At 30.6% G+C, this 124,205-nt stretch overlaps 8 protein-coding genes and 1 pseudogene across 16 annotated transcripts; 6 read left to right on the top strand and 3 right to left on the bottom strand.

Moving 5' to 3' along the window:
* Window positions 1-4,886: 4,886 nt before the first annotated feature.
* On the top strand, window positions 4,887-9,689 carry LOC8286270 (coniferyl alcohol acyltransferase). Its single transcript, XM_002531998.4, has 2 exons — window positions 4,887-5,828; window positions 8,492-9,689. The coding sequence occupies exons 1-2, from the start codon at window positions 5,412-5,414 to the stop codon at window positions 9,440-9,442; spliced, it is 1,368 nt and encodes a 455-aa protein (XP_002532044.2). The 5' UTR covers window positions 4,887-5,411; the 3' UTR covers window positions 9,443-9,689.
* A 26,352-nt stretch (window positions 9,690-36,041) lies between these two features.
* On the top strand, window positions 36,042-37,898 carry LOC8286271 (cytochrome P450 71AU50). Its single transcript, XM_002531999.4, has 2 exons — window positions 36,042-36,959; window positions 37,106-37,898. The coding sequence occupies exons 1-2, from the start codon at window positions 36,057-36,059 to the stop codon at window positions 37,718-37,720; spliced, it is 1,518 nt and encodes a 505-aa protein (XP_002532045.3). The 5' UTR covers window positions 36,042-36,056; the 3' UTR covers window positions 37,721-37,898.
* Window positions 37,899-44,309: 6,411 nt separating this feature from the next.
* Window positions 44,310-47,062, top strand: LOC8286272 (pentatricopeptide repeat-containing protein PPR5 homolog, chloroplastic). 2 transcript variants are annotated; one of them, XR_001536161.3, is made up of 3 exons: window positions 44,310-44,717; window positions 45,132-46,351; window positions 46,768-47,062. XR_001536161.3 is itself a non-coding variant. In XM_002532000.4 (2 exons), the coding sequence occupies exons 1-2, from the start codon at window positions 44,367-44,369 to the stop codon at window positions 46,215-46,217; spliced, it is 1,437 nt and encodes a 478-aa protein (XP_002532046.1). In that variant the 5' UTR covers window positions 44,310-44,366; the 3' UTR covers window positions 46,218-46,532. The 2 variants fall into 2 exon arrangements, 1 of the variants encoding a protein (XP_002532046.1); XM_002532000.4 differs by lacking the exon at window positions 46,768-47,062 and having other exon boundaries at window positions 45,132-46,532.
* Window positions 47,063-48,578: 1,516 nt separating this feature from the next.
* LOC8286273 lies at window positions 48,579-51,439 on the bottom strand. Of its 3 annotated transcripts, none has more exons than XM_015727145.3 (7): window positions 51,081-51,437; window positions 50,901-50,966; window positions 50,404-50,709; window positions 50,272-50,318; window positions 49,742-49,798; window positions 49,021-49,153; window positions 48,579-48,893 (listed from the first exon to the last, which is right to left on the bottom strand). In XM_015727145.3, exons 1-7 carry the CDS (start codon window positions 51,193-51,195, stop codon window positions 48,877-48,879), a joined length of 741 nt encoding a protein of 246 aa, XP_015582631.1. In that variant the 5' UTR covers window positions 51,196-51,437; the 3' UTR covers window positions 48,579-48,876. The 3 variants fall into 3 exon arrangements, with proteins under 3 accessions (XP_015582631.1, XP_002532047.2, XP_048232424.1); XM_002532001.4 differs by having other exon boundaries at window positions 50,404-50,742; window positions 51,081-51,429; XM_048376467.1 differs by lacking the exon at window positions 50,901-50,966 and having other exon boundaries at window positions 50,404-50,742; window positions 51,081-51,439.
* A 234-nt stretch (window positions 51,440-51,673) lies between these two features.
* Window positions 51,674-56,032, top strand: LOC8286275 (annotated as a pseudogene).
* Window positions 56,033-67,221: 11,189 nt separating this feature from the next.
* On the top strand, window positions 67,222-87,642 carry LOC8286278 (alanine--glyoxylate aminotransferase 2 homolog 1, mitochondrial). Its single transcript, XM_048376461.1, is given in 12 exon segments — window positions 67,222-67,558; window positions 83,663-83,739; window positions 83,924-83,999; window positions 84,002-84,119; window positions 84,121-84,151; window positions 84,400-84,570; window positions 85,475-85,618; window positions 85,718-85,897; window positions 86,070-86,295; window positions 86,982-87,095; window positions 87,196-87,282; window positions 87,482-87,642. Coding segments are annotated over 12 exon segments (1,446 nt in total). The 5' UTR covers window positions 67,222-67,380; the 3' UTR covers window positions 87,526-87,642.
* Window positions 73,430-79,666, bottom strand: LOC8286277 (transcription factor TGA1). Of its 3 annotated transcripts, none has more exons than XM_048376462.1 (9): window positions 79,619-79,666; window positions 77,409-77,654; window positions 77,246-77,320; window positions 77,096-77,155; window positions 76,931-77,008; window positions 76,765-76,828; window positions 75,649-75,920; window positions 74,471-74,710; window positions 73,430-73,688 (listed from the first exon to the last, which is right to left on the bottom strand). In XM_048376462.1, exons 1-9 carry the CDS (start codon window positions 79,649-79,651, stop codon window positions 73,596-73,598), a joined length of 1,161 nt encoding a protein of 386 aa, XP_048232419.1. In that variant the 5' UTR covers window positions 79,652-79,666; the 3' UTR covers window positions 73,430-73,595. The 3 variants fall into 3 exon arrangements, with proteins under 3 accessions (XP_048232419.1, XP_025015369.2, XP_048232420.1); XM_025159601.2 differs by having other exon boundaries at window positions 74,471-74,698; XM_048376463.1 differs by lacking the exon at window positions 79,619-79,666 and adding an exon at window positions 77,795-78,022.
* On the top strand, window positions 79,627-84,111 carry LOC8283482 (pentatricopeptide repeat-containing protein At2g22070). Of its 2 annotated transcripts, XM_048376460.1 has the most exons (4): window positions 79,627-82,020; window positions 82,668-82,786; window positions 82,964-83,144; window positions 83,924-84,111. In XM_048376460.1, the coding sequence occupies exon 1, from the start codon at window positions 79,627-79,629 to the stop codon at window positions 81,973-81,975; it is 2,349 nt and encodes a 782-aa protein (XP_048232417.1). In that variant the 3' UTR covers window positions 81,976-82,020; window positions 82,668-82,786; window positions 82,964-83,144; window positions 83,924-84,111. The 2 variants fall into 2 exon arrangements, with proteins under 2 accessions (XP_048232417.1, XP_048232416.1); XM_048376459.1 differs by lacking the exons at window positions 82,668-82,786; window positions 82,964-83,144; window positions 83,924-84,111 and adding an exon at window positions 82,200-82,349 and having other exon boundaries at window positions 79,627-82,093.
* Window positions 87,643-88,925: 1,283 nt separating the features above from the next.
* Window positions 88,926-96,798, bottom strand: LOC8279931 (transcription factor TGA1). Of its 3 annotated transcripts, none has more exons than XM_048376464.1 (9): window positions 96,564-96,798; window positions 94,351-94,595; window positions 94,188-94,262; window positions 94,038-94,097; window positions 93,882-93,959; window positions 93,719-93,782; window positions 92,604-92,875; window positions 91,424-91,663; window positions 88,926-89,501 (listed from the first exon to the last, which is right to left on the bottom strand). In XM_048376464.1, the coding sequence occupies exons 2-9, from the start codon at window positions 94,543-94,545 to the stop codon at window positions 89,349-89,351; spliced, it is 1,137 nt and encodes a 378-aa protein (XP_048232421.1). In that variant the 5' UTR covers window positions 94,546-94,595; window positions 96,564-96,798; the 3' UTR covers window positions 88,926-89,348. The 3 variants fall into 3 exon arrangements, with proteins under 3 accessions (XP_048232421.1, XP_048232423.1, XP_048232422.1); XM_048376466.1 differs by having other exon boundaries at window positions 91,424-91,651; XM_048376465.1 differs by having other exon boundaries at window positions 94,351-94,592.
* Between the last annotated feature and the right edge of the window lie 27,407 nt (window positions 96,799-124,205).

Here is a 124,205-nt window from a genome sequence, read left to right as displayed (position 1 = left end):
ACAACTCCTACACCCTGTCAGTAAGATAATGACGGATATTTCAACCGGCACTTTAAATTGCAAAAAATAGAAAGTTCGTATTGAAATTATCCAAATTAAAAGTCATGTTAAATTTGAAAAAAGCACTAAAGATTATGATTTCTTTTGTGATTAGCCCTATAGTATTTATTAAGTAGCGTGATGATATTTGATCCATATATAGTTATTATTTATTAAGCATGATTAAATTAATTTAAATATTGTTGTAAATTAATAGATGGATTAATTTTAGTTTATTAGGTAGGATTGTGATTTATTTAATAATATTATAATGGTATTTTTATTTATTAAGTAACGTGATTCAATAGTGCAAATCATTTGCAAGAGTTCTTTTTCTTCTGAAATAGAATTATTATCTTCTCAACTTTTGTTATTGTGTTGCTTCCGTTGTCATTTGCTTTTTGTGTTAACAATTTAACAAAAATTTGGAAGTATTTAAGTTAATGGCTAAAGGATGAAAGGGAAAAGCCAAATATGATGTTTTTAGAATCAACAATTATTTTAGCTCAAAACAATGACGAGATGCTTAAAGTTTTAATTTGTTACATATTTTAACCTAATCGAAAACTCAAACACCAATTATCAATTCCTAATAATTAATAAATTATCCGCTTAAAATGATTTTATGAATAGAAGTTAGGGTGATGAATGCTTCTGCAGTTAGACTAATGAATAATATAAAAGAAAAAAATCGTTAGCCTAACTTCCAAATATCCAAGGCAGTTCAATAAGAAATCATAGAGCAGGAGTAATTATACAGGTGTCATAAATTCTTTTACTTTTAATAAATTAAAAAATTTAATAATTTTTTTTTGTAATTTATATAATCAGCAGAGTAAAATAGATAAAGATCAATTTATTATGTTATTAGTAAGTTTTTCATCCATTGGTTATAATTGTTAGTTAGAGTTGAGTTTTGATGGAGCTCGGGGCGTGCAAGGAGGGCGTTGTCGTTAAGGATTTACTTTGTAATTCTCTAGGATTCAACAAGCAGTAGCAGAAATTATTTTAAGCCAACAGAGTAGGAAAAAAAAAAAAGTAGAAAGCTCAGTGTATAAAATATTTAATAAATGAGTGTATTTATAGTGTTAAATTTATAATATTGTAATACAATGTCCACAAAAATATTATTTAGGAGATATTCTCTCCATTAATTGAACGTTATAGTAAAAGACTTATTTTTTGCACGAGTGAGGGGTGAGGGGAGGATGTATTAGACTTTTGACCTTAACTTTTGTGCGCGCGAGCTTAACATTCCACAAGACTCTTTACAAGTCTAAAGAGAATGATTTCTTTATAAATAAAAGTAGAAACTTCACTTTAGATATGTGGAATAAAAAACTTTTTGAAATACAAGACATATATCCAACAATCCCCCACATATTTATGAAAAATAAATAATTTTATTGGGCTAAACATGAGTACAGAATGCTTTGAACCAGATCTAGAATGATAAGATATAACATATAGAGTTATTGGTAAAGTAATTAACTTCTATGAACTAAAGACTTTTTATTGTAGGTTAATACCTTATTAATCACATTACACCCTCATTATTTCTACTATTCTATGCAATTTTGCACTAAATAGGTTATGGTGTGCCTGGTAATTCATGAGTGTTTAGAGACTTTGTCATAGTCTCATAGAAGAGGCTTTAATCCATACTCATATAGGTAATTTCATTAAGTATATTATGCAATTAGTATACTACCCTTAAGGGATATGAAATATATTAAGAGTTTTTAGCTCATCTTTTCACTTATTGCAGTGTAGCATTACTCACACCATAGGAAAATGAATTATTGTGCTAGCAGGATTAATAAGTGACTTGATGAATAAAAAGTTTATGGATTGAAGTTAGAGTAATCAAAACTCAGATAGAAGAAATTTTGGTTATAGAGGCAAAAGTGTCAAAATAGTCAATATTTTATTTTTGAGTAAAACCTTTTACAATTAATCTTGTTTTATATTTTTAAATAGATCCATCAAGATTATATTCTACAATTCATATTAATTATGAAAATTTTTAATTAAATAATAGTTATTTCACTTAAATTTAATGTAACTTTAGAAACAGAGTTAAGAATTCAGAAAATTTTAAATTTTTAAGTTGTTTTGTAAACAATCATTTAAAATTATACATTAAATTTCAAGTAGTAGCTTCATAATGGAAAAAATGTTTATGTCAGAAAGAATGAATAGAAATTAGATCGACCCAATTCAATTATTATTCATCAATTACAAATTAGTTTCGAGATAATTCATCTATATTACACTGGGGTGAAAGTTCAAAATACTATGCAAACAGGTGCCAAAGATGCAAAACAGATTTGCCTTCATAAACCGTTTACTTGACAATTATTGAACCAAATAAAGAAAGAAAATACAGATTTAACATTAAATGGGTAAGCAACAACACTAAAATCATTGGATACAAAAATAATAATAATAATAAATAAAAAAATACACTAACATCAAACACTACAATCAGGAAACTTATTGGATACTATAATAACATTATTTTCATATATTTATTGTATATAAATGAATTCAATTCTCATTCCATATTCAACCAAATAACATATAACATTTAACCATTTTTACTTTTATTAATCTCTATTTCTATTTCCATTTTAGATGAACCAAACGGATTTCTTTAAAAAATTATTAACTTAATATTATCTATTAAGTTAGGATATTAACACGATTTCAAAAAAAAAAATGTTGGGATATTAAGATTATACACTTAATATCCAATTATATTAAGCTAATTAGATTCTCGATGGAATCATTGTTATCTATTAGTCGTTCAAGCCTTATTATATCCATCGCACTTAATCTTTCAGAATTCTTCTTTTTTATAATGATGTGACCAGACTTTTTTCTTGCGTCTTGAAATGAACTAAAAAAATGATTAAATATACTTTTGCATTTTGCAAGAAACCGAGAAATTTAAAAAATAAATATGATTATATATAGAAACAAAAGAAACGAATTTTATTAATAATAAAAGAAAAGAGATCATTTTGTTTTAGTCTCAGTGATGGCATGGGAAACGTAGAACTGGAAAATAGAATAATTCTAATAAATCTATGCAACAACATGAACAATAATAATTAGCAAATGACATAAAGAGCTAAAGTAAGAAAAAAAAGAAAAAGAAAAGCACAATATTTAATTAAATAACTAATTTCTTCATAATTTATTAATTTATTTTATAAATCACTTATAGCTATATAAATAAAACAACCAACGCATTTAATGAATTGAATAATCAAAATTAAAATGAGAAAATTAATAAGATATATAAAAGTAAAAAGAGAAGAGAGGAGAAAAGCGATAAATACATTTATCAAAAGTTTTATTTAATAGTTTTATAAAGATGGGTTATTTTAGTTTATAAATTGATCTAATCATTTGCTAATTAAGTGTAATTTAATTTATAATATCAGTCAAATTGTATGTATAGAATTATTCTTCTTTTTTAACTCAGAGTCATTCTTTTTCAAAATAGGAGCATATTTTAAATTTGTTTAATTAAAAATGTTTATAACCAAAATAGCAATAACAATCACGGCAATTAGTAAAATATAAATTCAAATGAGTATAATTCTATCTTCATATAGTTTTATTATGAAATAGCTAAGATTTTGACTATTTTATGGTTAGATTAATTTTATTTATTTAAGTTAAAAAATTAAACCTTAATTCTTAAACAGATAATAAACAATTGAAAATTTTATGACAATTAAATAAAGAAATATTGCCATGATTAGACATAGTAAAGTAATAAGAAAAAAAAAAAATCTTTATGAACAACAAAGAGGAAAATTCTAAAGCAATGAATTAGTTTTGGTTTAAAACCGTTTATCCTGCAGCCGATTACAATTTTCAGTTCCAAATAGTCTCATTTTAGGCCAATTATTATTCCAGTTAATCTGGGAATACCAGTCTAGAACCGGTCAAAGCCATTTAGAGGTTAAACCCTGAACAGCTTATATAGTTCAGATTTATTACAATCTTATTTAGGGTTCGGTTTTAGCACGGTTTCGGTTTAAATAGCAAAAGAAGAATTAAAATTAAAATTTAAAATTTAAGAAATGAAAAAATAAATAAATTTATCGCACCTTCAATTTATATATTATGTATATTTCATAACATTTATTATAACTATTATATGTTCTATGAAAGTTAAGAATATGATTTAATTTAGTTATTTTTTAAGTATTAACTAAATTTAAATTTAACTAAACATTTAAACTAATTCATATAAATAAACTAAAATTATGTTTTGGAATTCTACAAATTGACTAAATAGAACAAATTGACCAACTAAATATAACAAAGGCCTAAATTTAACTAAAGTGCAAAAGAATAAATGTATTGCGTAATTTTTCAACAAATCACCGTATTATGCTATTATATTTCTAACAAAGGTAATAGGTATTAAAAATTAAAACTAATATAGTTTGTATATAATTTAATCATATTTTATATAAGTGGGTCAACATAAAAAATAAGCTAAATATTTTAATTTAATAATAATTTTATAATTTTTTTTAAGATTGAATCGATTTGAGTCCGTGATTTCATTTCAAAATTGGTTTAGATTTAATATAATATGGTACCTTAATTGATTCTTACCTATTAAAATTTCCGACTGATTCATATACCGAGCTGTTAATCAAAGATCGAATATAAATCTAACCAATTAAGTTCACGCTTCGAATCAACCTTTAGCTAAATCTAAACATTCCTAATTATATTTTATAATTTATTATAATTATACTTTTAAATTTTAAACTTTAAAAAATTAATTCACGAGTTTAAAATATAACAAAAGACATGCAAGCATATATAAAATCAGTTGATTAATAGAACATAAAAAAAACTATTCATTTTACCTTGTATTGAACTTCAACGAGTTAAAGGACAATAAAAACAATAACTAATATTTAAATTTTAGAACCATTGACAGAGCGGCTTATGTTTGAATCTACTCTTCCACCCTTACCAATTTTTCGCCTAAAATTAATTAAAAAAAAAAGGAAAAGCTGAAACTTAAGGTTTCTTTTCATCATAATATAAAATATTATAAACTCAACTCGATCAAAACGTAGTAACAAATGAGTTAGGTGATGGCTATATGTACCAGATAGATACGATTATCAGATAATGAAAAAATAAAAGGGAAAAAAGAAAAGACAAAAACTTAAGTTCGCAGAAAAGGACTCCAAAAACGAAGGGTTTCTCAATTTATGTTATTCACTTTGCCTATAAATTGAAAAGCATCCTCCAAAATAAATGTCTGAATCCATCAATCCATATACATACACATATACATATATATACACACACAACAAGAATAGAATATGGGTTCTAATGGAGAGGCAAATTATTTCAGTGTCACAGTGAGCAAGGAGGAGGTGGTGGCAGCCGTACTACCATCGCAGGAACATTGGCTGCCACTCTCGAACCTAGACTTGCTTCTCCCCCAACTTGATGTCGGGGTTTTCTTCTGTTACAAGAAGCCAAAGATGGGTTTTGGGTCCATGGTAAGTGTTCTTAAGAAGGCCATGGCTGAAGCTCTGGTGTTATACTATCCCTTTGCCGGTGAGGTTGTGGCTAACCCATTGGGTGAGCCTGAGCTTTTGTGCAACAACCGTGGCGTGGACTTTTCTGAGGCTTTTACTGATGCTGAGCTTGTAGACCTCAACTTGTATAATCCTGATGTCTGCATTGACGGCAAAATTGTACCTGAAAAGAAGAATGGTGTTTTTGCCGTCCAGGTCTGTAAACTTTCTCATAAACCCTACTCTCCCCTTTCTTCATCACCATCTCTCCAACCGTCGCTTTCAACTGTCATATTCTGGTTATCATGCGCATTTGATGCAAATATGGACATGTATCCACATCTTCTTTTTTACCCGTAATGATTTCTTAAAAAAGAAAACTATAAGAAAGTTAACAACAGATGAATTATACTACAGAGTTGTTATCCCTTTAAACTCACTAGAAAAAGCTTAAGAAACCCATATAATATATAGAAGGGATAATTCAAACACTTTTCTAATTTGGAAGGAATAATAATTTAGTACCCTCCGAATCATTCATATATATTTGTAATAACATGCAAACAATTAATTATCCAATGAGGCAGCATCCAATTAATAATTTCTTGTTAATTGTAATTAGCATCATAATTCATATTATTTTATATCAATGAGGGGACCGAAATCCTCGAACTTGAAGTCTTACGAAAGTTACGGGTGTATCAGTACTCTTATTTAATTTAAATCCAATAATTTTCATTTACAGAACCTTACTGGTTTTTATACTGTTTAGAAACATATAAGGCGACATCCTTTCCACCCATTCTGGAGAAGAAAATAACATGTTTGTTTTCAAGAAAATTAGTTGCATCATTCTCATGTTTAATACATATGTTTATTTTTGCCTTTTTTTCTTTATCGAAGATAACTAAATTATGGCTTTTAATTCTTTTAAATATATATATATATATATTATGAATCGAATAGCACTAAACTTTATAATATTATAACTCTAGCTATAATCTTTCCACAATTAATGTTTCTTTAGATACTACTGAAGAACATGAGTAACATCTGCACATGCTCCCCACCGAATGATCCCTATACATACATATATATATATATATATATAATTCAAATTGTCGGCAGTATAAATAACCCTAGTAGCTTCATTATATTATTAATTGTATACAAATTGATTTGATTAAACAACTTATTTTTTTTTAAAAAAAGGAAGATAAATCATACATTTGGTAAGACTTGAACTTGTCTAATCTAAAACTAATCCTTTCTTTTTCACGGAAACAAATGCTTAATATTTATTCTTCTTGCTTGACTATTCTTGGTTAACAATTAAAAGGGAAAGTAAATTAAGTCTTTGTAAGATAATATATTTTTCTGGTTGTGTTGCGTGTAATTGAGACCTTGGTTAACCATTATGTTTAAAGTAAACTCCCAAGTTGCATATTAATTAAAATTAATTAATTAAATAATTTGTTTTCAATTATACCGCTGCTTCGAGTATATCTATCGTCATTTTATAAATATTTAATTAGTCATTATAACACTATGTACATATTTATTATTTCAATTTTTTTAAAATAATTTGTTTACAAAAAAAGTGAGTTATTACATCTATACGTAAAATACTGGAGCTTTTATTTTTTAAATTTGGTGATGTTTCAAGTTTGTTTATTATCATTATGTTAATTCATTACATATTCAACCCCTATTGCTCATGTAATGAGATACGTACGCCTATATTCAAATATTAGAACATGTTTCTCTAATACTCTTGAATACTCATCTCTAGTACAAAGCATGCGAAATAGATAAAGATAAAAAGTGTTTAGGAGGTGGGGTTAGGCTTAATCTAAAAGTAGCTCAAAAGTTGTTAATCATTTCGTTGTTAATAAATATTCCAATCATTAGCTCATATTTTAGTAATCAAATAGGGATTGGCCACCATAATTTGTCTTCTTTCAACATTACAATACATGATCGAGTTTAATCATATTTGTTTGAACTTTACGATTAATCCTTGTGCTATATGTCTAATTTTCATTTAAAATTAAAATCAATATCAACTTATGTTTGTAAGAAAATGTCTAGTTCATTTATGCACATCCACCAAAATATCAGATATTGGTAAAAGAGCCAAAACTTTTATATTTATATACATAGGAATATAGTATAAATAAATAAACACATTATTTTGAGCAAGTACATATGTATGTATAAATATTTTTTTCTTATTTTATATGGAGGTCTTCACTTACATATTAAATTGATAGACGAGTGATATATATTTATTAATTTTAATAATAAATATGTATTAATTATTTAGTATAAAAATATTGAATACATAGATATCTGTGTAATTGACATGCTTGTTACAATATATACATCTCATATGGGCAATTCGTTATTATGTATAAACAAGATTGGTTAGATGCATATTTATGTCTCTAAATTTTGATTATTTAGTCAATATAGTATTCTAACTTTCAATTTAACTTAACGGACACATAAACTTTTTTTTTTTGTGATATTATAATATTTTTTGACATATGTCTTCATTCTGCACATTTATATATATCGCACAAAAGTATTTAAATATTATTAAAAAATAAAGTTGAAGTGCATGTTAGGTTAAATTGAAAATTAAAAAGATATTTAGATATTGAAAATGATAAAAAATCAGATATCTATAAAATTAAGTTCGAAGTTAAAATGTTAAATTTACTAATTCAGAAGCATAAATAAATATGTATTTAGCTAACAAGATTTGTTATGTTTTATTAGTAAACTGCTCTATTTTTATATGATAATGCATGGTAGATTACCAAGCAGCATATATCATTTGACATTTTCCCCTTGATTTGGTAATCAATTTTCAGGCGACAGAATTGAAATGTGGAGGAGTTGTGGTGGGATGCACATTCGATCATCGCATAGCAGATGCCTACTCAACCAACATGTTTCTTGTTTCATGGGCAGAAGCAGCTCAATCCAAACCTATATCAACTACTCCATCCTTGAGACGATCTTTACTAAACCCTAGACGTCCTGGTCACATCCACCCTTCTCTTGACAACATTTACCTACCCATCTCCTTATTTGCACTACCCAAAGATCCTAAAACCAATAATCTTGATGATCATGACCATCTTATTAGTCGGATATACTACGTTAAAGCAGATGAACTTACTCAACTACAATCTCTTGCTAGCTCTAATGGAAACAAAAGGACCAAACTCGAGTCATTTAGTGCGTTCTTGTGGCAACTGATTGCCCAATGTGCTAGCAAAAATAATACCAAAAATGGGAAGACAAAAGTATCAAAGATGGGGATTGTTGTGGATGGAAGGAGTAGGTTATTAAGTGATGACAAGATGTGTACTTACTTTGGAAATGTCCTTTCCATACCATATGGTTGCATGAAAATTGATGAACTTATTGAACATAAGCTGAGTTGGGTAGCAAATAAAGTCCATGATTTCTTGGAAAGTGAAGTGACAAAGGAACACTTCTTGGGGCTGATTGATTGGGTAGAAGCACATAGGCCAGAGCCAGCAGTTTCTAAGATATATGCAAGCAATAAGGAAGATGGACCAGCTTTTGTGATATCTTCAGGACAAAGATTTCCTGTTTGTGAAGTGGATTTTGGATGGGGTATCCCTGCTTTTGGGTCATATCATTTCCCTTGGGGTGGAAATACAGGTTATGTAATGCCAATGCCTAGTCCAGCAGGGAATGGTGATTGGGTATTGTACATGCATCTATTTAGAGAGCAACTGGAATTCTTAGAGATTGAAGCTGCCAGCTTTTTCAAGCCCTTTGAACTGTGATAATCTTAAAGCAAGTATTTCCATCAGGCTAGCTTGTTTAACAGTTATCCTTAAATTAAACCATGTTTTCTCTTTGTTTTGTACAAAGAAGTTTATGGATGTTCATTTTCCAGGCGTGATAATTTCCAGACATCACAATTCGAGCAGTTAAATTAATTAGCATCACTTGATGTACTGTCACTGTCTTGGAAGAGATGTGCAATGATCCAGTAATTAATGCCTAAAATGAGTTGAAATGTTATTATCATTCATTGCTTAACTTTCATTGGTAGACCGCCCATCGTTTCCAATATCTTAAGCACACGATTCTCATTCCTATAATCTTTATATTTTGTGCTTAGTCTATAGATTTTATAAGATTATTCTTTCCATTTCAAAATAAGTATCATTTGAAAGAAATTCTTTATTCTAAATTAAGTATCACACCTTTATTGGAAGGTCAAAATATATAATATGAATAGTCATTTTCTTACATCCAGTGTGCCCAAAAACAAATAATCTTACCATTTAAATTAGACTTCAAAGATAAATTAAATATCACTAAAAAAAATTAGTGAAATATTAATTATCTTTTCTAATTCTATCCTTATTTGTGAAAATTAAAATATATATTACTAAAAAAATATTTAATTTTATTAAAATTAATTTTTACTATAATTGAAACTACTTAAACGATAATTACTTTGAATTGTACACAAATAAAACTAAACATAGCCCATAAGGTATCATATGCACGGCAATGTACATAATTAATAGAGGAAATTATACTCTATATTCTCTTTATTTTCTATTTTTATTCCAAAATTATATCATCAACGATATTGATATATTTTTATGTTTTTTCTTTTGAAATATTTATATTCTTATACTGGTTTGATTTAATTCATTTCTTTTATTATTTTTTTACTTTGTCGTTTCTTCTCCTCATTTTTTATACTAGATCGTATTATTTCTTTGGTATTTGATATTTTCTTTTATTTTTTATTAGATTTCTTAAATCTATCAGTTCGATTGATATCAATCTCTTTCTTTTTTACTTAGCTCTTCTAGACAAGTTATTAAGAAATTAACGAAATCTGACAAGGAATTAGCAATTCAAGTAATACAAGAGTTGATTCTTCATCTTAAAAAAGTAACTTTTATTCTATTATTGAATTCACCTAACCAAATAATACCAATTTTATTGGGAATATCCAGTGCAGAGTCACTAAATGGATAAGTCATCAATTCCATAAAACGATTTATGATAAAAAAAAGCCATCTAAATAAAAGAAAGATTGTTGTGAATGTATATTTTTATTTATTTATAGTTTATGTTTAGTTATTTTTAATTTCAGTTTGATTTATTTTTTATAATTCGTTTTATTATTAAATTTATATTTTTATTTGTTTTATGTTTAATTTATATTAAATCTATATTAGGATTTTTGATAAGTTGTTAGTTGCTTGAAGTCGAATTTATTTATGAGTTTTTTTGGGTTATTTTCTAATTTTCTTATGTTGTTCTTGGTTTATTCTTTATTGTATATTTTATTAATTTTTTGGATGTTTGTATTTATCTTACTTATTTTCATATTATATAATGATTATATCTTAAGTATTTTGTTACATTTTTTTTTTTCACAAAAATAATATATATATCAATATCAAACATAAATTTTTCATAAATCAAATATGAACTTAACTAAGCATAAATCTAAAAAACTCAACAAATACAGATAAAAAACTCAATAGAAACCAATTAAAAACTGAACTACAATGAATAAAAAAACTCAACATAAACTAATTAAAAATTAAATCAAAACTAATAAAAAAGTCGATACAAATATCTTAAAATTTTTAGAGAAATGAGATATTTTTAAAAAGTCAAAACGGATAACTTATTTTTGGTGTACATATATTTATATATAATCTAGAGTATGTCAGACATAATTTTTTATGAATAGAAAAATACTCTCTTAAAAGTTTTAACACAGTTATATATTTAAAGTTCGAAATCGAAATTTTTATTAAATTAGAAGCGATAACATTTTGTATAATTATTTTATATATTAAATTATATACTTTAAACATTCCTAATTAATATCGATGGGCGGGGAAGTATAACAAAGTTGGGCAATTCCTATCGACCACTCACCGCCTCTTCTTTTGTCAATCTCGGAAAGCCAAGTTGGAACAAACCCTTCAACAACTGGATTGAAGCTAGGAAATTTAGGAAAAAAATAATAATAAAAAAAAAGAAATAATTTAAGATTTCTATAATGGCAGTTACTTTATGGTGACACTGACATTTATAAAATTATCCTTTGAAATAAAATTATTGAAAAGCAAATGAGCTGCTAAAAATAATACCTAAATGATTTTCACGTGTCCCAAAACCATGTTTCACAATATTAATTACAATAAATAAATTATTTATATCATCTAAAATTAAGAAATTATTATTTATGATATTAAAGATAATGTACATTTATATTAATATAATATTAAATATATATAAAAATATTATTATTTAGGATTTAAATTATTATTTAATTAGATATATGACTTATTAATCAATAACTTAATAAAAAAATTTATAAAATTATATATAAATTTAAATATTATATGTAAAAACATATATATATATATATATATATAGGTAAATGTAAAAGCTAAAAACACAGATGAGAGATTATATATTATAAGAGTTAAAAGTATAGAAATAATAATAATAATAATACCATTTAAGCTTATTTAATTAATAAATATAATACATGTCCCGACAATAAAGAATTAATATAAAAAAAAGGTTCTTTTCGAGCAGTAACTAGTGTCAATTTCATAGCTGATAGAAAAAACTTGCAAAAATGGTGTCAAGAGTAGTGAGTAAAATAGAAAATGATGGTTTGGATAACAAGAATCCAAGGTTCTGAGTTATCACCTAACTTCACAATAATTGCAACAAATCAAACATATTTGAGGACTTTATCTTCTTTATACGTTAAAACCAAACAGAAAGACAAAGATGAATCTTGTTACTATTCCAATGTCTTCCTCCTCCATTGATTCTGTGGGTACTTTTTTTATTTTTATTTTTCTTTTTCTTTTTTCATTATTAGTATTATAAATGAGGAAAATAAACTCAAATTTTAATTTAATTCAAGATGATATGTATATATATACTGTTGGACTGGATCTATATATTCGTGTTATAACCCTTTTTTTCAAAAATAATTCATTATATTTGTTTAATTTAAATAAGGTTTATGGTTTCTTGCAAGGAGTTTGATTACTACTTAGGACAAAAATATGTCCATCTTCTCAAAAGAACATGCCAAGCTTCAATTATAATGTTAATGTTGAAAAGCAAATTCCAAAATACATTAATCCAAAGAATAAATCTGGTAAATGTGATTGCTTAAAATTCACATGTTCATCAGAAGTTAAACCTGAAAATCAGAATGCAATAAATTCTTTTTATTTCTAATATTGTTTACATCCAAATTTAATATTAGCTCAAATTTATTAAATCTGTCAGACCTACAACAAAAGTCTATTTAATGTTGATTTGAATTTTGAAGTCTATAGATTTCGGCTTGTATCCGAATTCTTAAGTCATGTGTAAATCTTTGAACTACTGGCTAAGAGTTGGTTAATAATTTTTTAAAAATTTAAAAATCTAAAGAGTAAGGAATAAAAAATATTAACATAATAATTAATTATACTAATATAACATTCATAACGTAATTATTAAAATGCCTAGCCACGTTAATAAACTTTATGACTTTTAAGTGTTCAGTATCTAATAGGATATAGGATAATCTCTAGGGACGTTAAAAGGCGTTTGGGTTGAGAGTTTTTACAAAATTTATAGATTTAATATAAATTTATTATTTAATAGGTAAAAAATGTCTAAGTTTATAAAATTTTTTAAAACAATTATTTTTGAAATTTTTAGGAGTCTTAATTTTCAGGTGAGATAAGAAATTCAGTCAGAATTTTATTATTTTAAACAATAATGGATTGTTATAATAACTTTTTATGTAAAAACTATTTTTAATAAATTTATATTATATTAAAGTATAAAAATATATTATTTTTTGAAAGAAATTATGAATTTTCATTTATTGAAAAATAAAAATTACAATTTAATCAATAATAATAAAACAATAATGGATTATTTTAGTATTTTTTGGTATATATTATATTTTTTTCATTTTTTTATTATAAATATTAAATAGAAACATAAATTTTTAATAAAATAAGTATTATTAAATAATTTAATATTCAACTAGATATTTAGTTATCATAATAAATTATTAAGATATATATTTTTAAATTTAATTAAATTTAAAAATAAATTTTTATATTTACAAATTTGATGATGCATTATTAAATGTTATATTATCTGCTTTAGTAATGGTTTAAGTTAAATATATACAAAAATTAAATGAAAATAAAAGATATAAAATATAAATATATATCTAAAAAATATTTTAAAATAAAATTCTTTTAATACAAAATATATTTTTATTCCCCGAATTTAAGATGGTCAAGTTAAAGCTTTTTGTGCTTTGCCCTAATTTTTATATTTTTGCAAGAGGCAACAATCTAGCAACATAGCTTTCCATGATATTAATTACTACAACATAAGAACATTCAAGATAAAATCAATTTCCTTTCAGAAAACCAATTGATATACACAACTAGGCAGACCCATGATGTAGCCAGCTAGATCCAATTAATACACGTAAAGTAGCTTACATCACGTTCACCCATCCTTCTAGTTGAGCTGCAACTTTCACAAGAAAATAATAATAAAAGAGATTTTGTATTAAGCTATCCATTATATGGGCTACTTAAGATAATTGAGGAAAGAGACACAAGAACTACATCTTTGTGCCGTATTAAGAAAAATCTTAAGAGGATGGCCGCTGATTGGAGTGTTCAAATATATTTTTGTTCTCCAACTATAATTACTTTTACTACCCATTTCCTTTTTATAATATAGTATATCCTCTTATATTTAATATTTAATAAATTAATAATTTCATTAGTTAATGATTTTTTAAGAAATTAATTTCATTCCATATTGAATAATTATTCAATTTTTTTATAAGCTTGTTTTATATCATTAATCATTATAGGAGTATTTATATATATAAAGTTAACTATCTTATATAGAAATTGTTATAAGTTGGGAAATAATGTTATACTAAATTAGAACCTTCTTATTCATAAAGAAAAATTAGGACGACTGAAACAAACTCAATTATTATTGGTATTAATAAAATAATATAATATTTACTTTGATGACCACTTATTAGATTAAGATTTAAATAGGAATAAAGTTCGACTTAGCCACTGGAATTTGAAGTAGGGTCAAATAAATTCTTTGATTTTTTTGGTTATTTAATCTAACACTTAGCATTTTTTATTCTGTTTACTCTCTTTTGTCAAAAAAAAAAAAAAAAAAAGGAAATGAATTACACTTTCTATGTAAATAGTGTGAATTAGAAAATATAAAAGTTATATTTTATTTTAAATTTAATGTAATAAATAACTTATAATTTTTATAATAAATTAATAAACAATACATATTTGCAATAACCACTATCAACACCAACACTGCACTCGTTATTAACTACACCATCGCCACCGTTAACTACGCCCCTCGCACCGCCGCCAACAATCGCGTCTTGTAATGGCAACAACAACAGTCCCCTGCATTACTATCAATAAACCGTTTTATGCAACAACAAGAACGAATTCAATGAATAGAAAGAAAGAAAGAAAGAAAATAGAAAAAGAAACATTAGCCCGAAAAATTCAATGAAGAAGATATTTGCTTATGGATGTTATAATAGAACGATGGGTTCATTGGTAGTGATACTGGGTTTATTCAATTTCTTGGTGGATTTATTTAATTTCAATGTTTGATGGTCGTATATTCTTTATTTTTCGCATTAATTTGAGAGAGAGATAAACATAGTATAAGCACAAATAGAGAGAAAGAGTAACTAATATTTCCTTCAAAGGTGTTTGTTCATTGATTTATAAGGGTAATGTAACTCCCACTCCTTATTTATCAAAGAAAGGATTTAAGTGAACAAAAAGTGTAAAGTTTTAAGAGTTAAATAATCATAAAAGATCAAATGGGTTTATTTAGCTCAGTCTGAGTTGAGTGGTCAATTTGAAGCTTATTCCATCTATATATACATATATAATTTTTACTATATACATAATAGTTTATTGGCTTTAAACTTATATATATGGTTCAAATATATTGACTTTATAACTGTTATCTAGTTTTTGAATTTTATATATTTAATAAGTTAATAATTTTAATATTTAATGAGTTGTCTTTCCACTAAGTATATTAATTATTAGAAACTTGATTGTTTATTATTTTTTTTTGCATTTATTCATAAAGTCAGTTCCATAATAATAATATGTTTGAAGCTACATTATAATGCAGCTCAACAAAAATATAATTGGTAAGAAATTTCAAAGGAGAAAACAAAGCACATAGTTTATCTAAATGAATCAAATATATTTGCTCGTAATTCATTTAGTTTCATAATTCTAAATTTACAAAACACAAACATAAAAATCAATAGAGAAAGAACTTGCAAAACTTGCATTGAATATAAGAGTTAATTTCTTTCAAAATAATTTTGCATAGGCTCAAGATACACAAAAGGCATCCTACCTAGACTACCCTCATCACATGGCTGAAACCCTAATTTTATTAAAAATAAATAAAAAAGAAATATAAAGGGGTGATGATGTAATCCAATAGGGTAAAAGACAAAAAGAATTAAACAAATGTTAAAGTGCCACGGCTATAATAAGCATGATAAACTTAACCACAACAAAAAAGTTGGTAAGGTATTGCAACACTTGCTTACTTGAGAGTGGCCTTCCAAATTTGCTAGGCAAAAAAAAGTAATAAACAAAAGATGAAGAGTCTTCTCATGATAAAAGCAGAGTCGATAAATCAATGATAAAACGATTTCAATTTCTATCAATGTAAACATCACATATTGAATCTATTAATGATTTCTAACATGCTATGCAATTTTGAGTTGTTCAACAACTAACAGGACTAGCCAATGATCATACCAAATACTCAACTTTGAAGAGCTATTCACGATCCATTTAGAAGTGGAAGAAGGTAAATCATCAAGACTTGACTTTATTGAGTTTTAGATTGCCAAATTAAATTGATGAGTGTTTTAGAGCACCAACAACTCATTAGCCATTAAAGGAATTTAAAAGCTAGAAAATTGATGGACATAATTTCTATGCGAGTTTTTTGAATAATGCTATATTCATTATTGAATGTCTCTTGAGTCCTAAATCCCCTTATGATTAAATCCTCTTTCTATTAGTTTAGCTTGATGTATTAAGGTTCAGACGAAAGAAAGGAGATATTATTGGCAGTGTTATACAGTATATTGGGAGTTTATGGTGCATGGTGGTCCATGGGTGCAAAGGCTGTAAAGTTTACAGTGGATGGTGGGTATAGTGGTTCTTGGTGGCATTGATTTATGATGAGAAAATTTCCCTAGTTACTTATCTTTTCAAAATAATTACAAGAATCTTTCATTTTATTCTTTTCAAATTTATCTACTGCTGTTTTTAAGAATACACCTAATTATTTTATTTTTATTTTCTATTTTTTAACCATTTATTTTTATTTTTTCCGTCAGATCCCCAGTTAAACGGTGACGTGAAATGTTACTATAACTCATCTAAGGATTTTTGGGTGTGGGGAGTTCATTTTATTGGATTTAGTAAAGGAGAACATCAAAGTGGATGAACGAATAATGGCAGCAAGAAAAATAAGGTCTGAACATTTACATCACCGAATCTAGACCTTTTTTGACAAAACGGAAGATGGAAAGAAGATGGCTACGTCATGAAGATCATATGCTCGGAGTTCGGAAGGTTAAAGCGACCAAAGGATGGAGAAAAGGAGAGAGAAATTGTGACAAAAAGAGAGAAATTTGGAAAGAGAGAGAGAGAGAGGTGGAGACGAGGCCAAAATAGATTTTTTGCATAAAGTAAAAACTTAGATTTATTAAATATATACTTTTTATTATTGTACATTTTTTGAGAGTCGCATTCTATTTTATTTTAAAGAATTTAAATATCTAAAATATACTATTATTTGCTAAATATATTGTTTAACTTTTTTGAGTTATTTGGAAAAGTTGGAATACCTAACGTATATTTGATGTATATTATTTCTTTTGTTAAACAAATACCTTTTTTGTTGTAACTTTTTTATGTTTCATAAATATTTCACATTCTTTTTAGGTTTTTAAGATACATTTAAATACTATTAATATTGACTAAGTTATTCATTTAAATTTTAATACTAAAAGAAATTGATATTTCATATTATTAAATATTTAAATATAAATATAATTAAAAATCAATATGTATTTTATATAGTTTATGTCAAAGTATACTAAATATATACTTTTTTCTTTAATATATACCCTACGTATACTTTTTTCTTTAATTCATATTTAATATTTTTTTTCTGACCTTATAGCATTTTGTCTCATTTTTCAGATTTGATATTCTCAACACATCTTTAAATCATTAAATCAACAAAATACCTTTTAGATTATTTATTTATTTATTCATCACTAATATCAAAAAATCAAACAAAATGCAATGATATTTCATAAAATGACCCGAACTAAATCACATGACATATTGTCTACTTTGGCTCCCATTGGTCTCACGGTTTTGTCTCCTTGGTAGATTTGAGAACTTTACAAGAGGTCACCCATCCTGAAATTTTTCTGAATCAAGCATGTTTAACTTTGTAATTCCTAGAACTCTACCACCAAACAACTAAAAGACACCTCATATAATTAGTTCCAATTCTTTACATATATCATGGTTCGTCCTCGAGCCACACATTTACTAGAGGGGTCCTGCTCTAATATCATTCATAACAATCCGGAACTAGATCACATGAGATATTATTCGCTTTGACCCCCATTGGCCTCACGGTTTTGTCCCCTTGGCGGTTTCGAGAAATTTCCAAGAGGTCACCTATTCCCCGAACCAAGCACGTTTAACTTTGGAGTTCCTACAACTCCACAGCCAAACAATCAAAAGTCGTCTCATGTGATTACTTCCAACTCTTTATATATATCTTGAATCGTCATCGAGCCATAAATCTACTAGAGGGGTCGTACTCTGATACTATTTGTAATGACCAGAAACTAGATCATATGAGATATTATCCGCTTTGGCCCTCGTTGGCCTCACGATTTTATCCCCTGGACAGATTTGAAAACTTTCCAAGAGGTCACCCATCTTGGAATTTTCCCAAACCAAGCATGTTTAACTTTGGAGTTCCTACAACTCCACAACCAAAAAGCACATCATGTGATAGTTTCGACTCTTTACATAATTCAACCATTTCGTGCTCCGTTTCAATGTGCAATTCGATTCATTCATGTACTCCCATACCTTAAAATATTGTCATTCTAGAAGGCTGCTAGAAGCCGCTCCTTGTCCAGGCATCCTATCCTTACCCCGACGTCCACTTTTCGCTCTTATCGGACCGCTTCTCTAGGCTAGACTGTCACATTTAGTATTTGTCAAAAGTATACCGAACATATACATTTTTTTTAAATATATCTAAACTGTACTTTTAAAATTTTTTTTCTGAAAATATAATATAGAATAATCCTTAGGTTAGTGGAATAAATCCCAAATTTGTGTTTATTCATCAAATATCTTAAAATCGACCAAAACATGATAATATTTCATAAAAGCTAAATTTGTATTGTTGAATCTAGAAAGTTTTTTGGAAATTCAAAATTTATGTATTTTTTTTATATTTCTTTTTTGTTAATGAAGATTTTGATGCTTAATTGTTTCTGAAATAAACATTTTTTTGATCAATTTCTTGTGTTAATTGATTTCTATAACTAGTTTTTGATATTTTATCCTTGAATCTTGTATTGTATATTTGATTCTTGATTGTTTTTAGTTTTTATTCTTAGTTTCCTTAAAAAGACCAAAACTGGGTATTTTTATATATATATAAAAAAAATTATGTTTTAGAGTATTTTTGTTGTCAACAATTTTTATGGATATTTTTATAATTTTTTTTGTGACATTTATTAACAAAAAAAAAACCATTTACGATTTATATCATACATGGTCTATGGTGCATTATATGGTACATAGTGGTCCATGGTGTGGAATGGTACAATATGTATAAATGTGTACATTGGTGCATGCTGACAATGGTGCATTGTGGTTTATGGTGTACGGTAATGGATCCGTAGTGTAAAGAATGCATGGTTTTTGGTAGTCCATGATGCATGATTTGATGGTCCATGGATGCATAAAAGTTACATGATATAGGGTGCATGGAGGCTAATGATCCGTGGTGTATAAGTGTAGGTGCATGTCCTTATAATGGCACATTTTATAAATTAAGAAACTTGTAAATATTTATTTTTTATTAGGGTAATTACTTTTTATTATTGATTTTTACTTTAATATATGAGTTGTTCTTTATGTAGATTTTATTATATTAAATCTTTTTATATTTTTATAAAACTAATTATTATCTCGTTCCATTCAAAGTTAATACGGTGAAAGATCAAATTAATAAAAAAATTATAATTTAATCCTTAGATTTCATATCAAATATTAAAATGGTCCAAAATTATTTTTTTATTAAATTTGAGTAAAATTTTCAATTTTACCATAGTTTAATTTTAATCTCTATTAAAATAATAATAAAAGCTAAATATTTCTAACTATAAATAGATATTCTATTTTAATAATTCAAATTAAATTTTACTCTAATTTAATAATGTTACTCTAAATATAAATATTTTTAAAATATTTAAACTTTTAGAAATAAATTGTGCTAAAAAATAAAGTAAAATTAATAATTAATTAATTTTGTTAACTAGTAAGATTAACTTATTATAAAACTAACTATAACTCTCACTAAAATTAATAATTTCACTCTAGCATATAGTAAAAAATCAATACCGGATAAATTTCATATTTGGTAAAATTTCAAAGACTAAATTACAATTTTATTTTTCATTTAGTATTTTGACTACATTAACTTTAGATGCGGAAATTAGTAGTTACTCTGATAAAAATATAAGAAGAATATAATATAATAAAATTAAAACAAAAGCAACTAATATATTAAAATAAAAATCAGGAGTTAAATAATAATTACTTCTTCTTTATTCTTAAAGATTTATATTTGTTGTAATATTATTCTCTTTGATATTTATATTTAATTATAAATTATATTTAAAGAAATAATATTTATAATATTTCTTAGGAGGAAAAATTATGATTCTATCTAAGTTTTTGATCATATATTAATCCATTATGTTTGAATCCAAAATTATATGCCCCTGAGATTTGATACTCAATATCGTATCTAAGGATCAAATATTAATAAATGTGGACTAATAGGATTAATAAAATAATTTTTATCTTCTTTTTACTATTAATTAACAAAATTACCCTCTTTTTTTAATTAAAATTTAAGTTTCCATTTTCTTTTTAATTAATGTTTATTCTATTTTCAAACAGAAAAATACTTCCATCTATTTATTTAATTACATCTATTTATTTAATTACTCTCTTTTTAGCTTTTTGATTTTTCTTTTGATAGAAGATTTAATGTATTTAGTTAACTTTTAAATATAATTGTTTCTCTTTTAACTATGATTAACTCATTTTAAGGGAAAACGATCGTAGATACTCCAACCTTTAACCATTTTTGCGAATCTACCCTCACCTTTAAATGTATTAATTTGGTCCACCATGTTTGTGTCTTGTATCATTCCTATCCACCCGTGTTTTGGCGTGTGCCAATAATGACATGGCATCCACACGTGGCTCCACATGTTTGTCTATGTGGTTGAGCATAATGAAGGACCTCAAACTCATTGTTTCGTCCTAACATTTCCCCAATTTTTTCCCCGGCGAAATCCCTAATTCAGTATTCTAAGGCTTCTAATTTCAATCTCATTTCGTCCACACATATAGCCTAAGTTCGCTCATTTCGCCGAATTCGCTCTATTATCTTTGTCCCTTCTTTTGTGGTCCAATATTGTTGAAGCTCGTGCCTGTGGTCCCCCGCAAGATGGCTCCTTCTAGAAAAAGACAACGAAGGTATGTATTTGTTAATATATTGAATGGGTAAAGCAATGCAAGTGGTGGGGAATCTTATTGTCGTGGGTATAACATTGTACGAAAAAATGCATTTGCTATTACTACAAACTTTGGGCACTTGCATTTGCATTTGCGTTTTTTATTACTATATGCATTTGCATTTGTTATTACTAAAAAGTGGCATTTGTATTGGTGCATTACTAATATAATTGATGTGTGTATATTTCTGCAGTATTCCTATTGAATTTCATCATGGTGGTGCATTAATTAGTAATCCTATAGTCAACTATGTTGGTGGGTGTTCTGTAAATCTTAGTGGCATTTCTAGTTTCACTATGGATGATATTGAGGAGATAGTGAAAACATTAGGATATACACATTTCTTAAGTGTTGACTATGAACCCCCTAGGAGATGGAACCTTATAGGAAAGGAACTAGGCTTAGTTTTTGTTGAAACTGAGGAAGAGTGCAAAAAGATGTTTGCAGAAGGTTTAGAGTATGGCTTTTAAAAGTTTATGCTGAAGCTGTAACAATTACTCCAAACTGTAGGCAAACTATAACTGAAAATGAGAATCAACATCATAATGACAATGCAGATGAACCATTGACTGTAGTTGGATTTGAAAATGCAAATCAAAATGAAACTGAACCTAAAAGTGTTGTAAATAAAGGGGAAAATCAAGTAGAACCTGAATGTGTGAACAATATTGATGACTATGTTGGATCTAGTGAGGATGAAGATTATACCCCTGAAAATGATGAATGTGATGATAAGGATAGCCTATCTTCTGATGTTTCTGACTTAGATGTGGATGAGGAATATGTGACTGCAAAACAGAATCTGAAGAATTTTAGCAAGACTGTAGTTGACAATGGATTTGGTTTAGGATTGGATAGGGACCAAAGGAGATATGACACTGGGTTCATGGGGGCTAGTAGCAATACTAGAGTGGATGGAAATATGAGTGATAGTAGTGAGTGCCATTCTGAGTACCCTGACAGTGATGCTGAGGTTGATACTCCTGTTTCAAGTGATGAGAATGATTGTGGTTTTAGAAAAAAAAGAGGGAGAAAAAAATAATTTACAATCCTAAGTGTAATCATCAAGAGTTAAAGTTTATAGCAGGAATTAAATTCACAAATGCAGAACAATTTAGAGGAACAGTACAGAATTATGCTATTGCAAATGGGTATGACGTGTGGTGGAAAAGGACTGGAGAAGATAAGATGGAAGCACAATGTAAAGGACATTGCAGTTGGAGAGTGTATGCTTCAAAAGTTCCAAATGAGAGGACATTCATGGTTAGGACTGTTAGACCTAACCATAACTGTGCTAGGGTGCAAAGAAATAATATGGCAACTACAAAGTGGCTGGCTGATGAGTTTTTAAATGAATTTAGAAAGAAACCAAATTATTCAGTAGCTGAAATGAAATCTGATTTGATGACAAAATATGCACTAAAGGTCTCAAAATGCTCATGTTATAGGGCAAAAAAGCTGAGTCTAGTGAAGCTTAGAGAATCAATAGAGGCTCATTATGCCAAGTTGAGATCCTATGTATATGAATTGAAGAGAGTTGATAGAGAAGGATGTTTTGACCTAGAATGCAATATGGAAGGGGATAATTCTGTTTTTCAAGGATTATACATATGTTTTAGTGGATTAAGGAAGGGTTGTATGGAAGGTTGTAGACCTGTCATATCCCTAGATGGTGCATTTCTGAAGAATATACTTGGGGGTGCAATTTTAAGTGCAATTGATCGTGATGGTAACAACCAAATGTAACCCATTGCTTGGGCAGTGGTGCTGGCTGAGAATGAAAACACTTGAAGATGATTCCTAAGCAGATTTTTCAATGACTTGTCCATTGACACAGGTATAGGATGGACCTTCATAAGTGACCAACAAAAAGTTTGTTTATTGCTTATTTTTTCTTATACTTGAATCAGTTAATAGTTAAATTACTTATATGCAATTTGTTTTGTTGATGCTTATAGGGTCTTATTAAAGTATTACAAGAGTATGTCCCACATGCTGAAATAAGAAATTGTTCAAGACACATTTATGCAAATTGGAAGAAATTGCATAATGGAATTGAACTGAAACAACTATTTTGGAAAATTGTATACAGTACATATGAAGCACAATTTTTGGCTAACTTGAAGGAATTTAGAGAAGTTGATCCTGAAGCAGAAAATGGACTTGTTTCTAGGGATCCAAAACTCTTCTGTAAAGCATACATATCCACTCTCCCTAAGTGTGACAATGTTGACAACAACATTGTTGAGACTTTTAATGGATGGATATGCAAAGCAAGATTGCTGCATATTATTGACATGTTGGAAAAGATTAGGGGTGCTTTGATGGAAAGGATTAAAATGAAGTATGACATGGTGAAAAACAGTATGGATGAATTGTGCCCAAGGATTAGAAAGAAGATTGAGAAGTTAAAGTGAGAAACCAAATTCTGTATACCAAAGGCAGCTTTGAATGACAAATTTCAGGTTAAAATGTTTGATGATCAGTTTGTGGTGTCCTTGCCAGACAAGAGTTGCACATGCAGAGCTTGGCAACTGACTCCTTGCATTCATGCAATTTCCAGTATTCATTAGTTGAGGCAGAATGTGGATGACTATGTTGATGAATGCTACAAGAAGGACATGTACTTACAAGCCTATCAGTATGCTCTAGAACCATTAAATAGCCGGAAGATGTGGCATGAGATCACTGAGGCACCAGTGCATCCACCACCATTTAAAAAGATGCCAAGAAGACCTAAGGTGAACAGAAAGAAAGCTGTTGATGAAAAAGAAAGGGATCCAAACAAATTAAGTAGAAATGGAATAAGGATGCAGTGTAGAATTTGCTATGCATATGGAAAAAATAAAAGAGGGTGCCCAAGAAAGGATAATCCACCTTTATCTAAAGAAATTCTGGACAATCAGGTATAATTTTTTTGTTAGAGCTGTCATATCACAAATTAAGTAGTATGTTCATTCATGAATTTTCTACTTGTAACAGAGAAGCAGAAGGAGAAGTAGATGCCCACCAGCTCTTACAAGTAATGTTACCAATATTGATGTACCAAATCAGACTACAGTTGAAAATATAGAAGATGGTCCTTCACAATCCAAACCACCATATGATAAGAGAATAATTGCCAAAAAAAGAATTCAGGTATTATTCATAACTTAGTTCTGTGTGAATTATACTTAGTAATCCTATGAGTTATGTGTTGTTGTACTGCAGGCTAGAAAATGATATGGCCTGCACATATCCACAGAGACTGGTAATATGCATTTAAGAGTACGTACTCAACATGTCAGATGTGAATCTCTAATTTTATGTGTAACACCCCCATTACATGCTAACCAATAGACATTAGCCAGAAAACATACAAGTGTCGTAGACTATACTACATGTAGATAGGTCAATATGCAGATTGTTAAGAATCAAGACACAAGGTTATTAACATATAAATATATGATTATACTTAAACATCATTTAACAAGTATTCAAAACATCTTCTTATGCCTTACAAGGCACACTTCTATATACATCACATAACTGCATACAAAATGCATCAGGAGGAGACTCCACAAAACTGGCCCAACCTGACAGAACTGCTAAAAGCTAAACTTCGGATACAACCAACGGATGCACTACTATTTACAAACCTGAAAAGAAAAATTTTGGAGAGGGGTGAGCCTCCAGCTCAGTAAATAAATAATCAACATAATCTATATCACATACACTTAATACAATTTCCACTCAATCACATAACTTACCATGATTCATAGTTTAGGTATAAATTCATACCATTCTACTCAATTCAGTACAACCATCATAAAAGAAATATAATTCAACAATTATGGTTAGTTCTCACGGCTTGTGGATCCCCTTTAATGTGCTGCTCCACCTCATCCTCACCTATCGCACACGTAAGCTGCTCCGCCTCATCCTCACATAATACACTTTTATAGCCTCTCTAGGCTTTAGCCTCCCAAGGCTTTATATATATATATATATATATATATATATATATATATATATATATATATATATATATATATTTTTTTTTTTTTCACAGGGGAATCCACCATTCACATGCACATATGCACTTAACATCACAATTCAATCATTTCACTTATATCATATTCAAGTAATAACAATTGTTCCACTCAACACCAATCATTTCTATCTCATTCATTCAAACACAACACAATATTAAGCAAACACAACAATTCGTAGAACATTTGACTAAATATATGGATATAGCAAATATTAACTATTTACTTACTCAAAATACACTTATTCCTTCAGCATATAAGAACCTCCTTTCTCTACAACTTCCTTTTCAGGCCTTTGAGTATCTGTTAACATATTCATCAATTCACATTTCATGCATATTCTAAATATTCATGTAAATGTTAGTTCTAATGCATTACAAGATCATCCCCTTTGTAATTCATAGGTCTAACTCTTCCTCTAAGACTCTCAATTACTATTTTAATATCATATAAATATTTTTCATCTAGTTATATACCAATTTAACTCAAATTAACATCAAATAAATTGCATAAAACTAATCTCCAACATCTATGTTTTCTAGACAGAATTTAGTACCAAAGTATATTTATTGCTGGGCAAAATTGGCTCAATACAAAAATCTGATATTAAATAGACATATACGCTTATGTGTCTAGTTTCATCTCCAAGAAGAATTACTCAATTCCGACTTCTATAGATTTAATTATTCTCAAATTACTGAGCAAGGGTCATACAGCTAGTTTTACCCGAGCAGCAATCTATTTGCTCAATTTAAGCAACCAAAACGGCAAAAATAGCAAAATTACAAAACTAAAAAGTTATAGAGGACTCTTCAAAATTTCTATAGACACTAATTAAGCTTAATTTGGACTTATATAACCTATATTATGCCCAAAATACAGAACATCAAGGTTGCTGGAATTTTGACAGTTTTCTATCTTGACATACTTAAACTTAAATTAAGCTTAATCTCTATGCAATCATTCAATACTCTACTAATTCATGATAATCAGACCTTTAATTAATCAATGAAAGCATCAATTGAAGTTTTTCCAATTTATAATCAAGAACCCTAATGACAAATTAATAATACTCAAGTAACAACTCATCAATTTCAGCTTTTGGGTTGCTAATATGCTTAAATACTTTAGCTTTAGCTTGGCTCCTTCAATAGTTGGTAAAATTCTATCTTAATCTTAAGTTTTTCTAGGTATTCCACTCCTCTTTCTTGTTCCAAATTTTGAGTTTTTGGCCATGTACGAATTTTAGAGAAATGAAGAGGTAAAATGAGCTTGCTCATGGTTCCAATTTCCAAGATTCATCTCTCAATGACACCACCTACTTAACTAGTTTTATCATCCTAAATTCATTCTTACTAATCATATATAGGTACTAACTTTTAATTGTATCTTTTAAATCCAATCTATTTACCCAACCTTCAGCTATTGGTTCAATTAAGTCTTAAGGCTTAATACACATAACCCAAATACTTAATCAACTTATCTAAATTAATAATCTAATATCATGCTTCTTATTCTCTACTTATAATTAATATATATATGTTCCCATAAAATAAAAATATTATTAATATACCATCATATGCCCAATGATTAAATGTAAATGCACATAACATGTATGATGAGAAAATGCAGGTGTTACATTATGTGTTTTCATATGTTTCATGTTCTAAATATAAAATGTCATAATGCAGATGCCAGGGGAAAGGAATGTGAGGACTGTTAGTGGTTATACAGAAACAGCAATAGCAGCAAGGCAATTCAGAAAGAGGTCTGACACCCAAAGATCAATTACAGCTACAAAGGAATAAAGATCAACTACAACTACTCATATACAAAGTGTAAAAGTTTGTAGCCAAACTTCAACAGCTACAAAGGCAAAAGAGAAGGTGGTAGCTAGTTCCAAAGGCAAAGAGAAAGTGGTAGCTAGTTCAAAAGGCAAACAGAAGTTGGTACCTATAAAGACAAAGACTAGTAACAATGCAGAATTGGTGATTCAAGAAGGGCAACATGTTTTGCCAAAGCCAATGCAGAAGTTTAAGAAGTTGCCTTAGAGAAGTTGTAGTACTATGTTTTTGTTGGAGCTTATAAAGTTGCATGGAACAAAACTGTCATTTGGACCATATCAATTAGTTTGCCTTCATATGTATTGTTTTATGTGTTTGTCTTTTCTAAGACATATGTTTAATGTACCTCATGATTTTTATAAGGATTGTATATTACAGTAATGTTAAAAGGCTGTTTAATGACTATTTTATCCGTCCAAATGTGAATTTGTCATATTAACTATAGGTTCATTTTACTTCATCAAAGCCAAAAGGAATGCATGCAAAATATCTCAACAGAAAAATAAGAGCTTCATTGTATAATCAATTATAAAAGTTGGTAATATAATTCACCATTGATTACAAGATTCAACCCACCCATCTACTATAAAACCAAATCCTACACCTTGCTACATCAACCATAAAGCCTGTCTTGCAATGCAACTCCTGTCTGGCAAAAACAAGCACAAACTGATCATCAAACATCAAACTTTCCTTCATCAAACTTCTCTGTCATGACTTTTTTAGCTTCACAATCATTCAATACAATGTTCAACCATACCACAGAAACCGAACTTGAAAAGCATCAAATGTTCCTTCATATTTTGTATAATCGTCAGTGTAAGAGCACAACTCCGCCCCAATTGCCAAACTTCTTCTCATTCACCCAATCGTCATGACAGCTAAACAAAACACAGCTCCACCCCTACATGACCAAATTGAAACGAAATCATCATACATTGTTCAATCTTTCAAAATAAAACAACTAAACACTAACATTGCTAACAAAGCTTACCCCAATGTAAGAGCAACCTCGTCACAAACACCCGAAATTTTTCGTTCTCCTTCATATCATTAGCTTCGCTGGTCTCTCAAATTCATAAAATGCTACTTCACTCCCACATAAATACTATCAATTGTTGACAATAGAAGATCTTGACGATGCCCCTTCTATTTATACTTGCTATGAGAGGAACAAGAAAACCCTAGGTTTTAAAGGCAAAATAGAAATTAGAAACCCTAGAATACTGAATTGGGGATTTCACCGAGGAAAATTTGGGGAAATGTTAGGACGAAACAGTGAGTTTTGAGGTCCTTCATTATGCTCAGCCACGTAGACAAACATGTGGAGCCACGTGTGGACACCATGTCATTACTAGCACACGCCAAAACATGGGTGGGTATGAATGATACAAGACGCAAACTTGGTGGACCAAATTGATATGTTTTAAAGGTGAGAGTAGATTCGCGAAAATGGTTAAAGGTTGGGATATCTAGGATAACTCATTTTAAATATATTAAATTATTCGAGAACTTATCATTTCTTATTTCCTTTCTATTTATTATGTACCATATTTATTTGTGCTGGTTAAACATTGAACACCAATTAGTAGAAGATGTAAGGATCACTAAAAAAATACATGGATGATTTATATGACTGTACTATTAAATATATAAGAATGATAAACCAATTTCTGTTTTATTTATTTAAGACATCACATAATCATGACTATATAAACTTAAAAAATAAAGTCATACTTCAAATATGTTATTTTTAACCGAACTTGAAAAGCATCAAATGTTCCTTCACATTTTGTATAATCGTCAGTGTAAGAGCACAACTCCGCCCCAATTGCCAAACTTCTTCTCATTCACCCAATCGTCATGACAGCTAAACAAAACACAGCTCCACCCCTACATGACCAAATTGAAACGAAATCATCATACATTTTTCAATCTTTCAAAATAAAACAACTAAACCCTAACATTGCTAACAAAGCTTACCCCAATGTAAGAGCAACCTCGTCACAAACACCCGAAATTTTTCGTTCTCCTTCATATCACCAGCTTCGCTGGTCTCTTAAATTCATAAAATGCTACTTCACTCCCACATAAATACTATCAATTGTTGACAATAGAAGATCTTGACGATGCCTCTTCTATTTATACTTGCCATGAGAGGAACAAGAAAATCCTAGGTTTTAAAGGCAAAATAGAAATTAGAAACCCTAGAATACTGAATTGGGGATTTCGCCGAGGAAAATTTGGGGAAAAGAATTGGGGAAATGTTAGGACGAAACAGTGAGTTTTGAGGTCCTTCATTATGCTCAGCCACGTAGACAAACATGTGGAGCCACGTGTGGACGCCATGTCATTACTAGCACACGCCAAAACACGGGTGGGTATGAATGATACAAGACGCAAACTTGGTGGACCAAATTGATATGTTTTAAAGGTGAGAGTAGATTCGCGAAAATGGTTAAAGGTTGGGATATCTAGGATAACTCATTTTAAATATATTAAATTATTCGAGAACTTCTCATTTCTTATTTCCTTTTTATTTATTATGTACCATATTTATTTGTGCTGGTTAAACATTGAACACTAATTAGTAGAAGATGTAAGGATCACTAAAAAAATACATGGATGATTTATATGACTGTACTATTAAATATATAAGAATGATAAACCAATTTCTGTTTTATTTATTTAAGACATCACATAATCATGACTATATAAACTTAAAAAATAAAGTCATACTTCAAATATGTTATTTTTAACCGAACTTGAAAAGCATCAAATGTTCCTTCACATTTTGTATAATCGTCAGTGTAAGAGCACAACTCCGCCCCAATTGCCAAACTTCTTCTCATTCACCCAATTGTCATGACAGCTAAACAAAACACAGCTCCACCCCTACATGACCAAATTGAAACGAAATCATCATACATTTTTCAATCTTTCAAAATAAAACAACTAAACCCTAACATTGCTAACAAAGCTTACCCCAATGTAAGAGCAACCTCGTCACAAACACCCGAAATTTTTCGTTCTCCTTCATATCATCAGCTTCGCTGGTCTCTCAAATTCATAAAATACTACTTCACTCCCACATAAATACTATCAATTGTTGAAAATAGAAGATCTTGACGATGCCCCTTCTATTTATACTTGCCATGAGAGGAACAAGAAAACCCTAGGTTTTAAAGGCAAAATAGAAATTAGAAACCCTAGAATACTGAATTGGGGATTTCGCCGAGGAAAATTTGGGGAAAAGAATTGGGGAAATGTTAGGACGAAACAGTGAGTTTTGAGGTCCTTCATTATGCTCAGCCACGTAGACAAACATGTGGGGCCACGTGTGGACGCCATGTCATTACTAGCACACGCCAAAACACGGGTGGGTATGAATGATACAAGATGCAAACTTGGTGGACCAAATTGATATGTTTTAAAGGTGAGAGTAGATTCGCGGAAATGGTTAAAGGTTGGGATATCTAGGATAACTCATTTTAAATATATTAAATTATTCGAGAACTTCTCATTTCTTATTTCCTTTCTATTTATTATGTACCATATTTATTTGTGCTGGTTAAACATTGAACACCAATTAGTAGAAGATGTAAGGATCACTAAAAAAATACATGGATGATTTATATGACTGTACTATTAAATATATAAGAATGATAAACCAATTTCTGTTTTATTTATTTAAGACATCACATAATCATGACTATATAAACTTAAAAAATAAAGTCATACTTCAAATATGTTATTTTTTTTAAGCAATAGAGTTATAGATAAAAATATAAAATTATTTATAATTTTTATTTTCATATATCCAAAATTAGTGAAACATGTTATATATATATATATATATATAAACTTTGAAATGGGGTGTATCAATAAACAAATATACAAATTTTAAAATGAAAGCTTTACGATGGAGGTTTTAATCAAAGAAATATAACTTAAAAGCGTAGTAGAATATAAGAGGAAGGGTTCTCTCTCTCTCTCTCTCACTATCACTCTCTTTTCACTATATTTCTAATGGTAGAACTTGAAGAATACAAGACTCTCTTGTGATTTTTCAGGTTATCTTCTTCTTTGATAACTCCTCTATTTATAGAGGTTTTCAGCCTTTAGCTTCAATAATTCTTTCTTTGGATGCTTTTGGTAATTGAGTAAAGGCCTCCATAATTTTTCTGAAATGGAGCAAAAATCGTCTGCCATGCTTCAAAATAATGGAGTCTTCGTCTTTCTCTTTTCAGAAATAATGATGCAGAATCTTTTGTCTTTTGTCATTTAAAGAAATTATAATATTTGGAGAACAATAGGTTCTTTGTTAAGACTTGACTCGACTGTACTTAATAAAAAATCATAAAAATTTGTAAACCTAGCATCTCTAAGAACTGCTAAGATGGAAGTATCTAATCCTTCTCTAGTAAGGGATTTTATTCCTACCTGGACAAGGCCTATGTGGATGTATTTATAATCTTTTTCTTTATGTTTCTGGAGGGTTTTTGGATTTTGAAGATAGATTTCTTCAAAAGGCTTTGAAATTTGGATATCTCTTTCTTCAGTTTTAATAGTAAAATCTGTTTTGAAGATATGAAACTTTAAAAACTTATAAATTTGCTTCTTTTGAATCTTGGGTATTTCCCAATCATCAATATACTTTGTAAAATCTTAAATAGTGATTTCTTCACTATTTACTAAACCTTTAGATCTTGAAGACTCAGAGGTAGAAGAGTTTGAGAAAGAAGATAATCTATAGAAAAGTGGTTCTAAACTCATTTTAGAACAAATTAAAATAACTTTCTAAACAAACATGAACCACGCCACCAGTTTTACTGCCCTTATGTCAAAAACGGGTCTTACTACTTTTCATAAATGAACAAGTTTGTTCAACAAAGATATGATGTAATTGTTTAAAATGAGTTTAAAATTCCTTATATGCAAACAACCTTCTCTTCCGAGGAACTCTGTTGGCTCCGATACCAATGGGGTGTATCAATAAACAAATATACAAACTTTAAAATGAAAGCTTTAAACAAAGAAATATAACTTACAAGAGTAGTAGAATACAAGAGAAAGGGTTTTTTTTCTCTCTCTCTCACTATCACTTCAAAAAACCTAATACCAGATACTCCTCAAAGCAGTAGAAATATCAGTGCTATAGAATAAGCCCAAAGCAGTGAATCTAATGATGTAGAATTAGAAAGTGTATGGAAAACAGGAATAATGTCCTTATCCAATCTAGATTCAATGCTTCCTCCGTTTATGAATGGAATATAGATGGGATGTCTGAGTACAACATTCTTAGTCTCTTACAACAGATGACCATGGCAGCAAATGCTTACCAAATCCAAAGCAGTACCTCTGATAGAGCTATAGTTGAACTGCTTATAATTGATTTTTCAGGCCAGCTTAAAGGATGATAGGATGATATCTAAACACAGCAACTACAAATCCTAGATGATATCTAAAGCAAAATAGAATAAACCTTCATCTTAGATGAATCATGAAATCCAATTGAGGATGCTGTGTCAATTCTAGTTCTTACGATTTCCTTCCATTTCATAGGAGATCCATCTCACCTCAAAGATAAGAATGCTGAACTTCTCAGCAATCTGACCTGCAAAAAACTTAGCAATTTCTAAGCTTATAAAGACACTTTCTTGACCAGAGTAATGCTTAAAGAAGACTCAAACTAACCTTTCTGGAAAGAAAAATTCTTAGCTGGTTTACCTAAAATACTAGGTGAAAGAGTTAGGAATACTATCAGAGAAGCCATAATGGCCAAATCCCTTATAATCTCTATACTTATGGTGAATTAGTTAGTCTTACTCAGAAAGAAGGAATAAGAATTTGCTATGATCTTAAGCTTTAAAGACAGCTCAAATGGGAAATGAAGAAAACTAGACAAGAACTAGGTAGTTTTTGTAACCAGTTTGAGTATAATCCCATGTAACCTTCCCCCGCTTGTAAAGGAAAATGTAAAGAAGATTTTTCTATACCTTATAAGAAAAAATGTTTTCACAAAAGCAGGAAGGTGCCAAAAAACATAGAGAATTTTTACAAACGGCCATCTTCTTCAAAATACATAAAACAAAATCCCAAAAAAGATTTTAGCAAAATTACTTGTTACAAATGTGGCAAAAAAAGACATACAGTTTTCTAAAAAACTTTAGGAGCTCCAAATAAAAGAAGAAATTTTAAGCAAAATTTCTGCTCTTCTAGTTGAAACCTCTGAATCAGAATTTTCTAATAACGGGGAAGAATTCCAAATTGATGAAATTAAAACCTCATCTGAATACTCTGAATCAGATTTGGATGAGATTCCAAAAAAAATATTAATATGCTCACTAGGCAACAAAAAGCTCTTCTTGAAGCTGTCAAGCATATTAATGACCCCCAAATTCAAAAGTAAGTTTTGAAAGAAATTCTAAAAATTGAAACCCTCATCCCTTCATCTAGTAAGAACACCTATGATATTACTATGATTTTGGAAAAAGAAAAAAGGCAAAAGCATCATCTTTCTACTATCCAAGAACTACAAAAAAAATATCAAAATTATTAAAACAAAACTCAAAGAATTAAAAGAAAAACAGCAAAATCATTCTATTCTACTTCAAAGCTTGATTCTTAAGCAAAACAGTGAATCAGATTCTGATGAAGAAAATGATTTTCAAAATCTTGAAGTTTCTGAAAACGCTCCAGAAAACTTTATTAATGTACTAAAAGAAATAACCTCAAGAAAATATATGATTCAGTTAAAACTCATTTTTCATGATAATTTTCAAATAGAAACTATAGCCTTGTTTGATATATGTGTAGACCTCAACTGTATCAACTATGAGTTAGTTCCTAAAAGATATCATCAAAAAATAAAAGAAAGACTCACCGCTGCTAATAATTCAAGGATTAGAATTACCGGAAAAACCGAAGCTGCAATTCTAAACAAAGATATTGCTTTAAAAAATATTTTTATTCTTACAAAGGATTTGCAACAAACAGTTATTTTAGGGACTCCTTTTATCAATTTGATTATCCCCTTCAAAGTAACTACAGATTGTATCATTTTCAAAGTTAAGGGTTCAAAAGTTGTTTTTCCTTTTTTAGAAAAACCTAAGAAAAGAAATCTCAATCTTATAAAAACTTACTCAATTTATAATTTTGAGATAAATGCTTTAATTAAAGGAAAGCAAACCCAGTTCTTCCATTTAAAACAAGATATGAGTTTAAAAAGAATCCAAAGCCAATTGCAAAATGATTTTGTTCAGAAAAGAATCTCCGATTTACAAGAAAAAAATTGAAAGAAAAGTTTGTTCAGATCTTCCAAATGCTTTATGGAAAGGAAAACAGCATATGGTAGATTTACCATATGAAAAGGACTTTAGTGAAAAACAAATCCCTATCAAAGCGAGGCCCATCCAAATGAATGAGACCTTAGAAAGACATTGTAGGATAAAAATCCAAGACTTAGACTTAGAGAAGAAAGGTTTAATTACCAAATCAAGATCTCCCTGGTCGTATGCAGTTTTCTATGTCAATAAAAATAGTGAAATAGAAAGAGGTACACTTAGATTGGTAATTAACTACAAACTTTTAAATAAAGCTCTTAAGTGGATTAGATATTCTATTCTAAAAAAAAAAAATTTCTTCAAAAGCTTCATTCTGCTTTCATTTTTTCAAAATTTGATATGAAATTTAACAAGTTTTTGACGTGAAGGATTCTCAGACGAGACAAGCACAGAGCGTATTGTTATAAAATATGCACAATGAATAGAATGAATCTAACAAGTTTTTATTAATAAGCAAATATACAAACTTTAAAATGAAAATTTTGGAATATATATATATATATATATAAAGTTTGGTTTCTATATCTCTTGTCGTTTTTGCGGAATACTCTTAGAAATATTCTAGCTGTTTTTCTTCCCTATTACTAAAGTTCCTGTCGTGATCAAAAGATTATTGGATACGTTATTTAATGTAATTTCAGTATCACTGAGCTAAAAGCTTGGTAGCTTCTTTATATTTAAAACTCTTTTCACCATATCTGCAGCTGCTTGACAGAAAAAGAAAAGGCATCTTCTCAACTCAAGGTTTGTAATTTTGCTTCCTTTAATCGTTCCTGCCGGCAGAATGGTGGAGACTTCAAATGACATACAATCATAAAATACAAAAGATAAGTACATTGTTACGAGTTCCTGAATAATTATTTATGCATATCCAAGCTAATTAGCCAAAACCAAAATCCCCTTGACAAGGACTTACGTATTAATTAAAAAGACCACCATGTTGCTGTTTTCTTTTGTTAAGTTTAATTTACTGACGATCAATTGTACATATCGCGAATTCTGTCTTTTCTTTGTTTACATTGGTTCGTGTTTCATTATCTCAATCCTTTTTGTGGGGCATTTGCAAAAATCAGCATCAACATAGAACTTATCTTTTTCTTGTTCTGCATTAGTTGCTATCCCAATGGCTGCCACATTTTTGTGGAGTATATATAGGTTTTTAATTGCTCTTTCCATGGAGTATCCCCACTCACAAGATATGTCTTTGACATGGGCCACTTTAGCCTTAATTGCACTTGCCTGTTTCCTCCAAGCATTGCTATGGCTTAGAAAGACGAACAACAAAAAACTACCTCCTGGTCCGAGAGGGTTCCCTATATTTGGCAGCCTTCATTTGTTAGGGAAGTACCCTCACCGAGAATTGCATCGGCTAGCACAAAAATATGGCCCCATTATGCATTTGCGATTAGGGTTGGTGTCAACCATTGTTGTTTCATCACCTCAGGCTGCTGAATCATTTCTCAAGACCCATGACCTTGCTTTTGCTAGCAGGCCTCCTCATCAGGCTGCCAAGTTCATTTCCTACGAGCAGAAGAACTTGTCCTTTGCTCCATACGGCTCTTACTGGCGCAATGTTCGCAAAATGTGTACACTCGAGTTGCTTAGCAATGTCAAGATAAATTCTTTCAAGTCCATGAGAAAAGAAGAGCTTGATCTGCTGATTGATTACATTAAGAACGCGTCCTGTCAACGTGTTGCTGTTGATCTTAGTGCAAAGGTTGCATCTCTTAGCGCTGACATGAGTTGTAGAATGGTTTTTGGGAAAAAATATATGGACAAGGAGTTTGATGAGAGAGGATTCAAAGCTGTGATTCAAGAAGGTATGCACTTAGGAGCGGCTCCCAACTTGGGTAATTATATCCCTCAGATTGCCGGACTTGATCTTCAGGGTCTTACAAAGCGTATGAAGGCTGTCAGTAAGGTGTTTGATAGCTTCTTTGAGAAAATTATCGATGAACATATGGAGTTTAAGGATGAAAACAGAACAAAAGACTTTGTCGATGTCATGTTGGGTTTTATGGGATCAGAAGTATCCGAATATCATATTGGTCGAGATAACATCAAAGCCATTATATTGGTAAGAGAAGTACAGAATTTTTTTGCTTTTCGAACCGATTACACTATGGCAGGCACTCAAGCACTGAGATGTTAACCCATTTGCCACATATTTTCATTCCTAAAGGAACAAGTATAGATCCTGATGGCGTTATATTTTTCTTGCAGGACATGCTTGCAGGTTCAATGGACACTTCAGCAGCAGTAATAGAATGGGCACTATCTGAACTCCTAAAGCACCCAGGAGTAATGAAAAAAGTACAAAAAGAGCTGGAAGAAAAGGTTGGAATGACAAGAATGGTGGAAGAATCAGATGTGGAGAAGTTGGAATACTTAGAGATGGTTATAAAGGAAACTTTTAGGCTCCATCCAGTAGCACCATTGCTACTCCCTCATGAGGCAGCGGAAGACACCACCATCGATGGCTATCTGATACCAAAAAAGTCGCACATTATTATAAACACATTTGCCATTGGAAGAGATCCAAGTGCTTGGACTGAAGCAGAGAAGTTCTTGCCAGAGAGGTTTCTTGGGAGGAACATAGACATTCGTGGACGCGATTTTCAACTTCTGCCATTCGGCGCAGGCCGTAGGGGATGCCCTGGAATTCAACTGGGGATGACTGTAGTTCGTCTGGTGGTAGCACAATTGGTGCATTGCTTTGATTGGGAGCTCCCAAATGGTATGCTGCCCACTGAATTGGACATGACTGAGGAATTCAGTCTTGTAACTCCAAGAGCAAAACACCTTGAAGCTATCCCTAATTATCGTCTTCATATTTGATTCAATGGCTTGTGTAGTATGTTGTTTTGATGTTCAAGTTCAGTTATGATGTGTTTCTCTTAATCAGCTTTATCTCTCTTCTATTAGCAGCCAAATCATATGTAAAAAATAGCAACTTGTGTTTGTCAACTGCAGTCTCCTTCCTTTCTAAATAAAGTCCATAGCCTCTTTGAACGAAGCAAGGAGGTGAAATATATAAGGAGTAAAGGATGTTTAAGCAACATAATTATTTTAATATAATTTATGTCATTAGTTAAATTATTTTATTAAATGCGAGGCTATAATACAAAAATAAAATTAGCAATTAAAATATTTATATTTCACTAAATTTAAAATTATTATAATTGTATAACTCAAATTAAATCTAAAATTAATACTAATTCTAAAAATTATTAATTCCTCAAGTAAACGAGCTATAAGGATTATCCTGAAAATGTTGCAAAAGGACATAATCAGTTTTAGTCTTTAATAATATAATCTCCTTCTCTTCTCTTGCTACTTTGCGTTTCTATCTCTACTTTCTCGATCTCTTTTGATCATAGATTTGTTACATATTCATATTTTTTTAATTTTCTTTTAAAAACATAATTATTGTTATTTCTATATTAAAAGATTCTATTAGCACTTTATCATCGAGAATAAGCATCAACATTGAGCTATGAATTTTAGGAATGATTAAAAGAATAATAATAAATTGAACTAACAAATTTAATTTATATTGTATTAATAGATAAGTTAAAAGAAATAAATAGATTTGAGGAAAAAAGAGTAAACGATAATTTTTTTTAATTAAGATAGAGAAATGATAAAAATTGATAATATCTTTGCAATAGATATGAAAATATATTTTTTTCACCGAGTAGGTAATATTAGTTGAACACAAATAATCTTTTAGAGTTAAATTTATTATTTGCTATTGATCTTTATTATTTACTTATTTAATCTTTGATTAATATTAACTGCAGGAATGATGATGTTTGGAGTCTCAACTAGTTCATATACCTCTTTGTATTGTATTAGTGATGGCAATTTGTCTCGTATTCGAAGGTAAATCTGTAATCAGGTTTAAACGAGACAAAAAATATATATCCTGCTAGTAGTGATAAAACGGGAATGGATTTAAGCCATTCTGTCCTGCCCCTTGCTCTATAACTCACCCTGAATTATACCTGATATATATAACTTTTTTTAAATATATCAAATATTATTTAAATCTACATTTTATTTTTTCGATTATACTTAATAATAATTAAAATACTATATAAATATAATAGGTATATATCCAATTCAATCCGATTTCGTTTTAAAAAGGGTTTTTCTACCCGTATCCACCTCAATCCTCGACGGACGAGGAAGGGAAAGGCCAAATCTATCCCAACCCCTCCATTGTCATTCCTATTTTATATATTTAGAAAGTTAAATATATTTCTTTTAAAATTGTATATAATATATGCTTAAAATTAAATTTAATAAAATATTACTTTTTAAATTTCAAATTCAGACTTTTAGGAATAACGTATAAAATATATTAAAAAATTATATTTTTCTTGAAAAGATTGGAAAAAGTATTTTAAGGATTGAGACAATTCATAAATAAAAGATCTAAAAATGAGAGATTAGGATTAAAATATAACTTTGTAAACTACGGTAACTGAAATGATAATACAATTGCTTTGAATTAATGTCAGGCAAAAGGGAGAGGAAGGGAAGGGAGGGAATTTATCCTTCTCTTTGTGAAATTCGAGTTCTAGAACGGGAATTTCAAATTTGTACAACGGTTGAATTGTATGATGCGATGTATACAACTTATAGCCGTTGCAAACCTTTTTTTCCTTCCCTTTATAATAATCTCTGTTTTAGGAAGAAGAAACAGAGAGCTTGCAGGAAAAACAGAGCATTTGTATTTTCATCTTAAAGTTAAGAAACCAAGAGTCACAAATGATTTCTTTTCTCGAGTTTGACACGATTCCATTGAAGCCATAGAGTTCCTCTCTTGATTTCCGAAGATCAACGGCGTCTCCTTTTTTCTTTTTTCTTTTTCTTTCTATTCTATGTGGTAATTCAATGGATTAGAAGCTGCATGTTCTGGTATTGATAACGTGAAACCCATAGTAACTCTTCTTTATAGACAGTTAAAAGCTGCATATTCTGATGAAAACAATAATTCCTTTTCTCACAAAACTGAAATATCAAACATGACAATTAGAGCTCAGGCCTGGTCCAAGTGTGAGTGTATCCCTTTTCCTTCCATTCCAATCCTTATTTTGTTTCTCAATTTGTAACTTTCTTGTGACTTTTCCTTTGAGGGCGTCATTGCAAGAGATTGGATCAAAGCAAGAGCACCAATGGGAATTTCTGATAATAAATTTCCTGTTTTTTCTCAATAACTTCCATTTTGTTTTTCAATTTTTTTTTTATGGTAATAATATCTTTGCATGCTTTCTTGTTATTATTATGGTTTCATTTAAATTAATATTTCAGATTGATTATGCAGGCTGGTGTCATGATCTTCTTTTCTATGTCTTTCAAAGGTATTCTCTTTCCCTTGTGGGATTTCCCACAAATCTATTTCTCTTATAGCAATTATAATGCTATTTGTTTTTGCACTTTCAAATACATTTTCTTTAAATTCTAATTTGAATCCATGGCATTGTAGAAATGCTTCTATTTTTCATATGCTTTTGTACACTAAAATAGAAAAAGCTATTTCAAATGTGATCCTCATCTTAAAAACCTTTCAAGACACATAGGATTTCCAAAAGCAAAATAGTAATAATAAAAAGGAAATAAACATAGTTTGCACTTTCTATTTTTATTGTTTTTGATAATAAAAAGGAAACTCCCTGCACTTTCATTTTATCAATTACACATTCATTTATTTTTTGCACTTTTACTTTATATTAACAACATTATTTCTTTTTATAGCAGCAAATTAACACGTATTGTTAAAAAGAATATAAATGATTTTTTGAATTTTTTCTATTAGTTTTTTTATAAATATTTGCTCTTTGTACTTTTTTTTTCTAATACTAAATTCTCATACTTTTATTTTTAGATGTTTTGACTCTTCTAAATTTTTATTAGCATATACATAATTTATTCTCAATAGATACTTAATGAATAAGAAATGTTAATAATAATTAAATTATAGAAAGAAATATCTAAATAGTACTCAATTTTATATATGCATATGATATATGTATTTATTTTTTAATAGATATTTTATTTTTCATTAGAATTATGTCTTTAATTAAAATAACAAACAAAATCAGTTTATGATAAATTTTAAACAATATATTCAATTAGTTTATAACAAATATTTTTTTTGTTTTACTATTTATTATTAATTGAATTTTAAATTATAAAATATACGTTAGCAAAAATAAAAATATAAAAATTCAACATTAAAAAAATTAAAATACAAAAGCAAATATTCATATTAGAAATGATAGTAGAAGTCTCCCTTAGATACTTAATCGCTTATTATTTTAATATTTTTCTTTATAAGAGTCTAAGCCCACATCTTGCAGGGCCTTGGCCTAAGACGTGTAACATCAAGCCTTGATCCCAAAGATATGAAGGCTTTACTCTTATAATGGAAAATATCACTTTGTTTGTTTAAACTGCTCTTAAAACTTTTAGCATGCATGTCTAGACTATTATCTCCTATTGATAATAAGCCTAACCAAAATCCTAGAAAATAGAGACTCGTCTTGAACCGTGTGTGAGAGTAATAAGATTGGAATGATGATTGTCTAGTTATTGTAAATTTTCCTTAATTATGATTACTAACCTCTAACTTTGTGCATTGTATGCGCATCATGCATACCATGCATCACATTAACCCTTTGTTTTAAAGCCATATAAATTCATCACCTTTGGTTTGGAAGAGATAAAATGATGTTAAGCTAGAATAGATATCAAAAGAGGCCATTTCACCAATAATCAAGATAAGATCTCAAGAAATACTATGCCAGGAGTTGAAATAAAGATGGCTCACGCACAAGAAATTGATGCTATTAAGACTGCTAGAGCTAGTTTCAAGTGCTCACCTAAATATCTTTAGCGACTATGGTACTATAAAGCTTATCAACCTAATTTGGTACACGCTAACTAGTCATAGAGACTAGTATGGAGAAAAGGAGTCGCCATCCAGATAATTCTCCAGGATACTTTGACTAATGAGTGGCGTACTAGATTCTGTAAGGAAGATTCGTCACATCTAGAGATGGATCCAAAAGCCAACTTCCTTATTTGCGTATCCATATTTTTAATTTTATTGTTTGATGGGCTATTCTCTACCCCTTTCTCTTTCTTGTACTGCACTGAGTTTCATCCTTGTATTCTTTTTAACCTCGACTTTTTCCTTTACATTTTTCTTCTCAATGATCACAAGCCATTTTGCTAGTATTAACTTTCTTCTCTCCCCTAACATCTTCATTTTACCCTTCTGAGAAATAGACAACTCTGAGAGTGCTTCTAATGATGCCATCTCCCCCTTCTCTTTGTTTGTTTTTATCTCACCTTTAGTAGAAATCACGAGGCTTGATCTCTTTTCCTTGAGCTGCTACTTTTTAACAGATAGTGTAGCATTGGGTGCTCTGACTTGCCCGATAAAATCCATGTTCCCTTTCTAGCTAACTTTTATTTGTCTCGGTTGGATATCATCTTGTATATATTTCTCAAACTAGTAATTCTTGTTCTTGATGCTTTCTCTTTTCACCACTCTACCTTCTCCTCTCCAATCTCACTCGCCACTCTCTTTCCCTGGCCATTCCACATTCTGGACATGATTTTCGTCACTTTGCCTTCTTCCTCCCTTAACAACCTCAGCTCGAATCCATGGCCCATAAATTTGTCTATCATTTTCCCTGACCTTCAACTCCTCCATAGTTTTAACCTTAGTGCAAAATCTAGTTGCATAATTCATAAAACTACACTTGTAACATATCTTTAGTAACCTCTCATATAGGAAGTTTACCCATTTTTCATGCACCTTCCATTGGTTTATAAAACCAACAGGGATCTACTTATTCAACTCTACTTCAACTATCATTCTTATGTAGTTGCTCCAGTCTTTATCCTTATCCGTCGTAAAGTCGATCTCTCTAACTCCTGCAAATAAGCTTTTTCCAATCTACTCAACATTGCCTCTATTTAATCGACTCAAAGGAAGGCCATGGACATGCATCAAATACCATTCTTTATCAAAATTCACTTCCACAATCGTTTTGTCTAAAGGTACCTTTAGCACAAGAAGTTTATTATGGACATTCCAGGGAATCTCCGAGATCACTCTTTGTCTATTTTTGTATTGTTAAAATTGAATAAGAAGAAATTTTGACCCCTCACACTCAACACTTTCACCCCCTCCTGGAGGTCTCAGAACTTTGCTAGAACCAATCTCATCAAGCTCACTGTAAAGATTGTACTCCACATACTTTTTCCACTAACACCAAATTTAACACATTTCTGCCTTCTACTTAATCCTCTTGTAAAGTTAAAGAAATGATCCTTTTCTCTAGATGTTCCCCTCCTTCCCTATTTGTTTGACTCGTTTGTACTACTAAACATCATTAACGAGCAACAACTAATCACACTCTTCTGAAAATTATTTAATGAAATATTTTAATACAGAACGAATTGACCTTCTCACTTACTACTATCTTTGCTTTGAATAACTATCAAAATTCTACTATTTCGCTATAGAGATAGAGAGAGAACACTTCCTCTCCCTTCTCAACTTTAAGTAATGACGAGACATTCGATTCTATGGTAGATATTCAACATTTACTAACATTAAATTATATTACTTTTTCAGTATCCCTCTTATGCTTACTGAAAAATACGACAAGTGTGTTATTATTTTTTAAATAATAAAATTAAAATAATTACAAAAATTGTATGTTAGTTGTTAGTATCTTACATCCCAAAATATTATGACCTGGGAATTAGGAATAGTTGATAATTTCTATTATTATTTAAACTCTTAAATAAGTATAGATATATTTTTCTCTAAATTCTTTAAGGAGTAGGAAAAAGAAAAGGAAAAGAAAAGCTTATTTTTTATTAATATTAAATTAAAATATTTTATTTAATTAAAAATAATATAAATAATATTTGGCAATTTAATGGACTTATCACTAACCACGGGAGTGTTATTTAACTTTATTAACTTTTTGTCATATAGAAAGTATAAATTATAGTAGTCTTTTATTAAATTTAAAAATTTAGTTATATTTAAAAAAAATTCTTAAACTTTCTAATAAATATTAGAGCATCTTTAATGGTGTTTTTTTATTTTAAAGTATAATTTTTATAATAAAGAGTATTTAAAAAAATATTTTAATATAAAAAATAAGATATTTTATTTAAATTCAATAGATTTTCTATATTTTATTATTTATCTTATATTTATAATTTAAACATTAATAGTTTTAATTTTTTATTTTTATCAATAAAAATAAAAATTATAATATTAATTAAATTAAATATATAAAAATTTATAATATATTTATTAAAAATAAAAAATAAAAAAAGAGCATCGGACCATACATGCTTCCTTTTTCTTTTCTTTTTTTTTTTTTTTTTACAAGTAATTGACTCAAATACCCATCTCTTCAACAAAGCAGCAAAAAAATACGAAATGCCACTGAATTTATCACCACATTCTCTGCAACTCTCACCTTTAGGTTCTTCAAACTTTACAAACAATTTTCCACAAATTCACAATCCTACACTTTCATGGCATCCTTGCAAAAATCTCCGCCAGACCCATATAACCTGCGTTTCAACCCGACCCAGAAAGAAACGGTTTCCCATCAGTGAGGAATCAGAGACCGAAGACCTGGTTCGATACGTGTTGAGGAGTTTTAGTAGTGATAAAGTGCCATTGGTGCGGACACTTGATAAATATGTAAGAGTTGTTAGAACTGAACATTGTTTTTTGCTGTTTGAAGAGCTTGGCAGGCGTGACAAGTGGCTTCAATGCCTTGAGGTATTACTAACTTTCTGATTCCTTTAGCTTGTGAGTGATGTCAATTGTTGAAGTTGTTATCTTCGCTTTTGTTTAGTTAATGGTTTGATTTGGCATGCTATATTCTTGTTATCTTTACTTTTTTTAAACAGATGGGTTCAATTTGGTTTTGCTTCTTTTTATCGTTTTCTATTCTTTCTCAGGAGGAATCTAATTCTAGTTTTTTTAATATTTTTTTTTGGACACTGCATTAACATGTGATGCTGTAGATGAAGAGTGAGATTTTGCTATTTTGTGTGTGGGTATTCATATGTAACATGTTTCCAAATAATTTAAAGCTACATATGATGGTATGGTAAATTTAAACCATGTTCAGAGGGAATGCATGTTATTTGGTGGAATGGGTTATCACTTACTTAGAAATTACACTTTCAGGTGTTTAGATGGATGCAGAAACAGCGTTGGTACATAGCAGATAGTGGTGTTTATTCGAAGTTGATTTCTGTTATGGGGAAGAAAGGTCAAACGCGGATGGCCATGTGGCTTTTCTCTGAGATGCGTAACAGCGGGTGTCGACCAGACTCTTCTGTTTATAATGCACTCATTACAGCCCACCTCCATTCCAAGGATAAAGCAAAGGCTTTAATCAAAGCTCTTGGTTACTTTGAGAAAATGAAAGGTATGCAACGATGTCAGCCCAATGTTGTGACTTACAACATTCTTTTGAGAGCTTTTGCTCAAGCTCGAAATGTAAATCAAGTTAATGCTTTGTTCAAAGATCTTGACCAGAGCATTGTTTCTCCTGATATTTATACATATAATGGTGTGATGGATGCTTATGGCAAAAATGGAATGATCAGAGAAATGGAATCTGTTCTTTCTCGCATGAAAAGTAACCAATGCAAGCCTGATATTATTACTTTTAATTTGCTGATTGACTCTTATGGAAAGAAACAAGATTTTGATAAGATGGAGCAAGTATTTAAGAGCCTACTGCATTCTAAGGAGAGACCAACTTTGCCAACTTTTAATTCGATGATAACAAATTATGGGAAGGCACGGCAGAAAGAGAATGCAGAGAGTGTTTTGCAGAAGATGACCAAGATGAAATACACACCAAACTTCATCACATATGAGAGTCTCATCATGATGTATGGATTTTGTGACTCTGTTTCTAAGGCTAGGGAAATTTTTGATGATATGATTGAATCTGGGAAGGAAGTTAAAGTTTCAACATTAAATGCAATGCTGGATGTTTACTGTTTGAATGGCTTGCCCATGGAAGCAGATTTACTATTTGACAATGCGCGTAATGTTGGGTTGCTACCTGATTCAACAACATATAAACTTCTTTATAAAGCCTATACTAAAGCTAACATGAAGAAGCTTGTGCAGAAACTACTAAAGCATATGGACAGAGATGGTATTATCCCCAATAAAAGGTTCTTCCTAGACGCTCTGGGGGCCTTTAAATCTTTACCAGCAAGTTCAGGCAATCAACAGAATAATGCAAAGACTTAGGCAGGATAATCAGTGATTGTTTTGTGTATTCTTCATATCTTTTCCCAGTTAAGGAAAACTTAAGATAAAGCTTCATTACAATTTGCAAAGGAACGCTTGGCCACTTTAGCATCTAATTAATTCTCCTGCGAATGGTATGTGCATCTTGCTCTTTAATAAGCCGCCTTCTCATATCTTCCTTGTGCGGCATTTTTTTTAGTTTCTTACAAGAGTGTTCAGCCTCTCTCTGAAGTTTTGTTTCAAAATTCAGTCTGTGCCAAGTAATTTGGATGTGTTTCACATTCTAATGCTTAAACATTCGTTTTTGGAACTGTATATCTGCATGCCATTTTAGTTCTGTGTTTCTACTTGCTTACAGCGTAAGATTACTTCAACCAGAAATAGGATAAATTGCTTACTTTCTTTGAGTTTGTTACTTAAAGTTACTGTATGAAGTTATGGTACAACTTGGACATTGCAGTGCTCAAGATGGTTCCTTTGGGAGCTATTGTTCAGTTAGATATCGTGCTTCTGGTTTTTATAAATATTCTTGTTGCACTTGTGTATGTAGGGATAGCTTAGCCTTGGCAAGAAACCAGATTAGGACATTCAACCCAGTACTTACACATTAGGACATTCAAATGAATTTTCTTGAAAATCTCGGCGAAGAAGGAAAGATCTTCCAACATTGCGCTTTACAGGTCCCCTTTAGCTGCTGGTGCTGCATTGACAGTTGAAAAGCTACCTTTGTTTATACAGATATTGTAAAGTATGAAAATACCAGATCTTATGATCCTTCAGATCAAATGTAATCTTTCTTTAGACTTATTTATCAAGGGGTATTGCATCGCATTTTTTAGCAAAGAGCCTCCCATATCTTTTCAACATTCACAAGCTGACAACTTGAATGTTTACTTAGCTAACTATAGCTAACTATGGCTCGAATCTATCACTTGTAACAGCCTTTACTATGGTCTGATTAAGCATATATTTTCAGAACTTGAGGATCCTAGGGATGGCAGTCGGGTAGGTTTTTTTTCGGTTACTCAACCCGACCGAACCTTAATAAGACAAATTCGAATAATAATAAATGAGTTTGAAATTTAATTTTACTATCCGTATTTAGTCTAGGTCGGGTTTAAATTTGAATCCGCAGGTATCCGTTACCCGAGTTCGATTATATTAAAATTTAATTTATTTATTTTTTATTTAATTATTTAGAACATTATTTTGAACTTTACTAAATTTATGTTTGGATTGTATTTATATATTAAATATTTAAATTTGATTAGATTATGTTTTGTATTTTTTCTGTTTACATTAATTTTTGTTATTGTAAATGGGTTCAGTAAATGAGTATCTTTAATTACCCAATTATTTATATAAACAGATAAGGTGCTCACTATCCATTTAAATATCTATAAATATATTTAATAATTATTAATTTAACTGAGTTTTAATCATATGCTCACTATCCATTTAAATATCTATAAATATATTTAATAATTATTAATTTAACTGAGTTTAATCATATTAGAATAGTATGCAGGTTTTTCTATTCGGGTAACAAAAACAGTCTTTTAAACGGATTTAGGACATGTTTAAATATATATATTTTAATCGGATTCGGATATCCTTAAATAGGCGGATATCTTACCCGTTGCTATTCCTAGAGAACCTTGTTTATAACATCAAGCACAGAGCTAATTAATTTGATGTCATTTTCAAACTGAATAATTCCTTACCAGCAAGCAGCTCTTTTATTCCGATGGCATTGCATTTTCAGTGTTGGCCAATAATACAAAATGCTCAAGTGATTCCTCTTCGCAGCCAGGCCTGAGCTAATTCTTTCCTTTCAAGAGCCATCACTGCATGAGAAGAATTTATTCCACAATTACAGATTTAATTCAAGTTTATCTATTAACGAATTCATATCCCTCTCTTCCAAAATGATACTCGCCGAGTTTCTTGAGAACAAAATTTTCAACGATCTCTGTCTGCAAGAGACATTTCAGACCTAGTTCGTTTGGGGAGAAAGAAAGCACTTAAGGCAACCCATTACCCATCTGAACCCTCTGAACTAAATGTTAGCAGCCTGCATTGCAATTATCAGTTTCTGATAGAACTAGATACCCAGAAAATACAGTTTCAATTCCCAAGAGAACTTCATCTTGACTATCAGTTTCTCCTAATAATTGAGATGCTCAACAGCAAATAACTAGTAAAGAACAACCAGAGTCGTTAGATCAGGTATAATGTTGCAGCAGGATCAAGGTGATTTACTATTATGGTTTAATTAACACCAGCATCCAAACAAACTCCTGGGAATAGAAGTTGGCTGATTCAATTCCAAATGTTGCAAAATATAAGAAAATATAGACAGATCCTTAATACGCGAGAGCTAGACCACCACTAAATTGAAGATATGCTACTCAGTTACAATTTAAAATTGCTAGGTGAATAGTTCTCTGCATTTAGAAAAGCAGATAAATAGAAGACCTGCAGAGATCCTTAATTTGCAAGGCTAGTCAACTACAGTTGTGCGTGAAGATAATAATAAGTACAGCAATTTTTTTTTTTGTAATACACAGTGATCCTTTGTACAGTCGATGGAAGTACATTCAACTTGGCAAATGCTTCATACTTTAACTCTAACTGAGTGGAATGAAGCCAATGCCAATCAACCCTCTTCTGACTCTGCAATCAGCAATATTGATACATCAAATAATAGAGTAAACTAAAAACAAAACTGTATTGGTATCTGGAACAAGAAAGAGTATGAAGGCAGGGGCAAAGAATTTACTTTTGTATCTCAAATTCTTACCATGTATAGCTTCCATATTATCTTCCTTATAGACACCAAGGGGTGAGCCACGGACAGAGAGAAGCATCTCACCAGGCTTAGGAAGCCTTAAGGTTTTAGGTGTCATCCCAATAGACATCCTCTGGCTAGTAACCTGCATCAGTAATTAAAGGTATCTTAATCTTAGTCACTTTAGACACTTTATCAAAGAAAAAAGAGGAAAGAAGCAAATGTGCTCCTTTATCTTCTAAGTATGTAATACTTATCTGAACTTTCTAAATTTATCTCATAAAATAAGGTCCTAGGTAAGTCATTTATTGCAAGAAGAAGTCGAACAACCTGCTATCATTAAAATATTGTTCTATAATGAGAAAAAAAGGGATTGTTGTAACAAGTACGCAAACAAGCATGCCTTGTGCTTTCAAGTCTAGCAATAGAGTCACCAGGTATTTAACCATTATAGACACAGTTCCCTTTATCAGTTCCATTCCTTAATTAATACATGAACATTAAACAGCCACCAGCAAGAAGTTTGTTCCCAGGTCTAATGAAAGTTCTTCACCAGACTACAAGTTAAAACACATAATTTGCAAGACACTCGTAAAATTAACTCACAAAAACTTGAAAGCATATTACTCTCTTCTCTTTGGCATTCATTTTAATTTTATTTTGACAGAAGTCAATAGAAACTTTCTCTGTAAAAATTGCAAAATAAAGGGGAAATCATGAGAGAAGTACAAACCCCAGGAGTTTTGAGACCATCCACAAACATCTGAGAATCAGGTGGACCCTCCATAACCTACAAACAGAAATGTCAATTGGTGTGCAGAAAAGAAGAATGAAGTTTGCATTAAACTTAAATATCAAGAGGTGTTTTGAGGACCCAACTCTAAGCATGGTTTGATTAATATGATCCGTGAAGTGAAATAAAAAAAGAAAAAGAAAAAACATTGAGATAAAACCCCAAAGAGAGAACCAGTTTCCAATTTGCCAGAGTTGAACTAGAACAAACAGCAGAAAAGGTACTGAAACATTAAAATTCTTCTACTCAGGGCCAAGAGGAGCTTTACTACCCGAAAATCTGCTACAACTTCATGCTATTTATCTTCAATCAGTAAACACTCTTAAAATAAACATGGTTACTTCAAGAAGAAAATAAATTTCCATCCATTGATTCTGCAGCCTTAAGGTTTAAATGAATCATAATACTACCAAAAAAAAAAACTCTTTCAGAAAACAAAAATGCAGTAACAGAGATTCCAAAGAACATACAAAGTCCTTCATCTGCAGGCTGTCAACACCTAACAGGCTTGTTCTCACTGCAACAGATCAAGTAACCCATGTCATATAACCAAACATCAAACTCACATATTCACCACCAAGAGTAGAAAATTCCAACATTACCCGCATTGCTCGATAATTCAAAGCCAGAAAGAGAAGGATTAGCAGAGCAGTCAGGATAAGCTACGGACAGACCATGTAGAAGAGAAGCATGTAAGTCTCTACCATTAGGAGCTTGGCTCATCGACAAATTATCATCTTTATCACTCCACCGCACTTCGAATTCTCCAGTTTCGCTATTCTTTATGATGGATAAGTTTGGAAGATTTTCTCTGAAAAACTGAAGAACAGGTGTCTGCAGTTTCTCCTCGCTAAAATACGAGCGGAGCAAACGCAACCTTGTCAACGAATGCTCAATTTCGACTTCACCTATAGCCCTAATAGCAGCACATTGCCGCTCAACTAATCAAAAATCAGCAAAATAATGCATGATTAACATACAATTTAAAGAAAATGAGGGAACCTTTGCAATATGAAAACCCAATCAACCAAAACTGAAATCAAATGAACACCCAATCAAACATAAAATAACTTTAAAACCAATAATTAAGTAAAGCAACCTTCTTGGTCGATCAATTGAACTTGTTTTTCTATTTCTTTTTCTGTTTCATCAGCGGCCTTACCAGCTTCACCAGAATTGAAATGAAAAAGTAAGTAATTTGAAAAACACAAATTATACTAACAAGTAAATTAAAAACCAAAAAAAAAAAAGGCAAGCTTCATGAATGAAAAATTAACACCTTCATGGTCTATTAAGGGCACTTGTTTTCCTTGTTCTTGGATTTGGGGCTCAACACCAGGACCAGGTGATGATGCAGCTTCTTTCACATTCCTTTTAACTCTTCGTCTCGGCATTTTTTTCTTATATCTTAACAGAAAATAACCAATACAAAAATTAAATACTGAACTCCACCAAACTGCAACTGAGTAGGGCTTTATGTATTTATGGAGATTTTCAGAGGGATTTGTAGCATTTATAGATCCCAAGTTTTACGAGAAACACTATGGACTCTGGCAGGCAGGCAAAATGCAATTAAAATTATAGATTTGGACGCGGCAGCTTGGAGTTTTGAATGGAAGACAGAGAAAGAGCCAATTTCGCCCCTGAACTTGTACACCGCACGAAATAAAAATCCAGAAGTAGCTTTTTCCATTCAATTAAGCCCTTCTTGTTTTTTTTGAAACCAATTAAGCCCATATTTTGTACGGAATTCGGATTGTATATTAATAATGTGATTTTTTTGTTTAATCTTTTTCTTCAAAATTAATTGCCCTACTTTCTTCTTCTTCCTTTTTGGCAAAAGATACAAAAAGACTTCTAAAATATTTGAAAAACACCAATTATTTTTAATTTCAATTACATTGTGATTTTTTGGAAAAAATATTTCATCAAATTCAAACTGATAATATGTTAATTACAGAGTTAAGTAGTTGAGCCTAATAAAATTGACACCCATTAATAAAATGATACTTCACTGTATTCATATCTTTACTTTTGTACAAACGCCAAGCCTTCTCTCTCTAAAATTTCCTGAAAGAAAAAACAAAGAAACGCACACACACACACACAGAAAGAGATAGGAAGCCCTAAAACAGTACACCTAATAAAATGTTTTGTTTTGTTGCTATCTTGTTGGTTTGTGACTGTTGGGATTTGCAAATTCTCAAACCAAACCAATTCCAAATATTCTTATACTTTTTTAGCTCCCACCAATTTTAATTATTTAAAAATCACTCATAGTGTTATTTGTTGTACCTTCTCTGATGGTGATTGCCTCGTCTTTCTCATCGTCTTCAGATTTTTATGCCTTTCATCTACAGACAAGCCTCAAAGCCAAGGACCCATTAACGGGAAAATCGATTCATGCCCAAATTATCGAACTAGGCCTCAACTTAGTGTCTACTTCATGAACAGCCTTATTAACTTGTATGCCAAATCTGGGTATATTGTCGATGCCCGTAGTGTATTTGACGAAATGCCTGTGAAGACCACGTTCTCATGGAATACGATTCTCACTGGTTGTGCAAAATTAGGAAAATTAGCTAAAACCCATTCTGTGTTTGATGAAATACCTGATCGTGATTCGGTTTCATGGACTATAATGATTATGGGTTATAACCAAATGGGTCGGTTTGAAAGTGCAATAAAAATGTTTGTAGCTATGGTGAAGGATAAAGTTTTACCTACCCAGCTTACGATTACTAATGTATTTGCTTCTTGTGCTGCTCTTGGGGCTCTAGACATTGGTAAAAAGATTCATTCTTTTGTTATTAAATTAGGGCTTAGTGGGTGTGTTCCTGTTGCGAATTCACTTCTTAATATGTATGCAAAGGCTGGAGATTCTGTTATGGCTAAAATTGTTTTTTGATAGGATGAGACTAAGGAGCATTTCAAGTTGGAATATTATGATTTCCTTGCATATGCATGGTGGTCGAGCTGACCTTGCTCTTGCTCAATTTGAGCAAATGAGTGTACGCGATGTAGTTTCTTGGAATTCAATGATTACAGGATACAATCAGCATGGTTTTGATAAGGAAGCACTAGAACTCTTCTCTAGAATGTTGGAAGATTCTTTAAAACCTGATAGGTTTACCCTGGCGAGTGTTTTATCAGCTTGTGCCAATCTTGGGAAACAAATTCATTCTTATATCATCAGGACAGAGTTTGATATATCTGGCGTGGTGCAGAATGCTTTGATCTCAATGTGTGCAAAGACTGGAGGGGTTGAAATTGCACAAAGCGTTGTAGAGCAAAGTGGAATTTCAGATCTTAATGTTATAGCATTTACAGCCCTATTGGATGGTTATGTTAAGCTTGGGAATATAACCCCAGCCAGACATATTTTTGACTCATTGAAAGACCGTGATATGGTTGTATGGACAGCCATGATGGTAGGTTATGTACAAAATAGCTTGAATGATGATGCCATGGAGCTTTTCAGAATAATGGCTAAAGAAGGATCCTAACCAAACAGTTTTACACTAGCAGCCATGTTGAGTGTCAGTTCAAATGTGGCTTCTTTGAATCATGGCAAACAAATTCATGCAAGTGCCATAAGATCAGGGGAAAATTTATCAGTTTCGGTGGGCAATGCACTGATTACGATGTAAGCAAAAGCTGGAAGCATCACTGATGCACAGCAGGTATTTAATCTCATACAATGGAACAAGGATACTGTCTCTTGGACTTCTATGATTATAGCTTTAGCTCAACATGGTCTTGGACAAGAATCTATAGAGCTATTTGAGAAGATGTTGGCACTTGGTATTAAGCCTGACCATATAACTTATGTTGGTGTGCTCTCTGCTTGTACACATGTAGGATTGGTAGAGCAGGGTAGGGGGTACTTTAATTTGATGACAAGTATACACAAAATTGAGCCAACTTTAAGCCACTATGCGTGCATGATTGACCTGTTTGGGCGTGCTGGCTTGCTGCAAGAAGCATTTAGTTTCATTGAGAATATGCCCATTGAACCAGATGTTATAGCTTGGGGTTCACTGTTATCTTCTTGTAAGGTTTATAAAAATGCTGATCTGGCAAAAGTTGCAGCAGAGAGATTGCTTCTTATTGAGCCTGACAACAGTGGGGCATACTCTGCGCTTGCCAATGTCTATTCAGCTTGTGGAAGATGGGAAGATGCTGCTAAAGTTAGAAAGTTAATGAAGGATAGAGGAGTAAAGAAAGAGCAAGGATTTAGTTGGGTTCAGATTCAGAACAAAGTTCATGTCTTTCGAGCTGACGATGGCCTTCACCCTCAGAAAGACAAAATCTACAAAATGATGGACAAGATCTGGAAGGAGATTAAAAAGATAGGTTTTGTTCCAGATACTCAATCTGTGTTGCATGACCACGAAATAGAGGTGAAGGATCAGATTCTTAGATATCACAGTGAGAAACTTGCCATGGCATTTGGGCTAATAAGTACACCACAAAACACTACATTAAGAATTATGAAGAATCTCAGAGTGTGTAATCATTGCCATACAACTATCAAGTTTATCTCCAAGCTTATGGGAAGAGAAATAATTGTAAGAGATGGTACTCGTTTTCATCATTTCAAGGATGGTTCTTGTTCCTGCCGGGACTATTGGTAGTTCCTCAACTCCTGCCGTTCCATTATGAGCCCAAGCTGTACAAAGGTTGGCGAACAGGATTCTCACAAAACAGAAGTTTCTGTGTCCCTCTCTCTTCTACTACTATCAAAAGCCTGTCAGTTTTATGCCCTTTATATCAATATGCTTTCTTTCTTTCTTTCTCTGGGGAAAAGGAACAATTATAATCCGTCTCTGATGATTGTTATCTTGTGTTTTTATAGCTGTAAATGTAGAAGGGGAGATGCCACATATCTGTTTGATATTTGTGGACAGCAATACCTGGATGCATTTGCTGGAATAGCAACCGTGTTATCTGGCCATTGCCATCCTAATGTCCTGAATGCTATCATGAAGAAAAGCAAGCTTCTCCACCATGCTACTATCATTAATTGTACCATGTTATTGCTGAATTTGCTGAGGCATTAGCCACCAAGATGCCAGGAAATCTTAAAGTTTGATGATACTGAATATTGTTTGGTTTGTAAATTATTTGTCCTTTTCTCACTAATTTATGATAGCCTTACAACAAAACTTGGATTGGGTTGAGTTAATTAGTTTTGTAAATGTAATTTGTGTCATAATATTATGATGGGGGTTGCTGCTTAAACTAATTAGATGATTATGAACATTTGATGTTTGGTGGCTATTGTAATAGCAACCGTGGTCCTTATATTCATTCTGTTTTCCAAACGCAGGTACTGCTGATGGCCAGACTATACGGCGGTAATTTTGAGAAATGCATTAATGGTGGAAGTTCTAGTATATTGGACTAACTACATTAAACACATGGAAATGGTCTATATCACAGGTTGGTTACATACTATAGCTTTACACAATTTATCCACATTTTCCTACATGATAATATAATATGCCTTCTTCTTTTTCTTTTTTCTTTCTTTGTTTCTTATTTTCATTTCTTTTAAAAATATCAATGACTTGCTACCAAGATTCTCGACTCTGATTCCTTTAAGATTTTGGTGCTTTGGAAATTTTCATTAGGAATTTGATGCATGCAATCATAATCAACCAAAGCATGAAAACAGCCTCCATGCCGAGTAAGGGATACTGTGTACAACGACCTTTCTGGATCTTGAATTGCAGAAAGCCTCGAATTTTAGGGACCTTTTTAAAGCTCCTAGAGATACTTCAGCAGTCAAATTTCTCTGTAAGTTCTATTATAATTTGGTTAATTGTGTAGCAAGTGTTTCCTCATTTTTTTGAATATTGTGTTTATGAAATGTTCATACAATACCCATCGAACAAAATTAAAATTTTGAAGCAAAAGTCATTGCATGTTGATGCTTAATCATCCACGGGCAATTTATTTATTTGAATCATTATCTGCTTCAATCTTATCTTGGAAACAGCTCATTGTTCCGGATATTTTGGGTTCAGTTAAAAGAATTGACTAATATTTGCTATATGCCAAAAGGAAATTAATAGTTGTTTGATTCTTCTTTAGTCTTTTCTTTGTATCTGCTCTTACAAACAATGCTATCTAGAGGAAGTGAGCAATGTGAAACTGTAACTTTGCAAGGTTCAAGTTTCTTTAACAAATTAGAGTATCAATTTTTCTCGTTAAGACGGTTTACTTAATTAAGACTTTTAAAGATTTTTATAGATTTTTTCTAAATGAATTACTTTTAAAGAATATTTGAATTTTTAATGATTTTTACAAAGTCCATAATTTTATGAATGATTTTCAGTGGTTTTATTTAAAAATATTTTTATTAATTTTTATAAACTATTATTTATCTATTATTTAATTATTTAAAAATAAATTTAATCATTTGCTTTTATTATTTTCTTCATTTTTTCCATTTATTTTCAATATTATTCCGTATAATATTATATACAACTCTATATACAAGTAACGGATTTTATTTGATTGTTGTGTTAAATTCATTCTATTTTAGATTTTGTATCTCACAATATATAGAATAATTTTTTTTAAAAAGAAATTATCATTATATTACAATTTTTTTCTAATTAAACCATTGAATTCACATTATACTCGTTATATTTTATTTATCACTTATTTGATAAATACTTAAACTAATAACAATCACGCTTACTATTTATTTAATAAATACTTAAAACAACAATTACACTTATCAATAGAAAAAATTTATCCAAATAATCTTCCTAATAAAACCTAGAAGTCTATATATGGAGGGTTGGTTGCTCAAAACAATTTAATAAAATGTTTCATTTAAACATAAATTCAATGAGGGCCTTTTAGAAAAAAGTTAAAAACTTTTAATTAATTTTTTGTATGTGTGAATACAATAAAATATTTTTAGTAAATAATTTTTAGTTTATGAGTTTCATCTAATCTCTTATATCTTTTAAAATAAAGAATATATTTAAAAAAAAAATAAAGACGATAGTACATAAAAATTTGATAAGAAATAAAATGAATTTTTTTAAGAAAAAAAAAAACAAGTCTATTGAAATTTTGAAGAAAAATAAAAGAGAAATTTTGAGAATTTTTATCTGTAACAATGCATAAAAAGTTACTAAAAGTATATAAAAATCGATATCCACAAAAGTCAATAACTTTTAAAGAGTAGCCTACTTTTAAAAACTTTATAAAAGTAGTAATCGAATATCTCCTAATTCTTATAAACTTTTTTAAAATCTTTAAAATTCTATATTGAATATCTATAATTTATACAAAGTTTTTTAAAATTTTTATTGAATACATTTTAATTTTTAAACTCATAATAAAGGATTTTTGCAAAATAAAAAGAAAAAAAAATGAGGAGAGGTTCACTGTCAGCCGGAGTTAGACGGATCTCCCCCTTGAAATGATGTTGTTATCAATCCAGATCCATACTAAGGTATTTTTTATTATGATCCTCTAAATCCCTCTCATTATCCCTTAATCCTTATAAATAATAAAAAAAAAAATTAGGTCTACCAAATGTAACTAATAAAGAATATCACATCACCCTAATCTTTTCTTATTCTATTTTTTATATGTAATTGATTTAATTTTCTAATTCTAATAGAATTAGTGACTAATAACTCTAATTCAATCCTAATCATATTAAATTTTTATATATATTTCTAATTTTATAAGAAATTGATAACTATATCACACTATATATATTTATACTTATGATGGGTTCAAATAATTCAATATAAATTTTTACAAAATTAAAAGACAATTAAGTCAGAAAAACTATAATATTTCTTATTTTTTTATTGATATATTAATTTATTATTATTATAATACTTCATTTATAGGATTATTTACTATTTAATATTTTTGTTAATGTTTTGCTCCTTTTTATCATGAAAATTTAAAATTCATCTCTTTTTATATTTATTTTACTATTTTTCTTTGAAAAATAAAAATTCTATTTTTACTTAATTATAATTACATTACTATTAAAAGTAGTATACATTATAATATTAAAAATTAAGAATAATATTAAAAAAATTTCATATTTCTTTCTTTACCAACAGGGAGAATTTATTTTAATATTTTTATTAAATAATTATTAAAATAATAAAAATAATTTGATTTAAAAAAATAAATAAGAATAATTATTCAATTAGAAAAACTATTTTTATGAATGATAACTATAATAAAAAAATAAACAAAATAAACATATAAAGTTCAGTATTGATAATGAGTCATTAAATCAAAATAATGAAAAATTTAAATATTTTATAATTGTATATAAATTTATTTAAAGTCTAATTATTCATTAAGTTTGTAAAATATATAATAACAAATAAAATTTTATTATATGATAAAAAATATTCATAAAATAATTAAATATTTTAATAAATATTATATTATATACTAATTTATCAAATATTTTTATATATGACTTTTATAATAATGATTTACGTATGTAACACATTACAGTAATTTATATATATATATATCCCTCCAACATCAACAGATTGGGATGGCAAGCCCCTAGATTGACCTGGCATACTTCTAGGAATACTGCCCCAGATCTAGGAATAGAAAATAGAAATAATATCCTAACCCAATCTAGATTCAATGCCTCTTCCGCCTATGAATGAAATATAGATGGAATGTCAAAATACAACATTCTTGGTCTCTTACAACAGATGACCATGGCAGCCAATGCCTACAAAACCCAAAATGGTACCTCTGATAGAGCCATTGCTGAACTCCTTATAGCTGGATTTTTTGGCCAGCTTAAAGGATGGTGGGATTACCATCTCACACAAGCACAACAGCTCCAAATCCTAGGTGCCATACAAACCACAATAGAAGGGACCCCCAACTTAGATGAGCTAGGAAATCCTATTGAGCTATGAAATCAGGATTTTTGGCAAATCCAGATTCATCCTAAAGACAGGTACAAAACTGCTTTTACAGTTCCATTTGGCTAGTACGAATGGAACGTAATACTTTTCGGATTAAAAAATGCTCCTTCTGAATTTTAAAAATCATGAATGACATTTTCAATCCTTATTCAAAGTTTTGCATTGTCTATATCGATGATGTGTTGATATTTTTAAATTCTCTAGAGCAACATTTCAAACATTTGAAGACATTTTTCTATGTTGTTAAGAAAAATGGTCTCGTAGTTTCAAAGTCCAAAATATCTTTATTCCAAACAAAAATTAGATTTCTTGGCCACTACATCTCCCGGGGAACTATCACCCCAATTGAAAGGTATCTAGTCTTCACTTCAAAATTTCTAGACAAAATTTTGGAAAAAACTCAATTGCAAATATTCCTTGGCAGTTTAAATTACGTGATGGATTTTTATCCTAATTTGAACTGTCTCGCAAAGCCCCTCCATGATAGATTAAAGAAAAACCCCCCTGCATGGACTGATGAGCATATAAAGATTGTCCAAAGCATTAAAAAACAAGTTTCTGAAATACCATGCTTACACCTAGCTGATCCATCTGCATTCAAAATTGTTGAAACTGATGCATCAAATTTAGGATATGGTGGGATTCTTAAGCAAGTTCAAAACAACAAAGAATGTATTGTCCAGTTTACTTCTGCACACTGGAATGATACACAAAAAAATTATTCAACTATCAAAAAAGAAATTCTTTCGATAGTTCTGTGCATCTCAAAATTTCAAAGCGACCTTTTAAACTAAAAATTTCTTTTAAGGATTAATTATAAATCTGCCAAAGAGGTTTTATAAAAAGATGTTCAAAACATAGCTTCAAAACAGATTTTTGCCAAATGGCAAGCTATTCTTTTTGTTTTTGATTTTGAAATTGAATACATAAGAGGAGATTCGAATTCAATTCCAAACTTTCTAACCAGAGAGTTCCTTCAAAAACAGGAGTGAAAATGCCAAGAAAATCGAAAGCAAAAGAAGAAAAGTCGACAACAAATTCAAAACCTGTTCAAAGTCCAAAGAAGGAGATTTTACCCTCCTCTTCAAAGCCTATCTGAACCTGGACCAAAATCATCCAGGAAGAAATTGACAAAAGCAAGGAAGATCCGGCCCAACAGCAATTACAAATTCAAGAGTGGCTTGCACAACAAGATCCTGAATTTCTAAAAAGGGTCGAAGAATACTCAAAGCAAATGATACAACTTTACCCCGAAATCTCTCCAAAAACATCCTCTCCAAAGACATCCTCTTCTTCCAACAAAGGTAAAGGTATACTTTCTATCACTTTTTCAAAACCTGAGATAGAAAATTTCCCTCAAAACCTATCTCAGAGCTCTCAAAGTATTTCAAAGCCCAACTCTCAAGAAATAGTTTTGTCACAAACAAAACTTTTCAAAACCAATGAGTATATAGAAAAGCAAAATTTTCAAAGCATTTTAACTATTGAGGAAGGATTCTGTACAAAAAGCTCCTCAAAACTGATTTCAAAAATTTTCCCTCCAGGATGGTATTTCAAGCCCTGGAATATATCAAAGCATCAATCTTACTACCAGTCTATCCTTGAGGTAACTGGTTCTGCAAAGTTCAAACACTTCAAAAAGCACAAAGACCATAAAGACCCTGCATATTCCACATGCATCATACAAAGAATCCTCCACCCTTCAGATTGGGGAATGGATTTACATTCATCAAGATCTTTTTCAATTTCCCTCCAAAGAACCTACCCATCAAGCCTAAACACTTCTTTCAACTATTGGGATTACCAACAAGCTTGATTTAATACATTTCTTCTTCAAAACGAAGGACAAAGCTATTCTTGGCTTTTCTACTTCGACACAAACTCAATCCAAACTTCAAAGATCCCATATTAGTTTAAACAATGGTGGAAATTTTATGGCAATGTTCCTGAGACCATAATTCCAGAAGTTCTACCTTTGTTTAATCTATTCAAAGCCCATTATAAACCAAACAAAATAGAAAGATGTTTTCTCCCTTTACTTCTATTTTGTTCAAACTTTTTTCTCCCCTGAGTATGTGTATGGTATTTCCATTTCAACCAAGCAGCAGATGGAGAAATCATCCTTGCCCGAAGATTCAAAGTCAAATGGTGGGATAAATTTAACCACCAAGAAAAATTATCTCTAAAGATGGTACAAAGTTTTCTTTTAAAGAATAGCTTCTTGCCACCTCCGAAAGAACATACCACTTTCCTGGCACAAAAGTCCTTCATTATTCCAAAGCTAGCGGCGGCTCAAATAGAAGAAGATTTCTTACAATTGATCAAACAGTTGTCGGAAACCGTCTCTTCTAAAGGAAAATCTAAAGCTTCATCTTCCTCTTCTTGCACCAGCTCAGCAGCAATAGATCTAGATGGTGACTCGAACGAAAATGACTGTTTTGGGATATTCAAGCCCATCAAATAGCATCTCTATAAAGCTCTTGGGTTGAAAAACAGAAATGGCAGCCCAAAATATTTATGTAATGGGCCAAATGCCCAATAAAAAAAAGTCATTTAAAAGAAAAGAAAAAAGACTCTGCACCTTTACTTTTTTAAAGGTAAAAGATTCCTCAAGCGTGGCAGACAACTGCAAAAGTCATGGAGCCTCTCACTCCATTATCAAAAGCATCCAAAAGACGTGGAGCCCCTCATTCCACTATGAAGAGCATCCAAAGCATCAATTATGAGGCTTGAAGACTGAAAACCTCTATAAATAGAGGAGTTTTTCAAAGAAGAAGGCAGATTGAAAAATACCAAGAAACTCTTGTATTCTTCAAGTCATACCATTCGAAATATAGTGAGAAAAGAGAGTGTGAGAGTAAGAGCGAGAAACCATTTTCCTCTTGTATTCATCAACTCTTGTAAATTATATTTCTTTTGTTCAAAGCTTTCATTTTAAAGCTTTTATTTCAAAGTAAGTTATATTTCTTTTGTTCATCCATCAATAAAATTTTTATCATCTTTCTTTCCATTTTTATTTAAGATTTAACAAGTGTATGCTTTGTGCTTGCCTCGTCTGAGGATCTTGCACACCAGAAACTTGTTAGTCTTTCTCTCTCTCATATTGGATACAGTTGAGGTCTGCTCCTGTATCAAATGAAGTGATAGTTTCTATTTGGAAATCACCAGGGAAAATAAGTTTTATTTGGATCAAATATTTTCTTGAGGTAATTTCTTTTAAAACATTAATGAAGTTTTCTGGAACATTTTCAGAAACTTCAAGATTTTGAAAATCATTTTCTTCTCCAAAATCAGAATCACTATTCTGTTTGAGAATCAAGCTTTAGAGCAAAATAGAATCATTTTGTTGTTTTTCTTTCAAATCTTTGAGCTCTGTTTTGATGGCTTTGATTTCTTTCTGAATTTCTTGGACGGTAGGAAGAGAGTTTTTTAACTTTTTCCTTTTATCCAATATCATAGTAAGATTATAAGCGTTCTTAATAGAAGAGGGGACAAAAGTTTCAGTTTTTAAGATTTCTTTCAAAACTTATTTTTGGATTTAGGGGTCATTAGTATGCTTGACGGCTTCAAGAAGAGCTTCTTGTTGCCTAGTGAGCATATTAATATTCTTTGGAATATCATCAGAATCTGATTCAGAATAATCGGATGAGGTTTTGATTTCATCAATTTGAAACTCTTCCTCACTATTCGAAAATTTTGATTCAGAGGAATCAACAAGAAAAGCTGAAATTTTGCTCAAAATTTCATTTTCTATTTAGAGCTCATGAAGTTTTTTAGAAAACTTGCAATACTTTGAAGCATGGCCCTTTTTTCCACATTTATAGCAAGTAATTTTGCTAAACTCTTTTTTGGAATTTTGTTTTAGAAATTTAGAAGAGGATGACTTTTTGTAGATATTCTCTTTGTTTTTGGGAGTCCTCCTGTTTTTGAAAAATCATTTTTTCTTAAAAGATTTGGAAAAATCTTCTTTGCATTTTCCTTTGCAGGGAGGGGAAGGCTTTATGGGATTATACTCAAACTGGTTGCAAAAACTACCTAGTTCTTGCCTAGTCTTCTTTATTTCCCATTTGAGTTGTCTTTGAAGTTTAAGGTCATGGCAAATCTTCAATCCTTCTTTCTGGGTAAGGCTAACTAATTCACCATAAGTGTAGAAATCATAAGGGATCTGGCCATTATGGGCTTCTCTTATGGTATTTCTAACTCTTTCACCCAATATTTTAGGTAAACCGGCTAAGAATTTTTCTTTCCAGAAAGGTTGGTTTGAATCTTCCCTAAGCATGACTCTGATCAGGAAGGTATTTTTATAAGCTTGAAAATTGCTAAGCTTTTTACAGGTTAGATTGCTAAGAAGCTCAGCATTCTTATCTTTTAGAAGAGAAGGGTCTCCTATGAAGTGGAGGGAAATTGTCAAGATTAAGGTTGACACAACATCCTCAATAGAATTTCCTAGCTCATCTAAGATGGGGGTCCCTTCTATTGTGGTTTGTATGGCACCTAGGATTTGGAGCTGTTGTGCTTGTGTGAGATGGTATTCCCACCATCCTTTAAGCTGGCCAGAAAATCCAGCTATAAGGAGTTCAACAATGGCTCTATCAGAGGTACCACTTTGGGTTTTGTAAGCATTGGCTGCCATGGTCATTTGTTGTAAGAGACCACGGATATTGTATTCTGACATTCCATCTATATTCCATTCATAGACAGAAGAGGCATTGAATCTAGATTGGATTAGGATATTATTCCTATTTTCTATTCCTAGATCTGGAGCAGTACTCCTAAGAGTATGCCAGGTCAATCTAGGGGCTTACCATCCCAATCTGTTGATGTTGGAGGGTTTTTCAGTAACACTTTCAAGCACTGAATCATTGGATTCATCACATTGGGCTTGATCTATAGCACTGATATTCCTACTGCTTTGAGGAGTATCTGGCACTAAGTTTTTGGAGGACTCAGAAGTGGCTAATTTACTAAGTTGTTCCCTGACTGTTCTAGCAAACTCAGTTTGCTTCTGAAATTGGTCTTGGCTAGGCTTTGAGATTTGGTAGGATTTGAAGACTGGATTTTTGAGCTTTTCTGATTCGCTTATCTCTTTCGGATGATCAGTGTTGGGGATTGGAGAGGTGATGACTACAGGAGGTTTTTGGATCTGGCTTTCTATCCTAACAAGCTGCTTCCCTATTATGTTAAGATAGGTATTCGAGAAATTGTTCTGCTGAACAATATTCTTGACATTCTTCTCAAGATCCTCTCCTATCAATTTGTAAGGTGTAGCCTCTATTTCATTCTCTCCATAAGGAATGGTTATCTTCTTAAGGGGAGGATGTTCAGACTGGATGGTTTGGCTTTCTCCGACCTTCCACTATAGAGCCTTGTTTCTTACAGTGACAGGACTAATAAGCTTTTCTTTGAAAGGATAAAAAATACTATTTTCTTTGCAATAAATCTGGAACCAATCAAAAAATTTGATTTGAATCTTATTTTGAATGCAAAATTGATAGTATCTCTCTTGAATGCTGTCTTTTTCTTGTAAAAAATTCTTAAAAAACCAAAGCTTTTTAGAATGGTTTTTCTTTGAATAGAAATCTTCATGTAAAAGCTTTTTATCAATTTGAAAATCTTTTGAAATCATGTTAATTTCTGCTTCTAGATTTTGTGTTATTGCAGATGGTGATGGTGAAGAGGGGGTAGAGACGATCTCTATATCCTTATCTTCTTTCTTTGGTTTATTGTAGACGGGTCTGGGGATATTACTTTGGTAATCAACATTCTGTAGTATGTTGTTTGAGCTTGGTATATCGGATGTTGAAAATCTAGGTTATGTTTGAGATGGAGTTGGTTATTTGTAAGGAGCATAAATAACATAATGTATTTTTGATACCCTTCCAATATCTATGGTCGATATTGAAGAATCATCATCAGAAAATCTAGAAGAGGTTGATTTCCTGTTGAATGTAAGCTTTACTTTTCCATCTGGAAACTGGGTTATATTTTTTAGATTTGTATTTGGCTCTGTTTGCTTTGGTGATTCAGGTTGGGTTGCACCTTCAAGGATCCATTCTTCTGGAAGAGTGATATCTTTCCATTGAATGGTTTTTGGAATAGTTGCATTGGATTTGGAGAGATCTATTTGTAGGAATAAGGTTTCTTCTTTTGGTGAATGGAGCTTGTGTTTTGAACCAAAAGCATAAATCATGGCTTTGTAATGTATTTTGAAAATCAATGCTATCAGAATAGATCCTTCAAGCATTTTGTAATTATGTGTCTTTATTTGAAGAACAATGCTCTTTAAAATTTTTTTATCATTTAATGAAATTGTAATGTTTGAAAAACAATTGAAAGAAATTGGCCCTTTATTGAGGCTTGACTCAACAGTACCTAACAAAGAATCATAAAAATTTGTAAACCTAGCATCTCTAAGGACTGCTAAGATAGAAGTATCTAAACCTTCTCTGGTAAGGGGCTTTATTCCTACCTGGACAAGGCCTATTGGGTATACTTATAGTCTTTTTTTTTATGCTTCTGGAGGGTCTTTGGATTTAAAAGATAAATTTCTTCAAAAGGCTTTGAAATCTGAATATCTCTTTCTTCAGTTTTGATAGTAAAATTAGTTTTGAAGAGAGGAAACTTTGAAAACTCATAAATTTGTTTCTTTTGAACTTTGGGTATTTTCCAATCATCAATATGCTTTGAAAATTTTCAATAGTGATTTCTTCACTATTTACTAAACCTTTGTACCTTGAGGACTCAGAAGCAGAAGAGTTTGAGAAAGAAGAAGATCTATAGAAAAAATGTTATAAATTCATTTTAAAATAAATCAAGATAACTTTCTAAACAAACATGAACCAAGCCACCAGTTTTCATCGCCTTACACCGACAGGGACTTACTCATCATGCATAAATGAACAATGTTTGTTTATCAGTGATATGATGCAGATTAAAATGAGTCACCATCTAGGTCTATTGCTGCTGAGCTGGTGCTAGAAGAGGAAGATAAAGCTTTTGATTTTCCTTTGGAAGATGCGGTTTCCGACAATTGTTTGATCAACTGTAAGAAATCTTCTTTTGTCTGAACCGCCGCTAGCTTTGGAATAATGAAGGACTTCTGTGCCAAGAAAGTGGTGTGTTCTTTCAGAGGTGGCAAAAAGCTATTTTTTGAAGGGAAATTTTGTACCAACTTTAGTGATAATTTTTCTTAATGGTTAAATTTATCCTACCATTTGACTTTGAACCTTCGGGCAAGGATGATTTCTCCATCTGCTGCTTGATTGAAATGGAAATACCATAAACATACCCAGGGGAGAAAAAAATTGAACAAAATAGAAGTAACGAGGGAAAACGTTTTTCTATTTTGTTTGGTTTATAGTGGGCTTTGAAAAGGTTAAACATATGTAGAACTTTTGGAATTATGGTCTGAGGAACATTGCCATAAAAATTCCACCATTGTTTAAACCAATAGGGGATTTTTGAAGTTTGGATTGAGCTTGTATCGAAGTAGAAAAGCCAGGAATGGCTTTGTCCTTCGTTTTGAAGAAGAAAGGTATTAAACCAAGCTTGTTGGTAATCCCAATAGTTGAAAGAAGTGTTTAGGCTTGATGGGTAGGTTCTTTGGAGGGAAGTTGGAAAAGATCTTGATGAGTGTAAATCCATTCCCCAATCTGTAGGGTGGATGATTCTTTGTATGGTGCATGTGGAATATGCGGGGTCTTTATGGTCTTTGTGTTTTTTGAAGTGTTTGAACTTTGCAGAACCAGTTACCTCAAGGATAGACTGGTAGTAGGATTGAGGTTTTGAAATATTCCAGGGCTTGAAATACCATCCTGGAGGGAAAATCTTTGAAATCAGTTTTGAGGGGCTTTCTGTACAGAATCCTTCCTCAATAGTCAAAATGCATTGAAAATTTTGCTTTTCAATATACTTGTTAGATTTGAAAAGTTTTGTTTGTAACAAAACTATTTCTTGAGAGTTGGGCTTTGAAATACTTTGAGAGTTCTGAGATAGGTTTTGAGGAAAAAATTTTATCTCAGTTTTTGAAAAAGGGATAAAAAGTATATATATATAGTAAAATCTTTCTATATTCATGTATTTACGACTGAATAAAATTTATAACTATAAAAAAATTATAATTTAATAGAGATTTAAATACAAATATATATATTGCAGTCTTCCTATAACTCATGCCACGTCAACTGTTTTAAACGGCTACCTATGTCAAAGTTGGTCTCGGTGAATAAAAGGGCTAGTATAATAAAAAGAAAAAGAAAACATATTTTACAAGTTAAATGTCCCCAAAATTAGTTAAGGGGCATATTTATACCCAGAGACTAACTTTAGGGATGAGAATGTACCTTTCGCCCTTTTCAGAATTAATATTAGTTGAGTTGGGTTCGGTTTTTGAGTTTGAACCGAATACTGCCGATCGAATCCCATCCCTGCCTGGATACAAGAATCTACTAATATTATGATGACTCACTGCCAAGTCAGTCGTTTGTCCTTGGCTCATTCAGAGCTAACCTTCAGAAAAGAAATACATAAATTGCAGAAAAGCTGACATCAACTCCTCCAAGTTCCTTACAATTCTTCCCATCCAAAGCCGCTCTCCTTCCAAACACTCACTGATATCCAGAAATAATGGCTTCACAGGCTGGAATCTTGAAAAGGATTATCGGAAATACCAAGTCCAACTCTTTTCTTTACAATGCAATCATTCCCTTCTCCACGGCTCCTCCTTCTGCTGCTACAGCGACTGCTATCGATCCTCCTCCACCACAGCTCCCTCCGTTCAATTATGAGCCCAAACCGTACAAAGGTCCATTAGCTGATGAGATTCTCAGCAAACGAAAGAAGTTTCTTGGTCCTTCTCTCTTTTACTACTACCAAAAACCTGTCAGTTTTTCTATTTACCCTTTATATATATAAGTTTCTTTGTGTTGTGTTTCTGCAAATACCCTTTATATATCAAAATCTTCTTTTTTCTTTCTTTCTTCTTTTTATGGAAAAAACAGGACAAAAAAGAAAAAGAAACTCTAGTCCTTAGTAGCTGATGATTGTTATGATCTTGTGTTTGTATAGTTGAATATCGTTGAAGGAAAGATGCAATATTTGTTTGATGAAAGTGGGAGGAGGTATCTGGATGCATTTGCTGGAATAGTGACAGTTTCATGTGGGCATTGCCATCCTGATGTTTTGAATGCTATTTCAGAACAGAGCAAGCTTCTTCAGCATGCTACTACAATTTATTTGCATCATGCTATTGCTGATTTTGCTGAGGCTTTAGCTGCCAAGATGCCTGGAAATCTTAAGGTTCTGAAGTTTATCAATTATCATCACTTTGCTTATTGTTGGTTTATAGGTTTAATGAATTGTATTTGGTCGGATTTATGATAGCTGCATAACAAATTTGAATTGGGTTTCAGCTTATTTGTTGATTTAGTGAATGTAACCGTGCTATAAATATAAATAATGCGTTGCTTGTTAAACTAATTAAATGATCATGAGTATTTGAAATTTGGGTGGCTATTGTAATAACACCTACAGTCCTTATATTGCAGGTTGTATATTTTGTAAATTCTGGGTCGGAAGCAAATGAATTAGCAATGCTGATGGCCAGACTCTATAGTGGTAACCTTGAAATGATTTCTTTGAGAAATGCATATCATGGTGGAAGTTCTAGTACAATTGGATTAACTGCTTTACACACTTGGAAGTACCCTATACCGCAGGTTTGTTTAAATTCTATAAAATAAAAACTGATATATTTATAATGAAAGTAATACAACAGTTTAATCAATGCACGGGTAGACTGCTAGTAATTACTAATATAGAATCTAGAAGTTCTAAAACAATTTTTAGTTAAAACATTAGCCATTAGAGTCATAGACATGATTTGTATTAAAAGTAGGACTAGGAGCATAAATGGATGTAGTTGTGAATATCAACATTTGACCCTTTCTGGAGCTTGTAATGCAGAAAGACTCAAACTCCGGGGACCTTTTCTATAGCTCATCGAGATTTTTTAGCTGTCAAATTGCACTATAATGGTTTGGTCAAGTAGAATTGATAGCTTTTTAAAAATTTATATTTTTACAGAATGTTCATATACTGTTAGTAGAAAAAAACAAAAGTTGGCATGTTGATGATGATCATCAACAAGCAATGCATTCATGAGATTTTGACAAACTGATTGCACGACTCTTCTCTTAGAAACAACTTGCTGTTACTGAGATTTTGGGTTCAGTTATAAGAATTGCCTATACATGCTGTGTGCAAAAGGAATGGTATAGTTTCAAATTCCTGAGTATTTTCTTTGTGTCTGCTTTTGAAAAAAAATGATGGCTAGCCAAACTGAGGAATGTACAACTTTTCATCTCCTGCAAACTGTAAGGTTTAAATTGCTTTTAACAAAATACATCTTATTTATACAGACCCTTAAGACTTCTGTTCTAACCCAAAAATAAGGAAGTATCCTAGCCTTATTATTTGGGATTGGATTTGCTAAGACACACCCGAATAATGTTGTTTCTTCAAACAACATTACTAACATAAAATTCTTGCTGTTTTTCATAAGTCAGTCTATTGGCAAGACATGCCAACTATTCTAACTATCATATGCTGCAGGGAGAAATTCATCATGTTATTAACCCAGATCCATATCGAGGGATCTTTGGTTCTGATCCCTCTGGATATGCCAAAGATGTGCAAGATCACATTGAATATGGTACTTCAGGAAGAGTTGCTGGATTTATAGCTGAAACAATTCAGGTTGGCATCTTGCGTTACTATTTCCTTTTCAATTTGTGAATTTACAATGAATGAGAGATATGCGAAACGTTTTTTTTCCTTGCTTTTTAATGGGTCTAGGGAGTTGGAGGAGCAGTTGAATTGGCCCCTGGATACTTGAAAATGGTTTATGACATTGTACGCAAGGCTGGTGGTGTCTGCATTGCTGATGAAGTTCAAACTGGATTTGGTCGCACAGGAAGCCATTATTGGGGTTTTGAGACACAAGGTGTCATTCCTGACATTGTTACTATGGCCAAGGTCTTTATTGTCCCTTTTAGTTTGTTTCTCACTCTTGCAAATTTGATGCATTGCATAGTTAAATTTCAAAATTGCAGTTTCTCATCACTATAGTACTTTGAAGTTTAAATATATCATATTTGAATGTCTTATGGATTTTATCATATAACATTTTACAAGTAACATATCTCAGGGTATTGGCAATGGTTTACCATTAGGAGCAGTGGTGACAACACCAGAAATAGCAAATGTGATGGCTCAGAAAATTCAATTTAATACTTTTGGTGGGAATCCTGTCTGTTCTGCTGGTGGACATGCGGTGCTGAGAGTTATTGACAAAGAGAAGCGTCAAGAACATTGTGCCAATGTTGGTTCCCACTTGATTAGCCGCTTGAGAGACCTTCAGCAGAAACATGACAGTAATTTCTGTTAAACCTGGCATATCAAATGAAATAATTTGTTTCTCATTTTCTTTTTCTGATGGTATCTGCTTGGAAATTGAATATCTATTGGTTAAGCCATCTATAGGTTGCATCTTTTAAATTGTTTGCAACTTAAACCCCGTGAGCTAAATATTAGGTTTTGGAACATACATATACCTCTGGTTTTTGCATTTAATAGTTGTTTGAAACGAATATACTTGAGCAAAGTTATTCTGATTAGCTCAGCCAATTTTTTAGGACTCTTTGTATTTTTGTGTCTATAAGTGTGTGAAGGGCAGTTTGTCTGTATGTATGTGGTACCATCTATCGTAAGGAGCTATTAGACAATTAAGTTGTTTGAAAATGCATGCCCATGTGGGCCTGCATGTACGCTTGTGAGCTTGTACAGAAGAACTATGAGTTGAGCTTGTATTTTCCAGAAGACGAATGCCTCTTGTAGAATTAGTCAATTTTGCCCCTCTAAATCCTGTGTGGATTGGAAATATCAAGAAGACAAAGGAAATCAGTTCTTATTGACCTTTTCCTGGAACATTTGATGTTGAGATGTTCCATGATTTTAAATGGATTTGTAAATTCTAAATTATTACCAGTGTTCTGATGCAACAAAGTATGCTCTAAACCAGTGTTATAAACGATTTTCGTACTTCTATAATTTTGTTTCAGTCATTGGAGATGTAAGAGGGAGGGGTTTAATGGTGGGGGTAGAACTTGTGACTGACAGGAAGGAGAAGACACCTGCTAAGGCAGAAACTGCTGTTCTGTTTGAGAAACTTAGAGGTATAATACGTACCTTGACAATTCAAAATTAGAAAATATCAACTTTTAAAACTTAATTTCTCCTAATTTTCTACAAATATTTCTCGTCTTCAAATTACAGAGCTAGGTATTCTAGTTGGGAAAGGTGGACTGCATGGGAATGTTTTTCGAGTAAAGCCACCGATGTGTTTCTCCAAAGACGATGCAGGTACGCATTATCTTATGCAACATTTCGAAAATTAAAACTTAATTTGGAAGAGCAGAAACGCAATTTGCTTTCAGAAGATATTCTAAAAACGTTTGAAAGAACTGGCATACTCATGCAAACGTATGCTGAAACTTGCTAAGGCGCCACTCATTTGTTTATGACATCTTCTATAGCATATTAACTAATGGGCTACTTGCAGATTTTCTTGTGGATGCGTTGGACTATTCCATGTCAAAGCTGTGAGGATCAAAATCTGAGATTAAGATGATTGTGTAATACTCAAAACCTTTTGGCACTGAGTGCCTCATCTCAAATGTCACTTTCAATAATATGAAGAAAATTCCTAAAGTTATGAGCTCATTTTTCTTTTCTTTTTTTTATCTTTTGAAAACATGTGTGTTTCATAGTCTTTCCAAAGGGTAGGTAGCAAGTCATCAGTTGCTATCATCACCCTGGGATTCCTAATCTTTCCAAGCTATGAATCTGTGAATGTATATGTCAATAATGTGGGCCAATACATAAGCTAGAAATTTATTCTACAAGCATAGGTAAGAAAGGATATATTTGTGCTCATACAAGATTCATATCCTTTTTGTCAACTGTAAGCAAGAAGACTTGCAAGAATATCTTTTACCTGTCAAGTTCCTTTTATCTAGCAAATCATAAGATAACTTTTATATTGTGGAATAAATGCTTATCAGAAATTGAAATTACTCCAGGAAAATGGGAGGATGGTTTATGCCTCTAATTAGCATGGTCCAGTTTGATTTGGGTACATTACATTTTAAAATAATGATAAATGTGCACAAAATATGAAATTAAAAGGTTGTAAATGATTGTTTTATTATATTGTAATAATTAATTTAATAATTTGATAGTAAAATTTAATATTTTAGTAATAAAATAATAATTTGGTAGTAATTTTAATAATAATTTAAAATAATAAATAATCTGTTATTTCTTGGAGTCCATAATTACTGTAGATTTATCATAAGAGATTCTAATTTATGAACCTGAAATTGTCATCTTTCTTTTAAGGTGTGATTGACTGCAGTATTATTTCGTTTCTAGTGATCCCATTTTAAATTGGTTAGCCCATCAAACATATCTTTCATTGATGCATTACCTGTTGCTGTTGCCATCACTAGCATCAAAACCATCCCTATTGGGATACTGACTCAATTATCTTTAATACTGATTAGGAACAAATTAGAAGCATGTTCAAAAAGCATTATTTTTTCTTTCTTTTTTGGGTTATTACCTTCATAATAAATTCAAAACATGAAAAGATTTGTTTATTATTAGAGATGGAGAAAGAAAAATACAACTCAAATCATGTATTCATCTACTTTGCCAAAACACTAACTTGTTTCAGCTATCAACCTGTCTGCATTGGTTCAGAACTGGCATACCTGAATTAATCAAATATGTCTTTGGCAATTGGGTATGACACAATCATAGCCTTTAGTATATTACTGAAAAGAATGGCAGTTGCTGGTCTTGCAGAAACACAAGCACAGCTTTGAAGCAGAAGGTATGGTTGAAGAACAATGCACATTGCTGAGGTGGTACGAGGAAAAACCCATTTAATCATATTGCAGTTGATCAATGGCTCTAATCATATCTGTTTAAGCATCTACGGATTTCAAAGCACAAAAAGAAAACTATATACATATCAAACAATTTTCACTACTATGTTATTTACATGAGATGCTCAATTTCCAGATACACAAAAAGACCAATTCTGCAAAAATTTACATGATAAGCATTCCAGTAGCAGACTTGACAAAGATGACCCATGTGACTTAAAATTATAAGTTCATACAAACTTCATAAGGACAACTTTGCCCTACAAGTACAGTAGTCAATTAAAATTGGATATGGACCACATTGCTTCCTAACTTGATCAGTTTTTCCAAAGAAATTATGGAACATGATTACCTCCTAAACCAAGAAATACTAGTATCATATTCATAAACAACAATATGATTTCATATCAAGTTGGAAACAACCAAAAAGAATCTCAAGTTTAAATCAAGGGATTTAAGAATTTAACGCAAACCTATTCTCCTGTCCTCAGCAAAATGAGGTATTAGTTACTGTCAGAGGGGGTTGGTTAGAATGCAAAGATGAACATATATATTTTTACTCGGTGCCTCATCAGAGCTTAGGGTAATCATAACCATTTCTACTTCAGGAAGTCTTTAATCACCATAGAAACTAGAAACAAGTATCAAGTAGGGGATGAGACAGATTACGGTGAAAATAATAATAAATTTAAAAAATACAAAAACTAGAAACAGTGACAATTATGCCAGTGCATAAAACCAAGGTATTAGAGGAGATTGATACAAGTTCAAGCGTTGTGGTGTTTAACATTCATGGGAGACCGATAGTTAGCGGTCAATTCATATCATACGCTAGAGTGAAAGAGAAGGGCACAGAAAATTAATGTCAGCTGATATCGAGAGCGGGAGGAAAATGCATTCCAGCAAGGAGGATACAAGATCCTTCTGTTAAGAAAATATCCACAAGTAAAACTAATGCTAAAGCAAATAAGCCTTTCAATTCATTCAAAATTGAAGAAATATGATTAAGTTCACGTTTTATTCAAAAAAGATGGACAGCCTCAGTTGAATTTGAACTGAACAAAATTTCAATTGTTTTATCAACAAACTCAATGTTTAAACTGAATAGATTTCAATTTTATAATCAAATTCCCAAATGACGGGATTTATACAAAATGTTTCATATAGTCCCCTATAAAAAAAAATTTCATTCAACAAGTTAAAAGAATCCATATTTCATTGAGGGGAAAATGCTTACTGAGAATAGAGAATGTAGCAAGAAACCAAATCTTTTAAGCATGTCCTTTATGTGCAATGTGAAAGACAACCCAAGAGACAGATTAGCTGAGATGCAATGTGGTCAAAATTGACATCATTACATTTCATGCTGTCTAATGGATCATCAGAAATGGATTCAGATCCTTTCATATTCATGTTGAAATGCTCTATCATGTTTTATATTCTCCATCCTTAAATTCCAATATAATGGTTTACATTTTACCTAAAAATTAAATTTAAATTTTCAATGCAGTGTGTCGTTTGATAAATCTAGATCATTGATGTTGCTAACTTAATGATTAAGATTGTGCCAGCATGACCTGTCAAGCTATCTAAAACATGAGGAACTCGAATCCATTAAAATTACCATTTTTGAAGATTCAATCACTTTGTTCCAATTCAAATCTGATTCAGACTAAAAACTGTTTGAAGAGGATGCCCAATATTACCTGCTGTACAAAGCGGACCAGACCTTCCAACTTCTCCATTGCTGTATCCATTTGTGGCAAATGACTGGCTTCACCCAATCGACCAGCCGCTACAGCCTCAGCTAAAGTTTGCTGGAGTTTCTCCATACCTTGTGAAAGAGCATCTTCCGCTTGCTGACATGATTGTTTAAGGTTGCAGACATCCAAAAGTTGTTGGTCTGTCAAGGGCTCAAGCTGAGGCTTGAGAATCTGTAATTTAAACTTTACTTACATCTCAGAATAATATTTAATGAGATTTTTAAAAGAACGGCGATAGAAAGTTCTACGAAAAAATGCAAGGTAAAGTGGGTAATTTGACAAATGCAGTCACCCTTCTAACAAACTAAGAAGCAGAACACATGAATCCAATAGGAGAACACTCATCTAAAACCATACACAGCCACACAAAAATGCTGGTTATTTATAGGAGTCCAGATTGCATGGATATCTCTGAAGCTGTATGTCTTACATCCAGGCATGAATTTCACAAGAGTCTCCCTACGTGGAAGTTTAGGCCACTATCAGCCTTTGGGATGTGTAATGGCTGACCTACTTGCTTTTGGCAAAAAGAAAAGTGCATCATTCAAAATTCTGACATAACTTGATAGATAGAACATACATGACAAAGCAGCCAATGCCCATAGAATACATAAACTTACTATTCAACTATGAGAGATATCTAGATTCTCCTGAAGAGAATCAATGATCCCTTATGAGAACAAATAAAAAAATCCATAGCAAAGGAAATATGTCAATGACTAAAAAAAAACTGACATAAAAGAGCACTAACTAGATCCCTCTAATATGCAGACTAAAGCAATCACTAAAATTGCATGGGATAGAAAATTTGAAAATATAACCAAAGCATTTTCATGAAATGACAAGCTGCAAATGGGTGAGATCAAGTGGTCCAAATTAAAGCAGAAAGGTGTTAGAACGGGATGGATATGTCCTAGGCTCGATTCTTTTATGTGACTGTACAGGTGTGCGTATACAATCTTAACAGAACTTGCAATGAGAGAAGCCTTGTGAGCTAGGATACACTTTTTATTCTGGTTCAATACACTAACAGTAAATCAGACAAACAATCTTAAAGCTTATTCCAATATATGAACATCCTCAACAACTTAAAACAACTAATATGTTCATTAACGCGTCACCTTAAGAAGCTCTGAAGGGCGAAATCCTCCTATCCACAAGAAAAACCTCTCTGCTGATGATTTCCACATCCCAGACATCAGATAGAAAACATCAGCTTTTGCAGCAGTTGCTTTCATGCGAAAAAGTTCAGAATAGTGATTAATTCCACTTTCTACAAGTATGCGCAGTTCAATATCACTTATATGGGCATTCAAAGCAGTCCTCAGATCGCCAATTTGTCTATTTTGTTCTTCCAGCCAGTGTCCATATTCCATCTCAAAAGTGGCAATCCCTGCAGAACCTTTAGTGTGGGCTTATAGTTGAATTGAAGAAAATAAAAAAGTAAATAAGAAAAAGGAAAAACAAAGAGCAGATAATATATGAGAATTAGAAAGAGAACATTGGCACATCAACATTTAAGAATTTGAGTCTAAAATCAAGTAGACACAAATATATACATTAATCACGGGCTTCAGTTTAGAGTTGTAGAACCACAATTTGCTTTCATTCTCATTCAATTCAAGTTCAATACTGTTCTCTTTCAAATAATTACATAAAAAAAGTTCATACTTATATGAGCATTTAACTTTAGAACAGCAACATATTACCTCAAGTTTCCTTATACTTTAGCAACAACTAGCAAAGCCATGTTCAGAGCAAGGGAGGCAACTGCACTCCATACTCTTTTGGAAATTTTGTAAATCAACACTATATTTGATGGGAAAATTATAATTACTTAAAAATCAATTGCCCCCTTCTGCTTTGCTCTTTTCTTTAAAGAGACAAAATTGCTTCCCTTAATTACCAATTCTGTCTTCGCCCTTGAATCAAGATATAAAAAAATCTAGAAGCACCAAAAATTACTTAGAATGCAGATAGATTAGAAATGTAATCACAACAGTGTTGCATAAACTTGTATTTAGAGCTTATTGCATTGAATATTTAACAATGTAATTAGATTGCACAATGCTTGTCAAGACAAAGTCCCAACTTTCTAGCAAGTCACAGCATTCATCCCAATGTCAATTGCTATACCAAACAGAAAATGAGAAGCATACAACTTCAAATGGAAAAATTAACATAGTAAGTGAGATCAAAACAAGGTAATGATAGTACCAGCATGTTGGAAAACAAACCTGAGTTATTTGGTCCAGCAAACCCCAGATGACTAGTTTCTACTCCACCGTCTATGTTTAGACCCTGCAATAAAACATACATATCCTTAAATTGATTGAAAAGGGAGAAAGGAGGTGGTTTATTGATTAAAAAAATGTAATTGATTTGCTCAATAGTAATCCATGCCTGTTGCCTAGCCCTTTCAAGTTCCTGCTCTATTTGAATAAGCTTCAGACGACTTGATTCTAACTGCTGAACGTACGCCTGTGAAAATTGTAAAACAGATCAAATTAGTATACCAAATCACTTATTGAATGGAGGTTTTCAGTTTCAGTACACAATCCTTCATACCTTTTTCTGCAAACGACTTTTACGAGCAGCCTTACGATTTTGTGCAAGACGTCTTTGTACCTGTAAACATTGAAATGTAATTTGAAAATCAGCTACTCATGTAAATTTACGAAGGGGAAGAGAGATAGAGATAGAGATCATGAAACTTGCCTTATCGATGGGTTTAGTTGCTTCTTGGTCGTATTTGCTAGACGGTCCAAGAGTATTCTGTGAAGTATCTTCTGACTAGACAAATAATGTTACATTCTTTAGCATATAAATACAAAAATGGCCCAAAAAATAAGGAATAAGCATGAATTTTAATAATATGTACCTGATTGTCTAGTTTTGTGTCCACTGCTATAATTATCGATTGAGATGAATTTGGATCGCCAGCTACAAACACTGATGTGGATGCATTTGGAATTCCATTACTCTTAAAGGGTTCTCCCCACATGCCAATCTGGTGGATAGGCTCGTATATACCCATCCTTCCTGAGGAGACAAACTGCGTAGATGGGGAATTCATGCTTCTTGTACAGATGATAGAGGATGATAGTTCAATATGCTTTGAAGATAACTGTTGATATGTGGTAAAAATTGAAGATCAAATCAGCAAACGGCTCATACAAGCACACCAGGATAAGAACGTTGATATCATCATGCATGAACTGAGTTTTAAAAAATATATATAATGCAATGAGACGCAGACTGACTAACTTTTTGGTACTGAAACTGCTGCAGTGTAGAATGATGAATCCCTCAAACGCTCAAGAGCTAAATGTTGAGAGTGTAACAATTTACATGACTCCCCGACTACACATATTATGGTACCAAAGTACGAATGAAATGCCTTTCTGCATAGCATCATTCATGAGTGTTTTCCTGGCCATTAATTGAATCTATGCTGTCAAAGATAAGCGAAGTTTATAGTAAATGAAGGATGAACTGTTTCCTGTGCAAGTGGCTAGGTGCCACCATTGCACCGATGGACATGCTCTGCCAGTTTACAGCGACATGAAAGAAAAAATTACTTACTGAGCATTAAAAACCTTATATTTTCCTTTTCTCTTATGTCCAGGTTCCACCCTAATCCACTATGTCATTTCCAATATTGGATCTCACTATTTACTTGTCTCCTTTGACGTGCTTATGGTGTGGACCAATTTGGTAATGGTTTCACATCATAGAAAGGAATCTCCAAACTTATTGTATTTTTAACCATGACCACATTATTTAAGCGAGAACTCTCCGAAATAAAAAAATAACTAAAGGAAGAAAAGAAAGAAATAGCAAGAGGTTATTTTGCTCGAAAATTAGAGAGAAGAGCATAGTGAAACGAGAAAGAAAAAAAAAAAAAAAAAGAAAGGTTACCTAGATGGTTGTAGAGCTCATACTATGACAATCTCTAATCCACAGTTTAAGGAATAAGATTGGTCCTATAAGTGGGTGAGCATCAAGAACCAACTCCTGAGTAGTCAAAACACTTACCCATCAACACATTAGTAGTCATGAATCAGGATGTTGTAGAACAATAAAATCAGTAGGGAAGTACAGGATGATTACGAACAGGAGAAAATAGAAGCCAGCAGAATGAGAATTAAAGTAAGCCAAACGAGGAAATATGTATATGAAGTTACCACAAAGAGAGGGTCAACAAGAACAGAGTAAAACAAGCAATCTAAAGGTGTAAACTCTCCATTAAAAACATCTAATCAGATATTTTCCGTTGTCAACTTATATAACATCCAACAAAGCAAATGCTGTAGCTAACTATTCAACTACAAATGCCAAAACAAACAAAAAGAAATTGCTTCTCATAAGTTCACCATGATGTGCCACTTTGCACTAAAGCAGAACACCACCACCATAATTGAAATAAGTGGAAGAAAAATAAAACTTCTTCACTCAACCAATAGCAGAATTCATAATTTCAGAGTTTCACTTCGAAATTCTGATGATATACTTCTCGATAAACTAGAAACTCGGTATTGGCAGTCGAAGAGAAAAAAGGAAAGCTAAAACGTTAGTAGCAAGAAAGACCAATTCTTCAATTAAGCAACGATTTGTCAGCTTCATAATCCAAACCATAGTTCCATCCCACAAAAATAAATCGAAGACCCAACATCTTGAAAGCAAAATAATAATCAAAACCATAGTAACTCAATACAAACAACCCTTCTAGCTATTGGATATTTGCATAAACAATAAAGCAAGAATTCACATACTCATGAAGACCATAAACAAACACGCAGAACACGTAAAGAATAGAGTCTGTAAATATTTAAATAAAGAAAATCACTTTGTTTCAATTTAATTAAGTTCAGCTTCCTTCAATATACGTTTAACTACTTAACACTAGTTAACTGAACAGCTTTCTCAGCTTAAAAGTACCCACAAAAACAGAACTTCAGTCCCCTATTCTTTTCTTTTGACTTCACGCAACTTTCTTAGCAACCAAACAAGCTTTCTTGATAACAAAACACAACCACCAAGACCAAAAGTGGATTTGAGGAAAATCACTCGTAGTGTTATTTGTTGTACCTTCTCTGATGGTGATTGCCTCGTCTTTCTCATCGAATTCAGATTTTTATGCCTTTCATCTACAGACAAGCCTCAAAGCCAAGGACCCATTAACGGGAAAATCAATTCATGCCCAAATTATCAAACTAGGCCTCAACTTTAGTGTCTACTTAATGAACAACCTGATTAACTTGTATGCCAAATCTGGGTATATTGTCGATGCCCGTAGTGTATTTGACGAAATGCCGGTGAAGACCACGTTCTCATGGAATACGATTCTCACTGGTTATGCAAAACTAGGAACATTAGCTAAAGCCCATTCTGTGTTTGATGAAATACCTGATCGTGATTCTGTTTCATGGACTACAATGATTGTGGGTTATAACCAAATGGGTCGTTTTGAAAGTGCAATAAAAATGTTTGTAGCTATGATGAAGGACAAAGTTTTACCTACCCAGTTTACGGTTACTAATGTATTTGCTTCTTGTGCTGCTCTTGGGGCTCTAGACATTGGTAAAAAGATTCATTCTTTTGTTATTAAATTAGGGCTTAGTGGGTGTGTTCCTGTTGCGAATTCACTTCTTAATATGTATGCAAAGGCCGGAGATTCTGTTATGGCTAAAATTGTTTTTGATAGGATGAGACTAAGGAGCATTTCAAGTTGGAATATTATGATTTCCTTGCATATGCATGGTGGTCGAGCTGACCTTGCTCTTGCTCAATTTGAGCAAATGAGTGAACGCGATGTAGTTACTTGGAATTCAATGATTACAGGATACAGTCAGCATGGTTTTGATAAGGAAGCACTAGAACTCTTCTCTAGAATGTTGGAAGATTCTTTAGAACCTGATAGGTTTACCTTGGCGAGTATTTTATCAGCTTGTGCCAATATTGAGAACTTGAATCTTGGGAAACAAATTCATTCTTATATCATCAGGACAGAGTTTGATATATCTGGTGTGGTGCAAAATGCTTTGATCTCAATGTATGCAAAGACTGGAGGGGTTGAAATTGCACAAAGCATTGTAGAGCAAAGTGGAATTTCAGATCTTAATGTTATAGCATTTACAGCTCTATTAGATGGTTATGTTAAGCTTGGAAATATAACCCCAGCCAGACATATTTTTGACTCATTGAAAGACAGTGATGTGGTTGCATGGACAGCCATGATTGTAGGTTATGTACAGAATGGCTTGAATGATGATGCCATGGAGCTTTTTAGAATAATGGCTAAAGAAGGACCCCGACCAAACAGTTTTACACTGGCAGCCATGTTGAGTGTCAGTTCAAACGTGGCTTCTTTGAATCATGGCAAACAAATTCATGCAAGTGCCATAAGATCGGGGGAAAATTTATCAGTTTCGGTGGGCAATGCACTGATTACGATGTACGCAAAAGCTGGAAGCATCACTGATGCACAGCAGGTATTTAATCTCATACAACGGAACAAGGATACTGTCTCTTGGACTTCTATGATTATAGCTTTAGGTCAACATGGTCTTGGACAAGAATCTATAGAGCTATTTGAGAAGATGTTGGCACTTGGTATTAAGCCTGACCATATAACTTATGTTGGTGTGCTCTCTGCTTGTACACATGTAGGATTGGTAGAGCAGGGTAGGGGGTACTTTAATTTGATGACAAGTATACACAAAATTGAGCCAACTTTAAGCCACTATGCGTGCATGATTGACCTGTTTGGGCGTGCTGGCTTGCTGCAAGAAGCATTTAGTTTCATTGAGAATATGCCCATTGAACCAGATGTTATAGCTTGGGGTTCACTGTTATCTTCTTGTAAGGTTTATAAAAATGCTGATCTGGCAAAAGTTGCAGCAGAGAGATTGCTTCTTATTGAGCCTGACAACAGTGGGGCATACTCTGCGCTTGCTAATGTCTATTCAGCTTGTGGAAGATGGGAAGATGCTGCTAAAGTTAGAAAGTTAATGAAGGATAGAGGAGTAAGGAAAGAGCAAGGATTTAGTTGGGTTCAGATCCAGAACAAAGTTCATGTCTTTCAAGCTGACGATGGCCTTCACCCTCAGAAACACAAAATCTACAAAATGATGGACAAGATCTGGAAGGAGATTAAAAAGATGGGTTTTGTTCCAGACACTCAATCTGTGTTGCATGACCTCGAAATAGAGGTGAAGGATCAGATTCTTAGATATCATAGTGAGAAACTTGCCATTGCATTTGGGCTAATAAGTACACCACAAAACACTACATTAAGGATTATGAAGAATCTCAGAGTCTGTAATGATTGCCATACAGCCATCAAATTTATCTCCAAGCTTATGGGAAGAGAAATAATTGTAAGAGATGTTACTCGTTTTCATCATTTCAAGGATGGTTCTTGTTCCTGCCGGGACTATTGGTAGTTCCTCAACTCCTGCCGTTCCATTATGAGCCCAAGCTGTACAAAGGTTGGCGAACGGGATTCTCACAAGACAGAAGAAGTTTCTGTGTCCCTCTCTCTTTTACTACTATCAAATGCTTGTCAGTTTTATACCCTTTATATCAATATGCTTTCTTTCTTTCTTTCTCTGGGGAAAAGGAACAATTATAACGCGTCTCTGATGATTGTTGTCTTGAGTTTTTATAGCTGGAAATGTAGAAGGGGAGATGCCACATATCTGTTTGATATTTGTGGACAGCAATACCCGGATGCATTTGCTGGAATAGCAACCGTGTTATCTGGCCATTGCCATCCTAATGTCTTGAATGCTATCATGAAGAAAAGCAAGCTTCTCCACCATGCTACTATCATTAATTGTACCATGTTATTGCTGAATTTGCCGAGGCATTAGCCACCAAGATGCCAGGAAATCTTAAAGTTTGATGATCCTGGATATTGTTTGATTTGTAAATTATTTGGCCTTTTCTCACTAATTTATGATAGCCTTACAACAAAACTTGGATTAGGTTGAGTTAATTAGTTTTGTAAACGTAATTTGTATCATAATATTATGATGGGGGTTGCTGCTTAAACTAATTAGATGTTATGAACATTTGATGTTTTGGTGGCTATTGTAATAGCAACTGTGGTCCTTATATTCATTCTGTTTTTCAGACGCAGGTAATGCTGATGGCCAGACGATACGGTGGTAATTTTGAGAAATGCATTAATGGTGGAAGTTCTAGCACATTGGACTAACTGCATTAAACACATGGAAATGGTCTATACCACAGGTTGGTTACATACTATAGCTTTACACAATTTATCCACATTTTCCTACATGATAATATAATATGCCTTCTTCTTTTTCTTTTTTCTTTCTTTGTTTCTTATTTTCATTTCTTTTAAAAATGTCAATGACTTGCTACCAAGATTCTTGACTCTGATTCCTTTAAGATTTTGGTGCTTAGGAAATTTTTATTAGGAATTTGATGCATGCAATCATAATCAACCAAAGCATGAAAACAGCCTCCATGCCGAGTAAGGGATACTGTGTACAACGACCCTTTCTGGATCTTGAATTGCAGAAAGCCTCGAACTTTAGGGACCTTTTTAAAGCTCCTAGAGATACTTTAGCAGTCAAATTTCTCTGTAAGTTCTGTTATAATTTGGTTAATTGTGTAGCAAGTGTTTCCTCATTTCTCTTAATATTGTGTTTATGAAATGTTCATACAATGGCCATCGAACAAATTAAAATTTTGAAGCAAAAGTCATTGCATGTTGATGCTTAATCATCCACGAGCAATGAATCATTATCTGCTTCAATCTAATCTTGGAAACAACTCATTGTTGCAGATATTTTGGGTTCTGTTAAAAGAATTCACTAATAATTGCTATATGCCAAAAGGAAATTAGTAGTTGTTTGATTCTTCTTTAGTCTTTTCTTTGTATCTGCTCTTACAAACAATGCTAGCTAGAGGAAGTGAGCAATGTGAAACTGTAACTTTGCAAGGTCCAAGTTTCTTTAACAAATTACATCCTGATAAGTACAGTTTAAGAGTATCAATTTTTCTTCTTAGTGTGGTGTATTTAATTAAAATTTTTAAAGATTTTTTCTAAATGAATTATTTTTAAAAAATGTTTTAATTTTGAGCCCAAACCATACAAAGGTCCATTAGCTGATGAGATTCTCAGCAAACGAAAGAAGTTTCTTGGTCCTTCTCTCTTTTACTACTACCAAAAACCTGTCAGTTTTTCTATTTACCCTTTATATATATAAGTTTCTTTTGTGTTGTGTTTCTGCAAATACCTTTATATATCAGAAGCTACTTTTTCTTTCTTTCTTCTTTTTATGAAAAAACAGGACAAAAAAGAAAAAGAAACTCTAGTCCTTAGTAGCTGATGATTGTTATAATCTTGTGTTTGTATAGTTGAATATCGTTGAAGGAAAGATGCAATATTTGTTTGATGAAAGTGGGAGGAGGTATTTGGATGCATTTTCTGGAATAGGACAGTGTCATGTGGGCATAGCCATCCTGATGTTTTGAATGCTACTTCAGAACAAAGCAAGCTTCTTCAGCATGCTACTACAATTTATTTGCATCATGCTATTGCTGATTCTGCTGACTTTAGCTGCCAAGATGCCTGGAAATCTTAAGGTTCTGAAGTTTATCAATTATCATCACTTTGCTTATTGTTGGTTTATAGGTTTAATGAATTGTATTTGGTCGGATTTATGATAGCTGCATAACAAGTTTGAATTGGGTTTCAGCTCATTTGTTGATTTAGTGAATGTAACCGTGCTATAAATATAAATAATGCGTTGCTTGTTAAACTAATTAAATGATCATGAGTATTTGAAATTTGGGTGGCTATTGTAATAAAACCTACAGTCCTTATATTGCAGGTTGTATATTTTGTAAATTCTGGCTCGGAAGCAAATGAATTAGCAATGCTGATGGCCAGACTGTATAGTGGTAACCTTGAAATGATTTCTTTGAGAAATGCATATCATGGTGGAAGTTCTAGTACAATTGGATTAACTGCTTTACACACTTGGAAGTACCCTATACCGCAGGTTTGTTTATATTCTATAAAATAAAAACTGATATATTTATAATGAAAGTAATAGCAACAGTTTAATCAATGCATGGGTAGACTGCTAGGTATTATTAATATAGAATCTAGAGGTTCTAAAACAATTTTTAGTCAAAACATTAGCCATTAGAGTCATAGACATGATTTGTATTAAAAGTAGGACTAGGAGCATAAATGGATGTAATTGTGAATATCAACATTTGACCATTTCTGGAGCTTGTAATGCAGAAAGACTCAAACTCCAGGGATCCTTTCTATAGCTCATCGAGATTTTTAGCTGTCAAATTGCACTATAATGGTTTGGTCAAGTAGATCGATAGCTTTTTAAAAATTTCTATTTTTACAGAATGTTCATGTAATGTTAGTAGAAAAAAAAATTAACAAACAAAAGTTGGCATGTTGATGATGATCATCAACAAGCAATGCATTCATGAGATTTGACAAACTGATTGCACGACTCTTCTCTTAGAAACAACTTGCTGTTACTGAGATTTTGGGTTCAGTTAAAAGAATTGACTACACATGCTGTGTGCAAAAGGAATGGTATAGTTTCAAATTCCTGAGTATTTTCTTTGTGTCGGCTTTTTATAAAAAAATGATGGCTAGCCAAACTGAGGAATGTACAACTTTTCATCTCCTGAAAACTGTAAGGTTTAAATTGCTTTTAACAAAATACATCTTATTTATACAGACCCTTAAGACTTCTGTTCTAACCCAAAAATAAGGAAGTATCCTAGCCTTATTATTTGGGATTGGATTTGCTAAGACACACCCGAATAATGTTGTTTCTTCAAACAACATTACTAACATAAAATTCTTGCTGTTTTTCATAAGTCAGTCTATTGGCAAGACATGCCAACTATTCTAACTATCATATGCTGCAGGGAGAAATTCATCATGTTATTAACCCAGATCCATATCGAGGGATCTTTGGTTCTGATCCCTCTGGATATGCCAAAGATGTGCAAGATCACATTGAATATGGTACTTCAGGAAGAGTTGCTGGATTTATAGCTGAAACAATTCAGGTTGGCATCTTGCGTTACTATTTCCTTTTCAATTTGTGAATTTACAATGAATGAGAGATATGCGAAACGTTTTTTTTCCTTGCTTTTTAATGGGTCTAGGGAGTTGGAGGAGCAGTTGAATTGGCCCCTGGATACTTGAAAATGGTTTATGACATTGTACGCAAGGCTGGTGGTGTCTGCATTGCTGATGAAGTTCAAACTGGATTTGGTCGCACAGGAAGCCATTATTGGGGTTTTGAGACACAAGGTGTCATTCCTGACATTGTTACTATGGCCAAGGTCTTTATTGTCCCTTTTAGTTTGTTTCTCACTCTTGCAAATTTGATGCATTGCATAGTTAAATTTCAAAATTGCAGTTTCTCATCACTATAGTACTTTGAAGTTTAAATATATCATATTTGAATGTCTTATGGATTTTATCATATAACATTTTACAAGTAACATATCTCAGGGTATTGGCAATGGTTTACCATTAGGAGCAGTGGTGACAACACCAGAAATAGCAAATGTGATGGCTCAGAAAATTCAATTTAATACTTTTGGTGGGAATCCTGTCTGTTCTGCTGGTGGACATGCGGTGCTGAGAGTTATTGACAAAGAGAAGCGTCAAGAACATTGTGCCAATGTTGGTTCCCACTTGATTAGCCGCTTGAGAGACCTTCAGCAGAAACATGACAGTAATTTCTGTTAAACCTGGCATATCAAATGAAATAATTTGTTTCTCATTTTCTTTTTCTGATGGTATCTGCTTGGAAATTGAATATCTATTGGTTAAGCCATCTATAGGTTGCATCTTTTAAATTGTTTGCAACTTAAACCCCGTGAGCTAAATATTAGGTTTTGGAACATACATATACCTCTGGTTTTTGCATTTAATAGTTGTTTGAAACGAATATACTTGAGCAAAGTTATTCTGATTAGCTCAGCCAATTTTTTAGGACTCTTTGTATTTTTGTGTCTATAAGTGTGTGAAGGGCAGTTTGTCTGTATGTATGTGGTACCATCTATCGTAAGGAGCTATTAGACAATTAAGTTGTTTGAAAATGCATGCCCATGTGGGCCTGCATGTACGCTTGTGAGCTTGTACAGAAGAACTATGAGTTGAGCTTGTATTTTCCAGAAGACGAATGCCTCTTGTAGAATTAGTCAATTTTGCCCCTCTAAATCCTGTGTGGATTGAAATATCAAGAAGACAAAGGAAATCAGTTCTTATTGACCTTTTCCTGGAACATTTGATGTTGAGATGTTCCATGATTTTAAATGGATTTGTAAATTCTAAATTATTACCAGTGTTCTGATGCAACAAAGTATGCTCTAAACCAGTGTTATAAACGATTTTCGTACTTCTATAATTTTGTTTCAGTCATTGGAGATGTAAGAGGGAGGGGTTTAATGGTGGGGGTAGAACTTGTGACTGACAGGAAGGAGAAGACACCTGCTAAGGCAGAAACTGCTGTTCTGTTTGAGAAACTTAGAGGTATAATACGTACCTTGACAATTCAAAATTAGAAAATATCAACTTTTAAAACTTAATTTCTCCTAATTTTCTACAAATATTTCTCGTCTTCAAATTACAGAGCTAGGTATTCTAGTTGGGAAAGGTGGACTGCATGGGAATGTTTTTCGAGTAAAGCCACCGATGTGTTTCTCCAAAGACGATGCAGGTACGCATTATCTTATGCAACATTTCGAAAATTAAAACTTAATTTGGAAGAGCAGAAACGCAATTTGCTTTCAGAAGATATTCTAAAAACGTTTGAAAGAACTGGCATACTCATGCAAACGTATGCTGAAACTTGCTAAGGCGCCACTCATTTGTTTATGACATCTTCTATAGCATATTAACTAATGGGCTACTTGCAGATTTTCTTGTGGATGCGTTGGACTATTCCATGTCAAAGCTGTGAGGATCAAAATCTGAGATTAAGATGATTGTGTAATACTCAAAACCTTTTGGCACTGAGTGCCTCATCTCAAATGTCACTTTCAATAATATGAAGAAAATTCCTAAAGTTATGAGCTCATTTTTCTTTTCTTTTTTTTATCTTTTGAAAACATGTGTGTTTCATAGTCTTTCCAAAGGGTAGGTAGCAAGTCATCAGTTGCTATCATCACCCTGGGATTCCTAATCTTTCCAAGCTATGAATCTGTGAATGTATATGTCAATAATGTGGGCCAATACATAAGCTAGAAATTTATTCTACAAGCATAGGTAAGAAAGGATATATTTGTGCTCATACAAGATTCATATCCTTTTTGTCAACTGTAAGCAAGAAGACTTGCAAGAATATCTTTTACCTGTCAAGTTCCTTTTATCTAGCAAATCATAAGATAACTTTTATATTGTGGAATAAATGCTTATCAGAAATTGAAATTACTCCAGGAAAATGGGAGGATGGTTTATGCCTCTAATTAGCATGGTCCAGTTTGATTTGGGTACATTACATTTTAAAATAATGATAAATGTGCACAAAATATGAAATTAAAAGGTTGTAAATGATTGTTTTATTATATTGTAATAATTAATTTAATAATTTGATAGTAAAATTTAATATTTTAGTAATAAAATAATAATTTGGTAGTAATTTTAATAATAATTTAAAATAATAAATAATCTGTTATTTCTTGGAGTCCATAATTACTGTAGATTTATCATAAGAGATTCTAATTTATGAACCTGAAATTGTCATCTTTCTTTTAAGGTGTGATTGACTGCAGTATTATTTCGTTTCTAGTGATCCCATTTTAAATTGGTTAGCCCATCAAACATATCTTTCATTGATGCATTACCTGTTGCTGTTGCCATCACTAGCATCAAAACCATCCCTATTGGGATACTGACTCAATTATCTTTAATACTGATTAGGAACAAATTAGAAGCATGTTCAAAAAGCATTATTTTTTCTTTCTTTTTTGGGTTATTACCTTCATAATAAATTCAAAACATGAAAAGATTTGTTTATTATTAGAGATGGAGAAAGAAAAATACAACTCAAATCATGTATTCATCTACTTTGCCAAAACACTAACTTGTTTCAGCTATCAACCTGTCTGCATTGGTTCAGAACTGGCATACCTGAATTAATCAAATATGTCTTTGGCAATTGGGTATGACACAATCATAGCCTTTAGTATATTACTGAAAAGAATGGCAGTTGCTGGTCTTGCAGAAACACAAGCACAGCTTTGAAGCAGCAGGTATGGTTGAAGAACAATGCACATTGCTGAGGTGGTACGAGGAAAAACCCATTTAATCATATTGCAGTTGATCAATGGCTCTAATCATATCTGTTTAAGCATCTATGGATTTCAAAGCACAAAAAGAAAACTATATACATATCAAACAATTATCACTACTATGTTATTTACAAGAGATGCTCAATTTCCAGATACACAAAAAGACCAATTCTGCAAAAATTTACATGATAAGCATTCTAGTAGCAGACTTGACAAAATATATCCTTTGAAGACAATACAGCATTCAACACTCAGGGCAGTGAAAACATTGAAAATTGATTTAACTACGGACTTGCTCTCTGATAAAATGGCTACTTACATTTACTTCTCAATTGTGGAATTTGCTGTTGGAAAAATGTCAGCAGCTTGAATTATGTCTATATTAGTTTACAACATCATTACCAAATGGCGCACCTTGGGCTGCCAGAGTATGGCTCTGTTGATGACTATCTCAATGAGATTTTTCACTTGCTATGATCCTTCTAATGAAATACTAGGCAGGCTCACGAGGACGAGTCACCCAAAGCGAACTCAAAGCTCGTAGTCGTTGGAAGTACTCCCCCAAGGCAAGCAGACCTCGAGCTGCCTGACGTGTTGTTAAGATCAGCAACATCTGTTGCAGAGCTATCTGGCGAAGATGATCAGCCTGTTTATTAAAAGAGTTCTATAGTTAGCAAAATATGCCCACAAGAAGAGGTGTGCAACAATACCATGAATTATAACTTCTATTTCATCCATGACAAACAAAATAAATAAAAATAATGTGTGGTCACTTCAGTTTAATTTGCATACAAAAGCCACTCAATTCTGTTATGTGATCTAACAAGGTCACTGCTTCAACATTTTCTTAAAACTTCAGCAAGATTCAAAAAAAAATTATAATCTAACTTTTTCACCAAAGATGACCCATGTGACTTAAAATTATAGGTTCATACAAACTCCATAAGGACAACTTTGCCCTACAAGTCCGGTAGTCAATTAAAATTGGATATGGATCACATTGCCTTCTAACTTAATCAGTCTTTCCAAAGAACTTATGGAACATGATTACCTCCTAAACCAAGAAATACTAGTATCATATTCATAAACAACAATATGATTTCATATCAAGTTGAAAACAATAGAAAAAAATCTCAAGTTTAAATCAAGGGAGTTAAGAATTTAAACTCAAACCTATTCTCCTGTCCTCAGCAAAATGAGGTATTAATTAACGTCAGAGGGGGTTGGTTAGAATGTAAAGATGAACATATATATTTTCACTCGCTGCCTCATCAGAGCTTAGGGTAATCATAACCATTTCTACTTCAGCAAGTCTTTAATCACCGTAGAAACTAGAAACAAGTATCAAGTAGGGGATGAGACAGATTACGGTGAAAATAATAATAAATTTGAAAAATACAAAAAGAAACAGTGACAATTATGCCAGTGCATAAAACCAAGGTATTAGAGGAGACTGATACAAGTTCAAACGTTGTGGTGTTTAACATTCATGGGAGACCAATAGTTAGCAGTCAAATCATATCATACGCTAGAGTGAAAGATAGAAGGGCACAGAAAATCAATGTCAGCTTAAGATTGAAACTTCCACTTTATCTTCTAAGAAGGTCAATCATTAAAGAAGTAGAAGACTTTGCGTGACAAAAGAATGATATCGAGAGAGGGAGAAAAATGAATTCCAGCAAGGAGGACAAAAGACCCTTCTGTTAAGAAAATATCCACAAGTAAAGCTAATGCTAAAGCAAATAAGTTTTTCAATTCATTCAAAATTTGGCTGAAGAAAATCCTTAAAATAAAAACATTATTATAGTTAGAAAGTAATGTAGAAGAAATATGATTAAGTTCACGTTTTATTCAAAAAAGATGGACAGCCTCAGTTGAATTTGAACTGAACAAAATTTCAATTGTTTTATCAACAACCTCAATGTTTAAACTGAATAAAGATTTCAATTTTATAATCAAATTCCCAAATGACGGGATTTATACAAAATGTTTCATATAGTCCCCTATGAAAAAAATTTCATTCGAATTAAACATGCTATATATTAGTCTTTATCAACAAGTTAAAAGAATCAATATTTCATTGAGGGGAAAATGCTTACTGAGAATAGAGAATGTAGCAAGAAACCAAATCTTTTAAGCATGTCCTTTATGTGCAATGTGAAAGACAACCCAAGAGACAGATTAGCTGAGATGCAATGTGGTCAAAATTGACATCATTACATTTCATGCTGTCTAATGGATCATCAGAAATGGATTCAGATCCTTTCATATTCATGTTGAAATGCTCTATCATGTTTTATATTCTCCATCCTTAAATTCCAATATAATGGTTTACATTTTACCTAAAAATTAAATTTAAATTTTCAATGCAGTGTGTCGTTTGATAAATCTAGATCATTGATGTTGCTAACTTAATGATTAAGATTGTGCCAGCATGACCTGTCAAGCTATCTAAAACATGAGGAACTCGAATCCATTAAAATTACCATTTTTGAAGATTCAATCACTTTGTTCCAATTCAAATCTGATTCAGACTAAAAACTGTTTGAAGAGGATGCCCAATATTACCTGCTGTACAAAGCGGACCAGACCTTCCAGCTTCTCCATTGCTGTATCCATTTGTGGCAAATGACTGGCTTCACCCAATCGACCAGCCGCTACAGCCTCAGCTAAAGTTTGCTGGAGTTTCTCCATACCTTGTGAAAGAGCATCTTCCGCTTGCTGACATGATTGTTTAAGATTGCAGACATCCAAAAGTTGTTGGTCTGTCAAGGGCTCAAGCTGAGGCTTGAGAATCTGTAATTTAAACTTTACTTACATCTCAGAATAATATTTAATGAGATTTTTAAAAAAACGGCTATAGAAAGTTCTATGAAAGAAATGCAAGGTAAAGTGGGTACTTTGACAAATGCAGTCACCCTTCTAACAAAGTAAGAAGCAGAACACATGAATCCAATAGGAGAACACTCATCTAAAACCATACACAGCCACAAAAAAATGCTGGTTATTTATAGGAGTCCAGATTGCATGGATATCTCTGAAGTTGCATGTCTTACATCCAGGAATGAATTTCACAAGAGTCTCCCTACGTGGAAGTTTAGGCCACTATCAGCCTTTGGGATGTGTAATGGTTGACCTACTTGCTTTTGGCAAAAAGAAAAGTGCATCATTCAAAATTCTGACATAACTTGATAGATAGAACATACATGACAAAGCAGCCAATGCCCATAGAATACATAAACTTACTATTCAACTATGAGAGATATCTAGATTCTCCTGAAGAGAATCAATGATCCCTTATGAGAACAAATAAAAAAATCCATAGCAAAGGAAATATGTCAATGACTAAAAAAAAACTGACATAAAAGAGCACTAACTAGATCCCTCTAATATGCAGACTAAAGCAATCACTAAAATTGCATGGGATAGAAAATTTGAAAATATAACCAAAGCATTTTCATGAAATGACAAGCTGCAAATGGGTGAGATCAAGTGGTCCAAATTAAAGCAGAAAGGTGTTAGAACGGGATGGATATGTCCTAGGCTCCGATTCTTTTATGTGACTGTACAGGTGTGCGTATACAATCTTAACAGAACTTGCAATGAGAGAAGCCTTGTGAGCTAGGATACACTTTTTATTCTGGTTCAATACACTAACAGTAAATCAGACAAACAATCTTAAAGCTTATTCCAATATATGAACATCCTCAACAACTTAAAACAACTAATATGTTCATTAACGCGTCACCTTAAGAAGCTCTGAAGGGCGAAATCCTCCTATCCACAAGAAAAACCTCTCTGCTGATGATTTCCACATCCCAGACATCAGATAGAAAACATCAGCTTTTGCAGCAGTTGCTTTCATGCGAAAAAGTTCAGAATAGTGATTAATTCCACTTTCTACAAGTATGCGCAGTTCAATATCACTTATATGGGCATTCAAAGCAGTCCTCAGATCGCCAATTTGTCTATTTTGTTCTTCCAGCCAGTGTCCATATTCCATCTCAAAAGTGGCAATCCCTGCAGAACCTTTAGTGTGGGCTTATAGTTGAATTGAAGAAAATAAAAAAGTAAATAAGAAAAAGGAAAAAAAAAGAGCAGATAATATATGAGAATTAAAAAGAGAACATTGGCACATCAACATTTAAGAATTTGAGTCTAAAATCAAGTAGACACAAATGTATACATTAATCACTGGCTTCAGTTTAGGGTCGTAGAACCACAATTTGCTTTCATTCTCATTCAATTCAAGTTCAATACTGTTCTCTTTCAAATAATTTCATAAAACAAGTTCATACTTATATGAGCATTTAACTTTAGAACAGCAACATATTACCTCAAGTTTCCTTATACTTTAGCAACAACTAGCGAAGCCATGTTCAGAGCAAGGGAGGCAACTGCACTCCATATTCTTTTGGAAATTTTGTAAATCAACATTATATTTGATGGAAAAATTATAATTACTTAAAAATCAATTGCCCTTCTGATTTCCTCTTTTCTTTAAAGAGAAAAAATTGCTTCCCTTAATTACCAATTCTGTCTTCGCCCTTGAATCAAGATAAAAAGAAATCTAGAAGCATCAAAAACTACTTAGAATGCAGATAGATTAGAAATGTAATCACAACAGTGTTGCATAAACTTGTATTTAGAGCTTATTGCATTGAATATTTAACAATGTAATTAGATTGCACAATGCTTGTCAAGACAAAGTCCCAACTTTCTAGCAAGTCACAGCATTCGTCCCAATGTCAATTGCTATACCAAACAGAAAATGAGAGGCATACAACTTTAAATGGAAAAATTAACATAGGAAGTGAGATCAAAAACAAGGTAATGATAGTACCAGCATGTTGGTAAACAAACCTGAGTTATTTGGTCCAGCAAACCCCAGATGACTAGTTTCTACTCCACCGCCTATGTATAGACCCTGCAATAAAACATACATATCCTTAAATTGATTGAGAAGGGAGAAAGGAGGTGGTTTATTGATAAAGAAAATATTGATTTGCTCAATATTAATCCATGCCTGTTGCCTGGCCCTTTCAAGTTCCTGCTCTATTTGAATAAGCTTCAGACGACTTGATTCTAACTGCTGAACGTACGCCTGTGAAAATTGTAAATCAGATCAAATTAGTACAGCAAATCACTTATTGAATGGAGGTTTTCAGTTTCAGTATCATACCTTTTTCCGCAAACGACTTTTACGAGCAGCCTCACGATTTTGTGCAAGACGTCTTTGTACCTGTAAACATTGAAATGTAATTTGAAAATCAGCTACTCATGTAAATTTACGAAGGGGAAGAGAGATAGAGATAGAGATCATGAAACTTGCCTTATCGATGGGTTTAGTTGCTTCTTGATCGTATTTGCTAGACGGTCCAAGAGTATTCTGTGAAGTATCTTCTGACTAGACAAATAATGTTACATGCTTTAGCATATAAATAGAAAAATGGCCCAAGAAACAAGGAATAAGCATGAATTTTAATAATATGTACCTGATTGTCTAGTTTTGTGTCCACTGCTATAATTATCGATTGAGATGAATTTGGATCGCCAGCTACAAACATTGATGTGGATGCATTTGGAATTCCATTACTCTTAAAGGGTTCTCCCCACATGCCAATTTGGTGGATAGGCTCGTATATGCCCATCCTTCCGGAGGAGACAAACTGCGTAGATGGGGAATTCATGCTTCTTGTACAGATGATAGACGTAGCTCAATATGCTTTGAAGGTAACTGCTGATATGTGGTAAAAATTGAAGATCAAATCAACAAACGGTTCATACAAGCACACTAGGATAAGAACGTTGATATCATCATGCATGAACTGAGTTTTAAAAAATATATATAATGCAATGAGACGCAGACTGACTAACTTTTTAATACTGAAAATGCTGCAGTGTAGAATGATGAATCCCTCAAACGCTCAAGAGCTAAATGTTGAGAGTGCAACAATTTACATGACTCCACGACTACACATATTATGGTACCAAAGTACGAATGAAATGCCTTTCTGCATAGCATCATTCATGAGTGTTTTCCTGGCCATTAATTGAATCTACGGTGTCAAAGATAAGCGAAGTTTATAGTAAATGAAGGATGAACTGTTTCTTGTGCAAGTGGCTAGGTGCCACCGTTCCACCAATGGACATGCTCTGCCAGTGTACAGCGACATGAAAGAAAAAATTACTTACTGAGCATCAAAAACCTAATATTTTCCTTTTCTCTTATGTCCAGGTTCCACCCTAATCCACTAAGTCATTTCCAATATTGGATCTCACTATTTACTTGTCTCCTTTGACGTGCTTATGGTGTGGACCAATTTGGTAATGGTTTCACATCATAGAAAGGAATCTCCAAACGTATTGTATCTTTAACCATGACCACATTATTTAAGCGAGAACTCTCCGAAATAAAAAATAACTAAAGGAAGAAAAGAAAGAAATAGCAAGAGGTTATTTGCTCGAAAATTAGAGAAAAGAGCATAGAGAAACGAAAAAGAAAAAAAAAAGAGGGGTTACCTAGATGGTTGTAGAGCTCATACTATGAAAATTTCTAATCCACAGTTTAAGGAATAAGGAAATAAATTTCATTGGTCCTATAAGTGGACGAGCATCAAGAACCAACTCCTGAGCAGTGAAAACACTTACCCATCAACACATTAGTAGTCATGAATCAGGATGTTCTAGAACAATAAAATCAGTAGGGAAGGATAGGATGATTACGAACAGGAGAAAATAGAAGCCAGCAGAATGAGAATTAAAGTAAGCCAAACGAGGAAATATGTATATGAAGTTACCACAAAGAGAGGGTCAACAAGAACAGAGTAAAACAAGCAATCTAAAGGTGTAAACTCTCCATTAAAAACATCTAATCAGATATTTTCCGTTGTCAACTTATATAACATCCAACAAAGCAAATGCTGTAGCTAACTATTCAACTACAAATGCCAAAACAAACAAAAAGAAATTGCTTCTCATAAGTTCACCATGATGTGCCACTTTGCACTAAAGCAGAACACCACCACCATAATTGAAATAAGTGGAAGAAAAATAAAACTTCTTCACTCAACCAATAGCAGAATTCATAATTTCAGAGTTTCACTTCGAAATTCTGATGATATACTTCTCGATAAACTAGAAACTCGGTATTGGCAGTCGAAGAGAAAAAAAGAAAGCTAAAACGTTAGTAGCAAGAAAGACCAATTCTTCAATTAAGCAACGATTTGTCAGCTTCATAATCCAAACCATAGTTCCATCCCACAAAAATAAATCGAAGACCCAACATCTTGAAAGCAAAATAATAATCAAAACCATAGTAACTCAATACAAACAACCCTTCTAGCTATTGGATATTTGCATAAACAATAAAGCAAGAATTCACATACTCATGAAGACCATAAACAAACACGCAGAACACGTAAAGAATAGAGTCTGTAAATATTTAAATAAAGAAAATCACTTTGTTTCAATTTAATTAAGTTCAGCTTCCTTCAAGATACAACTACTTCAGTAACTGAACAGCTTTCTCAGCTTAAGAGTACCCACAAAAACAGAACTTCAGTCCCCTATTCTTTTCTTTTGACTTCACGCAGCTTTCTTAGCAACCAAACAAGCTTTCTTGATAACAGAACACAAAAACCAAGACCAAAAGTGGATTTGAGGAAAAGAAAAAAAAAAAGAGAAAAAAAAAATTAAAATCACCAACCTTTTCTTTGTTATATGTATTGAAGTCAAAACAACATGTTTTAGAGAGTTTTCCCGCGTCCAGAAACAAGAAAAGGAGAAGGAAGAATCGAAAGAGTTAATTGAAACCCTAAAAATGCAACTAAGAGTTGTTCATGTAATTGTGTGAATAGAGTGTGTCCCATCATCATTTCCATCAAAGAATCATTCTGGCAACACCACAGCTTAAAAGAGACTCTCCTTTCTCCGCCCCCCCCCCCCCCCCCCCCAACTGTTATTTCCTTTCTTTCTTTCTTTTTTTCTATAAATGAATTAAATATTTTTTACTTATTTATTTGAATTGTTATACAATTTGTACCAGCAATTCCACTCGCACTATCTCCTCTTGTCTTCTTTTTTTTTTTTTTTTTACTGCCCTCTATCATTTAATCATTTGTTTTGTCTCTGAATTTAATATGATTTAGCCGACAGTTCTTCCATTTAATTTTTAATTAAAAGCAATAAGGAGGACTAAGACTTTCTCGGCAATTAATATGACTAATTAAGAGCGTAAGATTCTTATTTATTTAAATATTCTTTAATACAGTTCAATATTAAAATTAAAATTTAAAATTATAATTAAATTAACAGAAATTTTTTATTAATTTTCTCTATACATTTAAAAAAAATATTTTATTACACAACAGATAAAATGTTATTCTTATTTTTTTAATGTCTATTAAACTCTTTTAAATAAATAAAAATTGCATATACCACATTTAATTTAATAATAAAGTAACGCTAGAATGGATACTAAAATTTAAATTAAGTTCTAAAAAAGTATGAACTTTTAATATTAATTTAATATTTTCTTCAGTGAATTATTAATTTAATATTTTCTTCAGTGAATTATTAATTTAACTTTAAAAGTCAATTAAAGTCTTAATGTGATGTAATTGCAAATTAATTCAATAAAATTAAAACTCATTTTCTAATGGATAAATATACATTTAAGCTCCTGAATTTATCATGTTTTTACAATTATCCTTTATTTTAGTTTAATTGAGCCTCTCAACTTTGTAACAATCAAAAATATTATGCGCCCACATTAAACCGTTGTTTAAAGAAATTTATATTTGTTTAAATTACTTTTATTATAAAATAAATTAAAATAATAAAAATAAATAAATCATCACTTTCTTCTTTTAATTCTTTTATCATTATTTTACTTTTCCTTAAATCACCAATTCCATCAAAAAATAAATTCAATCTCTAATTAAATAACACTATATAAAAACTCAAACTTTACCTTACCTAATATTTCCTTGTTCCTCTCAATCAAAAATCTTTGTCAACGTATTCTTCGTCAAAGTAGGCATCCGTGTTTTAGATATCTCTAACACATTTAAATGCATTAAATGAATCGTGAGCCTTTTAATACTCGTCTCTGATTAATTATTGCATGATGCTATTATTCTATTCTAAACACAAGTTTCATATTTTTTTTAGTGATTTTTTTTTTAAATGAACTCTTTTGACGATTTAGTATTATTATTTATGATTTCGCCGATAGGTTTTCATTGTTGATGTCATAAAATTTGATTTGATAAAATTAGAAATTTCTTGATATTGGTTGCGGAAGAATTGAAGCAAAATAAATAAGTTTTGTAAATTGTTGTTAAAGAGTTTTAATAGAAAGAGAGAACTTAAATGTGAAATTTAGGAGTTTTATTTTTATTTTTTCAGTCTTTTATTTTTTATAATTTTATTTTTCATATTTATATTATTTTCTTATTATCATAATTAACGTTATTTATGAGATATTATTTTTTATTACTATTAGCAATGAGAAGTTTAAAAATAACGAATCATAAATTTAAGGGTTTAATTAAATTAAAATCAAGTTAAAGGAGCTAAATGCAAAAATAGTACAAATTCAAGAGGCCAGTTTTTCGAAAATTATAAGTTTAATTTCAAGCATAAATAGAAATAAGTGCTTTTATTATTATATTTTGTATATGAGACATAAGAACATTTATCTTATAAAATAATAAAGAATTCAACCATCAGTCCACAAACTAAAAAGAAGTAAGTAATTTAATTAATTATAATATAATTTTAACCTTTTTATAATATTATGTAATAGTTATTACCAAACGAGGCCATGAGTGACATCCACATACACACTTGGGCAAATAAACAATAACCAATATTGTCCCATCACAAATAAATAATAAATAAAATAAAATAAAATAAAACTATCTCTTTATATTAATATAATATTATAAAATCTGTATTACTCTTTTAGCTTATCGTGAATAGAGAGTCAAATACTACTGCAACACATATGCTTCCACTATCGCTAATATGCGCACCAGGTATCTTTCACTTCTCCATTCCATTGCTTAACCTGCGCCATTCCCCACCTCCTTCCTTCACGTCATGTTCCCGGCTGACTATCTACTCTTCCTCTTCCTCTCTATTCATTATTGATTTATCATAAAATAAGTGCGTATTTTAATAATATTTTTCATTTAAATTTATATTTAATTTTTAATTAGTAAATAAGAAATAGATAAAAATAATGTAACTCTTAAAAAATAAAAATAAAAATAAAAATCATTTTCTCTTTTTCAAAATTTCAAGATAAAGTATGGCTTTTGTAAAATTTAGAAAATATAAATAAATTATAATTTTATTTCTTAAATTTATTTGTTTTATGGATACATGCATTAATACTGAGAGCATTTCCTATTAAATTATAAACACTTTCAAATTGTATTAAAATGAATGTGTTTTAATAATATTTTCTGTTTTTATTTTCTAAATAATTTTTATTAATAAAAAAAATGTGACCTTAAGAAAATAGAAAAAGAAATAATAAAATAGGTTAAAAAAGGAGTAATATATAAAGAGAGAAAATAGAGGTTGATGGGTTATTGGGTGAGTGTAAGGTTTATGAATTTTCACGTGAGACTGACTGAGGTATTAACGGCTTTTGGAAGGTATCGTCAAATAAATACAAATTGTGAAAGATGTGTTGTGTGGGCTTTTTAAGGAAAAGGCTAAAAGGAAAATTTTAATAATGTTTACTAGGGAAAGTCCGCTGTTACATGTCGGCTCCACGTCACTGTTAAGTCAATTTTAGCTATTGGGGTCAATCATAATGTTTAATAAATTAAATTCTTATTAATTTTATTAAATTGTATTTCTTTTTCTAAGAAAAATTATATAATTTCATTTACTTTTGAATTCATGTAATTAACTAGTCTTTTCTTCAATTAAATTATAATTTTAAATGTCTCATTTATTTTTTAAAAAGTTGATGATAATTTTTAACATTTTTATTTTAAAAATATTCATTCCGTAAAGATTGAGACACGACATAAATTGTATCCAATTTTTAGTCAATTAAAAGAGTAATTCATCTAAATTTACATTGTTGGAAAAGAAACAAATAATAAAAATAAAAATGATTTGAAAACTATTTAGAAAAATAATAATCCTAATTTTGATGCAATTTTCTTTATTGTGCATAAACTTTTCTAAGGAAAACTTGAATACGTATGATTAAATTATAAGTAAATTCCCCATTTATTTTCTGTTACAAAAAATGAAACTCCCACGATAATCAACTATTCGAAAAGGCTGATACTCCTTTTTTCTTAAAAAGCATATTATAAAACAATTAAAATTTAGTGATAATATCTATTACCAAATTCAGATTTTTAAAACTTGCAATAGAACAATGAAAGAAATAACATTGAGATGAATTTTAAACCAAATTATTAGTTATGTCCAGTTATAGTAACGGAATCTATAACTCTACCTTCGAAGTAAATTAAAAAGTTACTAGGAAGTTGGTTTTAATTGGTCTTAATTTTATCATCTAGATCGTAGTCTGAACGGAATGACTCTTATGAGGTAGCTTCAGGTTTTGAATTTAAATCTTAGGGAATGATTTCTTGTAAATATATTTTCAAGATTATATAGAATTATATTTTGATCGAGTCTCTCTCTTTAGTTTCAAAATCGGTGTTACAATATCAGGCTTAAATTCAATTTAAGCTAGTTATAATTCTATGAATATTCTACGATAAATGAGAATCTTTGTGGCCACGATGAGGGAGGGTACTACCCTCCTCATTTACTTTATCAAAAAATTGGTCTTAATTTCTTTTAATTGTGATTTTAATTTTGCATTTATTACATAAAATTATAGTTTTTAAAAGAAAATGAAATTATATTTTTTTATTCATTAAAAAATGGGACTATAACTTGATGAATAATAAAAATAAGAATACATACAATCAAAGATTATAGAGACAAAATTAGTAAAAGTTATGTTTTTTCAATAGAAAAATATTTATTTACTGTTAACATTTTATATTTACTAAAATCCACCAATACATTTACAAAGACTCAAATTTTATCAAAGAAATCATCATAAACTCCATAAAAGAAATAAAAGATTTCTATAAAAAAAGATTAATAAGAAATTCTAATTACAATAAAATGAAAGAAACAAGTCTAGTGAATCAAAATAGGTTACATAAATAATAAAAAGAGACACAAATCACGGTGGATTTTAAAAATAATAAATAGTACACCAAAGTTATATTTTTTAATAAAGGACAAATATCAAGATAATAAAAAAGAAAGAGACTGCTAATTTTTGAATCAAAATATAAGGAAGCATAGTACTTTCTTATTTATAAAATCTGGGAATAAATAGTAATAATTTAATAAAATAAAAACGTGAATCTTATTATAGTAATACACAAAAGCATGTTATTTTAACCACAATCTAAATAAAAATGAAAAATGGATGTAAAGTTTATGGTCATACGTGAACAAAGGAATGATGATTAGTGCAATCATTACTGAGTTGGCTCTTAGGTTAAATTTTAAATTATTCATTCAAAAATGGTGAAGTGGTAACACTAATTATCAGCATATCACAAGTGAATATTCTTGTATATACCAACACAAATATTTAACCTTGATTAGATAAATTATAACAATTAAAAATTACATGTTTAAAAAAACAAAATTAAGAAATTAAAAAAAAAAAAAGTGAGGCTGCTTACGTAATTGTCTGATAAATGACTCACCATAAATAATAATAATAATAATAAATTGTTTGGTGGAGGCTACCTAATTAACAAAAATGAATTAAATAATAATCCAAATCCATTGTTTGGCTCTTCATGATCTTACAGGGACGAGAGTGTGACCTCAACACAACTCTTCATGCTGCTCCAAAAATATTCATTTATTATTTAATTTAGATTTTCCTTATCTCTTCTCCACTTATTAGGAAATTCTTTTATAAGAAATTATGTTAATATAATCGGACCAAAATTATTTGGGATATGTGTGTACCCACTAAACTAAGTTATCTGCTTTTGGAGCTATTTTTGTTGGTATTTTTTAAATTAATGCATTTATTTTTGTATAGATCCCATCCGTTGCCATTCAGATCCATTGATGTCTTTCTAATAAATGATTCTCAACTTTATATATGGTAATTATATTTATGAAAATATATATTATATATTCATTTTCAAAAGAAGTAGCTAAAGAGTATTTATCTTACCAACATGACCAACACTAGATGATAGGTCAAATTATATATATATATATATATATATATATATATATATGATGAAAATATGTGTTTTTACCTCATTTAAGTTTAATTATCTGTTTTCAGGTAATATTAGCCAAGAGAGAAAAATATGGAGCTAAATACTCAAAAAGAAATTTAATTAGACATGTTCGTATCAAGGCTCAAGATTAAGATGCATAGACTGCTATTTGCAAGGCATACCCAAAATATTACAAGACCCAAAAGACATTTTAGTCATTTTATATAATTATTAGAATTTATATTAAGAGTTATTTATGGGTTAGTATTTGGTGAAAATAAGAATACTTATAGTCTTATCTATTAGATAGACTTATATTGAGTATACATTTATAGGGAGACTTATTTAGATAAGGACTCTTCTCTATATATATCTCTACAAACCTAATTCTGGAAGGAATGATGAAAGGTTTCTTCTATCTGGTCTCTATATTTGTGCACCATTATTCTCTCTGCAATTCTCTATGGTTCTTCCATAAACACTTTAGTTTAGTTTTTTTTTTTTTTAAAGATTTAAGGAGTTTTTCAAGAAGTTGAGAGTTATGACCAATCATCTTCCTACTTGAAGAAATCCTGGATCTAAAAGAAGCTTTTACTTTATTGTTTTATGTCTTTCTATTTAATACCATGATCATTGGATTAAATATATTAGGCTAGTTTTTATAAGTGTTTAGTTTAGCCTTTTTACTTTTGTATGAGTCTTATTATTTATTTATTTAATAAATAATTTATTTACCTTTATAACCTTATTAGTTTCAGTTATTATTGTTAGTTAATCATCATATTAATTTAGCAATAGTAATTGTTATGAACATATTTAGGTTAAATGTATTAGAGACACTAACTTTGCTTCAATCTATATAGGCATAAGAAACTTTAGTTGCATCATTAGTTTGAGTGGCTAAAAGAAAAGGCACATCAACATGTCACTCATTAGATCTAGGCTTAAAGAAAAACAAGGAGATTGCTAAGTCAATATCTAGACTAAATATTGCCTTTAGCATATAGTTTTACATAATAAGCATTTGCATTTGCATTTGCATTGTATATTTATTTATTGTTTGGTTACTTACTTTATGAATACTATTCTCTCAAAAATACCGATTTAGAGTGTTTAGATTTATTTTTATTATTTTGTGTTGATAATTTGTCTTTAAAATAAGTGGCCTCATAGTTCCTTGAGAGATCGACGTCATGGTGAACTTACTATTACTGTAGGAACAGTTTGTGCACTTACAAGTACTAACTTAGACACATCACTAAACATAAAGAGGGATAGAGTCTTTTAAATACTTTGACAATTTTTATCATTAGATTGAAATATTTTAATCTTACCATTAAATTAAGTAATTTATTACCTGATTAGTAGGTAATATTCTCTGCTTCATGAAATTTGCAATCTATTGAAATAGTTTTTCACCTTAATTTATTAATTGTGTAAATTTCTTACACTATCTTTACATTTCTTAATTTAAAATTATTTAACTAAATTTATTGAAATTTAAAATATCAATTAAAAAATTCAAATTCTCTTATTAATTTTCTTACAATTTCTATCAAATCTGTTGATTTGATTAGCTCATTTTATTTATTAAATTACTCACATGCTATAATACAAATAAAATCTACTACAACTTAAATAACTTGCTATACCAAGTGATGTGTCTGTTTTAGTATTCGCAAGTGCACGAATCGTTCCTATAGTAAGGGTAAGTTCACCATGAGATTGATCTCTCAAAGACCTCTGAGGCCATTTATTATAAAGACTAATTATCAATACAAAATAATAAAAGTAAATCTAAACACTCTAAATCAGTATTTTTGATAGAATAGTATTTATAAAGTAAGTAACCAAACAATAAATAAATATGCAATGCAAATACAAATGCTTATGATTTAAAACTATATGCTAAAAGTAGTATTTAGTCTAGCCATTTACTTAGTAATCTCCTTGTTTTTCTTTAAGCTTAGAGCTAATGAATGAGATGGTGATGTGCCTTTTCCTTTAGTCACTCAAACTAATGATGCAACTAAAGTTTCTTATGCATGCATAGATTAAAACAAAATTGGTGTCTCTAATACATTTAACCTAAAGATTTTCATAACAAATATTACTACTAAATATGATGGTCAACCAATAATAATAGATGAAGCTAATACATATATGAAGGTAAAGAAATCATTCATTAAATAAATAAATAATAAGGTTCATAGAAAAGTAAAAAGGCTAAACTAAACATTTATGAAAACTAGCCTAACATATTTAATCCAATGATCATGGTATTAAATAGAAAGACATAAAACAATAAAGTATAAAGCTCCCTCTAGATCTAGAATTTGTTCAAGTAGGAAGACGATTGGTCCTCAGTCTCCACTTCTTGAAAAACTCCTTAGATCTCAAAAAGAACCATAAAAATTAAAACTAAATATTTATGAAGAACTGTAGAAAATTATGGAGAGAATAATGGTGGGCAGGTATAGAGAGCATATAGGAGAAAACTCCTTTCCATAATTAGGTTTTCAGTGATACATATAGAGAATAGTCCTTCTCTAAATAAGTCTTCCTACAGAATCTATAAGATTTTAAGTATCTTTATCTCCACCAAATACTATCACATAAATAACTCTTAATATAAATCCTAATAATTATACAAAATGACTAAAATGTCATTTGGACCTTGTAATTAATAGTCTATGCATATTAAATTTGGGACTTGATACGAACATATTCAATTAAACTTCTTTCGAAGTATTTAGCTCTATATTTTCCTCTTTTGGCTAATATTATCTAAAAATAGACAATTAAGTTTAAATAAGGTAAAAACATATATTTTTACAATTATATATATATAAATAATATTATTAAAACTCTAAAATACCATTGAATACCTATATATAATTTAGACCAATCATCAAGTCAAAATTTATACGATAGTGCATGTTACATCCGGACATGCGCTACAGAAAAAGCCAAATTAAATTATGCTTCAGATAATGTAGAATTTTTATTTGATTTGGTCTGACTATTAGTTAAACCAGTAACCAATCACAACATCTTACTCGAATATAGAAAATAACAACTCGCCCTAATATTGCTTTATACAAATCCATTATGGGGAGAAATATTAAATATATGTCCTCTTTAATATTTTCTTTTTTCTTTTTCACTTGTGGTTTGTGCTTTTATACACCTGAACTATTTAATGGGCAAGTCTTTCAATTTTAATCTTTTGTGTATTCACATTCCCTTTGGTTAAATTTCAACCTTACTATGTATAAATTAAAGTGTCCACCATTACCCACTTTCTTTTTATTTACATTTCAATAATATTATGTGAACAAAAGGTAATAATAGTGGAACTAAGAATGTCTGAACAAGAAGGAATTTATTAATTATCATGACTTATTGAGCAAAAAGGGCTATATATATATTGAGCTACATAATTGCCTTAAATAAAATGGCAACATCCTTCCAAAATCTTTTATAAACTTTTCAGTTCCCTTGCTTGCTGGACCCATATGAGCTCATTTGTCAAGCTCTTTTATTTTCTTCTTTCGAATGAAAGAAGAAATATGGGTTCCTGAAACAAATTCAATTAGACTTACTTTAGGGTTGCTAATTGCTACGTATAAGTAATAGTATATCACATCTATGTTCGGCTATTCTTTTTTCTATATTATATACACCGTAATTTTATTTATTTTTTATAGCATATACGCCGTAAATTTTTATTTGCCTTAAGTTTAGAAAAAATATAAAAAATACCCATGTTTTATTTTTATTTTTATTAAATTTAAGTTATTTTTTATTTATTTTATTTTTACTATATTAAAATATTAAAAATATGGTTTTTTTTCAAATTTATAATTTTTAAATGGTTGTTTTTGGATAAAATAATTGAAAAATAACTAAAAAAAACTGAAAAATAAACACTCCATAAATTTGAGAAAGAAAGTTAAAAAATTATATTTTTTTTGAAAAGGTTTACACATAAAAATGATATTCTTTTGTTAATTTTAAAATATTTTTAAAAATTTAAATTTTTATATTATAATAAAAAAATAATACCTATAAGTAAATATTTCATATTTATACTTTAATTTTGGATAATTGACACATACATAACTATTTAAAACTATATATATATATATATATATATATATATATATAAACTTGTTAAAATTATTGTTATTCAGATTCGAATTCTAATATCCACTCTCCGATAGCAATATTTTTACCACTAAAAGATGGAATTATATCCTTTATCATTTTGGATAACCTAAGCCAACTAATTTATATTCATTTATTCTAAAATTCAATAAAAGACAAAGTTAGCATTATTAATTCAATTAGGGATGCAATTCAACGCGATATTCAAGCTGTGCCTGAATTTAACCTGTTAAAAGATTCAATAATTAGAACAAAAAATAAAAGAGTATGATTGCGCCATTTAATCAACAATCTCAAACACTCTTTATTTTCACTTTGAAAAAAAATGAATTCCTCTGACAAGGAATGTATTTGTTCCAATCAATTAATAGAATTTCTAAAAGCAGAATTTTGAAACAAAATTGAAAATGTTGAGATTCAAATTAATTATCAAAAATATCAGTTGAGTATAACTTAATAGATACTATAATTATGTTTAGGAACATAAAAAAAATTATTTTTTCTAATTGAAGCCGAATAATGAAAAATTAATTAACAAAACTTTAATAATTTAGTTTAGAATTAATATTTTTATTATAAATTTAAGTTTATAATACATATATATATTTCTGATCGAGAGATATCTTGTATTTTTTTAAACTCAAATCTCTCTCCTCTCACATGTGACAAATTAATTAATTAATTAATTGCATTACAAGCATGAAATGACAATACATTCCATGTAATAACAAAAAGTGATTGTTAATAATGAGTGCTTTGTAGGATGGAACTACAAAGATGAGGTTCCTTTCAACTATGCAAATACTAATACTAATAACAATGAAGTGATAAGAGTTCTTTAAAACAAGAATACACAGTTACTACTCTATAAGAATTTTTCCTTTATCAAATGATTGGTGATTTATTGTATAGAAAAATGGGTAAAAATATTTAAAAAAAAAAAAAGAAGAAAAAGATAAAAGTAAAAAAAAAAAAAAAGGAAAAAAGGAAGGAGGAGTCCTTTCATATTGGGATTCACTGCTTTCTGAATTTGGGATTCCAGAAGGCAATTAAAGTATATATACTGGAATCGAAGTGGGTGCGAGTTGTCTTCAGGAATCACTTTTCAGGACTAACCCATTTCTATTCAATTAACTTTAGAATAGAAACTTCATTAAATTGTCACTTTTGCTTTATTTCTATGTTTCCTTCTATGACTGTATGTATCTTTCTGTCTCTTGGCCCCAATCAAATTTCCCAAATTTGCTTCCTTTCTTTTTCTTTTTTTGGTTTATTTGTGAAGCCAATTATAGTTTTACATGCATGCATGCTTCACTAACAGAGACTTGATTAACAAGTTAGCTATTTACTTTAAAATACTTATTGGGTTTTACAAGAAAAAAGAATTATTTGATACTCTTGATTCGTAGTATTGATGTTGATTTTACTTAATTCATGTTCACTGTGGCGGTAGGCCGAATAATTTTTTAGATTTTATTTTTCTTTTGAGTTCTAAAAAAATGCTTTGGATATAAGCACATAAATGAATGTATTTTTAAAAAATAGTTTATAAACAAATTAAAGTTATTTTTTTCAACATCTAACAGTGATTTCAAACATCTTATTAATAGCAATGTCAAATTATGTATATTTTATGATTTATAGATTGTGAACTATATATAACACACATAACTATTTTTTTATATTTTCAAAAAAAATAATTATTTAATATGAAAAAAATATCTAATAATAGCAATCACTTTTATCACTTGAATTAGTATTTAAATTCTACTATTTGAGACGTAAGAGATATTGCCTTTCTATTATTACAAATAGATTAAGGCAGGCATTAAGGTCGCCCGCATATATCAACAAGCTTTAATTCAATTCTATTAATTTTACATGTCGTGCATTTTTACTAAACCTATCTTCTTTTCATTTTATTATTTTTTATATTTATATTTATTTTTTTAATATTAGATATGATTAATATATTAGTATATTAAAATATTAGATAAAAAAAATAAAAATAAAAACTAAATTTGATATGTACTAACAATCCAATAAATAGAATATATATATATTGCGAATTACTAGCAAAAACTGTGAAAAATTAGTGAGATTATACGACTCATTGTAAAGGAACGAGTCAAGACTTATTTATTTAGCCAAAAGAGCATGATGGGTCAACTTGGCTTTAAATTATTCTTTTCTTTTTTTTTTTTTTTTTTTGAAGAAAACTTGGTTTTAAATTTTAATTATTTATTTTTATGGTTTGTCGGACTCCATGAAATGGGGTTCTCTGCTGCCCAAAAAATATTGCATCACCATGTATCAACATTTTAACAAGTTGAATATAAATAAATAAATGGATTGTCTAGTCGGAGAGAAATTAAAACAATAAAAAAATTGGGAAAAAATAAAATTATATTTGATATAATTGAAGATATAGGATAAGTGAGTGAATAATAAAATAATTAGGCAATGGTGGCAATGATGTGTCTAAAGTTGGCAACTATAATCAGTGGTGGTGTCCTACTGCCTCCTAATGGTTGGTTGATTCCTTAGTGATTTTCCTTTTCATATTCTCTTTGTAATTCTTTTCTTTCTTTTTTTTCTTTGAATAAGAGGAACAGAAACGTCACGCAAACACTTCCTTTTTTCTTTTTTTATTATTTCTTTTTGTAGTATTTTCCTACTTGGTTTTATTCTGTAAGTGCAATCTAAAGTGGGTTGCCACTAAGAATGGCTAATGTGTCGTCACAAATTTTGGATCTTGAAATTCAAGAAAATAAATCATTGAGACATTTAATTCTTTTTAGATTCTCTATAACACATACCTAAAGTTGGATGCTTTCTCTTGAAATAAATTCTTTGCCATTTGATGCTAGACAAGATAGTCAAGTTCTTTAGCAATTGGATACACATGCACACACACGCATCTATGAAGAATAAATATATATATTCATTTATTTTGTATAAATAATTTCTTCTTTTATTTTACTTGAATAAAAAATAAATTTAAAATGATATATACACTTAATTTAAATTTTTTAACAAATAACTCTTTGAATTTATGTTCAATAAAAAAATACATCCAATTTAAAAATAATGCTCCTTTCATTTATTTACCGATACAATATCTAGTGAGGTGCTATACAATAGCGTGTTTGACCAAATTTAAAATTTAAATTTAATTAATCAAAAAATAACAAAATATAGATCTATTTATTAAGAAAGTCCAAATTTCACTTATTTAATTCTTAGAAAGTTGAAAGTTGACTTATTTAATATTTATCAATTTTGAGTCAATTAAATTTTTATTTTAAATTAAATTCAATTTATTTAATTATTTACATAAATTTAAAAGTTATTTACTAAAAAATTTTAAGTATTTAGTTTTTAAATATATATCCAATATAATATATATATATATAAATATTTAAATAAACTTGGTGTTTCAAGTTACACGTGTATGCGTACATTATTATGACAGAAAGGAAATGAAGGCCCTCACGATAGTGAGATAGGGAATGATACTGTCGATTACGTAAGTTGAAGGGATTAGAGAATTTTGATTTAAGATTGCATTTGGTTGAATATTATTAATAAATTTAAACTGGTTATGGGTTTTATTTGATAATAATCATGACAAAGGTGATGACGAGCATGATGATGTAATTACAGAAGATGCAATTACAATGGAGTTTGCAGTTTTACACTCTACATTTATTTTTCTTTTCTTTTCTCTTCTCTTTTTCTTTTTATTTGGTTATTTTTATGTAATTTGAGTGGCTCTTGTTTTAGCCTGAGAGGCCCTACATTACAAAATTTTATGTGGACTGACTCCTAAGTTCACATTATCGTGGAACATGTCTTAATTATAATTGACATGAATTGATTTGCCCCTTTGGGAGATTGAATTTTATAGTCCATTTTATAGTTCAACAAATAAAGTTGCACATTATTTTTTATATATATATTCTTAAGAATTAATTTAGAGTGTGTCGGATATAATTTTATAATAACTGTTGATTATTAAGAAAACTATACCGCTTTTTAAGAATGTATCACTTTGAGAATTCCAACGACTTATTTAATTGTACAAACCGTAATTCAGATTTCATAGATATTTCAATTTCAACAAACAAATAATGATACTATAACTTTAATCTAATTAATTTTTAATAAATTAGTATCTAGATTTTGTGAAAGTCGTCTTAACTATATACAAAATTCCTGATTTATAATAAGATAGAGTAATATCTTAAAAGTTTTAGCATATCTCGACACTTTAATTTAGTTAGAAGAGACTCTCCTATGTCATGTATATACTTTCGACAAAGTTGCAAATTAAATTGTTAAGGCTGCTCTCTTTTTCTTAGATGGGTGATTATTTTATTCTATAGCTAAGCCTTATATGTAACTTGCTAGTAGTACTGATTGTTTCAAGACAAATTCAGTTTATTGCTTAAACCATGAGATAGATTTAAATGGATTATATATTTTTTTCTAAAAAAATTACTTATTTTAAATATATATTTTTATTTATATGTATTAAATCGACAAAAAATAATATATATTTTTTAATTTTAAATAAATAATTATTTGTCGATTGATATTCAATATGTACAGATAAGATTTACTTTTTCTTTCTAATATAAAATATTTTACTTTTTTTCTATAATCAAATCTTTTTTAAAAAAAATGATAAATGCTGAATATATATATTAAAAAGAATAGCAACGTGTAGAGATGATTTTATTTCCGGATTCATTCTATGTCCGGTCTTAAATAATTATGAGGCTATCCACTTAATCATCAGAATTTTCTTTAAACTTTTAGATTAATAATTTAATACTTATATAGTATTAAATATCAGATGCTTTAGAATTGAATGCAAGTCTTTAATCTAATACAAAATAATAGTTTAGTTTTATAATTTATATCATCACATCACATGATCATAGAGTAATTCCATTTCAAAAATTTAAATCTCTAGATAAAACTATAAAAATAATTCTATAATTTTAATATATTTTTACATGCGAGTGCTAATAAATATATATATATTTATGTTATATTTTACTGAAATTTTTAATTAATAATATTAATTGACTGACAGTCAAATTCTAAATCTTTCACTTATATAGACTTTATTAAAAAAATGTAAGATCTTAGGTGGATTTTAATAATAAATTTATATATCTAATAATAATAATAATAATCGTTATTAAGAAAGAGAGGAATGTCCTTAATGTCGAGTGAAGAGGTAATGCGGCTCTTAGATTAGAGGAAGCATTAGGAAAGAGGACGTGAATCCTAAAGCACGTGCATGGTGGGTAAATGCATATATATCAGTTTGACCCTAATAAAGTGGAAAGGGCCCTCCCTGCAACATTTTTCTTTTTTCTTATTTTGTTTTTTGTTTTTTTAATTAATGAGTTTTAATTAGGTTTTGGTGAGGTGTCCCTACAACTCTAATATTTGTTCACTGGTTTTGGATATTTATTTTCTTGGACTTGAATAATAAATAATATATTAGAATAAGAATAAGTTCGATTGTTGTTGGTTGCCGGTAGTTGATAGTTAATTTTTATATGTAATTTGCTAATTTAACTAGTTATTGCTGTTAGTTTAATAAACGACTGTTGAAAGATAATGTATTTAATATTATTTTTACTAAATAAATTATTAAAATAACATATATTATCTATTATTTAAGAGTTTTAGGCTATTTTGAGAGTTAACATTAAAATTTAAGCTTCATTAATATAGAGCTTTTCTCTAAATAATATCAATAAAAATATCAAAGTTAATTAAATAATAGATACGCTTTTAAATAATATTTATTTTTATAGATTATGCAAAATAAATTATATAAAGATTAATCCATAACAAAATTATTTTTAAATCATTTTAAGTATAAAGAAAAAATATTCAAATCAACCATCATAAAGTTGATAACAATAGTCAGACAGCTTATCAGCTATCACCTGTTTTTTTTTTAAAATTAGTTATTGAGAGACAAACAAGTGTCAGCTAAATCAAATGATCAAACACTTCTTGAATCAGCATCAAATTTCTTTTAACCTTGCTGAAATAGGAAACCCTTCACATTTTAATAAGTTTAATAGTGATAATTTGGTAACAAACTCCGACCAATTTGAACAAAAAAATAAAAAAAAGGAAAAAAGTTAAACAATTTTTTGACATTATAGTTGTTCAACTCTTAGAAATGTTATTTTTTGACATTTTCTTTTAAGATTCAATAAACAGTTTCACATATTCTTTTATTAAACAATTTTACTTAATCTTTAATTTTATAAACTTCTCCCATACTTCATCAATTAACAATTATTGTAGATGATCTCATTTTCTGATGACAACCATTAATCAATTCCATATACAATAATCATAAACCTTTTATTTTAATAAAATAAAAGGGTTTTTGAAATAGAAAATGGCTAATTAACCTTTGCATAACTCAATAGTTAAAAATAGTACAATACTTTATATTTATGCTAATCTTGCAATATTATTGAGAGCATGTGGGTAGCTAAACCTTGTTCAAGATTTGGACCACTGCAATGGGAAATTAGGATTAATTAATAATTTATGTTTCACATTCCTTTAAAAGAATAATAAAACTTTGAATAATTAATAATTAAGCTTGGAATCATGTATAAGAACTCTTCATATGCCAACCTCTTATTAGCATCCAGAACCCAATTCTTCTGCAAAAAGTTGACTGATGAAAATAGGTGATCAGCCATTACTAATTCATTTTTAAAATAATTAAGCCATAAGCAAAGAATATTTGCCTAAGTAAAGAAATGAAACCCCAAAAGGAGTTAGATTAGGTTCTTTGCTTTATGATAGTTTCAAGAGATGCTAATCCTTGACTAATGAGCTAAGATATATCATATGTATGTCCCCCTACTTCTTCATAGTCTTGAAAGAGATACTATTCCAAGATTAATGCATAAGAATATCTCTTTTCAAGATACTAAAATTGGATTTTTTTTTTTTTTAAGTATAACTGAGTTCCATATGATAAATTATTTTTTTAAAATTTTTTATACTAAATTTTATATAAAAAATAAAGTTATTCGCATCAGCTGAGAAAGAGCTATTAATATAGTGAAAGATAACTATATATAATAGAAAAATTGTAGTATGCTTTTTAGAGAAAAGAAAAAAAGAATAATTTTAAAACTTTAATATATATATATCTATTTTAATTTTATATTTTTATAATTCATTTGTTATTCTGATTAACGTACGTCCTGTGATCACGATTTGATAATATAATGTCTCATTTTTTTATTAATGTAAAATAAATTTTAGGTAAAGTAGCTAACAATTGAGAGATGATTATGCTACCTAAATTTATTTATTTATTTATCTTGGAGTATAACTAATAGTCTACTAAACCTTTTCTTCTTAGAACTGGATGAGTATTATCTAGAGATCCATGGATATAAGTCTTATCCACACATAGGTGTAAAGTAATCATACTTTTTAATCTTTTCTGAATGCTAAGAACACCTTTCCAATCATTTTTAATTAGATTACTAATTATTGTTCCAAAAGAAGAAAAAGAAAGAAGAAGATTACTAGTTGTGTACAAATTCTTTTGTACTTTAGCTCTCTCATGATGTTCATCTCTGAGCTGGTTTTCTTTTTGTTAGACCCTTTTTTCTTTCTTTCTATCAAAGTGCAAATGCAAGTACACAACATACTAAAAAGATCACATCTAACACACAATCTATGTTCTAAATGAGAAGTCATTTTTGTTACAGTGAGAAACCTTTTCTTTCTTTTTAGTACCAAGAAAATCCCATAAAGAAAAGGACCTCAAGAATTTGAACTGTTAAACTTTTATATATATGTGTGATGGGTATTCAATTTATGGACTGTCCAGACTCTCAAAAGTTAATATTTGGTTCATAAAAATAAATAAACACATCTTTAACCATATAAAATAAAATTTAATCATAATAATTGAAAATTATGTAAATCTTTCTTAAATAGTATAGAGATTTTCTTTTTTTCTAATACTTGCCAAATATGTTGATAGAATACTTATATAAAAAGACTTTAATAAGCCATAAATTGATTGTAAGGCCTTGTAAACGAGTCTGACTTTATTAAAATTACATTTAGTTTGAAAGAAAATAATTAATTTTTTTTAATAGTGATGTTGATAATAAAATAGAAAAAAGAGATTAGGCATAAGTCATTATAAAAATCCTTGATTTTTTAATTTAATTTTATTATATACTATCCCTGTGTTTTTATTATTAATTATATTAAGATTTCCTATTAAATACTTCATAAAAAAATTTATATATTCTATTAATTTCTTTAATTTTTAGTTTTATTTTGATGAAAGATGATCGAATCCTAAATCAAAGGAAATGAAAGGAAACAAAAGAAGAATAGTGCAGTTTGCCATTCGGCATTTGCCAAGCAAGCCTGTTAACGTCCATAGCCCAATCACATGATCATGAGGCCCTGTCCAGAGTCACTGCCAGTAGCTTGATAAGTCCATTTCCGCAATATTTTAGAATTTTCAAACCCGGGTTACACTTGCACACACAGCTTGCAGAAGCCATTTTCTGTACATCTCTCCATCACAAAGTGTCAAAATTCAGGTAAGAAAATAAAGAAATTTCCAGTTTAATTTTTTACAATTTTTTTTTTTAATTTTATTAATGGTTTCTTTTTATAAAAAATTTATTTATACAGTCTTTTATATTTTTAAAACTTTATCAAGAAAAAAATACTAAAAACTATATATAAGATATCGAAATAATATTATTTAACTTGTATTATTGTCAAATCAACTAACTAACTAAGTAAGATAGATTTATTATTGTTATTTTATATTCTTATATTTAATATTTATGAATTGAAAGATATCAGATGAGTTTTTAGTTCACAGGTTTTGTATAATTAATAGTTGTTTCACATGAATAACTATATTAAAATATTTGATAAAAATTTAAGAATCAACAGCTCATGGCTGATTTAGTTTCAATTGATTGTCGATTATATTAACTCTATTTTAGAGCTTTTTCTTATCAGCTAATTTGATTTTTTTTATTTACTTGGACAATATTATGCTTATTAAAATTTATTAATAATAACTTGTTTTAAATTGAACTTATAAAGTTATAATTTATAATAAATAATTATTATTTAAAATTATACTTGATAGTTAAATAATCATAAAACTTATAATTGTAGCATTTGAAACTAGAAAAGCTTTATTAGTGAGTTTAAATTTTATTCTTACTTTTAACATATTTTTTATATATGTTTTAATAATTTATACATTTGGACTAAATAAAATTAACAACAATAAATCATTATAAGTTATTTTATTAATTTATAAATTAAATATAGTATAATAAAATAAAATATATTTTTAAAATAAATTATTTCCTTAATAGTCATTTAATATACTAACAGTAACCACTAATAAAATTTTATTAAATAGTTTAATTTATCAGCTACCAGCTATCAACCATCATCTACCAACTCACAGCTGCCAATTACCAGTTGTAATAATCAGCCGAACTAAACAAGCCTTACATATATTTTTTATAATAATTAGTGTATTTTGATGATAATGAAGATATATATTTCAAAAAATATTTTACAATGTACTAAAGATATATCAAAATACAGTTAAAATATATGAAAATAAAATTAAAGTAAATTAAAAAAGTCATTTAATAAGGCTGACAAGAAGAATAATAATTTTATATTTATATAATCTATTTGGATTTTTATGACAATAAAAATTGGATAGAAATAAATGATGAAAATAGCATTGGAAAAATTTTATTTAGAAAAATAATATCAATAGGATACTGAAGGATACAAAAAATATAGCATGATGCAGTTAACAAAAACCGTATTAATAAAAATATTTTAGAATTTAAAATGTAAGAAGTAAAAAAATTTAACCGTAAAAAATAATAATTTTACAGCCCATTTTCTCTATTTATATATATAAAACCTTAAGAATTTACAGTTAAGAATACTGCTAATTTTATTTGTAATTTGGTCCGGCTGTATGTGAATACACGAATTTAAATACAAAAGACAAATAGAGGGGAAAAAAGGCTATTATATAGTCTTTAATTAAAATAAATTTTATGAGATTCCACAGAATTCATTCAATTGAAATAAAAATATGTTTTTAATTTTACTTAATTAAGTTTATAAATTTAGTTATAAGTAAATTAAATTTAACAAATTTCTAAAAAAATTTCATATTAATAAATTTATATATTTCATAAGTATCAAAATACCTTTTATCATTTTAATTTATTTTCTCATGTTTTTTCTATAAATTAATTTTATTATAACTTATTCCTAATACAATATTTATTTCATTCAAAATAAATATTATGGTCATTTCTAACACACCAAAAATAAAATTTCATCTCTTAATGAATCTCAACCATTCAAAAAATTAAAATCGATTTTACCATACAAATAATGGATTATCAGAAGGGCATAAAACAGTGAATATGAATAAAATGTTACAAATAAATTTTTCAATTATTTTTACAAAATAATTATGTCGAAGAACATGTTAAGAAATAGGCCTAATTACTAATTAAATCTAAAACCTTATACTTTTTAATAATTTTATCTAATTGTTTCAAAATTTAAAATAAATATTTGTACTTTAATTTATTTTTCAAAACGCTTTTTAATACTAATTTTTAAAACTTTACAATGAATAAAATGATTTGGCAAGTCAATTTTGCTTACTAATACAAAAATTAACAAGTCAATATAAAATTTATTGCATTTCCTGTAAAACATGTGAAAAGATATATATATGTGAGACTTTTAATAGCCATATTATTAAATATAAAATAAATTATTTTTGCTGATTCATAGTTATTATTCTTTTAGTAAGTATAGTCGATTTTTCATGTCATTTATTTTACTATAAAATTTTAAAAATAAAAAAATACTTTTAAAAATAATTACCAGTATGGATATTTATTTTTAAAATTTTAAAATTATTAGATAATTACACAATATAAAGTTCAAAATTTAATTGATAATTACACATGTGTGATGAGAAATAAGTCACATGTCCGTCTACTACATTGAATTTTGAAGAAAATATATTTAAGGTGGCACTATAATTTCTTTCCTTTTTATTATTTAGTTAGAGGAGTCCGAGAGTCTTATAATATCTAGATTGAATTGGTCCATCTAACCACTAAAACTAGGAATCGAACCAGCAGTATATCTGTTTTGCAGTAGAAATGTGATCCACTATTTGGTTAAATTCTATTAAAATATTTATTTAATTTGATAAAAAAATATAAAAATAAATAAAATAAAAATAATAAAATTGAAAGAAATATTTTAGTGTTATGAAATATATTGTTAAACTAATATAAAATTTATTTGAAAATCTATCTATTGTATTAGAATCTAGTTTCAATATAACTAATTTTATACAAATTTAACTATGCAGAATTTTAAATTAATTTTCATTTTACTCAAAGCATATAAATTTTAAATTTTTAAATAAATTTCATAAATTTTATGAATTTAAACTAGATACAATATAAATATTATTTTAATTTTAAAATTAATATGTAGCTTTTCTTTTTATGTTAGTTTTATAAATATGTAATCTTTTAAGTTTTAGATTATCGAAATTAACTAATATGTGTTGATTATATATATATATATATATATATATATATATATATATATATATATAAATTCTTATTGATGAGGCAAATATACAAATTTTGAAATCAAAGCTTTAAAATGAAAGCTTTGAACAAAGAAATATAACTTACAAGAGTAGAGGAATACAAGAGGAAAGTGGAAGGTGGTTTCTCTCTCTTTTTCTCTCTATCACTCTTTTCACTATATTTCTAAGGACTTGAAGAATACAAGAGTTTCTTGTAATTTTTCAGTCTGCCTTCTTCTTTGGTAGCTCCTCTATTTATAGAGGTCTTCAGCCTTGAGTCTCAATAATTCTTGCTTTGGATGCTTTTGATAATGGAGTGAGGGGCTCCACGACTTTAGTAGGAATTGTCTGTCATGCTTCATTATTGAGGAATCTTCATCATTTTCTTTTAAAAAAGTAACGGTGCAGAGTCTTTTGTCTTTTTCTCTTTTTGAAAAGACTTTTTTTTTTGTTGGGTATTTGGCCCATTGCAGAATTATCTTGGGCTGCCATTTCTAGTTTTCAACCTAAGGGCTTTACAAAGACATCATTTGATGGGCCTAAATATCCCAAAACAGTCATCTTCATTCGAGTCACCATATAGATCAATTGCTGCTGAGCTGGTGCTGGAAGAGGAAGATGAAGCTTTAGATTTTCCTTTTGAAGAGGCGGTCTCAGACAGCTGTTTGATCACTTGTAAGAAATCTTCTTCTGTTTGAGCTGCCGCTAGCTTTGGAATAATGAAAGACTTCTGTGCCAGGAATGTAGTTTGTTCTTTGGGAGCTGGCAAGAAGCTATTTTTTGTAAGAAAACTTTGTACCATCTTTGGAGATAATTTTTCTTGGTGGTTGAATTTATCCCACCATTTAACTTTGAATCTTCAGGCAAGGATGATTTCTCCATCTACTGCTTGGTTGAAATGGAAATACCACACACATACCCATGGGAGGAAGAAGTTTGAACAAAATAGAAGTAATGGAGGAAAACGTCTTTATATTTTGTTGGGTTTGTAGTGAGCTTTGAATAGATTAAACAAAGGGAGAACTTCTGGTATTATGGTTTATGGAACGTTGCCATAATAATTCCACCATTGTTTAAACCAATATGGGATTTTGAATTGTGCTTATATCGAAGTAGAAAAGCCAAGAATGACTTTGTCCTTCATTTTGTAAAAGAAAGGTATTAAACCAAGCTTGTTGGTAATTCCAATAGTTGAAAGTTGTATTTAGGCTTGAAGGGTAGGTGTTTTGGAGGGAGGTTGGAAAAGATCTTGGTGAGTGTAAATCCATTCTCCAATTTGAATGGTGAAGAATTCTTTGTATGGTGCATGTGGAATATGCTGGGTCTTTTTGAAGTGTTTGAATTTTGCAGAACCAGTTACCTCTAGGATAGACTGGTAATAAGATTAGGGTTTTGTTTTAGTCCAGGGTTTAAAATACCATTCTGAAGAAAGAACTTTTGAAACTAGTTTTGAGGGGCTTTCTGTACAGAATCCTTCCTCGATAGTTAAAATGCTTTGAAAGTTTTGCTTTTCTACATATTCATTGGTTTTGAAAAGTTTTGTTTGAGACAAAACTATTTCTTGTGAGTTAGACTTTGAAATACTTTGAGAGTTTTGAGATAGATTTTGAGGAAAAATTACTATCTCAGGTTTTGAAAAAGGGATAAAGAGTATACATTTACCTTTGTTTGAAGAGAAGGATGACTTTGGAGAAATTTTTGGCTGGACTTCAGCCATAGGTACTTTCTTTGAATATTTCTCGACTATCTTTAAAAACTCGGGAGTTTGCTGTGCAAGCCACTCCTGAATTTGGAATTGCTTTTGGACCGGGTCTTCTTTGCTTTTGTCTATTTCATCCTAGATGATCTCAGTCCAGGTTCTAATAGGCTTTAAAGAGGAGGGTAAAATCTCCTTTTTTGGGCTTTGAACAGCTTTTGTGTTTGCTGTTGGCTTTTCTTCTTTGTCTTTTGCTCTCAATTTTCTCGGCATTGTCACTCTTATTTTTGAAGGAACTCTCTGGTTAGAAAGTCTGGTATTGAATTCGAATCTCCTCTTATGTATTCAATTTCAAAATAAAAAATGGAAAGAATGGCTTGCCATTTGGCAAAAATTTGTTTTGAAGCTATATTTTGAACATCCTTTTGCAATACTTCTTTCGTGAATTTACAATCAATCCTTAAAAGAAATTTTGGATTTAAAAGATCACTTTGGAAATTTTGAAATGCATAATACTATCGAAAGAATTTTTTTTTTGATAGTTGAATAATTCTTTTGAGTATCATTCTAGTGTGCAGAAGTAAACTGGACAATGCATTCTTTTTTGTTTTGAACTTGTTTGAGAATTCCACCATAACCTAAACTTGATGCATCAGTTTCAACAATTTTGAATGCAGATGGATCAGCTAGATGTAAACATGAAATTTTAGAAACTTGCTTTTTAATGCTTTGGATAATTTTTATATGCTCATCAGTCCATGCAGGGGGATTTTTCTTTAATCTATCATGGAGGGGTTTTGCTAAACAGTTTAAATTTGGATAGAAATCCATGACATAATTTAAACTGCCAAGGAACCTTTGCAATTGAGATTTTTCCAAAATTTTATCTGAAAATTTTAAAGTAAAAGCTAGAGATCTTTCAATTGGGGTGGTGGTTTCCCGGGAGATGTAGTGTCCAAGAAATCAAATTTTCGTTTGGAATAAAGATACCTTGGACTTTGAAACAACTATACCATTTTTCTTAATAACATAGAAAAATGTCTCCAAATGTTTGAAATGTTGCTCTAGAGAATTTGAAAAGATTAATACATCATCGATGTATACAATGCAAAACTTTGAATAAGGATTAAAAATGTCATTCATAATTTTTTAAAATTCAGAAGGAGCATTTTTCAATCCAAAAGGCATCATATTCCATTCGTAATGGCCAAATGGAACTGTAAATGCAGTTTTGTACCGATCTTTAGGATGAATCTGGATTTGCCAAAATCCTGATTGCATATCAAACCTTAAAAAAATAAAAGCAGAATGAAGCTTTTGAAGAAGATCCTTTTTGTTTGGAATAAGATATCTAATTCATTTTAGAGTTTTATTCAAAGGTTTATAATTAATTACCAATCTAGGTGTTCCCCTTTCTATTTCACTATTTTTGTTGACATAAAAGGTTGCGCACGACCAAGGGGATCTGGATTTGGTAATTAAACCCTTTTGTTCTAAGTCTTTGATTTCTATTCTACAATGTCTTTCTAGAGTTTCATTCATTTAGATAGGCCTGGCTTTGGTAGGAATTTGCTTTTCATTAAAATCTTTTTCATATGGTAAATCTACCATATGCTGTTTTTTTTTCCAAAAAGTATTAGGAAGATCAGAACAAACTTCTTTTTCGATCTTCTGTTGCAAATCAAAAATTCTTCTTTGGACAAAATCATTTTGCAATTGGCTTTGGATTCTTTTTAAACTCACATCTTGCTTTAGATGAAAAATTTGAGTTTGTTTTCCTTTAATTAAAGTATTTATCTTAAAATTATAAATTGAGTGAGCTTTTATAAGATTGAGATTTCTTTTCTTAGGTTTTTCTAAAAAAGGAAAAACAATCTTTGAATCTTTCGCTTTAAAAATGATAACAGCAGTAGTTACTTTGAATGGAGTAATTAAATTGGTAAAAGGGGTTCCCAAAATAACAGTTTGTTGTAAATTCTTTATAAGAATAAAAATATTTTTTAAAGCAATATTGTTGTTTAGAATTGCTGCTTCAGTTTTTTCCGCAATTCTGATCTTTGAATTATTAGCAGAGGTGAGTCTTTCTTTTATTTCTTGATGATATATTTTAGGAACCAGCTCATAATTGATACAGTTGAAGTCTGCTCCTGTATCAAACAAAGCTATAATTTCTATTTGGAAATCATTAGGGAAAATGAGTTTTATTTGAATTAGATATTTTCTTGAGGTTATTTCTTTTAAAACACTAATAAAGTTTTCTGGGACGTTTTCAGAAACCTCAAGATTTTGAAAATCATTTTCTTCTTCAGAATCAAAATCACTACTTTACTTAAGAATCAAGCTTTGGAGCAAAATAGAATCATTTTGTTGCTTTTCTTTTAATTCTTTGAGTTTTGTCTTAATGGTTTTAATTTCTTTTTGTAGTTCTTGGATAGTAGGGAGAGGGTTTTTCTGCTTTTTCCCTTTTTCTAAGATCATAGTAAGATAATAGGTGTTCCTACTAAAAGAAGGGATGAGGATTTCTGTTTTTAGAATTTCTTTCAAAACTTATTTTTAAATTTGAGGGTCATTAATATGCTTGACAGCTTCAAGAAGAGCTTCTTGTTGCCTAGTGAGCATATTAATATTTTTTGGAATATCATCTAAATTTGATTCAGAATATTCGGATGAGGTCTTAATTTCATCAATTTGAAATTCTTCCTCGTCATTTGAAAATTCTGATTCAGAGGAGTCGACAAGAAGAGTAGAAATTTTGCTCAAAATTTCTTCTTCTATTTGGAGCTCCTGGAGTTTTTTGGAAAACTTACAATACTTTGAAGTGTGTCCCTTTTTTCCACATTTATAGCAAGTAATTTTGCTAAAATCTTTTTTGGAACTTTATTTTGAAAATTTTGAAGATGATGGTTTTTTGTAGAAATTTTCTCTGTTTTTGGGCGTCCTTGTACTTTTGAAAAAATATTTTTTCTTAAATGGTTTAGAAAAGTCTTCTTTGCATTTTCCTTTGCAGGTGGGGGAAGGTTTTATAGGATTATAATCAATCTGGTTACAAAAGCTACCTAGTGCCTGTCTAGTCTTCTTCATTTTCCCATTTGAGCTGTTTTGAAGTTTAAAGTCATGGCAAATTTTTAATCCTTCTTTCTGAGTAAGACTAACTAATTCGCCATAGGTGTAGAAATCATAAGGGATCTGTCCATCATGAGCTTCTCTGATGGTATTCCTAACCCTTTCACCTAGTATCTTAGGTAAACTGGCTAAGAATTTTTCTTTCCAAAAAGATTGGTTTGAATCTTCCCTAAGCATGACTTTAGTCAGGAAAGTGTCTTTATAAGCTTGAAAATTGCTAAGTTGTTTGCAGGTTAGGTTGCTGAGGAGCTCAGCATTCTTATCTTTTAGAAGAGATTGGTCTCCTATGAAATGGAGGGAAATCATCAGAATTAAGGTTGACATAGCATCCTCAATAGGATTTCCTAGCTCATCTAAGATGGGGGTCCCTTCTATAGTGGTTTGAATGGCACCTAGGATTTGGAGCTGCTATGTTTGGGTGAGATGGTAATCCCACCATCCTTTAAGCTGGCCAGAAAATCTAGCTATAAGGAGCTCAGTTATAGCTCTATCGGAGGTACCGCTTTGGATTTTGTAGGCATTAGCTGCCATGATCATCTGTTGTAAAAGACCAAGGATGTTATACTCCGACATTCCATCTATATTCCATTCATAGACGGAGGAGGCATTGAACATAGATTAGGTGAGGATATTATTTCTATTTTCTATACCTAGATCTGGGGTAGTATTCCTAGGAGTATGGCAAGTTAATCTAGGGGTTTGTCATCCCAATCTGTTGATGTTGGAGGGTTTTTTAGTGGCACTTTCAAGCTCTGAATCATTAGATTCATTGCTATAGGCTTGATCTATAGTACTGATATTTCTACTGCTTTGAGGAGTATCAGGTATTAGGTTTTTGGAAGACTCAGAAGTGGCTAATTTGATAAGTTGTTCCCTGACTGCTCTAGCAAACTCAGTTTGCTTATGAAATTGGTTTTGACTAGGCTTTGAGATCTGGTAGGGTTTGAAGACTGGGTTTTTGAGCTTTTCTGTTTGGCTTATCTCTCTTGGATGACCAGTGTTGGGGATCGGAGAGGTCAAGACTGTAGGAGGTTTTTGAATTTGGCTTTCTATCCTAGCAAGCTATTTTCCTATTGTGTTAAGATAGGTGTTTGAGAAATTGTTCTGCTGAACAATATTTTTGATATTTTTCTCAAGCTCTTCTCCTACTAATTTGTAAGGTGCGACTTCGATTTCGTTCTCTCCATAAGAAATGGTTATTTTCCTAAGGGGAGGATGTTCAGACTGGATGGTTTGATTTTCTCCGACCTTCCATTCTGGAGCCTTGTTCCTTACAGTAATAGGATTAATGAGTTTTTCTTTGAAAAGATAAAAGAT

Source organism: Ricinus communis, chromosome 7 (assembly GCF_019578655.1).
Source record: "Ricinus communis isolate WT05 ecotype wild-type chromosome 7, ASM1957865v1, whole genome shotgun sequence".
NCBI lineage: Eukaryota > Viridiplantae > Streptophyta > Magnoliopsida > Malpighiales > Euphorbiaceae > Ricinus > Ricinus communis.
This window is presented reverse-complemented; position numbering and strand designations above follow the sequence as displayed.

Bases quoted from the DNA above. Each gene is read 5' to 3' on its own strand.
- LOC8286270 (XM_002531998.4), top strand. From the start codon at position 5,412: ATGGGTTCTAATGGAGAGGCAAATTATTTCAGTGTCACAGTGAGCAAG. The intron at 5,829-8,491 runs GTCTGTAAACTT...ATCAATTTTCAG, and splicing joins ATGGTGTTTTTGCCGTCCAG to GCGACAGAATTGAAATGTGG.
- LOC8286271 (XM_002531999.4), top strand. From the start codon at position 36,057: ATGGAGTATCCCCACTCACAAGATATGTCTTTGACATGGGCCACTTTA. The intron at 36,960-37,105 runs GTAAGAGAAGTA...TTTTTCTTGCAG, and splicing joins ACATCAAAGCCATTATATTG to GACATGCTTGCAGGTTCAAT.
- LOC8286272 (XM_002532000.4), top strand. From the start codon at position 44,367: ATGCCACTGAATTTATCACCACATTCTCTGCAACTCTCACCTTTAGGT. The intron at 44,718-45,131 runs GTATTACTAACT...TTACACTTTCAG, and splicing joins AGTGGCTTCAATGCCTTGAG to GTGTTTAGATGGATGCAGAA.
- LOC8286273 (XM_002532001.4), bottom strand. From the start codon at position 51,195: ATGCCGAGACGAAGAGTTAAAAGGAATGTGAAAGAAGCTGCATCATCA. The intron at 50,319-50,403 runs GTAATGTTGGAA...GATCTGTTGCAG, and splicing joins TGAATTATCGAGCAATGCGG to TGAGAACAAGCCTGTTAGGT. The intron at 49,154-49,741 runs GTTTGTACTTCT...TTACTGATGCAG, and splicing joins ATGGTCTCAAAACTCCTGGG to GTTACTAGCCAGAGGATGTC.
- LOC8283482 (XM_048376460.1), top strand. From the start codon at position 79,627: ATGGTGATTGCCTCGTCTTTCTCATCGAATTCAGATTTTTATGCCTTT.
- LOC8286277 (XM_048376462.1), bottom strand. From the start codon at position 79,651: ATGAGAAAGACGAGGCAATCACCATCAGAGAAG. The intron at 77,009-77,095 runs GTATGAAGGATT...CAATTTTCACAG, and splicing joins AAAGTCGTTTGCAGAAAAAG to GCGTACGTTCAGCAGTTAGA. The intron at 75,921-76,764 runs GTTTGTTTTCCA...AAGGTTCTGCAG, and splicing joins TGCTGGACCAAATAACTCAG to GGATTGCCACTTTTGAGATG.
- LOC8279931 (XM_048376464.1), bottom strand. From the start codon at position 94,545: ATGAATTCCCCATCTACGCAGTTTGTCTCCTCCGGAAGGATGGGCATA. The intron at 93,783-93,881 runs GCATGGATTAAT...GTTTTATTGCAG, and splicing joins TTGAAAGGGCCAGGCAACAG to GGTCTATACATAGGCGGTGG. The intron at 89,502-91,423 runs GTAATATTGGGC...TTTAATAAACAG, and splicing joins TGGTCCGCTTTGTACAGCAG to GCTGATCATCTTCGCCAGAT.